The sequence below is a fragment of the Anopheles funestus genome, chromosome 3RL (assembly GCF_943734845.2).
Source record: "Anopheles funestus chromosome 3RL, idAnoFuneDA-416_04, whole genome shotgun sequence".
NCBI classification, from domain to species: domain Eukaryota; kingdom Metazoa; phylum Arthropoda; class Insecta; order Diptera; family Culicidae; genus Anopheles; species Anopheles funestus.
The window spans coordinates 52,976,713-53,118,010 of record NC_064599.1 but is presented as its reverse complement, the minus strand read 5'-3'; the positions used below and the strand labels follow the sequence as shown (position 1 = coordinate 53,118,010).

At 40.7% G+C, this 141,298-nt stretch overlaps 16 protein-coding genes and 1 non-coding gene across 25 annotated transcripts; 9 read left to right on the top strand and 8 right to left on the bottom strand.

Annotated features, from left to right (window-relative positions):
• The first annotated feature begins 41,401 nt into the window (after positions 1-41,401).
• On the top strand, positions 41,402-42,437 carry LOC125769866 (uncharacterized). Its single transcript, XM_049438814.1, has 2 exons — positions 41,402-41,696; positions 41,783-42,437. Exons 1-2 carry the CDS (start codon positions 41,633-41,635, stop codon positions 42,217-42,219), a joined length of 501 nt encoding a protein of 166 aa, XP_049294771.1. The 5' UTR covers positions 41,402-41,632; the 3' UTR covers positions 42,220-42,437.
• Positions 42,426-48,117, bottom strand: LOC125769859 (NADH-cytochrome b5 reductase 3). 5 transcript variants are annotated; one of them, XM_049438801.1, is made up of 5 exons: positions 48,001-48,117; positions 47,330-47,417; positions 43,730-44,300; positions 43,403-43,500; positions 42,426-43,331 (listed from the first exon to the last, which is right to left on the bottom strand). In XM_049438801.1, the coding sequence occupies exons 2-5, from the start codon at positions 47,348-47,350 to the stop codon at positions 43,059-43,061; spliced, it is 963 nt and encodes a 320-aa protein (XP_049294758.1). In that variant the 5' UTR covers positions 47,351-47,417; positions 48,001-48,117; the 3' UTR covers positions 42,426-43,058. The 5 variants fall into 5 exon arrangements, with proteins under 5 accessions (XP_049294758.1, XP_049294757.1, XP_049294760.1 ...); XM_049438800.1 differs by having other exon boundaries at positions 47,883-48,116; XM_049438803.1 differs by lacking the exon at positions 48,001-48,117 and adding an exon at positions 47,640-47,657.
• A 530-nt stretch (positions 48,118-48,647) lies between these two features.
• LOC125769852 (GPI inositol-deacylase) lies at positions 48,648-51,914 on the bottom strand. The gene is made up of 2 exons (XM_049438785.1): positions 51,825-51,914; positions 48,648-51,739 (listed from the first exon to the last, which is right to left on the bottom strand). Exon 2 carries the CDS (start codon positions 51,735-51,737, stop codon positions 48,747-48,749), a length of 2,991 nt encoding a protein of 996 aa, XP_049294742.1. The 5' UTR covers positions 51,738-51,739; positions 51,825-51,914; the 3' UTR covers positions 48,648-48,746.
• Positions 51,915-52,168: 254 nt separating this feature from the next.
• On the top strand, positions 52,169-53,623 carry LOC125767239 (60S ribosomal protein L10a). The gene is made up of 3 exons (XM_049433608.1): positions 52,169-52,278; positions 52,483-52,638; positions 52,982-53,623. The coding sequence occupies exons 1-3, from the start codon at positions 52,274-52,276 to the stop codon at positions 53,472-53,474; spliced, it is 654 nt and encodes a 217-aa protein (XP_049289565.1). The 5' UTR covers positions 52,169-52,273; the 3' UTR covers positions 53,475-53,623.
• A 470-nt stretch (positions 53,624-54,093) lies between these two features.
• On the top strand, positions 54,094-85,770 carry LOC125767202 (serine/threonine-protein kinase ULK2). The gene is made up of 15 exons (XM_049433543.1): positions 54,094-55,727; positions 59,055-59,228; positions 79,782-79,869; positions 80,239-80,364; positions 80,436-80,509; positions 80,594-80,754; positions 80,837-80,976; positions 81,047-81,328; positions 81,985-82,132; positions 82,218-82,359; positions 82,433-82,915; positions 82,991-83,261; positions 83,344-83,480; positions 83,541-83,676; positions 83,745-85,770. The coding sequence occupies exons 1-15, from the start codon at positions 55,638-55,640 to the stop codon at positions 83,819-83,821; spliced, it is 2,529 nt and encodes an 842-aa protein (XP_049289500.1). The 5' UTR covers positions 54,094-55,637; the 3' UTR covers positions 83,822-85,770.
• Positions 61,004-74,175, bottom strand: LOC125767218 (peroxidasin). Of its 5 annotated transcripts, none has more exons than XM_049433570.1 (6): positions 73,638-74,175; positions 67,872-68,360; positions 63,674-63,933; positions 63,073-63,596; positions 62,769-62,997; positions 61,004-62,689 (listed from the first exon to the last, which is right to left on the bottom strand). In XM_049433570.1, the coding sequence occupies exons 2-6, from the start codon at positions 67,937-67,939 to the stop codon at positions 62,211-62,213; spliced, it is 1,560 nt and encodes a 519-aa protein (XP_049289527.1). In that variant the 5' UTR covers positions 67,940-68,360; positions 73,638-74,175; the 3' UTR covers positions 61,004-62,210. The 5 variants fall into 5 exon arrangements, with proteins under 5 accessions (XP_049289527.1, XP_049289530.1, XP_049289526.1 ...); XM_049433573.1 differs by having other exon boundaries at positions 67,872-68,145; XM_049433569.1 differs by lacking the exon at positions 73,638-74,175 and adding an exon at positions 73,436-73,631.
• Positions 85,771-87,607: 1,837 nt separating the features above from the next.
• On the bottom strand, positions 87,608-88,565 carry LOC125767246 (gametocyte-specific factor 1 homolog). The gene has a single exon (XM_049433615.1). It carries the CDS (start codon positions 88,350-88,352, stop codon positions 87,834-87,836), a length of 519 nt encoding a protein of 172 aa, XP_049289572.1. The 5' UTR covers positions 88,353-88,565; the 3' UTR covers positions 87,608-87,833.
• A 2,121-nt stretch (positions 88,566-90,686) lies between these two features.
• Positions 90,687-92,219, bottom strand: LOC125767243 (40S ribosomal protein S7). The gene is made up of 4 exons (XM_049433611.1): positions 92,087-92,219; positions 91,571-91,738; positions 91,145-91,477; positions 90,687-90,924 (listed from the first exon to the last, which is right to left on the bottom strand). The coding sequence occupies exons 2-4, from the start codon at positions 91,736-91,738 to the stop codon at positions 90,847-90,849; spliced, it is 579 nt and encodes a 192-aa protein (XP_049289568.1). The 5' UTR covers positions 92,087-92,219; the 3' UTR covers positions 90,687-90,846.
• A 358-nt stretch (positions 92,220-92,577) lies between these two features.
• On the top strand, positions 92,578-93,935 carry LOC125767249 (40S ribosomal protein S20). The gene is made up of 4 exons (XM_049433619.1): positions 92,578-92,737; positions 92,932-93,087; positions 93,165-93,254; positions 93,535-93,935. Exons 1-4 carry the CDS (start codon positions 92,735-92,737, stop codon positions 93,649-93,651), a joined length of 366 nt encoding a protein of 121 aa, XP_049289576.1. The 5' UTR covers positions 92,578-92,734; the 3' UTR covers positions 93,652-93,935.
• A 108-nt stretch (positions 93,936-94,043) lies between these two features.
• On the top strand, positions 94,044-96,260 carry LOC125767214 (myotubularin-related protein DDB_G0290005). The gene has a single exon (XM_049433564.1). It carries the CDS (start codon positions 94,397-94,399, stop codon positions 96,149-96,151), a length of 1,755 nt encoding a protein of 584 aa, XP_049289521.1. The 5' UTR covers positions 94,044-94,396; the 3' UTR covers positions 96,152-96,260.
• A 714-nt stretch (positions 96,261-96,974) lies between these two features.
• Positions 96,975-97,115, top strand: LOC125772505 (U4 spliceosomal RNA). The gene has a single exon (XR_007419534.1). It is a non-coding gene; the product is annotated as a U4 spliceosomal RNA (small nuclear RNA).
• A 731-nt stretch (positions 97,116-97,846) lies between these two features.
• Positions 97,847-98,721, top strand: LOC125767244 (39S ribosomal protein L30, mitochondrial). Its single transcript, XM_049433612.1, has 3 exons — positions 97,847-98,076; positions 98,144-98,273; positions 98,349-98,721. Exons 1-3 carry the CDS (start codon positions 97,937-97,939, stop codon positions 98,643-98,645), a joined length of 567 nt encoding a protein of 188 aa, XP_049289569.1. The 5' UTR covers positions 97,847-97,936; the 3' UTR covers positions 98,646-98,721.
• Positions 98,722-98,798: 77 nt separating this feature from the next.
• LOC125767251 (guanine nucleotide-binding protein subunit gamma-1) lies at positions 98,799-100,525 on the bottom strand. The gene has a single exon (XM_049433621.1). It carries the CDS (start codon positions 100,241-100,243, stop codon positions 100,031-100,033), a length of 213 nt encoding a protein of 70 aa, XP_049289578.1. The 5' UTR covers positions 100,244-100,525; the 3' UTR covers positions 98,799-100,030.
• A 306-nt stretch (positions 100,526-100,831) lies between these two features.
• LOC125767216 (T-complex protein 1 subunit theta) lies at positions 100,832-103,118 on the top strand. The gene is made up of 2 exons (XM_049433567.1): positions 100,832-100,997; positions 101,156-103,118. The coding sequence occupies exons 1-2, from the start codon at positions 100,938-100,940 to the stop codon at positions 102,734-102,736; spliced, it is 1,641 nt and encodes a 546-aa protein (XP_049289524.1). The 5' UTR covers positions 100,832-100,937; the 3' UTR covers positions 102,737-103,118.
• A 47-nt stretch (positions 103,119-103,165) lies between these two features.
• On the bottom strand, positions 103,166-106,949 carry LOC125767203 (tetratricopeptide repeat protein 7B). The gene is made up of 6 exons (XM_049433544.1): positions 106,487-106,949; positions 106,132-106,411; positions 104,573-106,059; positions 104,273-104,511; positions 104,013-104,209; positions 103,166-103,952 (listed from the first exon to the last, which is right to left on the bottom strand). Exons 1-6 carry the CDS (start codon positions 106,608-106,610, stop codon positions 103,820-103,822), a joined length of 2,460 nt encoding a protein of 819 aa, XP_049289501.1. The 5' UTR covers positions 106,611-106,949; the 3' UTR covers positions 103,166-103,819.
• A 111-nt stretch (positions 106,950-107,060) lies between these two features.
• LOC125767232 (aminoacyl tRNA synthase complex-interacting multifunctional protein 1) lies at positions 107,061-108,339 on the top strand. The gene is made up of 2 exons (XM_049433591.1): positions 107,061-107,310; positions 107,391-108,339. The coding sequence occupies exons 1-2, from the start codon at positions 107,176-107,178 to the stop codon at positions 108,255-108,257; spliced, it is 1,002 nt and encodes a 333-aa protein (XP_049289548.1). The 5' UTR covers positions 107,061-107,175; the 3' UTR covers positions 108,258-108,339.
• Positions 108,340-108,411: 72 nt separating this feature from the next.
• On the bottom strand, positions 108,412-140,990 carry LOC125767233 (DNA fragmentation factor subunit alpha-like). Its single transcript, XM_049433592.1, has 4 exons — positions 140,468-140,990; positions 114,999-115,211; positions 111,641-111,873; positions 108,412-110,984 (listed from the first exon to the last, which is right to left on the bottom strand). Exons 1-4 carry the CDS (start codon positions 140,495-140,497, stop codon positions 110,552-110,554), a joined length of 909 nt encoding a protein of 302 aa, XP_049289549.1. The 5' UTR covers positions 140,498-140,990; the 3' UTR covers positions 108,412-110,551.
• Between the last annotated feature and the right edge of the window lie 308 nt (positions 140,991-141,298).

Sequence of the window (141,298 nt, the reverse complement as noted above, 5' to 3'; positions counted from 1 at the left end):
AGCCGTATCCATCCATCAAGAATACGCTCATCTATCGTTTTGCTTGTTCGACTGCATCCTAACTGTTCTGACTCGGCTGATCGATACACGATTGAATAGTTGTGAATGTGGCCGTAGTAGCAACCACCAACCGAACTGCTAACCACCTCAAAAGGGACGCAGTCGGGCGCAACTGCAACATCATCTTTATCCAACAAAAAAAAACGGACAACGATAAATCATTGCACATGGTGTGTTATACTGTAACCGATACCGCTGCTTACGGCTCTTGAGTAAGTAGTATAAACCGAAAAGAAGACTAAAAAAACGTGATAGTGCAGTCCAGTAGTTCCGTACGGTTCGTCACGTAGAAGCTTATTACATGGAAAATGTTTAATGCATACGCCGTTAGTATCAAATGTTTCGCGATTTTGAACATTTGATGAATGGAAATTCTACGATAATGTAACGATAGTGTTCCTTGTAAAATATATGATTTAAAGTAATAATTATGGTTTACGAGTAGCTTTTAATAAAGCTTGATAAACAGAGCAGACTGCATTGCTGTATTTGATATGATTTGAAGTTATGATACTAAGTATTTAAACAAAAGATATATTTTCAAAGCCATTTGTACGTTTGTTGAATTGATTTATCCAAATAGCAGAATTGTTTGTCTAGTGGTTCGATCCAGTAAAGAAATGAATTCAGAACAGGTAACAGATGGGTATTCAGTTTGTAGTCCGAATAAAAAAAATAGTACAAAAATTTAATTAAAATTTTTCCGTTTTGTCCTTCCTTGAAAACATAGATGTATGAATTTGCAACCTGTCAAATTTGACAACTATCAGTTAATTAGTTTATGAGTGATAGTGGTTGCAGTGGAATAACTTATGTTATTGTACAAAACATGGGTAAAACGGATTCCGTGTGCTGATTCGTCATTGTTTTTTGATGGGTAAAAACACTCTTCAAAACCAAACCATGACTTGATAAGCGTTTTCCAAACATTAAGTATGAGTTTAAAAGTATGTATAATGCAGTGAACGCCCGAAAGAGGTTGTTTCACCAGAAAATGCAAAAAAAGTCCATAAAATTGTTCTGGATAACCGTAAAACAACCTTGACCGAGATAGCATAAGCTCTTGTGATATCTAAGGAACGAGTCCGTCAAATGAATAACGAACATTTGGACATTCTAAAGCTTTCCGCTAAATTGGTGCCGCGTGAGCGCCCAATCAATCAGAGACAACTTCAAAACTGTACGAATTGGGGTTCAAAATAGTGTCTCATCTACCATTATCTGGCGCCAGCAACTATTTCCTGTTCGCCACAAGAAAAGACATGAAAAGAATGTTAGCAGGAAAGAAATTTAGGTCCAATGAAATAATAATTGAAACAGAGAACTAATTTGAGGCCAAATAAAAAGTATATTTTAAAACGGCATAGCGGTAGAAGATCGTCACAAGCGCTGCATCTTGCTCGAAGGCAATTGCTTGTAAGCAAACGCAAAGGCAAAAAAAATAATTTAGGAAAAAAAAAACACCGAGGCGTCCTCAGTGAGAAGTACTCGAAATCCCAAAGGCCTGACTCAATTGTGAATGAATCACCACCAAAACCTGTGCTGTATATGAGGAGTAAAGAATTCAAAGATCAATTTAATAGTCTCCTTGGAAATTAAAAAAAAATCCTTTTGTGTTAGAACTGATTAATGGAAATCTTAAAGCAACTTATCAAGGCACTAGTTCAACTAGCATACAGGCATTAATTCATCTAGTTCTAGTTAAGATCAAGCGCTACAATTGCATTCATTCAAAATTGAGCACTGAATTATTTTTTCTGAGCACTGTTGTGTAGGTACATGGGCCGCTACCACCGCTTAATACTAACGAAGATGTGACGAGATGAAGTGACAAAGGAGACACCGTAACAATAACTATCGATCAATTCCATTAGCTCCTTGATTAACTTCCTATTATTATGACAGCTTTGAGTTCCAGAGATTACATCAAGATAATGGCATCGAATAAATCAAACTGTAAATGATGGTCAATTTTGATTTAGTTTATTTTCTATAAACAATCAAAAGAATATTTTTTATTACCAAAATTGTAAATTATGTGTTTTTAAAAAATATTTTTTATTACATTTTGATGCTTTAACTGCGTGAAAAAACTTAACTTTTTATTAATTGATACTTATTTTTAATACTTAACATGGTATTTAATTTGAGGATTTTTTTTACGTATTCATAACAGTCAGAACTTTTTGAAGACTTAAACAAGAATACGATACACATTCGTTGGGCAACATTTCCTTTTCGCAACTGTAAAAAGTACACCATATCCTGGATGTTCTCGGCCGTTACTTTGTGATTTAATCATAAGTCAGTGTTTTAAACGAAGAAAACACGTATACATAACCATACATTTAAGTTTTTGAACTGTTGAGCAAAATTTCATTAAAAAAGGAATAAAGCAGTAAAAGATGGTTCCGGTGCAAATATTCATTTCAGACGATCACGTGTAAACGTTTATACATTTTATAAATTAATCAAACAGTTCCTTCAAATTAAAATTCTAACTTTAAAACACAAACATAATGGAGGTAATTGTTTCGCACTTGTTCGCCTTTATCAATGTATGCTTTATTAAATTTGCAAAATAAAAACCCAAAACCAATCGCTTTCTTTTCTCTTGCAAAATGCAAAATTCAAAAAGTTAAAACTATAACCGAATCGCAACTCGGCACAGTGCTCATAAATTACAAAACCGAAACATAATCCTTATCGTTTTAACATTCAACTCACTGTCTCCGAACAGTGTTCCCTCTGGTGGCGTGTTTCATACCAGCCCGGCTTCATATTTCTACCATCCCCATTGCAAGTGAGTGCTGTTTTACTTATTCGCTTAACGACATTTCAAAGTTCAAGCGAAGCCATTTTAACTGTGGTTCCACTCCGTAACACCCATCTATCTTGCCCGCTTTGACACCATTATGGCACAAAACCGGAAAGCCCTTTGCCCATACGGTTCCCGGATACGGGCAGATCGTCGATGGCACGTACTTGCGTGCGTATCGAAATGGGTTTTCTTTTTCCTTAATGTCCAAATCGCCATATCGACTGTGTTACACCTTTTACATTTTCATGTACGAGTGTGTGTGTGTGTCTTGTGTGTGGTTTTTGTCATTTCAATTCCGGACCAGATGTGTACCAGCGAAGAAACAGTGGATGATGAGTAAAACTTTTCAGAAATGTGCTTTTCACCTCCATTTCCCCGAGTGCCACGTGTAAACAGTAACCCTTTTTACGCTGACTCCAAACTCTTCCTCGTTCTCCTTCACTTTTCCTTTTGTTTTTTTGTGCTAATGTTATTTGCACAATCCACGCTTCGTCCGTCGAATCAGAAGCTTGGGAACTGTCCCAGTAACCGAAGTTGGAGTGAAAAATACGTTACAATCACTCTTCGGCGTAAAGCATAACTGGAACTTACGCGAAATGGTTAGCCATTTATCAGTCAACTCTCGCTATGCCTTGTACCATTCCATGTCCACCCTTCTCTGCGCTTGCAACCTCGGCAGCTGTGCTTTATTTTTCACTCGAACCGTCCTCGAGAAGTGTCACATTTTCCGTCGTTTCGGATGCAGAAAGGATAAGAAGAAAAAAATCGCACATGAATTTCCATGTTATGGTGTAATTTTTCCCTTTTGCAAAAAGTCTTACGAAACACTGCATTATAATTTCCATTTGCATCCAGAGCTAAATCCGTGACTTCACTGACTTCCCGCTTTTACTGAAGCATCGAGCGACGTCGAGGGTTCGTGTTACTAACGGGCACATATTTGTTACTGGTCCCAATTCGCATCGCACCGTAACGTGAGCATACCTATTTAAACTATTCCTACATGTCTCGCAGTGTTTCTCACGAAACACCGGAACGATGGTGTCACAAAACTGGTAGCTTTCCTGGCAGAAAACACTCCATTTACACATTTAAAACTTCCATTTTCTCAAGGGTTTGCTTTTTCTCTCGTTCGTCCGTACACTAATCACACTCACGGTGCTGGGTAATACACCGCTCACGAAAGTCATTTACAAACAGTGCTCGTTCAACTATAAGCACGGTGCTCATGTACATTTTGGGCCAAGAACAAAGAACAAATAGACAAAAAAAATTTCCTCTCTACCTGATCTGTTATAATGCCCCCTTTCCATGTGATAGTATGAAGTTAAAAAGCTGGTAATTTGTGAGTTTTTATCCCGACAATACCAAAAAACAACCTTACCAACCGACTTCATTTAATGTGCAACACACGCACGGTGTACCTTTTTTCCACGATCATCGGTGGAAAATATTCTACAGAAGGATGAAAAAACGAGTCTTTGTTTTTGTTTGGTTTTGCTTTGTTTTGCACAGCATACGAATTGCAGCTTAATGGTCAGAATATCGTTAGAACCCGCACGACCCGGAATGATATCGTGGTTTAAACCACACACACACACACATACATATGCTTGCTGGGACCTGAGATGGGACCTATGCTAGTCCAGGGAGATACCGTGCTCATGCATATTAATACTATTCTCGAGATCGCTTTGGAATGGGTTTGCGGGAATCCAATTCCCTTTTTTTGCGAAGCAAATTTTCAACAGGTTACATAGAAACGTACCGGTACGTTATGACAGTGAAAAGGTGAATGAATTCCATTAATCCCGATTCGATCTTCTTCGTTTGTGCCACTTAGCCTGTGTTCGCTTTTTAATACCGAAACGAAATGTATTAAATGTGTTTTGAGTTTTATAAAATATTTTTGTTACAATACATTTTTATTGTGGAGAAAAGAAACTTAATGAGGAAATAATCTGTTTATTAATGGTTAAATTCTACAAAGTCCTTTTTTTTGAACGATTTTCCTTTTGAGTTATGTTTTGAATTTATTTGTATATGCTATATGCATTATATGCTGTGTTTACGATTGTCTAAATTTAGGCGTGTAAATCTTTTATCCACAACCAATTATTTCAGATATTCTAATGATCATTTCATCGTTTGTTGTAGATAACTCACTAAGGTGAATTCTTCAACTATTCGTAAAAAATATGACCTGGTGGGTATCACGAAGGCAATAAAATTTTGTCATGGAGAAAATAAGAATATAATTTAATATTTTATTTATTTACAAATGTGTTCAACGGAAAATTCAAACCAAAATAATGGCTGACAACCGGCAACCATATTAAAAAGTTGTACCACTAAATTATCAATGAGTTTAATAACTTGCCGTGTGTACATCATTTTAAATGTTATACAAATTATGATTGTTAGAAAAATTCGGAATTTTTCAAAATTCAACAATCAAGAAAAATTGATTAAGACTTTTTTGCCTAACACCGCTGTATGGTGCGCCACAAAATTGGTCTTTATTCGCTTGTTTATTAACAAAAGGCAAAGGCCCTTCCACAGACGCATCCTGCGGTTTTTATGTGTTTTTTCTTACATTTTTTTCACTTCATATCCCTGTTTTCTCCTACCTTTTGACAGGTCGTTGGGACCTTATCTAACTGCCTTTATAAAGTTCCAACAATGATCTAAATTAAAACACTTTTTCTTTGAGTTTTCTACTGAATTGCTTAAGTTTATCAGCAATAATTGGAAAGAATCCAAATATAAGGAGTACGTAGGAAGAAAGAATATGACAATGGGAAAAGCAAAAATGTTATTGTGCACCAGAAATAATCGTTAATTTTGGACAATTATATTTAGCCATGAATGAAATTACTCTTTTTAAATAATATTACTCTTTCATGAGTAAATCAAAAATCGTCGTAAAGAGTCATGATTCTTTCAAGAGGGAAATGACTCTATCAAGAGTTTAATGATTCTTTTATGAATGAAATGGCACTTTCATAAGTTTTTAACTTATTCATTGTTCAAAATTTGTTTGAGCAAGTTGCATTGCAAAAGAATTGTAATAACTCCTTTTGGAGATTCAAATTAACTCACTCAAAAGTCAAATTTAATTCAATCATTAATTCTTCTCTCTAGTTTCCTTTCGTGCTCGTGTTTTAAACACCCCTCATGTCACATAATGTTATCGTTGTCTCTTGTTTTTCTTTTTCGTTCACTCCCGCTTTGAGCTTACATTTAATTCTGTTTATAATTGTTATTCTTCGACTTTTTTTGTATTATTTCTTTGTATTATTTTTAGGTTTAAAAAAAGATAGGGTCAGGGCCCAATGGCAGATATATGTAATGTTAAATAATAATAAATAATAAATAACAAATAATTCGAATTTAGTTTGCACATCACTAAATTGTTGAGTAAAACAGAAATAATAACTTTGTGCGATTCCCTCAAATGTTAACTTGAAACAATAGTCTAACAGATGCAAGTAACATATTTATCACAATAAAGGCTGTTGAATAGGATACTTTTAAATAATACAAATAAGATAAGAACGAGCTTCCTATTTAAATTGATTAAATTGAAATACGATTTGTAAACAAATGTTCCAATTTTTCTGTTGTCCTGTTTTTAATATAAAAATAGTAAATAAACTTTTTCCCCGGCTGCAATAAGAGATCATTAGAACAGAACTTTTACGCAAAAGCAATTGGCTTTACAGCGGAAAAGCAAACTTAGCTTTACGATATGGCACTAAAACTTTACCATTCGTTGGCGAAAAGTTCCTGCAAGACGATACGAGCAAGAAGTTTTATGTTTACCTTTGCCTTTTTATTGTGCTGCGACAATTATCCAATCGCATGTGTGCAATTGCCGGAATTCCAAGATGGCACCATTAGCACTAATGGCTTTGGTAGGTGAAAGCAAAGCTCATCAAACTTGTAAGCGCGCGTACTTGCATTCCGAGCGTTGCGTCTAGAATTGTTTTGGAACTTTTACAGACGAGGAAAGCTAGTTAAACATGCAAGAGGTACGCTTTATGCGCCGTGAAGCAAATGCATAAAACGGGAACGTAAAAGTAGTTTAGCGTGCAAAGAGCATTTCTTTGCGAATGGAAGATATGACAACACATCATCATTACCGGCCAAGGCTAAACATTGGATAGACAGCTATCCATAAATAGAGATTTCTTGAAAATGGAAATGTTTTTAACGATCATACTTTTTAGCATATTGAAATGTTTGATTTGTACTGCATGATAATGTGTTTTACACGTGTTTTTAAATAAATCCAATTCATGAGCCGTAGGCAGTAATACCTTAGGAATTACATTTTGGAAAAATGTGTCTCTTCTCAAGGAATCCCAAGAAATTGTCAGACCAATGGTACGATTTTTATGTTTTAAGGTTCCGTTTTTCTTTGAACCGTCATCTGTAGACCCAAATTCCTTTGTGAGTATGCTACTTGCTTCTATTTACTACATCTTCCAGTACGTCTTTGACGTTTTGTTCCGTTGGAGTGTGTTTCTATGATGTATGAAAATAGAAATATTTTACATGCTGAATATACTATTTTTCAAAAATTTGAATTCTTTCTCTTTCAATATGGCAGTAAAGGTTTATGTTAATGTTAATACAAAATAATTTTCTTTAAATGGTTTGGATTGTTTTAGTTAGCAAATCCTGGAATGTAAGACACTCACGGTGCTTCACCTTGGTTTCTCATTGAACCGGTTCGGCATCTTAACGTTCGGTTAATCCATGCTAAAAATAACTTTTCAAATAAGTTTACACTTCGTCAAACTGTTCGCAGAAAGCCATCCGCATGCTCCATTACCCAGTACATACCGAATAATTTAATAAAGCTCAACCTTCGCCCATGTGCTTCGACGTACAGTGAGGTTCCTTGGGATGAAGATTAGTTTTTAGCAGCTCGTAAAAGTATTCCGTGCACTAGCTTCAGCTCACCTGATATCATAAAATTCATCACATATATGCATACACACACACGCAGCACACGTGACGAGCCACGGTGAACTTCGGCTCTTTGCGAGATCATAATAAATGTCGACAACTTGAACATTACCCGGTCGGTAGAGGCGGTTAGCGCTCAAAGGAGTTTCACGTTTCCTGCCACAGCCACAGCCACAGCCCACTATCACGGTGCTGGATGGTTTGCAAGATAGAAGCCGGGGAAGCAAATAAGCGAACGGCTAGTTCATGCTGTCATACTTCCGGGCCTGGCAGCGGTCGCATACGCTTGTGCAAGAAAACCACACGTCATTTTATTGCCTTGCAGCACTTTTGGCTGCAGTTGCTAACGAGAAACATGTATGCGCGTATCACACCGCCTGCCATGGTTGTGTTGTACGGAAAAAACAAACGCTTTCGAACAATAAAGCTTACGCTACACTTCTAAAGAAAACAATTTATGATGGGAATAAATGGAAAGATTCCTTTAAATTACTTGAAGTGTTAGTTATTCTTTAAATATTTTTTTTTAATAAAAATATGTATTACTCTAAACAAATCTTTTATGGATTTAAATCGCTCTACAACAGTGAATAATGATTCAATTCGCTGCAATTTTTACTCAATTGGTACTCATTAGTCGTCACCGAAAGTGAGAGAATAAAAACGCAAAAAAGTCAGTCATTAGTTGGAACAGAGAGTGAATGAGTAAAAACGGAAAGGAGTGAGCAAAAGAATCATAAAAGCTCCTTATGCAGAGTTGACACCATAAAATCCTTTGCAGGGTTAATCATTTATCATAAATATGACATAAGCATAGTTTTTCTTCTTCGTTTGACATTAAAATTGACAATTTGCTCTTTTGTGCCACTTAGCCTGCGTATATTTGTCAACCAACACAACTATCGTGCGCAAACTCACTAGCTGGTTGACAATCATAGTCCTAACCAGGGAGGACCGAGTGTAATCTGATCCTTTGCGATGTGATCTGTTACATTTGTGATATTTTTAGGGATAAATAACCTTAAGAAACCCTTTATGAATCGTTCTAGTAGCATTATCTCGTTTATTACAGTTCTATCGAGTTCAAACCCAAAATTTGATTGACTTTGTGATGTGATTGACTTGTAATGTTTTTGAAGGGAATACCCTAGTTAATCTGTATTCTCTCCTATTCATATTTTGTAAATAAATACATTTTTATCAACTATAATAAATTTATGTTAAAATTAGGATATTCCGTTTAACTAGTTTCAATTGTAATTGATCAATTATAAAAAATTATTACCATTTGTTCGTCGACTCGAATTACAGCAAACAATAAGTATTTTTTACATCCTCATTTAACACTCAACTAGATCACTAAAAGCATTCATATAACGAGAGACTATCATTTACATACACGATTTAACAAGCCATGACATTGCTTGGTTATCAATTTTTAATACTTGAACCAAATTACCGTTCGTTGGAAACTAGATTGGATGGTACTATAAATTATTTTAACCTTCGGCTGCTATCACCGTACATATGCGTGTTGTCACACAGATGGTATACCGGTTGTAATATCATTCAATTATCTTGTTACGAAGCCTCGTCAAAAAAGGGGAAACACAACTTTTGCTACTCGACGACTTGTCAGAATTGGTGATGATTTTACCTTATCAGCAGTTAATAAATTGTCTCCTCTCCTGCTGCCCGTTATCCTGCTTTGATGACGTTGTGTACATTTTATGGATTCGATTTCGGTGTGCTGGTCAGTATTGGTAAATATCCGAGTAGAAACAGGGGAAAACTTTGTTTCCTGTTACCCACCTGTCATACTGTCCCATAGCCGTGGGATACTATGGGGTAGATGAGATGTTTGTTGTAACTCAATTTTCAATGCTTTTGTTTTTTATTCTACAAACCCGTCGTATGTCGTATGAAAAGTTTTTTTTCTTTTGTTTGTTATACTGGTGCCCATAAGCACCCACGCTGGTCATTCATAATGGGATACGTGCACATGGGTGTACCCGTATACCTGTGCCCAAACTCACTGTAATTTGATCTAGTCCGCTCGGTTCATTGTTTTACATGCAGAGGTAACTTTTTACTTTAGCAACCTTCCCACATACACATTGTGCATCAGCAGCACACACGATGTTTTATTTATTATTCGTATAGAAAATTAAATTATCCTGACATCTGAATTAATCAGTCATCCACGCCAGTGCTTCGGTACCAGCGTATTCCCACGCATATTTTCATGTTTCGTGAAAGCTAACGCAAGGCTAGCGCAAACTGTTTATACACCCATTTTAATATCCACTACTACCCACGCGTCAATGAATGCGTGCGAATCATTTCGCGCGTAGGAGTGTGAATCATTCAATCCACTCGAAGCACGGCAAGTCTTCCCCTCGATCTATTGAAAGCTTTCCACAATATCAGCGTTTGTTTTTTTTTTGCTCTCGTTTCATACGAACTCATTCGTGTCCCGCAATCCAGATGGGAAAGCTAAATTTAATTGTAACCAACCGGAACAGCCGTCGCTTCTAACCCACTTTGAATGTCCGTTGGTTTTGTCCCTTCGTTTTGTGGAATCTCTGTCATGTTTTCCCTTTTTCCGGTTTACTTTTTTTTTTATTCGGTCAAATTTCTATTTTGAAATATTTCCCGCCCCGATAGAATGTTCGTTAAGCGATCCAATAGAACAACCTTCTACGTCACCGTTCGAAAATATTGCTTTAAACACCCAACCAGTGTTAACATCAAACGGGCAAACGGATGGAACGTACAAACGGAACAAAAATGTCCCAAACCTGTCACTGTCGCCAAAGTTTGTTCCGTATTTGCTTGAAATGGCTGATTTTGAAAGCCCATGGTTCCTTTTTTAGATGTTTTATCTACTTTCTATCTATCTTCTTAGGCTTTTTTTTTGATGTACCTTGGTTTTGAGGGTTGTTTGACAAACAATTCATTTTCGAAAGCATGTTTCCTTTTTGACCCGTGAAGATTTGATAACCGATTCGGTCCTTTACGATCCGGCGGCAACGGTCAAAAGCAGACGAACATGCAGAAGATGTAGTGGTGTTTATCTACGGTTTGAAGCAGCACTTGACAACTCAATTTACATCACGAACGCTTTTAGGTTTTTGGAAAGTTTGTGTTTGCTTTAGCAAAAGTGGGGAAGAATGTTTTTATTAAGGGAAATAAAGTAGGCACAATCGGAGATTATTCAAGTTCTTTGATGATAATCAAAGGGTTGACAAAAAAAAATCTCTTGAACCCATTGGAGTATGTATATTTAAGCTCATGTTTATGCACATTTTGCTACTTTGCCTAAAATATAACGTGTTTTCATCCATTTTTTATGGTGAACAGTCAGGTGGGATTTCTAATTCAAATTGTATAAATAAGAAGAAATATCAATGATAATATATCAATATCAATTATAACGAATGTGAAAAATCATTTCGTTAATTCTCACAAACATGATAATTAGGACGATAAAGTGACGTTCAGTTGAAATAAATTTTCCTCATAAATGCAAATCAGTCGGTTAGTTCAAAATGTATTTAAACTAGAAACCGATTGACCTATTTTCATCGTAAAATTCTATGCACAATTTACTGGACTAGAATTTTAGGTTATAATTATATTCATTTTGTGGCATAACTAAAGAACGCATCAAATATTTTTAGTTGAAAATATTTAAAAATTTGAACTTGAAATCTATATGAAGGAATTCATGAATAATTGCTCATAAAAAAACAAAACAAAAGATAATAATAATTTTCAAAAGTTTTGTACTGTTTCATAATTAATGCTTTTCCAGCAACATTCCGTGCTGCCGTGGCTATTTTCCATATCTAATGGGCATTGATGGAGGCGCCCAGTACTTGACTGATTACGTTTATACTAGAGATGTGCAAAGTGAGTAAGAGTCAGATAGTGAGTTGAAACGTTGTATTGAACGAGTTGCTGCTGCACAGATTAAACCCAATAAGTATCGGAATGCTAGATACGTTGGTGATCAACTGATCGTACACGGTCCTATCATGCTGTCCGTATTTTTTAGCTTCTTTTGTGTTGATTTGTTTGCTCAGCATTTACTGATCATTTAGGATATTAGGGCTGACATGCCTCGCAATATTGAAGGAGCAGATCGACAGCTTCACAGCAATAGAACGATATCAGGCAACGAGAATTGGAGACATCACCAAAACACGTATCTTGACCTGAAATGGTATACTTATCGTAATGTTCCCATGCTTGTTAGCAACGATTGATACATACGTTTCCTGTATCAGAATATTTCATGCCTCATAGGAATAGGATCTCTTCACAGTAAGGTATAATCTCAAACGGACGAAGATAATCAAATAGTCTCAGACTAGTAGTACAAATCCTACCAAAAATTTCAATATATTTGAGATCATTTGGATCTCATAGCTCGAATGTTCGAAGCTTAAAGCCATTTTTTGTATGAATTTATTGTATTCCAGGAGTTTTCTCCGGGTCATTAATTGGTTGACAGTAAAAAATGTACTGTAAAACCCTGTAATGTAACCCATTACAGACATTTATTTTCTTGTTTTTCTACGGGATTACATCAAGTTAAAAAATGTTAAAGATCATTTCATGTAAATATTTCCAAAGATTAGATTCGATAAGGGAAATTATTGACGCATAACAACATACATTATATTTTTTTAAATTTATATAATGTTAATGCGGTTGAACTCCGAATATATCAACTGATTTGAATGTATTATAAAGTATCGAAATGGTGCATAAAACGACTAGTCTTTTTATTGTTTAAATAAATATCCTACATTACATTCTTAGCAGCATAAGCCATTGACATTAAACGAAGTGATCGTACGTCAAAAATCAAATTGATTCAACAATAAAAGTCCGTTGAATAATCGCAGCACAATAAAGTTCCCAAAGGGTTCAAATGATTTAATTTTCACATTTGCCTTCCGTTCACTTGCTCCAGATTACTTTTTCTACCAAAAAATCTCAACATAAACACCCATGCTCGACTGTTTGCCGTTTGCTCGAATCTCTAATCCATATTCACAACCAGTACGGCTATTGACAAGTGAAAACCAATTCATTCAATTGTGGAAACTTCCTCCCGCCCGGTTGGCCAGATTGTGAGTTGTAAATGTGTTTTACATTGCAAACCCCTCAGTCCACCTAATGGAACCCATCTGCATCGGCACAACGTCCCGAAACGCTTTGGCAGAGAATGAAAATAAAAGCACCGGCACGCTTCCATCTTCCTTTCATTCGGTCTGGCAAACAGTGTAATCTGACAGGGTTGGAAGTGATGCAAACAAAAAAAAATAGTAAAAAAGAACAACGTACAAAAGCTGCACAGTTAATACAAAACCTCGTTCACAATGGGGCGAGACAGGCAGGGCACCTTACATTGTCTTGCGGGCGAAAAGGAACAAAAAAAAAACACAACGAAAGAACTGTTTCGCGTCGGATCTACCCTCCAACACCAAGGGGCAAAGATTCGTAAGCAGATGATAAAAATCGTGCCAAATCGAGAAGGTGTGGTGAGAAAGTCGATTCCGGTTCAAATAGGATAAACATTGGCCCCGATTGTGTTGCACCCTTACGCCCGGTACCGCAAATCCGTTTTCTGCCTTCTGTTCATTGTGTTTGCAGGGTGTGGTGTGCGCCTATTCGTCCTTGGTTTTTGAGGTTTTTTTTTTCCTTTCGCTCTCTGTTTACCTTTCATACGATCCTGTCGTGTAACGCCTACATCAGCCACCTCCGTTCTGTATGCCCGATCTATGGACGAACACCTAAAATGCTTGCACTTTTCACATTTTACGCCCCGGGAAATGGGAGCTCATGAAGTTCACCTGATGTAAACGATATCCTTCACGAGCGATTCATACAGCGTTCGGAGTGTGGAGTCCCTTGAGCGAAATGGTACTGCCGGATCGGAAAGCAAAACCAACCAGCAGGGGAAGGATTGGTTCCCTTTTCCGATCAAGGCGTGGGCTCGACAAACAGCGCTCATTCGGTTTACGCTCGACAGTTCCTTCCCACGGTTGCCACAAAAACCACCGAACGTAAAATGTGCGTGGATGGTAAAAGCTTACCCAAAGCTCACGAACAATGTGGAAATATCAAACAAACGAACAAACAAAAAAACAATACCTCCTACCCTTTAAATCGCTCTATTTTGCTGTACTTCCACACTTACACTTACGACACGCATCGAGTCGTGACCCGCAAGCGCCTCTTATGAAGATTTATTCAACGCGAATAATTGTGAATTTATTGCCACTTGACCGAAGAGGCCGGAAACATTAGAACACGATCCTTGGACAAAGTGGTGCGATAGTGCATAGTGTCGCCTTAGCCATGGTAGTTGGTGCTGTTAGAGCACACTTTGGTGAAAATAATCCAATTGCCGAAAACCACATTAATTTAGTTGGGTTTAGTGAGACAGTACTGGTTGAATGTTTATCGTGGCTAGAGTAAGTTGTAGAGTTTACGATGCTCGTATTCAAACATTTATGCATACGTTTGAATGCAACAATTGCATACAAATTTGGAACTGCCAAATTTTTTGGTACAAAACTTTATTAAAAACACTTGAACATTTATGTATTTTATTTTGCAAATCAAAGTCCTCATAGTAAAAGGAAAAAATGCACATATTTTAAGAGCATTGAATAAAAGTTAGCATAAAATTTTAATATTGACTTTTTCTACAATATTGCATATAACAATAATAATGTGTAACATGTAAATAATAATATTTTTCGCATTTCAAATTTGGCAGGTAAATTTTTCTCGTTTGGATTTTTTTCAAAAAATGGAAAATGGGAAACGAAACAAGAATATTTCACATGTTCATCATGGACGAGAAACTTCAATTTGCAGTCATATAACATTCATCAAGAAATATTCGCGTTTTATTCACATTCATTGTTTGCCATAGCATGAATGAATAATGCCAGCGACCGACCATGTCGATATAGTTCTATTTTTATGCATAAATTCTAAATACAAACAGTTCAAAACTCACACACATACATATGCACTCACGAATGCTGTGAGATACCAAACAATTCAATCGAAAAGTTGACTTTTCAATTCCAACGACGGAAAAGAATTCACTCATCCTTGCATAAGTTGCGCAGCAACCAGAAACCGATCAATGTGATGTGCCGTGTATTCAAATATAAAACTTGAGCACTCCTCACATTCACCTGCCACCTGAATCTATCAAAACCAGAGCAGCAACATAACAAACAGGTGTGTTCAGTCCGCATCGTTTCCAACATTTCTCAGTCACAGTTTGCAACAGCCCGGGTTCGGACTTTTGTTTTCCTTATGCCCACCACCGCTACATGTTGCACGCAAAACACGTGGCAAAGTTCCCACGCTCTGTGAGCGATGCCGCTTAAGCGATGTGCAAATTATGCACAGCACCTTCGCACAGCACACCAGGCGCCTCCATCGACTCCACACCATGAACAACCATGCGCCTCCATCGATTCCACATCATGAGTAACCATGCGCCTCCATCACTCACAGCCGTGCGCATCCATCGCATGAAGCCTCGTTTTGTGACGGGTTTCTTGCCACACTTCACTTTAGCGTGTTGATAATGCTTTCATCATCATTGTACAAATTACGCTTTCGCGTAAGTTCAAAGTCACCGGCAGCCGTTTCATTTGCCATTCGCCTTGCCAAAGCTGTCTAGGAAACTGTCTACAAGCACCCGAAATGGTTGCAAATTTGTCACCCGGGTAAGACATCTAACACAACCAATGTTGCGCGGCGGACTACAGGTTCGACCAAGCGAAGGAAATGGCCACTCTGAACCTTAGCCCCAACCGTCAACCGATGGGGAGCGAACTCGAACGCTGTTGATGATCCCGTGTCCCAAGTCGAAATGACAAACCTCTCCGCTAGTTGTTCTTCGCGATCGAGAACCTATGCCGCAAGAGGGGGGAGTTGGGTTGCCAACACTTCGAGCCGTCCCGGGTGAACTGAAACCTGGAAGCTTGAAAGCTGAAGGAAGACTCTCTAGTTCTGGTTTGCAATTAATTTATTTCGAGTGCGAGCACTCCTTATATACTCAAGAATTGGTTTACAAGCTTAACTTAACTTATTATTATTTTGCTTACTTACTTCCTATTTGTTACTTACTTCCTATTTGTTATTTACTTCCTATAAACGTAACTGAACCTGCACCTGAACGTAGTAACCCTAACCTACTTACGACGACGTAATTAGAACGGCCATACCTCGCGTACGCCGACGGCTAGCACTTCCGCGGTGCAGAATGTTTTGGAAAGCGTCAGCGCTTCTGTGGCGTTAGGAATGTTTTGTAAGCAACCTACATGAAAGGTGGCTTACGCCGTTCATGCGCACGTCGTGTGTTACCAAAAAACGCTACGTTTGAGCTTTTTTGCAACGAACCGTTTATGCGCGCGTTGGGCACGCAACATTCTCCCCCTCGTAATTCGATCCTAGGATTACCTTATTTCGCTGCTTAAACGGTGGTTTGAACTTGGGTTTGGGTTGTTCCGTTGGGTTAGGTAATGGTTCCGCGATTTTTATTTCTAATTTTTCGATATTTCATACGATGCAATTCATCTTCCCCGTCGTCTCTACCGAATATCAATCCCTTTACCATACCTAATAATCCGCCGCTCCGTTCTACCCTACGCTAGCCTCGTGCTACGTACCCGATCTCACGTTCAGCAGCTATCGTCTGTTGGTGTATCATGGCCACCGAATCATGTAGGGCATGATCGACGTACCAAACGGGTTCCAAGATGTGTAAACACGAATCCTCCTTGGGTGATGGGCTGTACTCGTATGCGGGGGATGAACATAAGACGCGGATGTGGTAAATTACAGTTTCGTGGCCCATGAGCATGGGGCGATGCGTCGTTTCGGCGGGGGGTGGTGTTGAATAGAATCCTTATCACTGACGTCTCGTCCTCTTTTTATTGGCGGTTTATACCTTGCCAATAAGTGTGACAAGAGATGTTCTTTCTGGCGTACATCCACTGCCGCGACTTTTACTGCCGGTCTTGTCAGTACAGTCTCTCCAACTTGTACTTCCACTGAGCGAACCTGGCCGTCTGTCGCCTCAAAGGCTTTAAGTACTCGTCCCTTTAGCCACTTTCCAGGAGGCGCGTTGTCGTCGGTAAGGATGACGACGTCATTTACTTTTAATGGCTCGATCTTATCCGTCCATTTGTTGCGCCGGATAAGGGTAGGAAGATATTCCTTCTTCCATCGATCCCAATATATTTTGGCGTGGTGTTGTACCAACTTCCACTGCTTCCGATTTACACCTGACGGAACGTCTGCGAAAGGAGGTACTTCGTCCACTGCCCTGCCAATTAGGAAGTGGAATGGCGTTAACACTTCATCTTCCATACACGTTACCGGAATGTCAGTTAAAGGTCTCGAATTCAACATAGCTTCAATCTGAATTAACGTGGCGCGCAAGGTTTCGGGTGTTGGTTTTCGGAGGTTCCATTGTTCGATCATGAATCTAAGGGCCTTTTTGATTGTTTGGATCAATCGTTCCCATGATCCTCCGAAGTGTGGTGCTGCAGGTGGATTGAAGGTCCATTGAATGTCATATTTCAATGCCGCTTCTTTCCCCATTCTGCGATCTATTTCCTGCAACAGCTGGCTCAATTCTTTTTCGGCTCCAACGAAATTGGTACCGTTATCGCTGTACAGGTGTGTTATTTTGCCACGTCGATGTTGGAAATTCTTCAGACACACTAAGAAGCTATCTGTGTCTAGCTTTTCGGCTACCTCAATATGCACTGCCCTAGTAGACATGCAAGTGAAGATTGCTCCCCATCTTTTCTCAGTAGAACGTCTGACACTTACTTCGATTGGACCGAAGTAGTCGACTCCTGTATGAAGAAATGGAGGCTTGTACGGGTTTGCTCTGAATGCTGGAAGTGGTGCCATCATCGGGGATCGAGGAGCAGCTGTTCGAAGAATGCATCTTTGACAGCATGCTTTAACATTCTTTAACACCGCTCGAAGATTAATTACCCAGAATCTTTGTCGTAGAGCTGTAATTACCACGTTGTCTGCTTGGTGAAGGTTTATTTCATGGTAATGGCGCACGATTAGCTTGACGATTCGGGGCTTTTGAGGAAGAAGAATTGGAGTTCTTGCATCGTTGGTAAGGAATGTGAGATTTTCTAAACGACCTCGCGATCTCATCAATCCATTTTCATCCAAAAATGGAGCTAGTTTGTTCAGCGAACTTTTACGGCTGACGGGCTCCCCCTTCGTAAGGGACGTCATTTCCTCGGGAAACCCTTCCCATTGGGCTTTTCTGTACAGGGCATTTCTGGTCGAGATCACATCTTGGAGATTTATACTTTTCGTGAAGTTCTTCTTATCTCGCAGATAATCGATGTATTTTTTCATATAGATCGAATGAGACAATAACTTTTCCCATGATGAATAATGCTCCTCTGGTATTACCGAATTAATTACTCGATGGATAGCTACTACTCGTTTCTCTTCATCAGTAGTAGATATGGGTATCTTTTGCGGCCAATCATCCTCATTGTTCTTCAGGAAGTTTGGTCCGTTGAACCACATAATTTCATCGTTCGAAAGCTTGGTTGCAAGGTCGGCTGGGTTCTGTTTGGAAGGAACCCATCGCCACTGATTTACCGAAGAGGAATCTAAAATTTCACTGATGCGGTGGGCAACAAATTGGTGATACTTCCGATGATTGCTGTTGATCCATGCCAGAACTGTACTAGAATCGCTCCAATATACCGTTCGTTCTACGCCGATTCGAAGCTCCTTCTTAACTGCTTCAGTTAGACGCGTGCCCAGCACTGCAGCTTGCAGCTCCAGACGTGGAATGGAGAGAGTTTTGACTGGAGCAACACGTGATTTACCTGCTACCAGCCTGACGACATATGACGAGCCTGACCACGATCTGGCATACACACATGCAGCAAATGCTTCCTCTGATGCATCGACGAATGTATGAAGTTCCGCTACGTTACAACTGGGAGCCACAATTTGCCGAGGAATACTAACTTGCTCTGCACTGCACACTAGTTTCAACCACTCTTTCCATTTAGCTTCCAGTTTGTTTGGAATGGGCTCATCCCACGGGTCCGACGCAGTAGTTATAGCTTGCATGAGGATCCTGCCCTGGATAGTTAGGTGACTTATTAAACCAAGGGGATCGTACATTCTCATGACACAACTTAAAGCCTCACGTCTTGTAGGATTCTTGTGTACGTCAATATTAGTAAAGTTCACTTTGTACATGAAACGATCCGTAGATGTGTGCCATTGAACACCTAATATTTTCTCGAATTCAGCGTTCTTTTCCTCGAAATTCACCACTTCATTTCTTTTCTGCACTCTTTCAATTGGGATCTTGTTCAGTAGTTCGCACTTGTTTGAGGTGAAATTCCGAATGTGGAAACCTCCATTCTGATGCACTTCAATTACTTCACGCACGGTGGTGATAGCTTCATCCAAGGTGTGGAAGCTGTCCAAGTAATCGTCCACGTAATGTTGCCATATTATGGGGTTAAATGCATAGGGATGTGTCTCCTTATGCTCTTCCGCGTTTGTATTTTTCACTATTTGCGCACAAGCTGGAGAACAAGTCGCTCCGAACGTCATCACCTGCATCACATACGTGTCGGGTTCTCTTTCCTCACAATTACGCCACAGAATGCGTTGAGCGTCTTGATCTTCGCGACGAACCTTGATCTGGTGAAACATTTCTTTTATATCACCAGTAACACACACATTTCCTTCACGAAAACGCACTAGAACTCCGAATAGTGAAGCCATTTCGTCTGGACCGGTTAGGAGTAGCGAGTTAAGAGAGACACCGTTTACCTTTGCTGCCGCGTCGAATACTAAACGCGGCTTGGGCGTAGGTTTGTTGCGATTTACTACTATAAAGTGGGGCAGGTAGAATGTTTTCGATGTTTTTGCTGCTTCTTCATGAGCGGTCAGTTTACGGATATAACCCTTTTCTACATATTCTTCGAAGGTTTTTTGTGCCCAGTTTTTGAGGTCTGGGTTCTTTGTCAGCTGTTTTTCCAAGCTACGTAAACGATTTACTGCATTGTTACGACCATTCGGGAGCTTCGGTTCGTCATGTTTCCATAACAAACCTACTTCATATCGACCGTTTTCCTTTCTTATGGTCTGTTGAATAATGGCTCTGGCGCGTTCTTCATCATTGGACCTTACCGGTTCAATACATTTTACTCCGAAGTTTTCTATGGAAAAGTACTGTCGAATCATCTGGTTCATGATTTCCTCGTTTTGATGGATCATGAGGTGTTCGGTGTCACCTAGTTCCTGGTCTTCTTCTGTGCCGAAGATTACCCATCCAAGTTTGGTTCGAATTGCCATGGGTTCGTTCGGGCCTCCCATTTTACGCTCGTAGGGAATCATAAGATGACTATGCCTCAGTCCTATAAGAACAGTTGGATATGCGTCTGTAAAGGATGTAACAAGTTTACGTTTCTGAAGCAAGGCGAGATGGGGATAGGCCTTTGCCATTCTTTTGGCATCGATGGTCTGACGTGGAAGTTGTAGATTATGGATGGTTCGGATTCCATCTAGGAGGAATTCAGTCTTTTCTGAATTGCCCTTTATTTGGCATTGGACTATTCGACTTTCGTCTTCTTGCACATGCAAGTCCCGGGTCCAAGTCATTATGAATGGATTTTTGGGCCCCTGTAGGTTAAGCTTCTCCGCCATGGTCTCTTCAATCAGAGTTAGCGATGATCCACCATCCAGGAAGGCGAAGGTTTTCACGGTGATATTTCCGTTTCGTAAGGTAACAGGAACTATTTGATAGTACACTTGCTGGCTCGATTGAGTAGATTCAAAAGTGTCCGCCTCATTCTTGAGTTCGAATTTATCGATGCAGTTTTCTTTGTCATTCTTCGATTGGAACTTTTCTTGCTGAGTTGACATAGTGGATGGTTGTTCAGTGCGCATTTTTTGTTTCGTTATAGTGGAGTTGCTTGAAGATGGATTTGGCCAGACAGAAGCATGTTGTTGTTGTTTTTCAAACTTTGCTGACACGGCCGGGTGTTTTGAAGAGCGTTTTGCTGTAGCTGGTGGTTTCTGCTTGGAGAATGCACGGTCGTTCGTTGATTCATGACGATTATTGATGACCGATTTCGATTGACCTTGCAGAGTTTTGTTGTTATCCGCCGTGTAGTCACGTGAGTTACGAACTGTCTTGCTTGCAACTTCTATGTTTTCTACTATAGGAGCGGCGGTTCTAACATTTCCTTTTCTTTGATTTTTAAAGTCTCTATGAAAATTAATCGGGTTACGTGTACGGTCGCTTTTGTTTACTAACTGTCGTAAGTTTCTTGCCCAAGGAACCAACCAGTCGCTCAAATCTTCTAACGTTACAACCCTATTGCCCTTTTCCACTTCAGTTTTATGTTCCAGCCAGCGAATTTGCTTGTCAGTAGAAAATTTACTGACAAGCTCATTGATCAAACGTTGATCACGAAAATATTCGCTTTTATTTAAAACCTTCATGTTGGTTATTAAATTTTCTAAGGCGTCTGAAAGTTCAGGAATTTTAAATTGGTTATCAATCTTGATCCTTAACACATCTTTCAGCATTTCCTGGTACACTTGGTCTGGCCGACCAAATTGCTCCTCTAATCGCTCCAATATTTTCGGAATATTGTCGGGATCGAGGAAAAGAGATCGTACGGCTCTTTCTGCATCGCCCTTTAAGAAGCGCTGCAGCCGATTGAGATTTTCCAAGGAACTAAATTGAGCTTCCCTGGTCGTCTCGTCGAACGCTTGTTTAAACTTGGGCCAGTCCCTCGACTTTCCGTCGAAGTACGGTAAGTTTAACAGCGTAGACCGCTTCAATTGCGTTTGCCCTTGAAGGGTTGTCTGCTGTAATGCTTTGACCAATTCCAACATGGTCACATTTTCAGCTGAGTTTGATGCATATTTTATGCGATCAGTTGTGCATTTAATGCAAATCCAAGGAGTGTCAACGCCTGGCTTAATCTTCAACTTGGTGCATTTAATATGGAACCAGCGATCACATTCGTCGCAGGCGATCATGTCATCCTCGTCGTCTGGCATAACGCAGAGACGGCAATGGCCATTCTTGTTATCCACGAAAGGAGTTGTCATGATGCAAGCTCTAATTTTCTGAATAGTGTAAAATATCCTAATTTCAACACCTAAAATAGAGCTTGTTTCTCTCTATGTGAGAGATGGGGTAAGCTTCCTGTGAGCTTGTTTCTCTCTATGTGAGAGATGGGGTAAGCTTCCTGTGAGCTTGTTTCTCTCTATGTGAGAGATGGGGTGAGTCTCCTCTCTGGAGCCACCTGTCATATGTTGCTGTCATATCGACTCTACGCTGTTACAGTCGAGGGTCATTTACATTTAGCATTTTTTTTTGTTATGATCCATCCACGATCCAGCCACGTTCGCATTACGGGTGCTCAAAAACATACTTTTCTTGCAGCTTTTTTAAAACATTTTTAGGCATACTCTTTGATGCTTTACATACACAAGCTCACTACCAGCCGCGTACATAAAAACCAGGCTGCCATAAGCGGTTCGGGAGAGTGTTTGCAAATAACACTTTACGTTGCTTAAGTGGCAATTCAAAACACCCGTTTCGTTTGATGATTATCAGCACTAGCAGCCCTAACCATGGTAAAGTCGCAACGTTTTTGTTTGAAAGCAAACAAAAAAAAACACTTTCATACACACACACCAGACTAAATGCTTTCATTCTATGGCATAAAACAATGGACTTCCAACAGTTTGGAGCGCAATTGTTGGGAAAGTATGTGGACTACAGTTTTTTGTTCTACTTAGAACAGTTTGTCAAACAATTTCAAACAACGATTAGGAATAATTTCGTAGGTGCCATCTGTTACAAACAGTAGTATTATATACTGGCACAGTGTTATTTACTTACCCAAAGGTTATCATTCTTCATTAATTATCTACGTAATAACTTAGGTGAAATCTAATTCTTATAAAATATCTTGAACTAAATAAAGCTGATATAAGTTTTGTTTTTATGACAAAAACCTTTTGAACTATTTTTTTATATAGCTAGCTAAAAGTTCTTTCTAATGTTTTACACTGATTTGAACACGATCAAACATAATCCTTCATTGGAGATCAATAACACTCATTGGTAAGATTATCCCTTGACGCTTAATGGAACTAATCATCCTACTTTTCTACGCAAGACTAGGTGTATGGCGTACGAGTGAAAGAAAAGAAGGAGAAAAAAAACACCTCAACATCTACCCATTCGCAAAGAAACGAGCTGTAGATAATCCGCTCGGTGAATGTATCTGCCATCCGTGCCAGAAGGACTATTTTTCCCATTATAATCCTCCTATTCATGATGCCATTCGCTGTAACGCATGTCTGCTGCTTGCTCGCTGGCAGGCAGCATTGCACGACGCTTAATCGTCTTCTCCACCAAAGCGTGCACCACAGCTGCGGAATCGCAGAATTTATGCGTACGTTGCTACCAACCGACGCAATCACACGACAAGAAAAATATAACATCGGCACGTAATCAACACCAGTGCGCTATCAAACAACCTGGCACCGGTGTGTACGTCACTGGTACGGCATTCAGACGAACTGTTGCAAATACATATATCACGAGCCATTGTGTTGCAACTAGTGATTTCATCTCTTGCAAAACGATTGTGCAGTGTAAATTCACAGCAAAAATTAATTCTTTATGTTGTATTTTCCTTTTCTATTTCTTTTTATAGCGTTGCCATAATCAGATGAAGTTTAAACTAATAAACAGTGTTTAAGTATTTTTAGTGGAATAAAAATCGTTTTCAAAAAGTTATAAAATGGTATTTTGAAATAGAAATCATTTTTAAAATATAGATAATTTATAGTTGATTCTTGCCTAGTTTATTTGTGTTATAAATTCGTCGTTAATGATTCCTTATACAGCTAAACCTAATATTAGTATATTTTTTAGTTCGAATGATACATAAATGTTTCCTTCATTGTTATAATAAAGAAAATCGTGTTTAATGTGACAAAGGTGTATATTTTTTATCACTCAGTAAAATTTTACTTCTTATTTATACTTCTCAAATTCCTTGTTAAATATAATTCATAATTTATCAGTAAAACCTTCCAAATTTGAAGAAAAAGTATCGTATTTCAATAACGCAAGAAAAAAAATTTGTTTCACACTTTAACCAACGAAGCATAGCACCAAACCGATTAGTGCCGATCATGCGTCCACTCCTGTCGATGTTCATTTCCGAACCACCGCAAGGAGTCCCAACAAATCCGGTTATCAAACAGAAATGGTTTGCCGCTAGCCAGCTTTCTGGTTGTATTTCTGCCACCACATACAACCATAACACCCATGACGCAGTGTGTGACACATCGGAAAGCGCGGTGCGACACAACCAGTGGAGTAGATATCCACCAGCCGTTAGCTGGTTCGGCGAAAAAGTGAACATACATTTACGCAACAGGTTTACCACACTGGAGCACTACATTTGAAGGACGGGGGGGAGTGATGAAAACCATCACCAACCAACCGCCGCTAGAACGTGAGGGCAGTAGCACCGCAATGGCCGGTACCACATTTCTGATGGCACTCCAAAATGGTGTGCTGGTTGTGAAATGAAGCCAAACGAGCAGTGACGCCCCAATCAGCGAGAAGATTACAGAGGCTGATCGGAGCAAAATTTCATTTGACATCGGTTGTCGCATAGCGTGCCCGAGTCTGCCCGTCGTCAAGTATCGTTTTTCGGCTGGTCAAGGACGCTTTTGGCTGTCGAGTCAATGCTTTCGCTCGATTCTGTATTATTTTCCTCTTTTTTTTTTGCTGGACCGTCTCCCTTTGCCTCTCTACCATCAGCGAGCATTATGGTGGACAGTTTGCACATGGGATGTTTATGGCTAGCGTTCCGTAACGAATGGACACCGACAGTGAGCTTCGTCCAACTGTCAGACTGGTGTCAGCAGACAGTGGAAAAGGATCGAATAATAAAAAAAAAACAAAACAAAAGTCAAATTGGATTATATGAAACTATGAAAAGGCGTGTTTTACGGATGTCGGATAAATAAACAAATGTGTTCAATAAATTCGTGTATGTTCAGTATATTTTTACCAATTACCCAAACAACGTACCTACACAGTTCATTACTCGGGCAGGGGAAAGAAAAATGATCACAAAATAATTGGCCTCTGTTCGTCAATGCGTCACTGGCAGTAAGCTACTTACTTTCAGCTCAAGGTGCAACCGTGCATTAGCCTTTCGCACAAAATTGTAAAAAGATAAAGAACTAAACTGCCACAAAAAGTTATGAAAATGTCAACAACATTCGTATCAAGATGGAAGTTACGCCCATATTAACTAATGGATAGCGAACCGTCTGGCCATTGATTCTTTCCTCAGCATTCTCAGCACCTGTGGCATTGTTTTAGGTAGTACAGAATAAGCACAAAACTTATTGGAAATGTTTCAGTTCTTCCGAATAGATATGGAACATGATGGAAAACAGTACCATCGTTCAATCGGAAATGCTGTGACCTTTTCAATTCTGGCAGCATGAAAGTGCATGTTTATTATTGTGGTAAGGGAATGTCTTGAGTAAAAGATTTGTCCTTTACGTATTACAGCTGAGTAGGTAGATGAACAAACGCACAAAATAAACAGTAGGCTGTAAGCTCGAATTCCTTGCCTAAATGCCAAACGATATCGCTTTGCAGGAAGAACAAAGCAATAAAAATCAATAAAAGCTTTCAATACTTGTTATTGTTGAGATGTGCTTTTTCTTGTGTTAGATTTACTTTTTAAATCAAATTTAATTTAACAAAACTTCAAGAAAGGAAACGAACTATTAGTTCTTCCGAAATTTAATAAAAACTTTGTGATTTTTTTTAAAATTAATAATAAATCTTTCAAACCTTTACGTATTCGTCATTTTGAATTACATTATTGGTCCGAAGTATAACATAAATAAATATAAAAAAATTGTAAACATTTTAGAACATTTTTTTAACGTTTGAATTTAAGCAAAATTTTAAAAAGAAAACATGTGAAAAAACTGGTAATAAAAGTTCTCCTAATTTCTCTTCTTGTTGAACAAAAGTTGTTCAATTTTTTTTTTATTCAAATAGAACGGCCTGGCCGTACTGATTAAAGGATTGTTCATATATTGAAAACCAAAAATCTAATTTTATTAAATTTAAGATATTTCAGAGTGGTAAACTATCCAACGTGATACAATGAAAAACTTGAAATGTCACATCATTATGAATTTCGGAGTACCTGAGTATGTAACTATTTCGTGTAACCGTAACTAGTTAGTGTCATTAGTCATTTGTCAGTGTTTATAGCAATACAAAGTTTATTTTGATTAACCCTACGAATACATTTTTATAAATCGAACACGAATTTCGGCTAATTAATTTACGATCAATCAATTAATCAACGAATAAATTGCTAAACATAGAAAGCTAATAATCAAGTAATTCATATTCGAAGAGGTAGTTTTAGGAAAACTTATTCAATGTTATAGGAATAATAAATAATTGACTTAATATATTAGATATGAGCTCTCGATTTTTAGTGAAAAACTTTCAAACAATAATTTTTTTGCTTGGAAAAACTTTTCTTAACCATGCATACCAAACTGTTAACAAGACTCGAATAAACTTATCATTCATTTGCACACATCATTGCACCCTTTAATAAGCCCTATTCAACGTAAGGAAAATACAGCGCCAAATAGCAATGCACCTGAATGAAGAGAGCTTAACTTCTATGGTACCACATTTCAAAAGAGCAAATATTAGCCCTTTATGCTGATTCCTACATCATCTGATCAGCTAACACTTCATTAAGAACTACACCGCACAGCACAACGCTTATGCCCACGCGCGCGATGTTTCCTTCCTGTGACGATAGCGCGGCCGTAAAGCAAACGCAACCAACAATCACCCCCACGCACACAGCGAAACCATCTATCCCGGGTATGCGCCCTGTGACGTACCGTAATTAATACTTGTCCTATGTCAATAGGAGCAACATAAACATCCCATCCATTCGCACCATCCGGCCAGTGCGCGAGATAAACATACACCTACGAGCACGTGCAAAGGTGAGCTTTTCTTCGAACGTACATTGAACGTGACGATGATAATTGGTAAACGATCACTTCATTTTCACGCAAAAAAGGTAAGCGCGTGCGTCTGGAAAAGTATCATCACACCGAGACACCGAGCCCGTGTCGTACCGTTTTCGGCCTAGTTCCGCAATTAATTTTGTTCGTCTCATCCGTACAACGGTCACATTTGTTTCTTAAACTGTTTGCTGGACAAATCGCACCGCGTACGATGGCAATGATTAATGAAATTAATTTATCAATGATTACGCTCATTTCTGTTTTGTTGTGTTGAAGCTTAAATCAATCGTACCTACACAAAAAAAAATGAAAGCGCCACGAAACGATTCGCTTTCACGTTGTTCGTCTCTTAGTGGTTGGAACAGATCACACAAAAAGTGATAAATGCAAACAAAACAGCGGAACGGCGAAACCATTCATCGGAAGCTATCTTTCGCACACAAACGAACGCAAAATAAAAACATATCATATTTCTACGTTGTCGAATTCATAAATCATTTATCCATTAATCATCAGACGAAAGATGAATGATGCTACTGCGCTGAGCATCAAGAAAATAAGCATTTAGATCAGTTTTATTATTTATCTAATCCATTTTTGAGCATTTTTTATATCTCAAACAAATGATTTGTTTTTCGCAAAAGAGTTTATTAGCTACAATTTAAATGTGCTTTAATGAAATTATAATAACTCTTTCTTATTTCAATTTTATTACAATTTTTTTTAATTTATTGTAGATTAATCGCATATTTATTTCTTTATTTAATATTATTTAATACTTTATTATTAACACCCTTCGTTATTCTTTTTTATAAGCTCTCTTAGATTTTTTTTTTGTTTTTTCTGTCTTTTTCATTATTTTTTATATTATACTTTTTCTTAAGTACAACATTATATTAATAATAAATAGTTGAAAATTTATTAGCTGTATTTTTATTTCATGCATAATATTTAAATTTATTTTGTAAATTATAAAAATAAAATATTATTTTCAATTGTTTCAAGCACATTTGTACATCCCTTGAACAAACGATCAAACGATTGATGATCATATTTTCTTTACAAACATCGTGAGTTTCATGCGTTCAATCGTTGATCGTTGTTAAACTTTCGCCAACATCATTTACCGAACTTCAGGCACCAGACGACTATGAATCAATGTCCAAAAGACTCTTCAGAACATCTTATTTTCCATTCTTGATTGCATTTTAAGCCATCCGACCATAACATTCCGAGATTCATACACTCGGAAAAACATTCACACCCCCTGAGGAAACGGTGGCAAAGGTCGGGCTGCGTACAGACAAAAGATGAAGTGCTGCTAACAAAACAAAACAAAAAACAACAGTAAATTTATACAAAAATGAAACCTCTCGAGCGATGAGCGTCGAGAATGGAGCTACATCGAAATAAACGAGAAAGGCGCATTGCCTTCGGGTGGAACATGCCGTGCCGTTGCTGCATTTGACAAACGGACGGAAATGAATGAACAATGCTCGGTGCAGCTACGCAAAAAGCTAAGAAGCCGGCCATCCCGAGTTCATAATAAATAAATGTCATGCTTTCTTACCAACGTCAACGTGTCACTTGCACCGGTACCTCACCATTATCCCGAAACCATCATCACCGGCAGAGTGAGAAAACTCGAGCGCAAAAAAGAGCAAGAAAGCAATAGGGGCCGAGCAATGCCAGCATGTACCATACGGCACTTGCTGATGGTTGACCATGGTAGGGTGTTGCTTTGGCTACTGGTAAAACAAAACCATTCGAAAGAACATTTTCTACTTTGGTTAACCGCAAAAGTGCACCGCACTCTCGGTACATAACACACCGGCACATACGAGCGCACACTTGATAAATGCAACACAATGGAACGAATGCAAATAGAACTTCTCGTTTAAGAGAAAAGCGTGCCAGAGGAATAATAACAGCAACCGACAGAAAAAAGCCCCATGTTATGCTGGCTCTAACGCCATGTTCTACCGCATCCATATATATTGCACCAAACACCTAACCTGTCCACCTGCTTGTGGGGGCTTTGAGCATTTCCTTTTTCCACGCCACAAACATACCGGCGGTCGGAAGCATTAAATTTGACTTTCTTTCCAAATTAATGTTTTTTTTTTCTTCTCTCGGTTGGGAAAATTTCACCGCATAAATAAACAAACACACACAACATACACACAACCGGTTTGGCCTATTACTCACTGTTAACGCCAGCAGCCAACACCTACGGGAACAGGAAACCACGGATGCAAAACGCCACCCTCAATGACAATGTATGCAATGCAAGAATTAGTTCCCTGAACATGAAGATAGTTGCCTGTTTGTTTCGGTTTTGCATTTTGTTGTGTGTTTTGTTCACGATACGAATGGTGCCTCGAAGCACATGGACTGCACGATGCACTGACTGCTGATTAGCGTCAGTGTCCACAGTTCCGACCGAACGAATTTGTTTGTACCAGACCGTGAAACAAATTAATAGCCGACAGTAATGGTGCTTGGTTCTTGCGCTTTCACACTACCGTTTGGTTCCGTTTTGGTTTGAAAACTTTACAGATAATTCTCATCATTTGGTTTAACTACAAAATGTACCATTAGAAGACGGACCAGGTGGTGTATGTAGTAGAAGCGACGATTTCACACGGGAAAACTGGTACAAAATCCCATCTGTACCGTTCCCGTCGTAGCGAAGACTGTTCCAGTAGAAATGGCCGATATGATCTTAGCGGTCGTTACGCCAAGAAGAAAATTCGTCTCATTTTTATTGAGTCCAACTTCAATTTAGTTAAATCCTTTAACTATTCTCATTTTGCAATAAAAAGAATAGAACCACCAAGAGATTGTTTCTACGGGAGAAAATTCCAACATCAAACGCTTAGTCGGAAATGTATGGAACTATTCATGAGGATGACAGGCTACTCGTTAACCAATGTCCAGTGGTCTCGTTAAATGCAGTTCATATAGTTCATAGAACTTCATAAGGATATGGATTACTAGCTGCCCAGTATTAAAATGTTACGACCATAACCAGCCTTAGTGTATCGTTTCTCGTAGATTAAGATGGTTATGACCATTGTAATTACTCGGTAGAGAAATGACTTGACTTGATTCTTCTCGATACAATACCACATACATGGTAGTTATATGAAATGGAATCTAATAGCTTTGTTCTTGGTACAACGACCATTCACAGTTAGTAGTTTCGAGTGTTTTTTCATCGGTAGGACAACATTGGGGGTTCGTTTGAGAGAAGTGTTGTAGGTTTATGCCAACCCAACAAGACCAATGGAAAATGAAATGTTTAAAAAAAAAGGTAGCATTATGAAGAACTACTTCCACAAAGCATATGTAGCTTTTGCATTATCGAACACAAATGCTTACTATGGTAAATAAGCAATAGGTAGGTAGTAGAATAAACACTAAAGGTGTATAATTAGAAATGCATACTTCGCGCTAAAACTCCTGAAAGTATACATATTCTAACTTTATACCTACAGTGGAACGCCGATTATCCGGGCTCATCGGAACTCGGCCCCTGCCGTATAAGCGAATATCACGTATGATAGGCACAGCTCTTTTTATTGATAATATTAGAGTTTAGTGTGTAAATGGTGGATTTTTTTTGATAAAGTTAAATGTTTATTTTCTTAGTTAGATTTTATAAAATAAATCTGTTCTATTTGGTCGAACTTGATCAAATGGTATCATTTCCTATTGAGGCTTTTATTTCTTGCCATCAGCGCAGTTTGCAGTTAATATGTTAATTCGCCTTTGGAACTGTAATATCAGAGCTGCACGGATAATGGGACGGCCGGATAAAAGGTACTCGAATAATCGGCGCTTCATTGTATTTTCTAAACTTACAAGGTGTTACAAAATAGTATAGTGAGTCATTCGTAAGATTGAGCTGTCTAATTTTTTTCCCTTAGACAAAATTGATTTATTAGATTCAGTGTTGAACATACGGCGAATCAAACCTAATACAAAACAGCAATGATCCTACAAATCGTTTCGAAATAAAAGTATTTACATACATTTAGGCGCAGACAGTGCATTTTTCTCGGTTTAATAATTTCACACCTTTATCTTTTTTAATTAGTACTAAAGGTGTGCTTAAAGCATCAGAACCGTACGGTTCGTTCAGTTCATTGCAAAGAACGAACGACCTACGTTCGTTTGTTCAAGGTACAACAGTTCTTCAGTTCACAGTAGGTCGTTCAATGAATAAACGACCTAACCGTCGAATTTCAGAAGGTCTTGTAGGACTTGGTCTTGAATGAACCGCGTTTCACGTTCAGTTCATCTTATTGAAAGAATTTCATGAGAAAGAACCGAATTGCCCAAGCCTAATTGTTACTTTTCTCCTTTTTATACATGTGTAAAATACATGAATATGTTTAATGTTTGTTAATGTGTTAGATTATTATATGTTTTAGTTTGAATTCAATTGTATGCTAAACTATCTTTGTGTAAATGTAGAATATGTTTATTTAAATATTAAAATATTATTATTCTACAAAAATATGAAATTTTCTACAGACTACTCTTACGATAATTTTATTTTTCGTAAACATAGAAACATTACATAGAAAAATCGTTACATAGAAAAAATCATTCAAAACCCGTTCACCTATAAGATAAAACTTGAACTAAAACCCATCTTTATCATCTTTCAATTTCTCAAGCAAGCTGAAGCCGATCGATACGAAAGACGGATTAGCTTTTCAAACTTTCGTTTTACTTCACTGCACCGAGTTGTGTCGCATGTTGCGACAAGTTAAAGGGCACGAAGCATTACAAAATCAAGCGATGATGAATATACTAAGCATCATCTCATGAAATACACGAAGTTTCGCTCTTTAATTTTTTTTTGCACAAATATTTCAAATTATTTTTGGTTAAGTATTTATAAAATGATTAAACCAATAAACAACTATTGTTTAAATAATATTTTATCTTGCATTTGTTGCTCTCAAAGTACAGTATATTAAAGTAGGATGAAAATAGAAAAAAACCACTCCTTCAAAGTACAATCTGTCCACTTAATCCAGTTTAATTGATTTTCCCTTCTTCATAAAGACACCTTTGCTTTATGAATATTATTTTAACGAACTTTACGTTAGTCCAGCTAGAAAATTTTAGTCCCTCCCTTCTCTCTCCTCTACTACTCCTCGTCATAGATTGATTTGGTACAGCCGAAACCATCATCATCATCGTCATCATCATCATCATCCTCTACATTTCATCAAACACTCTTGTCAAACAGTGTGATGTTGGTACTCACGAATTCAAAAACATCTCCTTCATAAATTCTATGCACGAAAGCGTAAAACTAATTATTTTCCAACCATCTTCTCACCCCTCCGTTCTCTCCTCCCATTTAAAAAGCTCCTAACCCGGACTCACTTACCCGAGACAAAGATTCCGGCGACGTCCGCTTGATCGTTTGGAGACGACGCTTGAAGGCTACGGCAGTAGTAACCTTCTCTCGCTCGTTCCGCTCGTCCACTGGTGGCACTGCACAATGGAAACACACAAAAAAACTTGGTCCTTCGTTCACTGATGCCGAGTCGATGTGCTTCCAGATTTCAGCTTCCAGCTTTTGATAATCACGTCAAATCACCAGCACTGATTGAAATTCATCACACCAAACTACACAAAGCGCGGAAATTACGTGAGGAAATGATTGCCAGAGCAGGATACGGGTCTCACCCCCCCCCCAAAAACCTCGACCACCCCGTGGACACACATTTTCCGGGTCTCTTTGTGTCCAGCACAACCGGAGGTACTTGTAATGTTTTTTTTTTTGGGAAAAGTTTTACACACCACCACCACGTCCATGTCTCTTGGTGCGTTCGCGGATCGACCACAGAGATGCTCTACCGATGTTGCGTCTTAAAACAAACTGCTAGAAAACATTTCCATTGCGTAGCGTGGCGATGTGACGGTAAACTTTCTTTCGTCCAACAAGTAGAAATGCCTCGCAAGTGCCCCTTAGTGCTTGTAGCGACTTTATGGGAACCTGTACAACTGCTTAATGACGAGCACCAGTTTGGTGCTTGGTGCGTGCTTAATATCTTCCCTTCTGGCAAATGGTAAAAGGGGCGTGAAAGGAACAAGAAACTTTAGAAAACATTTACAAGTAAACGAATAAATCTCGCTTACAGACAAAAGTTTAGCGCTGAAGGTTATAGGAGAGCTTTTTTCCTCGCTTTGTTTTGTGTTTGTTCCATCGAGAATCTCTCAAACATTTCAATTGTTCCAATATTGATGTCTGATTTGCATATCGTTTTTTTATTTTTTTTGTTTTGCACATAAATAGTATCACTTTGACTTTCTTCCCGAGCTTTGCTCTTTACAGCCATACAGCACAAAAAAATGGCTGCCTTGATCGAGTGTGTAGTTGTGACCGAGCGAAAGGCAAAAAAAAAGCAACAACACAAAGAAGCTCAGCCACTTATCCTTAATCCTGCAGCTGTGGCGCTTCCATCTGTTACCGCTGGCAAACAACAAAAGAAAATGGAAAGTCGCGTCAAGTCGCGCGTTATTAAAATTCACTTTTGCCCCATTTATCACACATTTTCGCCTACCCTACCTTTTCTTCTTGCGATGGGAAGAGTTTTGCGCCACGCTTCGATGGGTTGCTGATGCGTAAAACTAATTTCTTTTCGATTCTTCTGTGCCTTTTCTTGTGCCCCCCCCAATGCTGTAAAACCCCATCGCGAAAAGTTGGACGGGAGAGAAACAAAAAAGCGAGCTCGTCGAGGGCAAAGGAAAAACCTTCCTTTAAAGTGATACGAACCAATTGTCACTTTCGTCCCTTGACTGGCTCGAAATCTGTGTGTGTTTTTTTTTATTTCCAAGCCGTCTTTCAAACCGTTTTCTCTTTCTTTCGCTAGGCTCAAGAAACGACCTATCAGTGTTCTAACCGTGGCGAGACGTTTTACAGCTCGTCAAGCCAGATAATGATTTATGCTTTGCCAATATTTCACCCAGCACCAGCAGTAACGGTGAACCTTTTTACCGATCATCCTTATCCGATGGGATTAATAGGAGTAAAAGGTTTGGGGTAGAACGAATAAGAACAAACCGGGTTGGGTGAAAAAGTTTTCGCCAAGGGAAAAGAAAGCTTTTGCAAAAAAAAAAATACCGAAAATACATTTAATAAAGCTGGAGAAAAAAAAACGTATAAAACCCTAACCGAAGGCCGAAAAACTGCGTGGTGAAACTCTTCATGTGGTCGATGTGGAAACAATTTCGTTTCTGCACTTCTGCGCTTCGCTTTTACGAGTTAAAACGAAAAAAAAACACACACACGCACCTAGAAGCTCTTTACTCCCGTGTGCGATGAACGGTTTCCGGGAAGTGGTCGTTACATCCTTCCACACCGTACGCCGCGGGTGCGGGTGCGAGATTGAGGTTAAGAATTGCCCCGAGCGCCACACAGTAAATCGCGTCACTGCGAATGATCAGATCGGAGGCTGTAGCGACCACGTACCACGCGCTGTTATAACAGAGAAAAACCGCCACCGACACACTACACCCACGCGGGAAAATACGGGAAACTACATCATTCTGGCTGGTGTCTGGCTTCTGGTTGTCCTTATCGTACATCTCATTCTAAAGCACTTTTTTTTTGCACGCACACACACACACACACGCAAACACACAAGAAAAAAAACACGTTTAACTATCAACTGATTGAACAATAGAAGCACTATCATGACAGCACGATCCTTCACATTTCCATCAATTTATTGGCAAACGTTCGTTTGAAGAAAAACATTACAACAACCGAACGCAGGTTACCATTTTCCCGAGTCCTGTGTAAGGGAACGATATTATTTTCCCTCCCCGGAATGTAAATCCACTTGCAAACGATGCAACCAGTGTACTAAAAACCACTCCAACAAAACACTCACTGCTTCAACAACTTCGACAGCGTGTGTTGCTTACGGTAGCGTTGGCATCGACCAGCTCGGTTGACAGCCCTGGAAAAACTGGAAATGCCATCCTGCCGGCACTATCAACGGTTCTTGAAATTATTCCACAGAGGCTACTTTCACTATTCTGTGATTATAACTTGTGCAAGAGAGTGAGAGAAAACCCTTGTTACTGGGAGAGAAAAAGGTGCTCAGCGTGCTCGCTGCTCGCGTGAGCCGAACAAAAGCCGAACAAAAGTTCACTTGTTGACTGAGGGTGAGAATAGGGCTCTGAACCGATTGCTGGCACTTATCAGCTTTTTATTTAAATATACCTAGATTGATAAACTTTACATCAAATTAGTTTTTATTTTTATAATACTTTATTTATTTCAAAAGTGTCGAAAAGATTTAATTAATTGCAACGATGATTTATAACTTAACAGTAATCAAACCAATAAAGAGATTAAATACCATGAAGTTAAAATTTTTAACATCTATTTTAAATGTTAGATTACATTTATAATATATATAAATATATCTATTATATTACGTAAAGATAATTTTGGTCCTCCCGAATCTATGAAGGAGAAAGAGTGATACCATCTTCTTTTTCTTCTTCTTCTTCTTCTTCTTTTTCTTTTTCTTCTTCTTGGCTTTAAGAACCTTTAAACTCATGCCGGCAATTTCAGTATTACTAGACTTATTTTTATCATGTAGCCTTACATATGTATAGTCAGTCCTTGCTATGGGAGACGATACTCCTGTTTTGTGGAGCCGGCGCCGTTTAACACATACACCACTTGGTCGTCCGCAGCGGTAACATTATTATACATTTTTTTATTATTTTGTTATATGTGAAATATGTGTCTTATATTTATTCATGTAATTTAAAATTTAATTTAAATTCATTTAAAATTTAAATTTAATACTAAATTTTAAAGTTTTTAATTACAAATGGCATTAAATAAATTATTAAACACCACTATGTAACACAACTACACCGGGTAAGCTTTTCAAGTCAATCGTCTTCCATTTTCCGTTCTATTACAAATTCCAATTAAATGATAAACGTTGTGAATAGTGATTACTTATCAAAATATATAAAATCTTTATAAAGTTAAGTATAAAAGTAAAAATTAAAAAATACTTTTTTTAATGACAAAAGTTATTATTGTTTAGTTCCGTTGTTTAATTGCAAATAAATGTTTTAATTACAATCCCGAGTAAATTGATGTTTAATAAATAATAGAAATATAAGTAAAAAAAATAATACTGACCATTCCTCAAAAGTTTTTAGTTAACTGTCAACCATACTTTGAAGTTGATTTTCCATATCAAAAACCGAACAAGCGCGTAATCGAGAGCCCCGAAACACCTAAAAACATTATTAAAAGAATAGATGGCTCTTACACGAAGTAAAAGCGAACGATTCGTTGCTTCACTACACCATGTACCGCTCTGTACGTGCCACCGTGACCTAGGCATACTATTTCCGCATACACTAATAGGACACGCACCGACACGGCTAATCGTTATACCAAATGGGAAATAGTACGGTTCTTATGACGGGAATACGATCCATGTGCACCGGATTTAGTGACGGAATCCCTGCAAACGCACGGCTGAACAGTTGTGCCATGTTTTGCTTCATCCAATTATTCCATCGCCAATTTTGTTTGTTATTAGAATGGATTTGGTTTTTCTTTTTCCTCACGCTTCCAATGGTATTCAATCGCCAGACAGAACAGTGACGAGATTGAATATAGAAATATAATTAGAATTCAAGCACAAGAGCAACGACTGGATAAAATTGTACTGTCAATTTAGTTCGGGACACTGTCTGTAGGACGCTTTTTATGGTGCATTTTAACGTGCGTTAAATTGACTTTGACTTATAATATCGTTTTACGGTTGGGCAATACTGGAAAAGGCTTTTATTTGTTTCAATCATCCGTTTTGTTATTTATCATACTTTTTTTTAATTTAACACTTCCCCTCAGCTCAACGGCAAAAATTATGATTTTTGTACTACACGCGCCTAAGTGTAGGCAACGAATAATAGGAGATAAAAAAGATAAAAAGTACCCCCTGTAAAAGTTATTGTATACTTTCAGGCGTTGTGAATCAAAACAACAAAATGCAGTAAAATATGTTCAAAAAAACTCTTCTTCGATATCTGGTTCTTTTTGCCTTTCAAAGTGAATGGATTTTTTTTTGTTCAAAAGACTAGTGAAAACTGACACTTGACCTCTGCTGTGTTTCAACTCATTCTACAATCGTCCAAGATGCTTCTGTATCATGTGTCAGGGTTAACTCCCACAAAAGCTAAGATCAAAAGTGAAGAATACCATTTTGCATAGCGAACAATCGCAATAAAAAGGCAAAAAAACACATTTTCCACCAACTGGAATATTCATTTCTGGACGGATATAAGATATGGTTGTTGGAACCCCTTGTAGACAAGTTACCACCGGTCAGTTCGCGTACATTTTCCAAAAACACGTGCCTACGATTCAAACCAATACAATGCAGAGAGGATGGAAGATTAATTTTCAACTGTTCGACAGCGGGAAAGTATTGATCAAATTTGTATTTTTTTTACCATTCCTTCTCTCAACGGCCAATGCATGGGGTGATTGCGCGCATAATGATACTTTGATTGAAAGCTCCATTTCAAGGTTTTTGGTTGAACCATGATGTAAAAACCGATTCGTGGAGACGGTTTTCCGTTTTCAATTTGTCGTCAAGTTTGCTTTCACTTGATACCGGTGATACGCCAAAAATTCCCAGTATACGAATGGTTTTGCTGCCAGTTGTAACGTGCCAATATAAATACACCGACTCCACTCCGGCTCATATCGTCGGGGGAGTTGTTTTTTTTTTTAATTCTATTCCAGCAGCTAAATATAGACGGATAAAAGATTGATTTTCCATTTTAAACTTGAATCCGTATCATACTTCCTGTTCTATTCATCCGTTTGCCTTCTCTATATGCCACCAGCAGCGCAGTTCGGTTCATTCACCGGGACAGCTGGTCGTTTGGAAAAGCTCGATTCAATTCCGCTCCAATATACAACTTTTTTTACGACTTGTGAGACTCATCCGATTTGTCCCCTTTCCTTGGTTGTTGTTGTTTTTTCCTTCTTCCATATGTTCTCTTCAATAGCCCGCAAATGAAATGTAAATTTGGTTCATTTCATTTCATCTCGTCAGTTTCGTCGTAAAATGCTTCACCACAAGTACGGGTATAGGGCAACATTTCTTCGATCGTTGAAACGATCATTACAGTACGGAGGTTTTCCTCTCGTTGCTTTTCTCTATTCGTTCTAGCAAACAATTTATGTCCCACATAATATGTAATGGCAGATGTAAATACACCATTGTTGCTTTTTTATGTTCCTTTTTCCTTCTCTTCTCTTCTCTTTCTATCACTTGCTTTACAAGTGTCATCAAAGCCAATCAATCATTTCACTTGTTTCGGCTATTTTTAACACCATTTGGTTTAAATTTAGTAACGCATTTATTATTCTAAATTATTCTGCTTCTAAAGGCGAAGGACATCTAAGATATCTGAATCAATTTTTGTTGTAAAATTTTAAATTAAGGGCACGCGCGTGTTACAACCATGTGTTGGATATTGTTGAGCTACGTTGTAAACAATGTGATTCACGTAGAATAAAAGGCAGGCAAAAGAAGGATCTTTAAATATTGAAATTAGAAAGGTCTTATAAAATCTGCTCTTAGAACAATTTGATACAGTTTTTGTACCCTGCCTTATATGATTATTGTACGCTTTTTTTCAATATAATAATATAGAAAAAATATATATTCATCCATTTGATTTATTAACATTTATAACAAGCTATAGCAAATCAATGGCTACCCAATATTGTAACGTTATTTGCATACATTTAGGCGTCGTTGTACAGAATAATACATTCAATACAAGTTATTTTTCCTTTGACGTCTATCTGCGATAGTGTCTTAAATACTGGCGCCTGAAGCTATGCATGTTTCTCTTAGATTCTTTTTTAATCCCTGGCGAATATTTCGAGGAATTTTAGTCAACATTTTTTGCACTATTAAAAATTATTAAAATTAATTTAAATGTATAAATTTAGAAGTTGCACTAAGACTGCATTTCAAAAAAAATTAAATTCAAAACCGCTGTTTCAGCCTCAGATATGAATAATAAACCAGAAAAACACAAATTTACTACTACAAAGTATCGTTGCATACACAATGTACGCAAAATATTCAATCTAACAAAATACATTAACTAGCATCACACCCAACAACTCCACAATGTTGCAGTTTGACCATCCCACCTATAAGACAGTGCCGAACATGTAGCCAGCACTGGACGCATGTATCTGTTTTGGTTTTATAACAGGTTCAAACATTACGGCCTTCTGCAATGTCGTTTCGCTCCAACCAGAGAGAAAAAAAAGAATGGCCATAAAAAGAAACTATAAGATTTCTGCGAAAAATAGACCACGAACCGGCAAACAAGAAGAATGAGTGGAGGATAAAAGATTAAGTTTAACACATTTCTGCCCATGTTGTCCTTTCAAGCTTGGCATCTTCCTCGATGGTTTGTTCTACAGTACAGTCATATTTTTATCGTTATCCTTAATGTATTCAGATTGAGGAGAGTTACAGTTTATCATTTCTATTAAAATACATTTATTTTGCATAAAAAGCTGAAGCTATTTTTTTTAAACTAAAACACATCTTCAGAAAGGTAGGGTGAAGTACTCAAAGGTAAAGCACATCACTGTATGAGTTCTATTTCGGTCGTCGGAGCGTCTCAATGTTTTTCCTCATCTGTGTTTACAGACCCACGTCGTAACCAGATCATTGGTCTCGGAAAAAAGCAGGTAATCTCCGTGTACAAGGATACATTCTGTGATAGCTCGCTGCGGGAAAGCGTTTCAATATGTGTACATCGTCAGCGCCAAAGCAACGTACGAGCCACTATCCGTTCCGGACCGGTCGTTTCCAGCTCCAAGCCGGATGAAACTCAATCAACAGGTACTACCCCATGTATCATTCTCGCAGAAGTACATTTATTTATTTTTTTTCTCTGCAAATCGTACTCATTCGTACCGCTTTACTTCCCACAATTCTTCTACATCTTACTCGCCGTAAACCGGACGATAACCTCAATCATGAGCGCTATCCCGTCGCGAATTGCCAGTACCGACATCGGCTAGGACTTTGGACAATTGACAACACTCTTCTCTTTCCCTCCCAGGAGCCCAGGAAAAGATTAAAGTCGAAAAAAGCCACAGAACCAAGGAGGGAGGAAAAGTAATACCGAAACTTTTATCAGCAACACTCGTCTTATGTCACAATGCAGTGGAAAACGACCCAATGGAGCGCCTTTTCCTGTCTGTCTGATTGTTTGGTTATGTTACATTGTTTCCCACGAGCAAACTACAGCTGGCTATCACACCCTAAGACGAAGAAACGACTTATGGTCCTAACTTACAGCTGCCAATGCTCTCCACTGTCGACCGAAGAACCATTCGCCGTCTTTTCTCCCGGGTGTCTTATGCAACAAGTCGATGGTGGCCACAATTCATTCTCAAGGGCGAAAGAATACTTATAGCTTTCGTTCTTTCTTCATTTCCCTATCAACATTGGGAAGTCGTTTCGTAGCAGATGGATGCTTTTTCATGTACGAACTGTAAACGAAGGAGATTTAATTTTAACGATTAAGGCTTTTGTGATAAACATTCCGCTGTATCACAGTTAAAATATGGATGTCGAATTTCGTTTCATTTCAAAGATTTATGAAAAAACTTTTTCAACGGTTTGATAAATGGAAGATAAGATGATGTATTAGTTTTTCTATCTACGTGTTTTTGTTGTTGTAATAACACCAAATTATTCTTTCTAACCGTTAATGTGTTGATTAGTGATCAAGGGCCACAGTACTGTAGATATATGTTCACTATTTACATTGCATAGCTGTAGGGACTGTAATTAAAAAAAAGATTTAAAAAGCCCTACCAGTACAGGCAGTTCGCGAGATACACGGTACCTCGTATGAGCGGATTTTCTGATAGGCTGAGTTTGAAATTTCACAGCTCAACGATATTTGGTAGATATTGTCTTCTAATACAATCAACTAAACTCTTTAAGAACTTTATTAATGTTTTCCTACTAAAAATCGCATAAAAATGCAACGTTACATTACGAGCAGAGAAAGAAGCTGATTCTATAACTGTCAATTTGAAAGGAAATTGCGGTGAAATTCGACATTCATCGATATTCGAGATAAGCAGATTTTTGGGGAACACTAAAATAGTATTTTTTGTAGACTACATAGGTATACTTGTAAATTCCCTTCCGAAATTCCTTCAGCTACCTATATTCCGTTATCTTTTTTTCTATTTTTATGCTTTCATCGATTCTTCTACAATTTGTTACATGGGCAATGTCGACATAGCAACGACATTCGCATACCAAGCATTTTTGATAATTGAACATATTTGACACATTGACGCTTTGGGCAGGGCATTGTATTTGTTTGTAAATTAGTGGTGTTCATCATTTCCCGCTGCTGTTTGCTTTTCCGTTTATTTTTTACATATTTTTCTGTTGTGTTGTGTAGAGAAAACCTTGTAAAGCCATGATTTCAATTAAGTCTATCATATTCCCAATGGGTTTTTGCCTGCTCCTGTTCATCGGCAACAGTAAATCATCGTTCCATCGCTAATGATGTCATCCATTAGAAACAATTGACTAATTTTTCACCATTCCTTTGGTGATATTCTCCTAGGTGAAGCGATCTGGTGCTACCGATGCAATTCCGCCACACCAGGGTGTGGTGAGAGGTTTAACTGGCGCGGCATCGGTTACCTGGGTGATCCGTGCCCCGAAGATGATGACATCTGCGTGAAGGTGGTCGAACGCAAAGGCACGATCGAGACGTACACGCGCGATTGCTTGAGCTCGCTGCAAGGATTCCGTACGGACATTCCAGCCGACAAGTATGAAGGATGTCGTCCGGCCGCAAAGGATCTTAACCTTGCTCACTACGTCAACACGTCGATCAAGGAGCTGGATGTGAAGCGAGATCATTTCGATTCGACAATGTTCTGTTTCTGCTTCTTGGATCATAGATGCAATAGTGCTCCGGCATTAGGCGGTACCGGACACATCGGGAAGCTAATATTTACGTCTTTCCTGCTGGGAATAGCTATTTTGCTACGCTGAAATGTTTTAGATTAATTAACAGCAAAAACTAACAATCTCAACACACTGAAGCCGTGTTCGAAAAGGAACATTCCGTCCTATTTGCTAAGCTGTCAACATTCCGTCCAGAAGGGTTAGAAGTATTGAATGATTACAATTTTGATAAATACTACACTTTTTTATTTGTAGCGCTAAAACATATTGCTGAATAAATATAATTTTGTAAATTTTAGCATTCATTTACTATTCTTTTTTTTATTTTTTTAAGCCGGTGAATAAAACAACACAGCTACGTTAGTGTGTGTTACGTCGAGGTTAGTTAAGATCTAGAGAGTTTCGCTTTTATTTTGTCTCGTGTCTTGAACGACATCTTTTAATTAACCACTTGAAAGCTTATAGCTCGTAACAAGTCCGCAAGCATCGCACATAACAGCCGCTACAGTCGCTATTATCCTAACGGGTTTATGAATTTGCCGGGATGCTGCTATAAAATGACGGATTCAGGGCGCCAAATTGTGATGTGGTCTTTTGTTTGTTGTTTTTGTTCTGCTACTAACTCTAATTCGTGTTCGAACATTCCTTCACAAGGAATTTCTAACAAAACCACTCTAATACACGACTGAGTTGAAGTCTTCTTTTTCACAATCCATTCAGCTTGATCTTTAAGATACTGCATGGGGGTGGATAAACTAGCCCTAAAAATGAAACGTACAAGCACTAACAAGTCTAAACATACAGGACAGTGGTTTTTGTTTTGCAGTGGTTATGCTGCTGCTAGAATAGCGCTATTGTCTCCTTTGAAACCACCATTCGGAGGATTGTGCATTTTGTGAGGACCGTATTGCCTACAGAAGGATCTCCTAATACGCGAAGGTACGCTCCATCGGATAGCCCAACTTTTCCAGTGCGGGAATGCACGCATAATTTACCATCGGTGGTGGCCCGCACATGAGCACCAGTGACGATGGTGATGGTTCGAACAACCTTTCCTTGATCATCTCATCCGTCACGAATCCCTTGCCCTGTGTCCATTCTGGCTTAGGACGGTCCAATGTGTACCAAAGTTTGAACTGTTCCGGATACCGGGCAGCAAGATCGTCCAACTCTGGCTTCAACAGAATATCGTCTTCAGTCTGTCGAAATAAATAACCCACACACATTAAAAAAAACATTTAAATTACACATGGGACTCAAAATTACACACCTGATTAGCAAAAATAAGCGAAAGTTTGGTGCTATCCTTGTCGGAATGTTTCAGTACTTCGCGAATCAACTGTAGCATAGGAGTAATACCTGTTCCACCTGCAAATTCAACAAAATAAAAATATTATTGGTTTTCTTTAAGTACAATTCAAAAAAGAACAAAAATCGAGCATATTTCAGATTGCAAAAAGGCGCAAAAATCAACCCGCTTCGAACTAGATCCAACGGTAAATCTTATCAGCCACTGCATTAACCGCACAGTCACTGATAAGAGCAATCTAGTACAATCTACTACGATCCCACACGGCAGCTTACCCTTCGAACTTACCCGCAATCAGGCTCACTTGTGCGGCTTCATAAATTTGTGCCGGATCCTTTCGCAACTTCTTGATGGAGAATCGTCCATTGCCCAGATATTGCAACCGTCCCGAAGGTCCACGGAATGCAATCTTGTCACCGATCTTCATCCCCTCCAGGTACTGTGACATTTTACCACCGTCCGGGAACTTTGGGTGAACGTTTTTCTTGTACACCTTCACCACCAGATCGACAAATCCATGATCGTCATCGCACGAAACTGGCGTGTACGCACGAATGACCAGCTCATCGTTAATGGTTGCAGACAGATGAATGTGCTGACCGATCGGTAGCCCCAGAATGTGCTTTTCACTTGGCAGTCCAAACCGGAAGCGTCGTGTATCGTGTGAAATTTCCTCCTTCTCGATCAGTGGCAGCATATACTTCTCCTGGGGATCCAATAACGTTTTCGGCTCCTTCGAACCTCCCTTAGAGGAAGAGGAGGAGGAGGAGGAGGATTTGCCTTTCTTGTTGTTTAGCAGATAGTTGGCTATGGCAGCACCGACAACAACCACCACCACACCAATTGCAACGGGAAGTACCTAAAAGTTAGAAAGAAAAAAGGAAAAATTTTTAATGACAGTAGGTATTCTTGTTGCAAATTTATTTTCATAATTTCGTAATTCATACGAGATATTTACTCCCCCATCCCTTCAGATGCAATATACATCATAGGCCCAATTGTTAACTGCATCAATAGTGTATTAGTGTGTTTACTCAACATAGTAGCCACGGAGGGAGTGTAGCGCATGCATTCAAGGTTAAGGTTAATTCTCTTCGCTGGAGTACCTTCTCAGTGGAGTGCGTTTGAGGGTGATATTGCAATGTGAGTGAAGCAAACGGTAATTAATATCAAACACAGTATTTTGTTTCAGATTTTGTGGAACACTACGCAGCAAAAGTGTAATCTTACTAAACTGTAGCGTGTGATTTACGAATAAAAAAAAAGTTTAATCTGGGTTCAAATCTCAACTGGACTGTGCTTCTTATACGGTGTTGGAGATGATTATTCAGCTTTGAGTTATTCAAGGCACAGGTAGCACCAGCCATTAGGCGAGTTCTCGCTGTAGAGGCCAAACAATACTCTAAATGCTTTCCCTTCACAAACCCTTTGGAGATTGAATGCCAATAAGCCGACATTTGTACATGACGCTGTTTACTATGATGACTTCAGCGAAACGTTAATATGCTGACGTACGACAACAATTCATGCACTGTCATCTCCGCACACCACACAAATGCGCATCATAAAACCCGAAGTAGTCTTCTGATCTTGCCAAATCAACCAACACACCGAGAGGTAACACACAATTATGTAAGTCCCAAAACAAAAAACCGACGCTTTAGCATCCCCCGTCCATTGTCAGCTAATAGCGGACTCACCCGTCTTTCGTCGGGCAGGTTGTATTTTTTTTATTTCGGCAATAACCGAGTTACAACAACACATAAATGAAAGGCACAAGCGCAACTTACGTCAAAATCCAACATGTTTTCTTGTTTCTTTCTCCTTTTTCAAGGGACGGGAAAGTACGGCACGAGATGTTCGATTGGGACAATAAGTCCACAAAACTGTGAGGTTGATAGCAAAAAAAACACACGCTTGTAAACGGTGAAGTGGGGCACAGAACCGGAGAGACACGTGTCTATCACCCAAAACAGAACCACGAATGCTGCCCGCGAAACAACTGTATGCGAGAGGTGTTTGCCGGTTACTGATATAATTGACGTACGGTTGGGAGCACAAAAGCTTCAATCGGACTTGTGCCTGGCGTCCCCGTTTGCGTGTGTGTGTATTCAGTTATGAGCATGAATATATGGAGGAAGTCGAAGCTACACGCAAAACAATCCGATCGAGACGCAACCAAGGGTGGAATGGAAAGTGTGTGAGGCTTACCGGTGGCTAAAAATAAGCCAAACCAGCATGTGCGCTAATCGTTTGCGGGTAGAAGGTGAATCATGATCTAAACTACAATTTAGTAATATTTAGTATTGTAACTGTTACCCATTCCACTAAAACCCACCGGTTTCTTTAATCAAAACATGCGTTCGTACACCGAATGTTTACTTTAATGTAACTCCCAGCTCGGTAAAACCATGTGCAACACACACATCGCATGCTATTTTTGCGGAACGCAAAGATAAGCATTAACAATCAATTTATTCTTCCATTGCGTCATTATTTTCTACATTATACAGAAACATATGGTCTCCGTCAAGCGCTTGGTGCACGCACTAAAATAATTTTCAAAACGAAGCATATGCCCCTGGCACATGAATCACTTTTCGATCCAACCGTACCACAACAGCAGCGGTAGAGCACGACCTCCCCAATCAGGTTTGTTGTGAGTGTCGAGGGCGATAAGGCGTCATCCACAAAACCCCCACAACTACCCTAAACTAATGGTGCATATACCATCTCATATACGCACATTATACTCTTTCCAAAAGTGTTTGTGAGTTGCTTTGCTGCTACAAGTTTAACCCGATATTGTTTCCTTTATGGCCATCCAATCCATCTCGGGTGGGTCTTGGGAAGATACCGGGCTATAGATACGGTTTGCTGTTTTGATCTTGTTACCCTTATGTCTAGATAATGGTGTGAGAGTAAGAGAGTATTTTTAAAGGGTGAGAGTTTGGTGTAGGAAAAGCATGCCACCCTTTGCCGTGGAAGTACCACTAGCATCAAACACAGTTCATGATCACGCCAAGGTCAGAGGTGCGTGTTACCGATGTACGGCGCACGGTTCTCTCTGTGCAAAAAACAGCTGATGTGTTAATTTGGATGTCGTTGGAATCGATCGACAAGCGACACCACACACAGTACGGGCGAAGTGGTTTCACTTTTTTTTACGCGCACACGTGAGGGTGAATAGTGCAATGGCATGCGTTCAGCATGAGTAAGTGGTTTGGTTTTTCGATCAAAGATACCCTGTAACGAATTTCCACAAAGTGCCTACATGCAAGGACGCTGGTGGATGGTTTGTTGTTGCGTGTAAAATGTGACCCTTCCTTCAGGTTTGGAGATTTAATTTTATTAAATCAATTAAATTCACTTTCTAAAAATTGTGCCACAGCTCAACTTTCATAATTTGAGGAATTCTTCTTCGCTTGTACGATGTAGTTAAAATAATACTGTTTCTACAAACCACATGTTTTGCTTAAAATACGTTTTTTTTGTTTTTTTATGCTACTATGAAAGCACTAGTTATGGGGTTATTGGAACTGGATGTTAATTCTTTGGTGGTCACATCCATACTGTACTCACGTCGATGATGAATCGAATCGAAGTAAATGAATGTTCTAAATAATTAATTGCTCCGTTTCCATATAGATCCTTTTAGAAGAATCAATAACTCGACTCACAAACAATTTTAGAAACTAAAGCAAACAGAAAACACATTTCCTTTACAGTGTGCAGGAAATTCAATAGTAATCTCCGATGTCCGCGTGTCTTATCAAGCTTCACTCAACGATTCATTGGACTGCGCTTAGATAACATTATATTGATTTTTGTGTCCTACGGGTAAAACGTCTCATGCAACATAAATGACTATCTTTATAACCAACTTACCTGATTTACTGTTAGGCCCATATTTTCTTATTTGGCAGCTTTCTTTTATTCACTTCCTCACTTTGGAACCGGTGATTGTTTCGATGACCTGCAAAATAAATTGAGCGTTACAGCCAAGCGAAAACGTGAAACCGGTTTTATCGTGCGCGAGAACACGCAGAACGGAAGCAGGAAGTAACGAGGTACGGGAAAGTAAGAAATGGACGCTTGCAACGCAGAATCAAAACGAGAATCAGACGGCTCGCCACAATACCACCATACACCGATAATGTTTTTTGCGTGGAAGTATTATAACCTTATGTAATCGCACCCGCAAGATCCCGAAAACGCACCGCTTCGTCTTATGCCGGGAATGGTAATACTACAATGCAATTGCCTTTACAAATAAGTGCGGCCACGGTACGAACGAACGGCAGTTCGGCATGTGTGACGCGATTATCTATTTTTAATAATTATTACGGTAGTCGTGCGTCAACGTTTCCGTTTTCACCGTTTGATTCGACCGTCGAGCAAACAAAAGGGAACAGAGTATTAATTGCTTGCAGACTTTTACCGGTTTTCTAATGCTAAACTGGTGCTGATCGGGGTGCACTATTCTTCAGCTTGAGATGCACTTCAATAGGAACTGTATGGCGGAACTGCTCGTTCAGTCACTACACAACATTACGTACCACTTCCAATTCAGTCGGATGCGTTTGCCATTCAAAATAACGAAAAAGTTTTGCACTGAAATCGCTTTTCCCCAAAACCTGCCTGTTGCCTGCGTGTTGTTGTTTTTGTTCTTGTTGGTAGTGTTGGAAATACAATGGGTCCCAGTAAACAGGTGCAGCAAGTGCAAGTTTTTTGACGTTTCATCGTTTGACATAAGAGATTACAAGCGTCCTCACAGTGGTAGCGCACGTGCAATCGGTTGCGGGTTCGAATGCATTCTATACTTAAATTTCCTTCGTATTCCAGAATAGATTCCGGTTTTGATATCAAACAAGAAAATCCATAAGTTCTCCATACATTAACAGATTGCTTAGTACTAAGATAACATTTAATTCTTTTCAAAACGCATTTACTATTTTTTCTGCTTTCTCTTCTAATAACTTAAAATAAGTTTTAGAGACTATCGTAAGTTTGCCACTACTACGCTGCTTAGTAGGTGCTCTTAAGGGCTTACGTGACCCAAAGACTCTTTGAATTCATCGTTTGATTGTTACCACGCTTAACAAACAATTTAACCAAAAGTCTATAACAAGAACATGAAATCTAATGATAAAACATTAATTATAAAAGAATGGCATCAATTCTTGCGACTAATAAAAGACACTCGTTTCTTTTGGCAAAACAGCTGACTAGCGAAGGTTTTTTCGTTTATTGAAATACTATAATAGAACAATTAACACGCATTCGCATAATACATTATTCATGGTTAGTTTGCTTTTTTATCATCCTCAGACTCCTGTTCCGGCTGCTGCACTATCTCCTCTGGCTGCTTCTCCTCAGCGACATCCATCTCCACGACGTCACGTCGTTTTGGCGCAATTATTTGGTGTACGGTGATAGCGAGAAATACTAATCCTATTGAATAATTAAGTCGATATACGTGCACTTGGCAATAGAGCACCGATACGAAGGCCACTATGACCAGCAGGGCGGCCAACAGTTCGTACCCGTAAACGTTCCGTGGCGTGTTCAACTGCCACAGGACGGCCAAGCATACCAGCACGATCAGTGCCGGCACTAACGATGGGTCCGGTTGCAGCGTGTTCGCGTAGTGATAGTTCTTGGCCCAAGTAATAACACTTGGCACATTGAGCAGGGCCAACATAATCACCAAGAAAAACAACGGCAGATGAAAATTAATCACCATCAGCTCATCGCCGGTTTCGTTTGCCGGTCGTCTCCGATGTCTTCTACGCTTGCCGTCCCGTTCGTTCGGTTCGCGAGCACCAAACAGACGGGCTGCAATTTTCCGCGCGGTATGAAATACGAAATTTTCCAAATAATCCTCATACGCCTTCGAGAGCAACACAAAGTACACGGCGACTGCACATAGCAAGCTGACACCGCCGCAAGCGGTTAGTGCGATCGCTATCAGCAGCACGGCAATGGCCAACGGGAACTTGTGTATGCAGGACAGAAACGTAGAGGACATGACCGGAATCGGCAGGGCTATCAATCGCAGTATAATTTTGTGGGCAAAGTTGGCACAGAAAGCGATCGCACCCCAGAGACCGAGCGTAGCGATTACGAGCACTCCTAGCGAGGCCAGGTGGATGAGGATCGAAACAACCAGCGGAGTGGCCAGCAGTTCAACGCGGGGAATAGATTTAAACAGGGTAAGGAACTTGGCAATGAGTGAACTGGTCGCTAGCAACATTACTAGCGGTCCCGGTTTGGTTAACGAACTACGAAGCTTCCCTACCACGAATGCCGGATCGTCGTGGCCAGTTTGGGAAAGTTGATCCTTAAATGCGAGCAACAGCAGTGCAATGCAATGTGCCGGCATCAGGACAAGATGCTGCTGCACAATACGCGCAATACTGACGCGTAACGACTGTGCGTAACGTATACGATATTTGCATCCGGGTGTAAGATGCACGTCTAGTTGAATTGGCACCTCGTGCTCCTCCTTTTCCTCTCCTCCAGGTGGCTTCTCAATCGGTGGGTAAATGTATACGGTAGTCTGGTTTAGTTCCTCATGGAACGCATAACGGTCGTAACCGTTGGCCCATGGCACGCGCACTTTCACGACAACGGTTCCCTTAACGCCACCACACGACACGGCCGTAAGGTCAAGGGCAACTGTTTGATAGGTGTGTGCCATTCCTGCAATATTTATCCTATAGAACGAATCGTCCGTTGATGCATCCTGTAGGATGGTATGGACTCGATAGTCAAACCAGTACGGCATGGTAAGATTGATCACCCTTTCGTCCGGGTTGAATATGTCCACACTGAACTGGACCGGTTTAATGGTGCGAGGAATCTTGACGAGAACGTGCGTCCATGTTGGGTTATTGCGCTTCAGTTCATGCATATCTAACAGAGCACCGAAACGGTCAAATTTAGACGATGGAACCGGTAGCGTGTAGTTAACGAGTGAGACTGCTTTCTGACACATACGAGAGTTGCCGTAAATTTCCACTGCCGCACAACCGGACAACCAGTTGTCCTGTTCGGAATTGATGATCTCTACACGAAGGAATCGATGGAACGCTTTGTCCGGAATGAGACGAATCATTTGAACGCGTGTACGATCCATACCAGCGCGATGTCTTTCGGTAAACGAGCGTCGGATATCTTCGACCCATTCTTCCTGTTCTGGGTAATGTTGAACCAGCAACTGCTCTTTACCTTTGCCAACCGGAACACGTTCTCTCTCAACATCATCGTCGTCATCATCATCATCCAGTAAGCCGACAAATGGTTGAGATAGGAACCGTTTCGCTTTCTCCAGCTGCATCTGTTTGTCATCGACGAATCCAAAGCTGCTGCGTCCCTGTGGGACAACTATGCTGAACAGGAATCGGTTCATTACCAGCACAAACTGTAAGCACCACATCGCACACAAATGGTCAACTGAAAGCCATACGTTTGGAATGTTGTGGGTCATTGCATGTAAATCGGCGTACCGTGAAGAGGTCAGTCCATCATGTACAATTATATCACGAATTCCGCCTCCAATCGTAATGAACAGTATGCCATCCAGTGACAATTTCAGTGGCGATGTTTTCGATTCCATAGCAACAGATCTGTTCGTTTTCCATGCCTGCTCGATGCGGTCGTAAAAACTGTGATGGTAATGGTCTAGCAGTGCAACCGGTTTATCGACCGGTGCCGAAAGGGTCACTATACCCGCCACATGCCGTCCGATGTTTCGCTGAGTAACGACGGCCTGGGCGAGTTTTCCTCCTACCGAATGACCGACGATAAACATCCGAATGGAGCGACCACGCGCACCATACAAACGGGCGATTTCTTGTATGCACAGTTCGAGGAATTCCGTTTGATCTTGCAAATATCCGCCATACACGCCAGATAATTCCTCGTTAAGATCCACGCTAAAATAATCCAAATGGGTTTGCCAGTTGTTGTCGATTCCCTTGCGCAGTGCTACCGAGGCTAGGGAGCGCACCTGCTTGTACGAACCGCCACTACCGGGAACGAAGAGTACCGGTGCACCGGTGAATACTCGCTGCTGGACACGCTGCGTAATGAAACCCTCCGAGTACGCATGCAGACCGTATTTCGGGAAACGTTCGTTTCCCTGCACAGGCAGCCGGGTGTACTGCGGATGTTCGAACATGTACGTCATACGGCAACGATTCTCCTCGATGTAGCCGATGTTTACGATAGCACCGTACAGGAACAGTGCAACCACCAGCACCGGTAGCAGGATGAACAAACGTAAAATCATGGCTGGAACGAATAAACTCTATTCAAAAACACGCTACCCACTATCCATCCGAGATTTTCCGAGAAAAAGGATAGAATTTTGAATTACTTTTGTTTCTGAGGGGAGCTGTCCCCAGAGTAAAAGGAAAATGAAAACTGCACTGGCGACTGCAGTATTTACGTTGCGCCCGGGAAAACTGCTGATAAACAAATCATTATAGCAGTGTTGCCAAATCGGTACATTCCTGAACATGTTCAGTCAGATATTTTTGGATTTTTAAAGATTGTAGCCCCTAATGCAAATACTAGGTACCTAATGCAATTTGTTCCTTACAAAAGGTCATAAATTCTTCAAAGCAAAAGTTAATAAAGTAAGGTCTTTCAATCAAAATTATTAATTCTCTTGTTAATATCTCCTCACTAGGCACATCAAACTTTTGACATTAGGTTTTCTGTCGGCACACCACTACAACTTCCGGCGAATTGTTGTTCGTTCAACTGTCAATCGCTCTCTCTTTCTCTTTGTAATCGTCAACGAGTGCAGTCGCGTTTGGTGCAATGGCGTAAGTTTCAATAATTTTCAGGAATTATTTCATATTAATTTTGCGGGAATATGTTTATGTTCTCTTAGCAATGTGTTCTTGTTCTATTTTTATCTTTGTTCCCGTTATATCCGCAAAAGATTGCGTGAAATAAGCATCGTAATGTTTGTGAGGTTATGTGTGCATTTTTAACACATTGCATTTGTTTTCTTCGTTTCGTTCTAGGTCCAAAGTATCCCGTGACATTCTCTATGAATGCGTCAGTGAAGTCCTGAAGGGTTCCGAAACGAAGCGCCGCCGTTTCCTGGAAACGGTGGAACTCCAGATTGGTCTGAAGAACTACGATCCCCAGAAGGACAAGCGTTTCTCCGGCACCGTCAAGTATGTTCTCACCTGATGATCGATACGGAACACATCCGGCACACGTTCGGCGTGCGTGAGGATTGTTTTGAGTCGTTTCAGCAGGAAGCTTCCCCGTAGGCGGGAGCGGACCTGCACTCAGGGTCTTAAAATGAAATGAGTAGGCAAAGAGGGTTGTCCACATCCGGACAACTACTCGGCCGACCAGATAGGGTTGATAGCATTCCATAACCACTAGGCATTGTGCTGGTGGTGAGTTACAGTAGGAAATTGAATCTAACAAAGCTGTTGGAGCTCGTTTATCGTGATCAAGTTTTGGTTTGGTCTAGTTTAACCTAATTCGGATCTTTCCTTTACTTTCTAGGCTAAAGTACATTCCGCGCCCGAAGATGCAGGTGTGCGTGCTCGGTGACCAGCAGCATTGCGATGAAGCCAAGGCTAACGATATCCCGTTCATGGATGCAGAAGCCCTGAAGAAGCTGAACAAGAACAAGAAGCTGGTTAAGAAACTAGCCAAGAAGTACGATGCTTTCCTGGCCTCCGAGTCGCTGATTAAGCAGATCCCACGTCTGCTCGGTCCCGGTCTGAACAAGGCCGGTAAGTTCCCGGGTCTGCTCGGCCACGGTGAATCGATGGTGCAGAAGATCGATGAGGTGAAGGCCACCATCAAGTTCCAGATGAAGAAGGTCCTGTGTCTGTCGGTTGCCGTCGGTCATGTCAAGATGTCAACCGATGAGCTGGCCCAGAACATCCATTTGGCCATCAATTTCCTCGTCTCGCTGCTGAAGAAGCACTGGCAGAACGTTCGCTCGCTGCACATCAAATCGTCCATGGGTACTGCTCAGCGACTGTACTAAAGTGGGAAAAGGTGTGTGTTGGGGGAGTATTTCTCAACGCCGCAACGATCGTCTGTGAATGAAATAATGCTTTTTGTCGCATTATTTAAGAAAATACTGTTTCAAAATAAATTATTGTTCTTGCTAGGGCAATAACAAACACAAAAATACGGATACACAGAATATCCTTTCAATATTGGAGCAATTAAGGAAAGAATTTGTTGGGAAATAATATTAGCATGTAATGATTTAGCATTTTATCATCCTGTTCAGCACACGATAAGAGTTCAAAGAAAGGCTTTCAATTCAGCCAGAATGACGGGGTAAAGAACACTGTTGAGAAAAGCAACTAGAATCACGTATATATGTATAAACAAATTATGTAAAGTTTGCTAATGAAAAAGATCACATAAGTTTTAAAATTGTACCTAAAAGAATTAAAAGAAAGAAAACTACAATTCGAAGTCTGCGGCTCATTTTCAAAAGAAAAACAGCTGTCAAATGTGCATGCCATAATGACAACTATACTGTCAAAAACGACATCACATGCGCGGAGGCGCATCTATCCCGTTCACACTACATGGATACAAGCGCGAACGGAGCAGGCGAACAAATGCGCGATTGCCAAGAAAAAGAAATCGCGAAACACACACGCACACATCACCGCACCTCTTCCGTGTGGTGTGTTATTGCTGCGAACAAAAACCATTTGTTTCCTACACACATTCGTACTTCGTGCTCTGGGCAATAGCAGTAGCTTGCAGCAGCAGAGGGAGCGTTGCGGAAAATCGATTGTATCGCAGCAAAAAAAACGAAACGCACAGGTTTTCCATCGGATCGGGAAAAACGCAACGGCTGTCCCGTACTCATCGCGAAACACCTTCGAAAGTTGTGCGTGCAATAAGCTTGATTGTGATAGCAAACGAATGCAAAAGCGTAAAGTGTCATCCAAGCAGCTGCTGCTGAAGTGAAAATTTCCATTCTTTCTATCCACTCCACCCGTGGCGGTGGCACAACAGAGAAGGAAAAGCTTAGAAACATTTCCTTCTGGAGTACCGTGTGTTGCAAAAAGTGCGTGTTTATGGGATAAATAATGTGACGTACGGGTTGTGGAAGTTCATAATTTGCTTGCCTAAAACTACGCCATTAGTGCTGTTTCCTCCTTGCGTACATCGCAAAACACGGAAGCGCGAGTTGGTAGTAGCAAGCAAGAAAAAAAAAGTTTAAAAATCAGTAACCTGAGAGAAACAACAAGGCTAAGGATTGAGAAAGATAGCAGCTTGCAGTAGCATAAAAGCACAATAACAACAATAATGTAGTGCAATTTAATGTAAAAAGTAACAAAAATACTAAGCACTATAAAATCACGTACAAAAAGAGTGTGTGTGTGTGAAAGAGAGAGAGAGCAAGAAGGAGGAAAGCAAGAACATTCACACACCGTTGTTTCTATTGATTTCATGAGGTGAATTTGGAGCAGAAATGTCAATCGGAAAATTTTGCACCAAAAGAAAGTGAAGAAAAGTGTTTGTTTTGTAATTTCTGTCTGAAGCACTTCGTTATGTGAGACGCCCATTCGAAGGAGGATCCTTAAATGCTATCAAATATAAAATTAAATAAAGAAAAAAAAACAAGTGTACAAGTGCTAATTCCAACAAGAAAAGTGCAGTGTTTCCCTTTAAATGTTGTGTAGAGTAATTTAACGATAGTGATATTGACGGAAGTAAGAATATTCTGTGCGTTGTTATTCTTGCCGGATAAGTTTATCCCGGTAATAGGTTTTGTGTTTGTGTGTATGCGTGTGGCAAAGGATTGATTCATCATCATCACGCACTTCGCGAAAGCAGGAGAGGATTCTACACCATCCAAACAACACCACCACCAAAAACAACAACAAACGCACGCGTTTTGCAATAAAGAGAAGATTTTACGTTTGTGTAGCTCGCGAGCGATAACCGATAATAAAAGTGCAAAAAGTGCAGATTTTAGCAGAGATTGTGAAATTGCGCTGAATATAATCGTAAAAGCAAGTGGAAAGAAACTTCTTCCCAAAGAGTACTTCTTTCTTCCATTTTGCGTTCATCACGTTCGCCGGAAAAATCGTGGAGGGCTGGCGAAACGTAACGACGACGAAGACGCCGGAAAACTTGGTTGGTTTGTAGCGAAATTGCCAAACCACCCAACAGAATGGAGCTTGTTGGGAGTTACGAGTACAACAGCAAAGAAATCATCGGCCATGGTGCATTTGCGGTCGTTTTCAAGGGCCGCCACCGTGAGGTAAGAAAAGCAAAAATCGACCAGCCTACTAAGAAGGGCTTGTTTTTCCTTCGTTTCAGTGTGCGCACAGCTCCTTTTTTGTATATGCGTTGCTATGTATAGCACACACACACATACGTGCAGTACTCCCAAGCATGGCTGTGTGTGCGAGCACTGGGTAGAAGGAAGTCGTGGGAAATTGCGTAGTTAGCTGAGAAAAGCCTTCTTCACTGAAGCAAAAAGCACAAAGCAACAAGAACGAAACCCTAATCACCTTATGCCAAACGTCACGGACCGAGATCCAAACGAGGTTAAAATGTGGACCACCTGTGACGAAGGGTGGGGCAGTACACAAAAGTAGAAGGTGGACAAAATGTTGGTCAGTGTTTTGGTGCCGCTAATACACACCGAGCGTCATCAGTCGTTTCTACTGCGTTTTGAATGATAAGCAGATGGATTGATCACTTCCTTCGAAGGTTTACTCCTAGCGCACGGTGGAGAGTGAAGACGGAAGAGTGGCAAACTGACCTTGGAACAGGTAGTTCCACTTTCGGTGGTCATTACTGAAACCGCATGGGAAGGAGTGTGTTTGTTTGTAGTATATCTCGCGCCGATTGTGAACAGTCGAATCAACGATATATGTTTATACATCAATGAAGAGAAATATCTTCCGAAGAGTAGTGCCCGCTTCCCATTGTCAAATAGCAGAATTTTAACATTAACTTTACTATTTAGTAAAGGGGTTTTGGCTTCAGGGATAGTTATTTGATTATTTGCTGGTTCGATTGTATGTTAAGTAGTTGATGAAGTTAAAATACCCATGTTCATATGTTTCCTTCCGCAATTGCTTAAACTTCGGCTATTTTAGCCAGGGTTCGGCACACTTAACCGTATTATCTACGACCAAAAAATACACGTTGTTCTACGACCGCCTACCCGGGTAGGCCATGCGATTTTTTCTTCTTCTTCTTCTTCTCTGTGAGGTATTCCCTCGGTATGGCTAAAGAATCCAGCTTCCTGGGCCTTCCTTAGCTACTCCGCTGGTCTGAGCCGGAAAACCGGAAACAACTAAAAAAAACCCATCTTTCTTGAAAGTTTCATGCAAATACGACGAGCAGATCAAAAGATATACGCTTTAGAATCCGAAAAAAATGAAAACCCCATACAAATCGCATGGCCTACTCGGGTAGGCGGTCGTAGATATAAGGGGTATCAATCGAATTTTTTTTTAAATGGTAAAAATAATTTAAAAAATTTTTTTATACGAAATGGAGAAAAACATGTTTTTCTAGGCATTTTAAAAATTTCAAGTCTGTACGACTTTCCTATAAAAAGATATAAATAAATAAAAGTGCAAAACTTACCCAGGTAGGCGGTCATTGACAATAGGGTTAAAAAAATGAACCGGCCAGTAGGAAACTGCTAGGTATAGCTGCGTGCTACACCATGTACTTGCAAGCTACAATTATTTGATACGATTGAAAGACGAAAGCGAAAATCCCACAGGCGAGATATAAGGCTCTTTGATTATGCACAGAACTAAATATTGTACTAGCGACCCACTAGCGCAAATGATTAACTCTCATAAGGCAGTTGAACTTGTAGTTGATTTTAATATGACGGTCAGCTAGCTTAGAAATAGTCTTAGATCGCTCTTTTGACGACAATTTCTTGACGATCATATTCCTTTTTAACATTCAACTCAACAATTGACAACAGTTTGTCAACTCGTCCAGGTCCAGCTCTTTCTGTTTTAAGATTATTGCTTGTTATGTATTACGTAGACATCGTATTCGCCGGATAACCTACCAATTTCAATAACTAAAACTAAACTTTCAGATTTTTAAATTTCAATAATTTTAAATAAAATCTATTGGGCAATTTATGCCAAACTTTTCGTCGTTTTCTTTTGTGGCGCTACATCTTGTGGAGCGGCCTTTGCTTGTCATTTCTGGCTTTCCTTGACTTTATTTACCCCTTAGCCGAATAGTCAGTTCTGCGAGATTTAATACCTGAACCTGTCATGTAAAGACCGGCGGCGCTATAACATAAACCATCATTTATTCAGTCAAACCATGCTTCTTTTTTGTGGCACTACAACTTCAAGAGGTCTGCCATTGATGATTTTCGTTGACTTTATTCTTCAGTAGCAGGATAGTCAGTCCTTGCTTCGAGGGGACAATCCGGATAGCATTTGAACCTGTGACTCCTATTCAATTTTTCCAGTACATTCCAACTAGCATCAAGCTTAGGTTATTTTAAAACTAAATCGTTTAATGCAATGCAACATATTGGTAAAATAGCAAACTATTTGTAATGTGCACATATTCTCCAGGAGCTTGCCGTCCCCTGATAATGATAGTAATGAAATCCGCATCCAGTTTAATTTCAAATTGTGCGTTGATTATGATTTAACCAACAAATTACAGTCCATTTATCCTCGGCATTGTGTATTGTTAAGAACTAAATCATAACAATGTGTGTGAAATATTTGCAAACCAATGGCATTTGCTGTTCCTTACATTGTCCTTTATGTAATCCTTATCGGTCAAATCGATCGACACGTTGCAAACATGCGGAAAGCAAAAAAAAACAATGAATGAGTGGTTAACTCGCTACGGTGGTTTGATTACTGTACATACACCCAGATCTGTGCCCTGATAGTAAAATGTAGGTGTCAATGTGTTCATTCGTACGACCCAATTAGTTCGTCTGTTCGTTTACGTGTTCGTGCATGCGTGATGTAAAAATGAGAACAAAGACGCATGCACAAAGTTTGTTTACATTACTTAAGACCTTAGACTTTGGTTCGGTCGGTGTAAAGATTGGAATAGGATGAGTGTTTGTTTTAGAGCATGTTAAATTCTTTACACTTCTATAGCACTGAAGTAAGCGTTATATGCCATTTGAATAAAACTACAATAACAATAACTACAGAACTACAATAAAGCAAGCTTATCAAAAAGTCATCTTAAATCATATCTTCGGAAAGGAATCTTATCGTACAGCAACGTTATAGAATTATTACAGAGTGCTTCTCGTGGAAATTTCAATCTCATCCCTTCCTACACCCACATTTTACTTTATTACGTCTTACATGTTTGCAGTGCAATATCTTTCCCTGTTTGTTGGCCAGGTCTCCATCCTATTCCAAGGGCATATTCGTTGCTGGTTAAAGCCATCATCACGTCCGTGCTTTTGGCTTCTTGTTGGGCGGGTTCAGGTCACAGGTTTTTGCCTTATCTATGCAATGAGTTTCTTTATTCTGTTTATTCCCATCCAGCTTTCTGGCGGCCGGGTTTGCTTATCCGAAACTAATCAAGCGTTTTCTCGGCTCTGCTTTCACAGGCACACTATCCGGTGGCGATCAAAAGCATCACGAAGAAAAGCTTGGCCAAATCGCAGAGTTTGCTCGGTAAGGAGATAAAAATCCTGCAGGAGCTCAGCGCCCTTAAGCATAAGAATGTGGTTAAGCTGTTGGCCTGTACCGAGAAGGATCAAAACGTGTTTCTGGTCATGGAGGTAAGTTGGTTTGTTGTTTGTTTTGTTCCTATAGCTTCAGCTGTAGGTGGCAAAATCGAAAATATGTTATTATGTAATATTAAATGTGTATAAATAATATGGGGAATATAGCAATAATTTTTTTTTACAATATATTATTACTATTATAATATATTGCATTCATTTTGGTTATAAAATGACAAATTTGGGTTGATAATATTATCTATAGTGGCGTACTAATGTTCACCACAAATTATTAATATAAAATAAAAAGAGATATTCCTAGATAATATCCCTTAACATGGCATATCCATCGAGAAATGAGCTATAAGGAAGGTATCATCTAGAATCTTTTATTTAACGCTTTATTTAGCTTCAAACGTGTTTAGAAATATACAGGTAAACTTTGAAATATTCTCTTATAGTCTATTATAACAAACCGCGGTAATCCAGACGGATATTAGAGTATCTCGAGTATTTCCACGTATTCCTGGACAATATCCCGACTCTCCCAATTTATTATTGGTCCGCAAAACTCATTTATTTTCGTGATGGTCAAATGGTAAATTATTTTGTTCTTCTTTTCATAGTGACCAAGAAATGAAAAATAACAATTGTCTCATATACTTATGTTGGATAATTCATAAGGAAACATCATCATATACCTACTTTCAACTACTTCAGAATGTCTTCAACTGATTAAGGATTTTTGTTTCTTCTGCTTCAGATTTGTTTTTCTTGACATTAGTAACTTATGCAAAAAAAACGTTCGTCAAAAGGAGTACTCGTTATGAGGCGATTGACTGTATTTACCAATAATTGTTATACACGTTGGTATTGATATTGCAAAATTAGTTACATCCTTCAGCTACAAACCGTTTTATCCACGTGACCTGTTCAAGCAGCAAATGATACTGCGGATATATAGTTTTTTTTTCGTTTTTTTGCCGCATTTGCCTTGATGCATACTCACTTCCTATTTTACATTGCCGGGCTAATTGCAGAAATTGTTCGCACTATTTACCGCTACCGGCCACCAATGGCAACCGGTTGTGGAAGGTTTTTTTTTCTTTCTTCTACACATGATGCAAAGAACCGACGTTGGTTTAATAATGGCTTAAAAGCTTTATAGGAATGGATGAACGTTACATACACATGCGTGCTAGTGGTAAATTCGCGATCATTATTTGTTGAAGGATGTACCATTTCTTGTACAAGCGGAACACAGTTTGTGTTCTAACCTGTGGCCAGTATTGTAGTGTGCAAAAAGGAATAAATAAAAGAAAAGGTAAACATTACTAATAATATTTGAAGAATGTTTGAATGCTTAATGTGCGTGCATATTAAAAAGAAATGCTAAACTTAGCTTCATCGATCCGACTCGGTACATTCAAATTGTGTCCAAATCATTAAAAAAAAATCCAAAATCCATAGCCACATTCCTTTCACATGGATGGGTTTGGTTTTAACGTCGTAAGTACTTAGGTACGTACGTATGTAGCGAACTGCACAAATTAGGAGAAAACTTTATTGGCTTCGTTAGCAATTCGCGTCACGCAAACCCAACAGAATTGAACAACAACAATAAAACGTAAAATTGTTACGTTAGAATCAATTGATGAAGTACATGAAGTAGGATGAAGTACGTAGAGCTTCATTTGTTGTGCACCTCAAATTTATTATAATTAGTTTCAGTGTATGTAGTGAAGTGTGTTCAAATGTATGATATACTATACATTTTATAACGTCAAAGGACAAGTCAGCAAAAATTTACAAAATCTAAAAAACACAGTTCATTTTCATTTTAGCGGTGCATTTATTTTCCCCTACAAAGAACCATTTCCGTACTCTTGCATTGGTGTAATTAGAATGTCCACAGTGCACCATCTTTCACTATGCTAATACAACCGAACTACATATGTCTGTTAAACTGCGCTAACAGATTCGAAGGAAAACTTATATATCATTAGAGTAAGTTTTTGCCTAAATGCTCCACAAGCCAATAATATGTATGTCTATATAATCGTTCTACCCCAAATATTACTACTACCGTAATGGATTGTTATATTTCTTCGAACGAAATTAATTGCTTTTTTTTGGGAAAATATCAGTTCAAGAATACATAGATAAGCACTAATTTGTTGCTCGTTATTCTGTTCTACTATCAAAAGGTCCTGGTTGTAAACAACAAAAAAATGTATCTAACTTCTTTAATTAACAAAAAAAAAACAAAAATGCGCAGACTCGACCGTTAAATTGATTGAAGATTTTGCTTGCGTGTCTAAGCAAATTTTATCATTACTACACGAGTTTCTAAACTACTTTTACACACTAGTATGTGCCACTATTTGGTTTTACTTAGTAATTGTAGACTTTTTCATTCTTGACTGTTCGATCACAAACGCGCTCGATCGTGGTGTGTTTGAAAACCACACACTGCTGAAGGTAGGAAAAAAGTATGAAATTTATTGCAAGATACTTTTCGTCCTACTGTTACAAATATCACTCGCTGTAGCTAAACTGTCCATCGGAAGGAAAACGAAAGCGATAGGTGTGATAGCTCCTGGCAGTCTAAGATATATAACGCGTCTAGTTTGTGGCAATAATTGTTGTCGAGGTTTTCCTTTCTGGGCGTTTCATGCCATTCTGTCGTGACGTTTGAAACGATGAAATATTTACAAAACAAAACATGACAACGATCTCTATTGATATATGCAGCTAATGGAGCACATTCTGGAACGTACGACCGACCCCAACTTTACCGACAGCTTATTGAAGACGATGTTACCTAATACTTTGTAAGTAATATCACATGCACGATCATACTACTGCCGACGGGAGAAATTCTAGCCGAATTCAATTCATGGCACATTCACGCATTCACCTTCCGTTCTCGTGAATGTCGTGTATCGAATACCCCGTTTCCCAATTGATCCCCTTTCTCAAGTGGTTTTTGTTTTTCATTGGTCAAACCTACACAAGATCACCGGCACAACATTGCTCTTAGACCTTATTGAGCGGGACTTCCTCGGCCGGTCGTACTTGATCGGTCGGTGCCGGGCGTCGTTTCGTGCCACAAAGTTTGTTCTTTATGCCGGTTCGCCGACAGATTAGACCGATGATTAATCCCAACACAGTTACGCCAATGATTGCCATCAGGAGCTGTTTCATCGTTTCGGGCGTTATCGATGAAAGCAGTGACTGTTCGCTATCGGTATGGTGTTCGGAACCGGTGGAAGATTTTTTGATCACATCACCATCATCCACTGCTGGCGAATTGCCAGTGTGCGTAATGGATGCGGATGCAGGAGACCCGGATTGTGAGGATGAACTGCTAGCACCTTTCTGATTCATTGGGCGAATCGTGGTTGTCTGTAGGGCGAGATCAGATGATTCCAGCTTGGAGGTTGACGATTTGTAGTCCTGCATAATTTCATTCAGATTTTTCTGTGCCTTGCGTGTCGGTCGGGGTGTGGTTGGTTCTAAAATTTATGACGAGAAAAGGTGGTGAAAGTTATGACAATATGTTTGATACAACGACAACTGTTAGCATACTCCTACCTTTTATCGTAAATACGGGTTCGGGAGTTTTTGGTATATCCACTATGATACTATCCTCGAAGGAAGATTCTGATGCCAGATAGAAGCAACTGATGTTGTGTGTTGTTATGTCAATTACATCTATCCTTTCAAGTTTTTCGCACAGCTCTCGAACAGTATTTTCCGACAGTGGTGGTAATCTCAAGTGTATCAGATTCTTCAACGGTTCGAACGTATCTACGCTCATATCCTACGAAAAAAAAGAAAACCAAAACCCATGTTACGTTTATGTTTATGCAAGCTTCAATGGACATATGATTCGCACCTCATCGAACTGATTGCCGAAGAGATCGAGCCGTTCGAGCCCTCCCATTTCTTTGAACGTTTCTTCCGGCAGCTCAGTGAGATTGCAATTCACCAAGTATAGTTGTTCCAGCTCCGGTTGCTCCAAAAACGGACCATTATCGGGTAGAACGATGGGGTTGTCGCTTAGGTGCAATCGGCGCAGCGATTTGCTTGCCTCACTAAAACAATCACTATCCAAATTAGATAGCTGATTGGAGGAAAGATCTAGCAGCTGCAGGTTGTCCAACTTAAGTAGAAGTTCCTTGTCAAACTGTTCGATCGCGTTGCCTGCTAGGAGGAGTTCTTGCAATCCCGTAATATTCTGGAACGCTTCCACATTTAGACGCTTCAGGTTGTTGTGGCTTAGATCTAACTGATTCACAACATAGGGCATAATAGAAGGGATGTCTATCAGGGAACGGTGGGAACAGTTGATGTACTTCATCCCTTCGAAACAGCTGCATGCACTCGGGCACGCATACTCTTCCTGTTCCGTTGAATGATCTGTAAAAGAAATCATAAATATACAGGAGATTGATAAACACAAAATTGGAACTCCTCTAACATACTGTTCTACGTACCGTCCGCATCACCAAAAATGACCACCGAAGGACTGCCAGTGGTGGACGTCGCTTTCGTCGTGCCAGACGACGATGTCGCGGAGGATGATGCTCTCGATTTATCACTGTCACCACCTTCATGCCGTGAATGATCCGTCCCGATTGGTAGGGGTCCACTGATTTCGCTCTCCTCGTCGTAAGTATCGTCATACTCGTCGTCATATATATCTTCTCCATCTTTAGCGACGTCTTCCTCATTCGTTGCGTGCACTTCCGAGAGACTGAATAAAACGAAAGTGAGTAGCAGGAGTAAAAGTAATGAATTGCACTAGAACGCATCGGGGACAGAAGACAGATTGGTTTGATATACCAGAAGTAAAGTGAGTTCCAGTAATTATTCTTCTGTTATGAGTAATGTGATATTTTTCTTGAGGACGTATCAACACCAATACCCGGGGCCACGTGTAGCATTTTTGCAATATTCATTGATAACATCCGTTTCGCCTATTTCTTACGGGTTTACAAAAAATGTTGTGAATTTCAGAGATATCGTATGTTTTAGACGGTTCGAATGGACTTTGATTCCCTTCGTCTGATAAGCTTCCAACGAGCAGGAATGTTATCAACACCTTTACCTTCTCAGCGTGTTAAAGATTACGTCAGAAGGGAAACACAAAATGTTTACTAATTCTTCCATATTGCTGCCTATATCTGTATGACTCGATTATACGACCAAAATAGCAATAAATGTGTCACAAACAGCTGGTGTTTCATTGCATCAACACTAAGTAGGTAACGAAACTGACACCTGATAGGTACATTCCTTCCTTTTGCGAAGAGTTTCATTGGCTAAAGATAGCTACAGAAAAAAAAAACTTCATTCGAACATGGATCAATAAATTTGTTCAATCCCAGCGCCTTGTCAATCTAATTCAATTAAAGCACGGATTGAACTTAGCGGGTGATGGAATCTTCCGCACGGTTTGGAGCAAAAACAACAAAAACTAGCGATCTCTTCATAAATGGTGTCCATCTTTTTATACAATTTCGTCGTCGTCGCCTTCGTTCGCCTGACAGTCGTTGAGAGCGCGAAACACGGAATCAAAAACACAGCACACTGGTTGAGAAGGTCGTGTGGGGTTCCTATCTATCTAGCCCAATAGAGGAGCATTGGGGAGTTTGCTTTCCGCAACATGTGTAGCACTACTGTACGGTCGCTCGGGGTTCGTACGAGGTTGGAGTTAGAGATGTACCAGGCAAAAGGAAGGCGCATTAGAATAATTGAATTAAATGAGTCGCGGCGGTCTTTTCTTTATGTTGTGCGGTTCTCGGGCACTTCCCATATCACGCATCAAGTGTCCAGTGTTTGGTTGACGCTGTGGCGTTACTGATACACTGCCCCGAACTCTCGTTCTCCCCTCAAATATTCCAATGTACCTTTCTGCGTACTGAGGACGAGTGCTGCTGTTATTACAATATAACTTCCTGGGAGCATTTACAATCGAGGTCAAGGGTGTCAGTAGAGAAGTGATTTTGTATGCGTTTATTCGATGGCGCAGTAAACAGGCATTCATTTGCAACCTGTTGTGAGGAAGAAAGACGAGTGCAGAATGTTTCCTACTAACGAAAATTATCCGATTGCTCACTTTTCTACTTCTGGGGATGTTTGGTGAGTCAAACTCCGTATCTAATCTACACGCTGTTTTGCTCCCCAACATTTCACGAAAGCGTTCGTAGTATAGTAATTGCGAAATGTCTGTTTCTTGTGTGGCAAAGCAATAATGTAACAAAGTCAATATTTGGCCAAATCTACTCGAACAGCTTACGGGAAGAAAAAAAAACCAAATGAAGTTGTGAAGGAGATGTCTCCAATAGGCATCATCGTCGATTGATGTTTACCGATATGGTCAGTGCCAAATATTTCGTCATATTTTTGGAAGAGTACTATTGGTATTGATTGATGGACTTGCACTTTGAACAAGACATGCTTATATTTTCCTCGTAGTCTGTCCCTTATATTTTCTTCTCTGTTCTCTGTTCTTTATATTTTGAGTATATTCTTTAAGCGTAAAGTATAGTTTGGCTTAAAGTTTGGCGATGAAAAACGAAAGTCCTGCTTTGGTTCAGTTCTGACAAAATGTACCAGGAAGAAATAACTCCCACAATAAGTCGTCCCGGCGTCCAGTGCCGGTAGAGCAAGCAACTCGACCATGTCACGTGCTGCACGCTTGAAGTTGTGATGTAAAAACGGCCCAGGTTTGAGACCGGTTCGCTGCCACTACTCTGTTCACATTCGCCCAATCCAATCCATCGAATACGATCACCGATCGATTGCCGCACTGTACACCGTTTGTTTGTCCCCGCTCCCTCGGAAAAGATTAATCTGTTTGCTTTCCTTGCACGGCCAGGTGGTGGTGAACTGCAATTGCAATCGCAAGAGACGACTACGACTACTACTGCTGTTATCCCAAGGCATATGTCGCTGCGGTTTGTGATGTGTTCAAATTCCCGGTGCGATGGTGATCTGCCCGACCTAACAGCAGCAGCAGCAGCAGCACCAACCAAAGGCGTAGGCATTCGCGCAGTTGTGGATTACGCATTTGAAGGGAATAACATAAAATGAAACGAAAAAAAAAATGGCCATTGCGAAACCGGCTTGTTTCCCGCAGCGGACACAAGCGCAATGAAAGTTGCCCGGCATAGTTTTCTCTTATCCGGGGTGTATAATGTTAGAAACCTTTCCCGGTTGGTATATGCTGCGTGGCTTATATATGTGACATCGGTGCGAGTTAACTGTCTACCGATCGTCGTCTTAGCAAGTGCGATGAAATTTAATGTACTTGTCGGAATCAACATGCATACATTCACAAAGTTAAATTAAGGTTTGTCGTTGTGATTCCCTAGTACGCCCATACATCAAACTATATCTCCACTCCTCCCCTAGCAGTTAAGCTGCTCTGGAAAAGGGTAGAAAAATCTTGAAAAAGCGTCACTTCCAAGCCGCTAATTAATCATAACCAAATAAACCAGCGTCCTCAGTCCGAAGGTCTGGGGTCTAATGATTAGTTTGGGCAGACAGACGACGTCGTATAAATAGTTTGTGGAGACTCGCCGGAAGGTTTAATGAACTTTTCACCCATCACATCACCATCGAATGAATCAAGTTCGTGGTTTTAGGATGGGTGCTCCGTTTTTGTTGGGTCAGGTTGGTTGTGACTGTCGAATAATGAAACAAGTCAAAACCTCCGTACGCGATCTTTGAACTTTGAACGCTACTATCATTGAAGCAGAAGCGAAGCGTTGGGTGTTTGAGTACTTCGTCTTTTTGTGGCTACCATAACGTCTTACTACACGTCGCAAATGCCGGAAGCGTGCGCTGGCCACGTGTCAGGACTTTAATGTTTCCAGGTTTTTTGCTTTATTTCTGTTACTCCCAGTTTAACTTTAATTGGTGCCTCTCGTCACTCTTTTAATTGGGGTATAATAAACCACACTGATCATTTGTTGTTGTGCGGTAAAAGTCTTATTACACAAGAAAAGCACGTGTACTATTTAAGTCGGAAGATGAAAAAAATTTAATGGTACTTAAGCCACATGAGAGTCATCTTCGTACATCAATCATGATGTGCCCGAAAAAGCATAGATTTCGAGTGGCTGTAAGCATAAACCCACTTAAGCTAGTAGAACCTATTGCAAGATGTAACAATCGTGCGTTTTGCTGAGATCTTCAAACATTTTGCATTATCGGTGATTTCTTCCAAACCTTCGAAGTGTTTCGTGTCTATTGGCCTAATGGAGTTCTACGGCACTCCATGTCCAACAAATAGTACCGCTTCAGAGTAAGATTAAAGTTCATACACTTGATATCGCACCACTGATTGGGGCTGAACTGTTCAGGCATGCCGGTGTTCACGTTCGTGTGCCTTCTGTCCTCTTCTGAGCACATGCTCTAGATTGCAATGTTGGTTCGTAAACCAAATTGCGTGCGTGTGTGTGTGTGTGTGTGTGTGTGTTAGATTTAAAGAGAGAATGGAATCATAATGATTACGACGGTGTGTCGACATTATTGTTGCGTTTTTGCTACTGCGGCGTGCCCCGTGATTGGCGTTGATTACGTCCTGATTTCCTGGCCCCGTTCGAATGTGATACCACTGATTGTGGCGCGCAGAGTTGCGGTTTTTGTGCACGTCTTAGGTACCGGGAACACGTTGCTTCTTACCTCGTCCACAGCAGAACCGTCAGCAGCACCATCGGGACTAAATAATCCCTGATCAATCTGTGTTTCATTGTGTATCGGGTCGTCAGGGATTTATATATAGAGCGGCGCGTCCTTGCTCGTTACTCGTTCTAATTTTGTTTTCACTTCTTACAGGCGGATGGAGAAAATTGTTTCACTACGCTTTTACGGTCTAATAGCACTTAAGATGCTGTCCGTCGTTTATAGAACACCCTCCACAATACTGATCGGGGCGGGGTGGTTTTGTGGACATTTACTTACAGGGGAAAAGAACGAAACATAACTGAACTAAATACAAATCTTACGCTGCAAGGGCAATCTTTCGTTCTTGACAGGAGATCTAAAAACTAAACACTTTCTTTTACAACACTCAACAAGACGTAATGAAGCACTGGGTTGGTCACGGATTCACAGTTCCTGAGTGCGATTCGAACTCTTCATCGGAATGTGAGACGGTGTAGGTACACTTTTCTGGAATGTAAATATGTAATCGATTTAGAAACGGAATCGTAACGAAAGCACCACTAGCACAGCTACAGTCAACACTATCGTCCCTTCTGTTGGGAACGGCACTCTACTCTATTCTGAAGCCGGATAAGGTTCGACGGAATGTGGGAACCATCGACGACGGCGATGTTGCTTCGTGCACGGTCACCACGCAAGTGACGTTTGCCGATAAAGTGCTACCGTGCCCCTGCGGGTGAATATGCCGAGCGCAATGCCATCGTCATCAACGTAGGGTGAAGTCGTTGTTTTGCTGCGGTAGAGCGAGCGGAAGGTTTATGCTCTACCGTGTCTATCGTGTACCACCGTGCGACGTTAAAGTCCGAACTCTGTTTCGAGCTGGTGTGTTTGCGGGATGGGGTGAAGCTGAAGAACAGCACACGGGGGGGACACACGGCGGTGCTGCATGTTCCCACTTTCCTAGTGTGAACCGAACGCGGATGTTTTTGTATGTGTGCAGAAGTTTGTCCACTTTACCATAACGTCCGTGTGCCACACCACACGGCTTTTCCGAGCGTGGAAGAAAAATTGTGCGCACAGGTTTTCCCTACTGTTTTCTCTATGCTTTTTGGAGGAAAGCACCTTCCTTGCAGCAATAGTGTCGACGAGAAATTGAAACCGATTTATTATTTTAAGACGCCGGTACCTTTGAGCCGCACATTCGAATATGCATTTACAGCAGGCAAAACATGATCGCTATGATTCTTGCTTTTTGCCATGTTTAGCGTAGTGAACTGAAAAGGGGAACGATAAATATACTTTTTTCACAAATTGACCTTCTACGTTGTGAAGACTAAGATTAATGCAATTTATACAAAGCTGTTGCGAAGCAGTGTGACTAATTCTTTGTGACGATTGGTTAAAAATTAAGCAACGTATAGTAAATTTGTTTATGTTTGAATTTACTCGTGATTACACTTACTGTTTTCGATTTTATCGCTCATTGTAATCGGAACAATTTTACACGGCACAGCGTCATAACGATTGAGTAACAAGCATTGTAAGAAGGTGCTTGCATATTTGTTTTTTATGTTTAAGTTAAAAGCAATTGAAGCAAACTTCAGTTCTAATGTTTCACCATTTGAAAATGACGAAAAATCTTGAAGGGATTCAACGAGAAAGTGAAGTGGAGTTCGTGTGTCGCGTGTATATTGCAACCAGGCATCGGTTGACCTTTTTGGGAAACACATTTTCCTGCTTGGTTATTTATTTATTCCGTGTCTCAGGTTAGCTTTTTTCTGCCCTTGAACGTCACGAAAAGTGACGATGGCCGGGGTATTGGGTTAAGAGTTTTCCTTTTCCTTCCACTGTCAGACAGTGTCAGAAATTTGTCGTTTGTAGAATGATTTTGACTAGCGTTTGTGGATGGGGGGTATTTTTTTGCAAGGTTTCAGCATGAATTTCAACTGTATTTGTCGTGTTTTCCCTTTAGTGTATAGTCTATAGTTGGACGGCGTAAAATAATCACGATAGCCAAATACCAAGCCGCTTCCTACAAAGTCATGAACATTAGCGATGGGGGAAATGATTTTGATGTTGCCTTTTTTTTGTACAGTTTTGCTTCCAACTATCCAAATAGATAGAGCCCGCAGGAGTGGCATAAAAGAATGCCTAACCACTAAACAGCCGGTGCTATATGTGTCTGGTCGGGTTGCTCCTTCCCTGAAAAAGGTGGGTTTCTGACCACCGAGTTGTGGCTTTACGGGGTGTGAGTAATTAAATTATTCCCAGAACGACCGTTACCATGCCGTGAAGACATTCAGGGCGCAACGGTAGACATATTTTTTGGGTTGAGCAATGAAAATTATGCTGCATGAATATTTTGCGCTCTTTTCGTGGTTTTATGTGGAGCATCTGTTAAGGTTTTGTATTACGGATTTTAAGTAATATGAAATATCATATTGTTGGGAATGTATCTTTTTTTATGAACACTTCTTTTTCTACGAATTTCTTGCCTGGAAACCTTCACACAACTGGCAGTGGCCGGTTTCGTTAAAGCTTTGGTGCAAACCGTCAGCCAGTCAATTGAACCCATCCATCAGATTCGATTGCTCGATTGATTAGCTGGCGGTATAAAGTGCACTGCAGACAAGAGTGTCCACAATACGCGCACCATCGGGATAGAAATGTCCGTCGTTTTGCGTGCAGACGAGCCCAAATTGAACCGCTTTAATTGGTCAGAGTCTTGTCCCGGTGGGATGCGGTACGCAGCGTGGTCAAAGCAACGATCTTTATTGTACCGGTTTTGCGTACGCCAGACAACCACACCATCCATTATCCTCGTCACCATATTTGCCTCCGACTCAAACGGAGGACGCATTCGCATCTGCAAGATGTTAATTGAATTGTCCTCTTAAGCAAACTACCGCATAGATGTCTCATTCACTAAGAAGGTTTCGCAGAATATGGTGTATGTTGGTATCTTCTTAACAAAGTAATGAAAACTATCCTCCTTTATAACCCACGTCGTTTGTGGAATTCTCAGAAATAACTTTGTCGATCCTCGTGTCCATATCTTCTAGTATCTTAAGCTGGAATATCGTTACAATTGAACATTTTCCAATGATAATAATTTTTGCATAAAATATGCTCCTATTTCCTTTCCTTCTTGCCGTTTGATTCACATGCTTCCGGGTGCAATTGTCTGCTCTGTTTGCAATATATGAGCTTACAATAAAATAGGCTTCGGCCGACCACGATTAACGCTGGCCACCGCGACAGAAGGCATTATTTGAGCGTATGTTTTGAATTTGAAACGGTTTGACCTCGCTTGTCTGATGCACATTGCAACAGTAGGCAGTCTGCAGTTGCAAGAGAATTTTGACACGATTTGCATTCCGCACGACGCACATACTCGTCGCCGGGTGTATTCATTCGAAACATACACGCGTACGTTTGCCGTTGAACTCAAAACATCAGAACTCTGCAAAAGAGCGGTAAGAAAAACGCGGTATGAATTAAATCTGAACCATCCGGCGGGTAGCCTGCAAATGGGACTGGAAACACCCATAACCATCACCCGGACACTCCTCGTGCTGTATGCTATATGCATCTGCTATTTTCTTTTGATGGAAAACATTTAAACGCATGCGAAAAAGTATGGACCGCATATCGGTGGAGAGTTCCGGTTTTTTTTTTGGTCGTGTTGCATTTGTTGGTCGTGTTCTGTCCGATTGATGGCTTGTCATTTGCGTTTTCTGGGTTTTTGGATGCGATTTCCCGATATGCTTTTCCTGTTTTGGGTTTTCCTGTTTTGGGGTGCAAGTGTGGACACACCTCTGTAGGAAATGCATGTATCGTGTACTATTTCGTGAAGCATGAAGCAGCATTTTGATAGCATGCTGATGATGACGATGCATATGCCACCATTGCATGCAGTTGGCCGGCCTCTCCCTTGATGCTTGTCCATCAAAAAATCATCGCACCATTTCATCACGGTACACTCCCGGTTTTTTTCTTCGCTTTTCCCGCCACCGGATGGATGGCTTTTGAAAGTGTTAGAAAAGTTGACGGTAAAATTGTACACCCCAAATCGTTATGGTGTTATGGCGCGGGTATCATGCTGCTAAGGTGCATCACGATTTCTGCATAGATTGATTTTTCACTACACTTTATCTCTTTTCTCGTGCTTCATTAACCGGTATAGTATAGCCGTATAGTGTACCAGCTAGATACAGTGAGCTGGAAGAAATATAAATGTTTAATTTTTGCTTTGCTGTACTCATGTTTTAAATTTCAAGATTTTTTTCTACACGAATAAAAAAATGTGAAAAAAAAACTTGCTATTCCCTGACCTGGGAGAAACTTCTTCTGATCCGTGCCTTCGTATAGTTAATTCTACCTTGGTATCTGCGAATTTTAATAGGACATTCACAAGTCAAAAGAACCTTCGATCTCCCAGATGTAGCCAGACAGACGACGGCGATCGTTGAATAATGTTCCATGTGCAAATGAATGATCGGTTCCCATCACATTACCACCACCGTGATCGTTAAATTTATTCCTTAGCAAATGCGTACGATTTTTACACTTCCCCACCAAGGGCTGGTAAGTGTGAAATCGTTCGAGTTGCACATATAACACATGCTGTTTACCTCCGGATCTTGCCTGTATGATTAAGCGTATGTACGCTGACAAAGCAAAGCATATTAACGCGCTTTTGTTTTTAATCGCACTACACTTTGACGTAACGAACCGGGGTGACTGACGTATGGTTGTGTGTTTTCTTTTTTGCTTTGTTCCATTTTACCCATGTGATACGCTGGAGAGAGGTCTAAGGTCACTTCGATGCATTGGCTGCATATCTGCTATGTGGAGTGAAAATATACACACCCGTACAGATTACCACACCAGTTCTTGCATTTCTTCGAAACAAGCAAACTGACGCTGGAATCTTATCTTCCCATGGTCAAACGTTCGTTATTATCTGATAAGCTCGCATTCAATGTGTGTACTATTGAGGGAAAAAAAACTTGTTACAAAAATCCTCATAAGCTGCTAAAATCATTACCGCCATTAATGTGCTGGCATCTCGAGATCGGATGATGTTTCCTGCTAATTTCACTTTTCAATAAACACGCAGGTGCGCAAAAGAGACGAGAGCATACGGTTGCAAAGCGAAAGGAAGAGCATTTCCCTTGAAGATCACAGGTGTAAAGCGAGAGAGAGAGGGAGAGAAAAAGAGCGTGTTGGCTGGGCAGGATAAAGTGGCACGGTTTAACCTAAATTTTCTTGAGCAGCTACACGTGTAACGGATCAACCTTTATGCATAACATTATCCTTGAACTTATTGCACGATTATTACTGCACACACACACTCGTACTCGTTTAATCATTGTTTTATGCACACGGAGGCCATACAAAACTATGACCCCTCACACCTGTTGGAACAAACCGCGGGCGTCTGCGGTTGTGCTTTTTACCGCTATCTGTGGAGATAACCTCACATTGGAGATGGAAAGCACCTAAAACCTATTTCCCACACGCGAACTAAATTGAATAACACGTATGACACCAAATATGTACGGTGGTGAGATGTATACCGGTATGACCCCTGTTTATGTTCACGCCACAAAATCACCGCTTTCCGTGTAATATGATCGTGGCTATCTTGTCCATGGAGACGATTTTATTTTCCCAATTTTCAAACACTTCGCGTCACACGATGCTGTTCCGTTTTGGGATGCGTCCGGATGCGTTTAAATTCAGCGATACAGAGAGAGAGCCGCGTGAAACGAAACTCACATTACAACACGATCACGTTCCGATTACAACTATAACCGTAGCTCGGTGTAGCGTTTGCACAAAGCCTTCTTTGCCTCTTTACCGGTTCATCATAGTGGCGGGTGGTTTTTCGAACACTAACACCACTGTACCCAGCGCGATGATGATCTACGCGTACAAAACCTATCCGTCCGTTCGCTAAGGGCAACACACGTTTCTGGTAGTGGTGTGTGAACCAAAACGCACGCACGCACACAGCAACAAAATGACCGAGCAGAAGGGTGCTTCTACTGGGAGTGAACCAACGGAATATATTTTTCGCACGCAACAAAAACCGGACCAAGTGTGTTCATTCTTTTCACTTTTATTTTGTTTCGTTACTTCTGGGTTTCTTCGCGTCAGGATTTTTGTTGTATGTTTTATTTCGTTCTTTCTGTTTAGGGGGTACCAATCTCTTTTTCGCTTTGTGTTTTCCTTTTCGAACGCACGTTTAAATGTGACAATAAAGGATCAACCTTGACACAATTTACTGATCGTAAACAGATTATGCACATGTTTCTTTTGTTGATTTAATTCCTCGCGAGCATTTTTTGTTGGGTGTTTACATTAATTTGATATTTCTTATTTCTGAACAAAATAAAAAAAATCATTTTTTCTCTTAAACATTTATTCAATCGATTCAGAAAGCTAATTATGCTAATACATTTACTTTAATTAAATCAACAACAACAACAAAAAATGGTGGTATCCCCTTATCCCTAATCAAACGCAAATCAATGCACAAGCTTTGCATTTTTCTCTTCATCAGCACTTCTCAATTGAATTGTAATCGTAACGAAATTTATGATAATCCACCGTTCCCTACAGTATAACGATCACGCGGTTGCCACCGGTTACCACCCTGCGTCGTTTCGATTAATTGTTACCGCAAGCAAATTTTTCTAACAATGCAAGGCCATTACAAAAAGGGACCTTTTCAACGACTGAGAGTCGACAATGTTTGGCTTTAGTTCGTGTCCTAGGGGCATCACAATGGTGGGTAAATATTGTGCCATGGAACAGGACCAAATGTTCGGTTTTGTGGATGGTGCGAGCATTTTTTTTGCTTCTTTTTTGATGCTTCATGTTTTATAGTCGCATCAGGTTTTAGTGTAGCTAATTTTGGCATAATGCCGGCGTGAAAAAAAGAAGCAAAAGCAGTACAATATAATAGATGAACCCGTACACGAACCATCGGGTCAATAGTTTAGCAAGAAATGGATCGATAAATGGAATAGAAACGTTATGCGAAAATCACGAACTTCTGTAACATTATTATTTCATTCACTATTTTCTCAATCACTTAAAGACATTGAAATATTGAGCAATTATGAGCGATAATAATTTTATCATAATATTTCTGTTAAAACAATTGTTCAGATTTGAAAGAACAATATACCAAATAGACTAGATTATGTATTGTTATATTGTTAAGAATTCGATTTTTATACGTCAAATGTTTCAAATGTTAATTTTATGGCAACCACGGAAAATCGGATGATCATTCAATTTTGTCCCGGCATTAATTTGGCTGCATTTTATGACCGGTTTTCACTCTCCTTTTTCTCATCTTCTTTGTCTGGTATGTTTTCCTCACGGTTTTCCTCACTGCTTCTGTTGATTGCTCACATTTCGACTTTGTTCGAACATCGAACATGGGAATATTTGCTTTTTTTGTGTTATATGTCTACTTCCACCTCTATCAGCTGCAGCCAAGTTGCTGTTGTTGGTAACATATATAAAGTGTGAAAAGGGGAAAATTCAGTTATTCGGCAATGCGTTTGTGTTTTTGTCTGTGTATTCCCTATTCCATAAAATATTGACGTCGAGTACGAAATCTATCGTATCTGGCCATCTCCCGCTCCTCTCTAATGCCGGCGCGCGTCACTGATCGATTTGGGGGAGAGAAAATCAATTTGCACAAGAAATATCGTTTCGACGTTATTCGGTGCAACTATTCGCTTACCAATCGGAAACACTGTGTAGTTGGATGAATCTAACCAGCAACCAGGATATACGGAAGGATATCCATGAGACAGACCCTTCCCAGCCCTTTGGTACTGTTCCTTCTTGGCCTTGACGTCTTAAACAAGTTTAGTTTATGGAAACTATGTTCGGCATGAAAACAATGGTCACAGGAATAACACCGTGAGGAGGGATCGTTGTTTGTTTGCCTTTCTGCTAGATTCCGGAAATAGGTAGGTGGGATGGGGGGATGGGTGTCGTTAAGTCTGGTTTTTATTCTAGGTTTTGTGATTCACTCGGTTGTTTAACCCTTAAACGTAACGGGAAACAAATGTTCAAACGAGATGTCATAACTAGTATAATAAACTTTCTTAATTGCACTATAAAAGAAGGTAGTATCGGCATTTTAACTTAATTAAATTTGTACCATTAAGTTAACAATTATTTCAATCTTTCGATTTAATGGTAAACAGATTAAAACTCTTTTCGCTAGCTAAAGGATATTTATAGGATCAATGTGTATTTAGTTATCTAAACCGAAACGAGGAGTGTATCCGTGGAAGAACTCGTCTAACTCGTCTCGTGGTGGTGAATTATTAGCATCTTTAGATTTGCACACGATTTATGATTCTTGTGCTCCAACTACAACTCGTACAAGCTCGAATCAATTGTGAATGAAAAACTTTAAACTGAATGCAAAATATAAAACTTTGGCAGAAAAAGGTACGGATGAGTTATTTTTGTTTCTTCCACCTCGTTGGATATAAGAGAGTTCCGTTTCGGTTAGGTATTGGTAGCAAAGTTTTATCTTCAAAATTCAACCACTTCTGAATGTGTTTTACATGGTAGTTTTAGTGCTACATTTAGACAAGGGTGTCAAAATAGCTTACAAATTAGATATTGCTTTTAAAATATAACAAAAACGTTCTTCTTATGTATTTTAAATGTAAATAAATAAGTTAGCATAAAACAATAGGACTCAATGAACTCAATGAATAAGAAACTCCCAAATCGATAGAATTTGACACTAGGTGTCAACTACACAGTCATACAGGAAGTAGTTGAGAGAGCCACACGACCTAACGGAAATCTCAAGGGACCCAAAAAGAGCGTTGTCGAGAATACATAAAATAAAGAAAAAAGAATTGTCACCACCATATCCACGCTTTATAGGTGAAGAGGAGTCCCCGCAGTAGAAATCACCATCATATTCTTCCCCTATGCCAATTCCAACATGACCGGCAAGTTCTCTTGTGCGCGTTGGGTGTAGTGTCTGCAGGGTGTCCTCCTGTATGTAACCGTCATCAAAATGGTTCAACAACCCACACCGCTTTTCGCTAATGAGTTCGGGTGATCGTTTCAATTAGTTTTAATGTGATGCCTCGTAACCCAATCTGACCCTGAACTTGCCCGGCGTGGTGGTGAGTTGCTTTTAAAAGAACGGAAAAAAATGTACTGAGAACTGGTAAGAATTGTACCATAATGGTTCGTTTCATTCTTCCACATTACGACATTACGGGGAGGGTGGGGGCTTCCTAATAGTGATGTGCGGGTCGACCCGAACCTACCGGGTCGGAGCCATCCATAAGCGACCCGAACCCGTTCGGGTCGACCCATAGATACAAGTAGGTCCAGTAGGTGCAACGATTCCAGTAGGTGCAAGCTGCCATAAGCGACTCCGACCCGTGGGTGCAGCGAGTTCGGGTCGGAACTACTGAACCTACCTATGTTTACGGGTCGGCCCGAACCCGCTGCACCCACGGGTCGGAATCGATTCCGATTTTGTTGCACCCGACTCCGGGTCGAGCCATGAAATGAATCGTATGTCCCATCACTACTTCCTAACGTTCATGGTGTCCTGCTGCGGAGTGGAGTGAACATTCCTTTCCAATTGTTCATCATTTCAAGAGTTGTCAAATGTGTGTAGAATGCATTTGAAACCAGAACTCCCAGCCACTGAATTGGTGGTGCGTATTTTAGCACAAAAAAGGGTGATCCCTTTTGAGGACGAATCGTTTGAATGTTCACTCTCTCTCTTTGTCCATTTCGTTCGTTGTCCCATTATGATGGAAGGCAGTCAGCAAAAAAGTAATGCTTGTGTTCTCTACGACAGTACGACATTTGAACTCTACCGTAAATGTTTCTCCGCTTTGACGCTTGAATGGCGCATCCTGTTGGATGGGGATTTTCAAAACACGCGCCATTTTCCACGGTCATAAGTCATTATTTTACTATCAGCAAAAGATTTCTACGTGGGTTGGTTTTTTGGTGGAGGGAAATCATGTGGAATCGAAATGTGGAACTGTTTTTTTTACATGCTCCATTTAATCGCAGGGTACGATAAACAAACAAAAATCTTTCATTAAATTATAATTAAGTACCTAATGTTTCACTTGAGGGAAAAGATGATTCAGAAGTATTTTCAGTAATATTTTAAAATGGATTATAAAAATATGTATTACATTGTCAAGAATTACTCTGTCGATTAAGTATTATCTCAAGCGTAACTTTATATTTTCCACTCCAATTTCCAACTCCCAACTCCTCATATGGACTATTTGATACGATACGATCAACCCATCAACCACTTCCACGTAGCAGTCTGTTTCAATCAAGAGCAAAAAGTCATAATTGCCACCGATATGTGAACAGTGGCAACCTTTTCCAATATTTATCATTAGCACCATCAATTCCCAAAAGGACAAAAGTATACCGAGCGGAAGGAGTAGCATGTACGAACGGGTGTATTTCTCTGCTCTCTGCCCACTTCATCCTTCAGTCCCCTTCATCGGGACGATCGGCAAAACTGCGACCAATTGTCTGACATGTCCCGCATGTAGCGTGCATCATTTGGAGAACCAGCGAGTTATGATTTTTGCCAGTCCGTTGTTCATACATTTTTCAATCGATAGTCTCAGACACCAGCGCCGACACCTTCGGTTCGCTTGTTATGTCGTTTCACAGGAGTCGCCGCTAACGGTAATGGCGAACGATTGGAATCCTGTACTAACTCCTCCTATTTAGGCTGGTTAGGCATCGAATGACACAACCTTCGAACGAAGCTGGAAACAAATATCCACTTCTCCCCCTGTGAACGGCCGTTCCCCGTTGTCAATCCCTGACAGATGTTTGTTTAATTAGACCATGCCTAAAGCCGGCCCGGAGAGATCTGTGTGCTGGTGTGTTGGACATAATTTCGGTACAAAGGTAAGGGACAAATGCTACTAGCCAGCCCTCGAATTTACCCGGGATAAGGACAATCTGTCTTTAGTTGAGACCGGAAGTTGGACCGATGCACTTCATAAACCCCGTCATGCACGTTGGGAACGGAAGGGCTAGCGTCCATTGTACAGCAAGCACAAAGCGAGCAGAACTCGACGGGGGCAAAAATATGTTTCAAACCATCCCGCACGTTGGAGATCCTCCAACCATCCGTTGGAGAGGAAATCAATTGGTGTTCGGAAGGATATGAGCGAGATATTGCAGATCCCTTCAACAGTGAATGACTCTTTAGGGGTTGCAATGGTGGTGTGAAAATGGTAGTGTACAGTGATATAGTGGGTCTTTCAATGAAGGGTAAAACGGTTTGTATCCTTACCATCCGACCGATGATCGTAATCGTCTAAAGTCTCATTTTGGTCTCACTTTCTCCGAGGGTTGGAGGAAATAATTCGTTCCCTCGTTGGGCGGTAGCGTCGGATCTGCGTTGAATAGTCCATGGACGAGACAAATTAGCGTCGTTAGTGCAGTTAATACGCAGGAATATATTAAAGCGTGTACGTTATGGTCAGTTTCGGACATTTTTGGACGATTATAATTTGTTTTACAACACCTCTGCTAATAGTAATTGTAATAAATAATGTCCTAAAAACAATCCAAATTTGCACATTTGCTTAAGTTGTGCAAAATAAATACACCTAAAAATGGGATAAAACAGCAGAAAAATAGCAATTAAGCATTTGTCAGTTAGATGGTTATTCTCAATCCGATAAGTTTGATAAGAAAAAAAGTTAAATACAGACGATATCGCAGAAACGTGTACGATGTTATTTTCCTTTTGTTTTAAATAAAATTATCTTAAATATATTCTGGTATTTAAAAAAAAAATCCAATTTCTTCATAAGACTAAAAATCTTCCCTATGTTCTTCTCATTTGTTCAGTATTGTAATGGAGGCGATCTGGCTGACTATCTAGCGGTAAAAGGAACACTAAGTGAAGACACCATTCGATTGTTCCTCGGTCAACTGGGTAAGTGATAGTAGGGGTAAATCACGTCCCTTAAAAGGATAGACCTAACTATAAACCAGGGTATGCTGCATTGTATTTAAAGTTGCCTACACTCTCCGTTATCCTGCCACACCATTTTATGAAGCACGTTCACAGGTGTAAATACATCGTTAGAAACCACTTAATGCTCTTTATGGTAGGGACATTAAAATATAACGATCTCCAGACGGTTCGTATTCCATTCGAGGGTTTAAAAAATAATCATGTTAAAACTGCTTAAATGATTTTCTACATCACCGGCTACATTGCATTGAAAAAGGATACAGAAGGACGTGTGTGTTCCTCGGATATGTTCCTGCACTAACTTGAAGGTTTTTCATTTTCTTTCAGCAAACGCTATGAAGGCCCTGTACCAAGCTGACGTGGTGCATCGAGATTTAAAACCACAGAATATTCTTCTTTCTCATAGCTGTGGAAAAGGTTTACCCTTACCATCGAAGATTACGCTCAAGATAGGTACGGTGTTTACACGCTACAAGTGAATAAAACGGATTTTACTTAACTACTGTATCTACGGTCATTTTCAGCCGACTTTGGGTTCGCCCGGTTTCTACAGGATGGAAATATGGCAGCAACCCTGTGCGGTTCTCCAATGTATATGGTAAGTCTCGGGGTAGTTGATTTTTTTTATAGGAAAACAACGCAAAAACTAATTACATTATACAACCCCCCCTTTGGGTATCAGGCTCCTGAAGTGATCATGTCGCTGCAGTACGATGCCAAAGCAGATCTCTGGTCGCTGGGCACCATCGTGTTCCAGTGTCTCACCGGGAAAGCACCATTCCAAGCCCACACGCCCCAGGAGTTGAAAATGTTCTACGAAAGGAACGGAAATCTGGCCCCAAAGTATGTCCGCAGTGGTATCACCGTTACTTCATGTAGTCCGCAATTGAAATGTACTATTTTATTATTACTTCTTTTTTTCCAGAATTCCATCTGGTACTTCCAAGGAGCTGACAGACTTACTCATGGGGCTGCTGCGGCGCAATGCAAAGGAGCGCATGAACTTTGACACCTTTTTCAATCACTCCTTCCTGCAGCGTGCCGAAACACCGCAAGGTCAAAATGGTTAGTAGGAAACAAGTGTTAAGCACAGGATATAAGTCATTCTGAGTATCTTCGTCTCACCCTATTACAGATCCCACTCAAATACCTGGATCGAACATGGCTCCTTTCGGAGCGACGGGTAAAGTCAGCAGTCCACATCAGAAAACGGCACCAATTACAGTCCAACAACACCAGCAGAAGCTTCACCACCATCATCACCATCATCCGCAGCAACATCAACCCAGCCAGCAGGCGGCACCACATCACGACCATCAGCACCATGCTCAGCAGCAAAAGCAGCAGCAAATGCAACAGCAGAAACAACACCATTTGCAAGAGCTGGCAAAGAAGCAGACGGTCGAAAATAATAACGGTAAGTGTAAGATGCAACAGGGAAACGAATAGTTCCCAATTGCCCAAAAACTTTGTGTCTACAAATATGTCCCTAAAACGTGTAATGTTTTCTCCCAAAAATAACACACAAAAGACGAAACATTGTCTCATTGATTATCTTGCCTTATTAAAATTTAATGAATGAATTAACTTACTTCTCGTCGCGTCTCTCAGTCCACCGCAATCGCTTCTTAGTATTGTACATACATTGGACAAATAGCTAGAACAGAAGCCAACCGACTCATGTTCAAAAATAGCCATTGCACTTCACTATTGCAAGTGCTGCACATACCGTGATGCATTTGTTGAAGTGCATTGGTTTGTGTGGTCAGAATTTGTATTCCCCATCAATATTCGTGGTTTTATTTGATGGTTTTGATGAGCGAGAAAAACATTTGTCCCCATTCAGTGGTAGTTGTAAATTTTCAGTAATTCGACCCGTTGACAGTAGCTTGGTCACCATTCGACGATCAGGTATTTTATTTACTTGAAGTAAATATTAATCTGCTCTATAAAGAAAAGGTCGTTGGTTTGGTGTTTTATTTAAACTTCAGTGAGCTAGAAAATGCTGGAAAAGTGTATATACAGGTGTGTGCTAATGTCTCGTATGGTTTTTTTTTGCTTCATTCTCTTTAGTGCCGATTGCTGAAATTGATGACAGTGTGGCAACGATTAGTGCAAACAATACATCCAACAACAGTAGTCCCGAAGAGTCGGATGATTTTGTCCTAGTTCCGAACAATATTCCGGTCGATCCCGGCCATGGTGGTAGCTATGACAAGAGGTAATAGCAATGGAAATCTCAACCAACCGTATTCGAGTGCCATTAATTTCGCATATGTACTTTGACTGTCATATTGCTCTTCCAGCAAACCAACTCGAGTGCCTCAACCGATGTCCCAAGCTCAGGCGAGTCCACCTCGACCCAGCACGTTACCGATCTCAGAACCGAAACCCGTCCCTACGGCTGCTAGAAAAGCGTCTCGTCCTCAGGCGCAAACACCTCCAAAGGTAACTGAAAATTGGACCAAAAAAACACACCACACTTATCGAGCTTTTATATATTTTTTGCCTTTTATTGTAGAACAATTCCATACCTCGGTCGGAGCCTATCAATATGAAACGGTCGGAGAATCGAGGCAGTAACTGTGATATCAGATCGATTTCACCTCCGGCTGTACAGTTCGCCATCGGGACACCACCTTCATGCGGCCGCCGAAGATCGACTTCCGGTGGTTCGTTATCGGAAACACCACCGCCACCAAGCTGCTGGACCGTAAGTCCGGGCTCGCATCACTCTCCGTTGCGTCGTTCCGGCACTAGCTCACCGGTGATGAACAATGCACTATCGAAACTGCCCGCCCTGGGTAGTCCTACCACGTTGATGGGCGGCATGGAGAACAACAACCAACACTATCATCATGGTCATCCACTGACAGCACGAGCCTTCACCCTGCCGGAGCTAGGCGCGGCCGGTGGGCTACAGAGCTATTTGGACGATCACACCATCGATGATCATCCGATCAATTTCCATGCACCTGAGTTACACGCGGAAACGTTGCTGGATGTAAGTTTTTTGTTGTTTTATAAACTAATGTGTTCGTCGACAAATGTATCTATATTATACGCATTTTTTGTTTAGCGAGATCATAACGAAACGCTGGCCAAGCTTAACTTTGTCGTTGCACTGACGGACTGTATACTGGATGTGGCCGATTCGCGCTGTGCGCCGTTGTCCTCGATGATGCTAGCCGACGCACAACCGGTACCACCTCATCAGCCAGAACATTGCAAGCGTGCCGAACGCTTGGTACTGTTGGTGCGAGCGCTCCATCTACTGTCTGCCGGAATGAATCTAGCCTCGGCGCAAATACGGGCCGGTAATCTGAAGCCTTCCAACAGTGTGAAAAATGGTACGAATTGGCAACAAACAGCACCAAAGCAGTGCACTTAATGAGCTATATTTAAACGTTCTTATCGTCTCTGTTATTGCAGTATTGACCACCATGCACGCCAAGTATCGTTCGACGTTGATTGAATCGAAAAAATTGAACAGTGCCGGTTTGCTGCAGAGAGCTAATGCCAGCAATATTACAGCTGATAAAATAATTTTCGAATTCGCTCTACAGATGGTAGGAAAGATTATTTTATGCTAGGAAAAAAAACGTTTAACTAATTTTATCTATTAACAGTGTCAAATGGCAGCCGTGGATGAGCTATTCAACAAACCTTCAGAATGCTTCCCGCGGTACCAGTCGGCTCAAATTTTACTGCACTGGTTAGCGCAGAAATCCAAACATCCGCAGGATAAGATATTGCTCTCGAACTGTAAGTTTAAATGCAATTTTACCAAGGCAACTTTCAAACAATCTCTTCTACATTTGCAATACTTGTAGATAAAGAGGCTGTCGAAAAGCGACTTTACATCCTGAAAGGACAAGGTTACATCTATACCACTGATGAGCTCTCCTGAATGCCTCCGTAGTGAAAAATGTCTGCGATCAACGTGCTGTTGACAATGCTTACCTCTTTCTCGGATACCCGCTGATAAACTGATTAAATTTTTTGTGATTTTTTTTATTTTGCTTTAAGAATTCCCTTGGATAAAATTAATCGGATAAGTTAATCTTCGTCTCAAGCAAAAATCGAAATCGTGACGCCCATTGAATGGGAATGCGAACAGAAAAATAGGTACCAGAACTTTCATTGGTAATGAATATTCCGCGGTAAAAGATGCTTTTTCAATTATATTACCACGCAAATGGAAAAAAGTTATGAAAAAATTATAATTTGTAGAAGATTATGGTTTGAAATTTGAAAGCCAGCAGAACCAAGACAGATTCAACCGATCATTCAACGTTCGAAAATTGTGTGTTATGTGCAAATTGAACAGTGTAGTGTATTGTAAATAACAGCGAAACGTTTTCGAAACGTATAGCAAAAGGGAAACCAGCAATATTAAGCATCGATATGCTTTTGTAGCCCTTTTGCTGGAAACCCATCGTTCGTACAGCGCTGTCCACGGTAGTTAGGCGAGAAGCGAAGTTCGATCTTACGGTAGAAGTAGCTACCTAAGTCAAAAGAAAAACAAAGCAGTTTTTCTGCTGTGCTAGTCAACAGCAGCAAGATGTAATGTAAATAACAATGACTATGATTTATCTCCACCAACCAGTACGTAATATAAAAACATCCCACATGCTTCAGAGTGTGGAATGAGCGGGAAACGGAAATTTTGCTTTTGCTCCGGGCACTCCAAACTCCGAAAAGCGCTAATATAGGCAAATAATTTGGAGGAACAATTACACATAGCAAAGAGAATATCATTAAAACAAACTGTAAAAGTTTCTAAATCGGGATGCATGCAATATAGCTGAACAATATATTTCCGCAGGGGGGAAAAAGCATTAAATGAAATCCAATCCACGACACACTATTGACAACAACAACAACAACAACAACAAAAGTTGATAACTTGTCCGGCCTGATTGTCGAGCGATCGAAAATGCTTGTTCGCTGTACAGCACTTGCTTTTGCATCACATTTGCATACCGATTGTTTTCGATCGCGTTCCATAACCATTTGCTGCATTATATTGGACAGGATTTTTGTTTGTTTGATTAACACGCTCCTTGTTATATTGCTGTAGCATGCAAATGTATCGTATCAGGAATAGTTCAGAAATGTGTATTATATTATAAAGCAAGATGAAATTGTGAAACAGACGAAATCGGGTGTATGACATTGAGATTCAATAGAGAGAAATTAGAGCATAAGTATGGGAAGAAAGTGTTAAACATTTGCTGAACATGTGCTTGTGTATTCAAAGCTTTTCCTGCCTATTTTTGTTTTAAATTAACAGGAAATCCCGTGATGCTTGTAAAACACAAAGTATCGTAGTACAAAATGTGCGCAGTGGGAGAAGTGTTTGAAGGATTGGTTGGTATTGCTGTCTATGAGAGGTGTGGATCAATACCGGTTAGTAACGGGTTTTTCAGTAAAACCGAAGTTAATAAGCAGCTGTACAGCACGAGAACGTACTCATTTCCTTTGTGCGTATGTTATCCATCGGCTGGTACGGAAATAGACACAAAAAGGGACTAACAACAGTTCGCAGCAAATGTCAAAACTCTATGGAACAAAACTAATTAGCTTTAGGGCCATTTTGATCGGCATTCGGGTGAAGTAAGTTTTGGGGATATGTAAATGAACGAGATACAAAAAGAAAGTAATACCCCCACATACAGCTGCTGTGCACCATAGAGCAGTGCCCTAGTCTAATACTGTGAGAAACGTTTAAGCACAGTTCTTCTCGACAAAGTTTCTCGTCTAGTATTGTCAGCCAGCCGAAGAATGTTACGAGAAATGTAAGCTAAAAAAAAGTATGAGAAAATGAATAATAAAATTCTATAACCAAACCTATAACGAAGCCCACGTACAATTTTTCTTTGTTATGTGATATCACGCATATCGAGTAAATTAGACGCTTTTAATTAACATCGTTTTAAAATCATTTAAATCATTTTCAATTATAAAAATGTACTCTCTCAATTAAATCCTAATAGTAGTAACGAATTTATATTAGTTGTATTTATATTAGTTGTTTTAATACTGACCGAAAATGGGAAATACCAAATGTCTCAAATATAACGTTCGCTCGTTGGATCACTGCATCGTCAGGATGATAATCACTAATATATTAGCATATTAGCGGGCAAACCCAGGCTAGCCCACACGAAGGAGAGGCCTTCCGAAAAAAGTGTTATTGTCCCAAATTGTTCATTAACTTTCCCGGTAGTGTTCTCGGTAAGTGGGAACCTATGATGAGGGCAGAAGACTCGGGTGAGATTCAATAGCAAATCCTAAGCAGAGGTCAAAAAAATTCCAATGAAAGTCGAGACGTCCTCCGTTCATGATCGAAGTTAAATCTTTATTTTATTTATTTAAATTATAGAGGTTTTGAGTTACGAGGACTACATTTACCTCTAATTTTGAATTAAATCTGAGTTTATTAAATATTTTTCGTTAGCTTGTATACTAACAATGTTTGTTTATATTCGAGCGTATAGGCCAACGCCACGATAATGGTATTCGTTGGTTCAATCGCGTTGGTCTTATTCTATTTTTTCTATTTTCATATTGCCAGAGATCGATTTAAGTGCTGTATCGTACTTCGTCCTAAATTAATTTTAATTTTTATTGCTTCCAGATGATTTATGAACTAGTTTATGAACTGTTTATGTATGAATCACTTGAGTCGGTTGTTTAAGTTTCCATTCGTTAGACATCCTTCGTAAGACTTCCTTCACGCAAGATTTTGTTTTACCAATCCTTATCGTTGGTATCGTGAAAAAGATCTTTTCTAAATATCTGTTTATTTTGATCTAGCTCAACGATCCCAGGCGATAAGTTGTAGTTTTAAACAAAATATTCAAACCTAACGTTGCATCCGCAACAAAGCAAGTAACATCCCATGCTTACAACATTGTCCGAATGTATTTGGTTGAGTGAGGATTTTTTTCTTTTGCTGAAACCATTTTCTTTAGCATTCCGTCTGCTTCGTGAGTAGTTCTGTTTTCGTTTTTAAATAACTTTTAACCAACAACACAACCCTATTAACGGCTAGTTCTTTGTCCGAATTGATCTGAGCAGCTTCTGAACAATTTGCTCTCGCGTGATGGGGTGGTTGAGCATATGTAATAAATGATCCATCTGCAGTTCGATCGGGATTGTGCTGGCGATTACACATGCGAGTCCGCCCGGTCTACCCCAACCAATCGTAGCGCACCTGTACAATGTGGTCACGGTCCAGCACTCGTGGGGCGTATGAAGCGTCGAGACAGATACTGCTCTTGCTTACGTTAACTTTTGGTCCATTCTGCGGTACAGCTCGATTCCCATGTATAGCAAAATACCGGCAGAGATGATCGTATGACCTTCTGCGGATGCGGTGGCTACAGAAATCATAAAAACTCACTTTGCAAAATTATCCAAAAACTATTCATAGAAAGGTGTTTTAGCAGTTCAACAAAATTGGCTGTTCGATTTAATTCAGTCCAATCATTCTTCTATCTACGACAACCGTAGCAGATTATAATTCATCTGTTATGCAGCATCACTTGATTTGCAAATTAAGACAGCAGGACGAGAGACTGTGTAGAAATTTCTTAGGAAAGTTATATGTTAGGGAAAGTGGCAGTATGGGCCTATAGGAATGAGGAAGCACACATAAGCGCAAATCGTGAATAATGAAACAAGAAGTAAGGTGCATTTGGAATCTTTTATTAATTCAACTAAAATAAGTACTACATATATTTCATGAAACGAACATATAAACCGCTGATATTTATATACTTTCATATCATAATCATACCGGAATAAAATTTGTGTTTTTGAATTTTACATAACATTTCATCCATCGTTGAATGATTTTATTTCATTTTCATAAAAAAAACAAGTGTTTGTACCGTTATGTTTATGATACAGTTTTAATTATAACTTCCTTGCGAAGTCGAGCCATAGGTTTCCAAAGCTTTATTAAGTGCAGCTATACGAATGCGTTCTTCCTCACGGAATTTCCGTTTCTCGGATTTCGTCATATGCATTGTCTTTCTGACAACGGGGTTATTTCTGCAGTACTCTTCCGGATCGTAGCGTGGAGCATCCATGTCATCCCAGTTCTCTTCCTGCTCTTTGTACTTTTGCACAGCAAACTCATGTTGCGGATTCGGCTCCTCCGGAAGCTCCAGATTGGAAGTACCGTCGTCCATCGTGTACTGGTACACTTCAATTAGGGCACGGTCGGGACAGTTTTTTTGATGTTCCAGCAAATCCTCTTTCGGGACATGATGCGCTCGATTGAAGCAGCAAATGTCTATATTTGCTTTCGGGTATTGGCGTCGGCATTTGAACAAATGGCGTTGTATACGTGCAGCCGGAATAACGTGTGCTTTATTGTAGGGACAAATAATTACGGTACCGTATTGTTCGATATGCAATTCGTTCATTTCAGCTTCTGACAAAATGTTCACACAGAGAGAAAGAAGTGTTGTTTTCGAAGCACTGCGTCTAGCGCCGATATAATAGTTTTCGTATGCAGTAATATTCTACAGACGGGTTTTACGCGGACAGACCATCCACGTATTTACGTATTTCAGATGTTTACGAAACGGCGAGTGATCGAAAAGATTCTACAGTTTGTTGACAATTCTTCGACAACAGATGTTTTTGACAGCCAAGGGAAACTTCTATTCCGTTTTCGATTTTTTGAACACGATTTTTTTAACACAGATGGCGCTAAAATCCATATCCGTTTTTTTGTTATGCATATCGCCTAATGATCGCAGTTCCGTTTTTCCGCCTTTCTACTCTGTTAATTATCTCATGCTTTTAAAAAAAACAAATGGCTAGTGAAATTATAACAAAACAACAAACCAGGAATGTACATCAACACCAATCGTTTGAATCATTAAACTGTGCATGTGAATGAATATCTACATAAATCGGCAACCAGTAAAGTAGCTTGTAGTAATAAAGTAGTAGCTGTTAGTTGGTACAGTTATGTATAGGGTGTTCGATATATCCAATCTATCGGCTGAATGACTCGGAATCTTTATAATGTCCAAAAACATAATGAATCTCCAATCTGGTACCGGCTCACGATAAAACTCTCCCTACGAACACTATCCTAACTTTGGAAGGCTTAATACTACGCAATAATACAATCGAGCACACCCAAGATATGGTGCCCTTTCACGGCTCGTCGGAAGAAAAGCCTCCCAGCTGGATGGTGAAAGGTGTTTTTATTTTATTTTTAAGTTAGGGGTAACCAATACGGCTAGGCCGTTCTTCATGAAAAAAAAAATCCCCGTTAAAGAACTCTACATTTCTTCCTTCCGCAGTGCACGAAACCTTTGAACGGTTTGAAAGATCTGTTTTTTTCCACTTTGCGCGCTGCAACGGTTTGCTTCTTAGTTTCGTAATACTTATTCTACGTTATGTTGTTTCCTCTTATTTGTATTGTTATCCCCCTGTTGTATTGTGTCCAACAATTTTGTTTGATGTAATATTTGCATACCGTTGATGCAGCACTAACCTTTGAGGACAGCAGTCCAAGCACAAAAGAGGAGACAGCAATTTGTAGTCAACGTGACAATTAAATGTGTGTTGCTGCTCCTTATAGTTCAGGTCAAATGGTCTAACATATGATTGTCGATTAACGAATTGATTGAAATAACAAAATTAAATCTTCAACAAGCAATAGAACCAACAGCAACTGTACCAACGACACTCCACATTACAAGAAACTCACCAATTGTACCAGATCAAATGATACATGCAAACCATTAATATACCTATAATCTGCCTCATCAACAACACGGCACACAATTTAATGTTTCCAGTACAGTATCCAGGAGTTGTACTATTTTCAGTATCCAAACAATATTCCCTCATAAAGCTATAAAGCTGTTAAACATTTCTCCAAGTATCTGTGTTGAGGGACAACCTAAACTCCTAGGGAGGATAGATGATATGGATAAGTTGGGATGATGAAGAAGAATCAGCAACCGTACTCCATATGTGGAAGACTGACTTTCTCTTTTGTTCAAGCTCCCTACGATTTAAATTTCAAGAAATGCAACCTAAAAATATTCCAATACACCGCGAAAAGAGGTCCCATTTTCACGATACGGAGAAAGAAATAGCTCACAAACAATAAGCATCCTTATCCTTTTTTTTAATAATCAATACGACTAGGCCGGTTTCCCAACATGGGGTACACACAGTAGTTAAGGTGCGGGTCGACCCGAACCAACCGGGTCGGAGCCATCCATAAGCGACCCGAACTCGTTCGGGTCGACCCGCAAATACAAGTAGGTTCAGTAGGTGCAACGATTCCGGTAGGTGCAAGCTACCATAAGCCACTCCGACCCGTGGGTGCAGCGAGTTCGGGTCGGATCTACTGAACCTACCTATACTTACGGGTCGGCCCGAACCCGCTGCACTCACGGGTCGGACTCGATTCCGATTTTGCTGCACCCGACTCCGGGTCGAGCCATGAAATGAAACGTATGACCCATCACTAATTCACAGCTGTGAAAACAAAACGTGTAAATACAAAATACAATCTACAACCGTTTTCGCTTTTTCAAAAAGATTTAACTCTCCTTCTGAGGTAGTGTTAAGTATTTTGCACAGCGAAAATATTAATACCTCGTACTTACCACGAAGGATCCGTATAGATATGCCTCCAATGTTACAAGGAACTTAGTCTCCAAGGTGGAAATTCCAACATTTCTATCCTTTTCTCAATCCGGATGTAAATCAACTTGCTGGTAGCATTAATTTTCCCTATCCGTACGTTTTTATTGATGGATTTTCGTTACGGCTTTTCTGCATCCACCCTGATTTCTTCATCTCCCACGTAAAGTAGTAGCATAAACACTCCAAAACCAAGTGTTGCTGCTGCTGACTTCGGCTATCCTAGTACGCCCTCTTATTTTACAGGTAGTTCTCGGGGAATTCGAACGTAACGTCACGTCCAGTCAGCTTCTTGTACACCGACGCAAACGTATCAACCTGAAGAACATAGAATGTGAAAGATTAGTTGGTTGTGGTTTGAAACCAAGTAAACAACATACACAAACATGACCAATGTAATGTTCTGTGCAAAATAACTGTCCCTGAGAACCGCGAAATGCTTCAGTCATATCGTCCGATCATTTCGATTAAATGTATCTTCTTCAAAGTATTTCACTTGCAGCAGAACAAAATGCTCACTGCTCACTCGCATACTCACTTTGTGTTCGATGGTGGTCTGCTGGTTCTTATCCAGGTGCACCTTGATCAGCTGGGAACCGTCGAGCTTCACGCGGATACGCTTGCCGACAACCTCCGCGGGGAACACCAGATCCTCCAGGATGGCATCGTACACAGCGGTAAGGGTTCGGGAGCGTGGTCTCTTCTGCTTGTTTGGATCGCGGCGACCACGCATTGGCTTGGGCAGAATACGACGTTCCGCAATGAACACAACGTGTTTGCCGGAGAACTTCTTCTCCAATTCGCGCACCAGCCGGGTCTGAACCTTCTGGAAGGCCTTCTGTTTCGGCACCGGCACATAGATAATGATCGCCTACAAAAATAACCACAATCGCAATAAATAACCATGGATCTACGGCGGGAGCGTTCTGCGTGGTTTGCATTGCCACCCCTAGGCGTATCTTACCTTCTTGTTGTTAAACTCGACCTCACGGGCGCGGGTGATGTACAGATCACGCAGCTGCGGTTTAAGATCCGAGTTCATTTCCAGCTCCAGGATAGCCTGGCCGATTTGCGTTTCGAACGCATCGGGTTCGCCGTTGCCGGCTTTGATCACCTTGGAACCGAACACCATCTATTTGGAACGAAAGAGAAATACATCATGCTCATTAATATTCAATGCATATTCAACACAAAACAATGTTGGAGCCAATTTCGTCCTCAAAAGCACATGCAGCACAGTATCGGGCTTTCCGAGCCACGGCTCCGTTGGTGTCATGTCATCAACATTCTACCACCTCTCTCATCTGACAACATCAACCACCGGGAAACCGATTCGCATCGGTCAGAACACAACTAGCACTTTTCTCGAGTAAAATCGACTATGTCTCACAACCATTGAATCATTATCACACGGGGCAACTATTTGGCTATCGGTTGTGTGTCATTTCCATGAAATTGCTTTGTTTAAACCGACACTTACAGCGATTTTTATTTGGGTTCACAACGAAATGTGTCCACTAGCACATCAAAGATGCCCGGAAAAAGAGCGAGAGGAGCCCGAGTTTGACAGTTGTTACCCTTCTGGCCCGGAAGTTAGCCCTGCGCTTCTACGAAAACGTCAACTGTCATCGTGAGTTCAGGGTTGTGCAGAATTTTGTATTTCTCGAATTAACTCTTGTTGTTCATTTCCTACGATTCTAAGCGATGCAAAATTGGCTCAAAAGGATGAAATAAATTAATTAACAATTTTGCAACATGGATATAGCATATTCCTTGTATCTAATTAAAAAAGAAATAAAAAGAAAATTTGAACAACGCAAAACGCATACTTTTGAGAGTATAAACGGGCGGGTGACTTCGGACATGTTTACGTTTCAGGATTGCTATCTGTTCTTAGGGCTTATTGTTGAATATCACAATTCTTTCATATAAAATGAACTTTTAGCAGACAACATTCTAGCTGGCCGGTCTCTTCAGCGGCCAATGACAGAAGATGCTCAAGTGAAAACCCACACTCGTCCATTTCGTCAAAAGTTGTACAACAGAGTGGTTTGGACTGGTTCAGCGCTGGTCAATCGTTTGTTGATTATCTCGACCAGGAAACTCTTCTCTGAAAATAACGATTATCATGGTAGGTACCGCTTTGTGTTGATTTCAATGATGCCAAAATATTCGAATTCTGTAGGAATTTAGGGGCTTTTCAAGTGGTAACATCATAGTGCTATTATGTTAGGTTAGGTAGCCAAAGTCGCAAGGGGGCTTGTGTTGATACACGTGTCATAGATATTGCGGTTGCTTATTGATATTTTACTTCCCTATTTTCAGGCTGCCGTAGCTACCAAGGACATTGAGAAACCAGTCGTCGAGACTGCGACCGTTCATCGCATCCGTATCACTCTGACCTCCCGCAATGTGCGCAGTCTGGAGAAGGTGTGTGCCGATCTGATCGCCGGGGCTAAGAAGCAGAAGCTGCGCGTCAAGGTAAGTTCGTGCTTCATCGGGTTATCAGTCAGTTGGCCAGTTCGATCTTACTTATTGTTTTCTCTTCGCATTCACAGGGTCCAGTCCGTATGCCAACCAAGATCCTTCGCATCACAACCCGTAAGACTCCTTGCGGTGAGGGTTCGAAGACTTGGGATCGCTTCCAGGTACGTTTTGCAACATTCATATCCTTTGGTCGGGCAGTTGAAACCAAAGTGTACGTTTAGCGGTTTTTTAAACCAGCGATAACCTCACTTTCGAAAAACGGTCCTAGATTATACCGCCCTGTGTCATAGTGCTTGATCAATGGTTAATCTTTTTTCAAGTCTCCATAAGGTGCGGACAATCTTTACAATTCATAGAATATTTTTTATGATACCCTATGATAAGGAAGCTATAACTGTTTGTATGCATTATTTATTATATTTTTTTTTTGTCTATTAACAGATGCGCATCCACAAGCGTATCATCGATCTGCACTCCCCATCGGAAATCGTGAAACAAATCACCTCGATTAACATGGAACCCGGTGTAGAGGTCGAAGTGACGATTGCTGACCCTTAAGCTGACGCTGCGAAGTCCCAGTTCTTGACGACCGGTATGTGATCAGTTCTCTCTGTTTCACTGGTCGCTCGACCACAGGCCATATGCCTGCCCTATTGCACTATGTGCAATTAATAGCTAGAACTATTGTTCTAGTTCGTTACTTCACGCGTAACATCAAGGAAGTAACGAAACACGTTCCCATATTATATGATTGTACATTTGGTGAAATTACCAACATCAGAGTTCAACATCTGTATGGAAAATAACAAAGTATTTATACGCTTGAACGTGTGAAGGGGTAACATTTGTTTATATAAAATTTCTTTTCCGATGAAAGAACATATTTGCTTAATGACCGCAGTAAAATTAGATACTTTCTTAATATTGATGGCGCTAGGATGGGGTAGAAAAAAAAACGCTTGTTTCTTTAGACATTCCAGCACACAAAATACCCGCATCGTTTGTAAAGAGTATTCCCTTTCATATGTAATTGTCTAATTATTCCGCATAAGCTTCACCCATAGGGGAAAGTCCCTAAATAACGGCAGGGACCATAAAATACATGCCAGCGTCATGGGTAACTACGTTACCCGTTACCGAGTTGCCATGGCAAGGAAGAAGGGGTTTGATAAAGAAAAGCGTCGCTTCCAATCGTTTGGTCGATAAAATACGAAACGTTCATGTTGTTGTCGATAAGTTAGCGCACTATTTCGAAAGTGCAAGTGAATCCGTTGGAAATTTTCCATCCAATTGAACCCCCAATATGTGGAAACTAAAAAGTAAGCTGAAACGAAAATTCCGCTCATCTAAGATAGATTGTAATAGCAATCGAGTAGATTACGATGTGCCCTCGTTCGATTCCGAAAGTCCTGCAAGACCCGCATCGGAACAATCCGATACATCGGTGGTTGTACCGCGAAATACTGGTTACCATAGGCACTCGCGGAGTAGCTGTAGTGCACCGGTCGTGGGACGTGGTACCGGTGGTGCAAGCGCCAGTAGCGAAAATTCATCCCTTTTCAGCTACAACTGTTGCTATAATTACAATTTTCACATCAATTACAATGTGCACCATCGGCTGCAACACCCTCCGCTTCATCATCACCATCATCATCCTAATCACAATCACCATGGCAACCATGGTCGGGAGGCGACGGACGATACCGATGGAACACCGTTCGGGAGTACGAGTTGTATGACTGGCTTAGGGTCGGAAAGTTCAGCAGAACTATCCCGAAAGTATCGCTCAATGTCCACCGTTCAGCGACAGCAACGAAACCGAGCTGGATCAAGCGCATCCTCGACGAAAGTTTCTTCGGAACCGGATGTCAGTAACAAGAGACAACTAACTAGTGAAAGTAAGACGGCTGCGCGGTGCCTATCAACCAGCGATCTTTCCTCTTACAAAAGTCGTTCCGAGCAGAAGTCACGCAATGGACAGGGATTGAAAAAGGGTAAAGCACCGTCCGGTTCACGAGTGCGGCCACGTTCAGCATCTCAGCGAGGCAGGTCGGATTGTAACGAAAATACAGCTACTGATTCTGCATCCGGTGACTACCATACAATTTGCCAACGGTTGCATGCTGTCTCGCTTGAACAGGAATCCTCTCCTTCCGCCGATCCTATTACAAGCCGGACTGACCTGACCGATCACGATCGACGCATTCTGCACTGCATGGTTCTCAAGCGCATTAAAGAGCTGGAACAGCTGGAAGAGGCTGTCCTTGCAAAACAATGTTGGGAGCAGGAGAAGGTGTTCCGCAAGTCATTGCTTGATCAACAGGAACGTAACTACCGGAAAGCAATCCGACAAAAGCGCACCATCGAGATGATCGAGGTGCGAAATCGAAAGCAACGGCTGGCCCGTCTCGAGCAGCAGCAGATCGAAAAGATACAGGATGAAATAAATGAAAAAGATCTGCGGTCGGCAAGTTTGCTGAAGAACATCGAAATTAAGAAGGGCATTCGTGAATGCGAACGCAGAAGCCGCGAATTGAAACGCCTCGAAGACGCAACGGTAAACCAGGAGGAGAAGGTACTCGATGGAGACATCTGGCGACAGTCGCTGGTGGAAACGCTGGAGGAGCGTGCCAACCGTGCGGAAGGGCTGCGACGGAAAGTGATGGACGTGTACCGGCGGCGGCTGAAAATCGACAATCAGCTCGAACGTAAAATGCATGCACACAATCTGAAGCAAACACTCGAACAGGAGCGGTATAAGTTGTCACTGCTAAAGGAACGCATCCTGATACGCGAGAGCCGGTTTCAAAAGTTCAAGGATAGCAAGAAGCGCATTTTCGATCAGCTGAAGAATCGAGCCAAAACGACTGCAGCGTTGCGGGACATGGTGCGGCATACGATCGGTCCCGGGAACTCAGCAGTGGTTAGCGTGTCTGCCAGCAACACCCGGCCAGGTTCGGTTCAGCAACAGCGTTGTGGTTCTTCTGCACGCTCCACCGTTTCGGTTGCCATAGAAACTGTTCCGCAAAGGTTGCTAGACGTTGTACGGATTAAGTAAAGCAAATGGGATGAAGAAAGCACAAGAAACGTCCTTTTCTTATGGTTTTATACATATACGAGCCCATCTTCCTATGTAATAAATATCCATCACCCCATGTCCTTTGAAACTGGCCGTTGGTTTTTACATGAAAAGAGATGGAACGAACCTTACAAATGTTGCAGGTAAACCAGAGTGAAGATCAGCTTCGTTCAGGAAATGTTTTACTTCCAAATCTGCAATGTATGGCAACGTGATTTGGTGTACATTGTTGTGTTGGAATGTTTATAAATACAATATAATTTCAACTAAAACATTTATTTTTTTTCGATTATTTCGTTTTCGGTTATTTAATTCGTTATTTAAGGCGCAATTACTGAATACAAAAACTCAAACAGACAAAATTTGGTAAATATTTAATCAAAGTAAGCTGTTGTATCTAGAATCGATGCATTTTTCTGTTTTTCCGTTTGCCATACAGTTGAATGACCGTTCCTGCATGAAGGACATGCCGATTTTTTCGTCCTTGAAGCTAACCCTTTTTAATGTCTATTTAAAAAGGGTGCAAAACTGCATCTGAAATGCATCATCCTCGTGCAAAAATTTGCATTAGGGTTACAAACGGGTTTCCTCCCTATACCCTAAACATAGCATATCCCTGTTACATTTGAATGTGGCAATGCTTTCGTATGCTGAGGATGACCATCGCACGTAGGCGTATGTGTGCGTGCGTAGCAGTAGGTTTGCTGCGTATGCTGCGATTGTAGGTAAAGATCTGCATACGCATCGCTAGTGCAGCATGGCTATGTATGATGTGGCCGGTCGGAAAGAGCAATGTAGGGTTAGCTTTGCGCAGTGGCGATATCGTAACCAATGAGGTACAACCGAGGTGCGATTATTGCTAGTTGAAAACTAATACCAATACCCCGCCTTGGGGACGTGAAATACCGTCCGCTATGGCAATTTTTGAAAACCCCGAAAGGGGTAACAATTCATAAACAAAAGTTAAGTTAGATAGCCAAACTCAGGGTTAATGTGCAGATTTGTTCTAGAATATGAAAGATCGTATCATTCAGCAGATGCGAGATCATGATTCATGATCATCTCAAATTCTTCTTTCATTTCGATCGAGTCATGCTGGCGCTGTTTTTGCGCATCGTATTGCCATTCCTAACTGCGAGGAGATTGTGGTGTGTGTGTAAACACTATTTTATAAATAATGTACATTTTAAATTAAATTCACAAAACTAATTTACTGTAAGAACCACGGAAAACTTTTCTGCAAGTTTATCCAGTTTCCTCAGTCTACCTAACGCACTTTGCAGGTTTGAAGCGCTCAACTATTTCCTTTCTGCTTTGATACTGGTAAGGTTGGTCTTTTGGTTTATCGAGACTTTGAGTATCTCGACTACATTCGTCTCCTATCCCGGTATACCCGTTATCCATGAAAATTCTATTCGATTCTTTTAATTAAAATTATACTGCTTTTCTTATTCATGTCGAAAGGCCTGGCCGTATTGATTAAATTATACTGTTCTATCGTAAACAATTGTTTAACTTGTGCCAGGTATGTAATTTTAAAACATCATGAAATATCTTCCTAAAGTAGCTTAAATCATTTATTAGAAAAATTTTGATGTTTGTATCGTATCATCAAATTTTCGTTTCAAACAATTTTCTCAACCCGTCATTTCAAAACACGGCTGTCAAACTCACTCTGTCGTAGTGACAAAAAGCCAAAACGCACGAATCGCAGCAGGCGGTGCTGTGTTGTTATGTAAAATAAACCAATTTACCGGCCACAACATGCTGAAAGTGTTCCAAAATTCCACCTTGCTAGCACAGCAGCTCAAAGGTTTAGTATCGGTCCGGCACTATGGCAAACCGAACAAAAAGTTCCTCTACAAGGATGGCATACTGAAGGACCAGATCTATTACTACCCAAGGTGAGAAACACGCTCCTGTTCGCAACACTCGAACGATTTGCTTGATTGGGATAATTATTTGTTTTAGGGACAGCAACCGTGAAATACCGCCACTGGAAACAGAACCTTCCAAATTATTTAGCGTCCGACGATTGAAACCGATCAAAGGTTTGCCGTACTGGGAAAAACGGATACTACGCGGATTAGGGTTGTACGAGGTAACAGCAGAAATGCTCAGTTCTGTTTTAGGCCGACACACAGTTCGTTCACATTTTTTTCTTATGAACTTGTAGAAAAACGCTGTTGCCGTGGTAAAAAACATCCCGGAAAATAATGCACGCCTGTGGAAAGTGAAACATTTGCTGGAAATACTACCAATAACGTACAAGTACGGTGAACCGGGACAGGATGACATAGAGCGAACGTTCCTGAAGGAGGATGGCGAGTGTGTCGTGATTCGTAAGTTGGAAGCAGTCGAAATGGCCAATACCAAAATAACGGCTGCCGAGCAGATCCGCAATGCTAAGGAACGTATGGATGGAGAAACGTTACGAAAGGATTCTCGGCTAAAGTGGTTGAATGCTTGGTAGTGTAGAACGTCCATGCATTAGCGTATGTAGAATTATTGAGAGGCGTATAATATAAGGCTTGGTTAACGTGAAGGAACCAATTGCTTCGTAGCTGTTTTCTTATACTCAATGCTTTAAGTTCGGATTGCAGTGATAAACTCGTACAGACACTCGTTCCCGTTTACACGATACATTTAAATAGTCCACTGTTTATTAGTTACACGTTATCCATTATTTCCACCCGCTCGCAGTCGATGAATCGCATTTCCGGATCTCCTGGTCGGAGATTCGGCTAGCCGTACATAGGAACCGGTCGTAAAACCTCCGGCCACCGGCTAATATTCCGCTCGATAGACGAATGCATCGAGTGAACCAACGGTGACAGTTGGGTGTAATTCGGTAGTGGTAAATATAATATAGTAGTAACATTGATATAAGATTTGCTTTTTTTCCTTTGCGCTTTGTTTTCCTAATATACTTGTACAACACCGACGACAGTCAGCAGCTATATAAAGTCTAATTGGCTACTACACCTTGAACGAGAGCAGTGGTTACCTTATTTGTCCTGTGTTTCTTTACCCTTGTAAGTATTGTGAATTCTTTTCTTGTTTGTGTTTCTAAATATTTGGTATTCAATTTTGTGAGTTTGCATGAGATTCTCCTTTCAAAATTATGTGAAAATGCGAAACCAGCTTTCATTCTCGTTTATCCTTCAGTATACGTGTAGGTTAAAAAACGAATGGAAGCGTTCGAGAAAACTCCAGTCTGTCGTAAGATTCAATAGATGCCCGGGCCTTAGTGACACCGGATTGTGTGGGTGCTGTGGTAAAACTTCTATAAAAACACGTTGGCATTCCTACGTGGGATTCACCCGTACGAGAATACCCGCTACGGTTCCGGTTGTGGCGGTATGTTCGATTTGGTATTAATGATCTGATCGCGGTTTGAGTTAATATAGGAGAGGTTGTAATCGCTACTACCACAGCTTTGGCGGCATGGTTGAGGAATTTGTAAGTCTATTGCATACTTTGCGTTGCGTTCAAAAGCGACAGATGTGGAGAAGTGTGACCAGTGTGACACACGCGGAAACAACAAACTGTTGCATCCCTACTTCACGACAGGCAATTTCGATACGTTTGGCATTTTATAGGCGGTATAGGATGGTACGTGTTAGTTTGCCAGGGTGCTGACTCCATTTCCAAATAGACACTTAACACATCAATTAACTTTGCGGTACTGTGATTTTGAGCTTGCTCCCTGCACCACCCCCACCGATGACGTCATTGGGCCTTCCGAGAGCGGTTCCTCCTATCTCTCCCCATTTTTCCGCATAAGAATTCCAAGTGCAAATAGTTCTTCCTTCGGTGCAAGGCCATGGTGTGGGGACGCGAGATATCTGCACCAGCTTACAGGATACTGCAGGAGCTCTTCTCGCGGAACGGGTTTACCTTCTGGCTGGAGAATCCCACCAGCAGGCAATCCTCAGCTTGGTGTTCCGTCACATACTTCACGATGTCCGCTACAGCTTGCGAAACCGTTATGCGCTGGATGGCAGCTTCACGCCGGAGCTGCTCCGTAATTGCTCGTTGCTGCTGCAGGTTCGAGGCCATTATATCCATCACGGCTGTCTCCGATAGCCCTATGGTGAATGCTTTTACGGTAGCTTCCGCGCACAGAAACACAGGAAAATTGGTTTAAACACACCGGATCCGCAGGCGGAAGCAAAACGAAAGTGGCACAGCACACGATAAGGCAATCGTTTTAATCAAGTTACTTTAGGGCGTGGGAAATTTGCTGCTTTTACTGACTTTTTGCCGTGCGAAGAGATTCCAGAAAGCTTTAATTGGATGATCGTTTCGTTCAGAGTTTTTTTTTTGCTGCCAGGAAACTTTTTTTCTCTTTTGACAGCTGTTTGACAATCGGGACTATTTCGAAAAATTCAACTGTGGTAGCAGTTAATTATTCAATTGTGGTAAATAAGAAATTAATGACCTTCATTTCAAACAATAGTTATATTTTAATTTATGTTATATGTTATGTATGATGTTATGAAGATGTAATATAAAGTAGAAACAATAAGCTCATAGAGTGTGATAAGAAGTAATTATCACACATGTAAACAAAGGATTTCAACTGACAAGCTGCGAACGCGTATTTATAAACTGGCAGAAAGAAATGGACCGAAATTGACAATTTCGAAGATAACCTCACAAGACAGAAGAAGAAGAAGAACCCCGTTCGAGAGCGAGTGCAGTGCGTTCAGTTCAAGTTATAGCCGCTGTTTCCTGAAACGAGAAAAATCTGTGCACAAAAATGGCTCTACATGTACCGAAAGCTCCCGGATTTGCGTCGATGCTGAAGGATGGAGCTCGGGTAAGTGAAAAGCAATGCAAAATAGCAAAATAACATCCATCGCTGACAAACCGGCAGCGTGTTGGATAGATGGAAAAAGACCAAAAAAAAAAACTTGACAATCTCTCCCCCCGGCTGCATGATGATTCACGTGAGGAAACACACATGTTTGTTTGCAGGCATATTCCGGTCTCGAAGAAGCGGTGTATCGTAACATAAATGCCTGCAAAGAGTTCGCCAACTCGGTACGGTCGGCTTACGGCCCGAATGGCATGAACAAGATGATCATCAACCATATCGAGAAACAGTTCGTCACATCCGATGCTGGTACGATTATGCGCGAGCTGGATGTGGAACACCCGGCGGCGAAGTTGATGATCGAGGCGAGCCAAATGCAGGAAGCGGAGGCCGGTGACGGTACCAACTTTGTGGTCGTTTTCTGTGGCGCTTTGCTGGAGGAGGCGGAAGAGTTGCTGCGTTTGGGTGTAACCAGCAGTGACATCACCGAGGGTTACGAAAAGGCGCTACAGAAGACACTGGACATACTGCCCACGCTCACATGTCACGAAATTAAGGACTACCGTAGCTTGATCCCGGTGCGCAACGCAATCCGTGCGACGGTGATGTCGAAGCAACTCGGCAACGAGGATTTCCTAGCGGATCTGATCGCAAAGGCATGCATTTCGATCATGCCCGAGCAGACCACGTTCAACGTGGACAATATCCGTGTGTGCAAGATTCTTGGCAGTGGACTGCAAATGTCGGAAGTTATACCGGGCATGGTTTTCAAACGATTCGTCGAAGGTGAGGTAACATCTGTAACGAAGGCCAAGATCGCGCTGTACTCCTGTCCAGTGGATATCATCCAGACGGAAACAAAAGGTACGGTGTTGATCAAATCGGCGGAGGAGCTAAAGACTTTCAGCCAGGGCGAGGAGAACTTGCTGGAGGCACAAATTAAGGCGATCGTGGACACGGGTGCAACGGTGATAGTAGCCGGTGCCAAGTTCGGGGATATGGCTTTACACTACATGAACAAGTATGGTTTGATGGCGGTTCGATTGAATTCCAAATTCGATCTGCGTCGTCTCAGCAAGGCAGTGAATGGAACGGTTTTGCCCCGTCTAACTCCTCCGAGCACGGAAGAGCTGGGATATTGCGATAATGTGTACGTGCATGAGTTGGGTGATACTTCCGTCACGATCTTCAAATCGGACGGTACGGAAAGCCGCATTGCGACGGTTGTTATCCGCGGTTCCACCGACAATTACATGGACGATATTGAGCGTGTCATCGATGATGGCGTAAACACGTTCAAGGGATTGACACGTGATGCTCGCTTCCTTCCGGGTGCTGGTGCGGTGGAGATTGAGCTAGCGCAACAGCTGTCCGAGTTTGCCGATACGTTGCCCGGATTGGAGCAATACGCCGTGCGTAAGTTTGCTAAGGCACTGGAATTCTTCCCGAAGGCGCTCGCCGAAAATAGTGGCGTTAATGCAACGGAGGTCGTACATCAGCTGTACCTAGCACACAAGCAGGGCAAGAAAACGGAAGGCTTCGATGTGGAATCGGAACAACCTGCCACTATCGATGTTACGACAAAGAACATTTTCGACCTGTACACCACAAAGTATTGGGGGTTGAAGTACGCCGTCGGTGCCGCCTGTACGATTCTGAAGGTGGACGAAATCATCATGGCAAAGCGTGCCGGTGGTCCAAAACCAAGAGCAGGCGGTCCCGGAAGCGATGATGAAGCGTAAGCTACCAGAACTTGTGGCTGGGAGCTTGTTACATTTTGATCATGAACATTTTACGTTCTATCAGCATTTTTGCCTGCATCTACTCTAATTTAAACTTCTTCTGCTAACAACACATGCACTCGCTCACCCATTGCAGGATATAAAATTCATTCAAATTTGCTCCACCTAACCTACGAAACCACACACGCGACTTGTCTACGTTGACACGAAGAACCGCGGATTTGGGTTATACCCTAAAATTGAACCAACACCGTGTTGGATTTTTCTCGAGTATTTCCTTTGAGCTACTTTTACAACTAATTGATTCACTCAAGGCACACATTTTTAGAATGAATGTGTGTGTGTGCTATAAAAGGAAATAAAATAAAGCTCCTTAAAATCACCTCCAGTGTCATCAGTGAAATATGGATCAAGCATCAAACTCCGGTATGCATTGATTTAACCATGTCCGAACTTTATTGTATACATATATTTGGTTTCCATTTCCTTAAACATGTCTCATTGATAATACATCATGATTCCGCTGTAGAGAAGTGAGCGAAGGTACTATATATGTTCGCCTATTGAATACCTAAGATGGATTAACCTCTTTCAAACATATGCCCCTAGTAAACACCACATATTTACTTACTAATAACGATACGATCACAGAGTGATAAAGCAAAATTACTTCGGAGCAGTATTATTGGGCATTTAGGTCTTAACGAGTAACAAACATGAAAACCCTAAAAATGCATCCGACCCCAACAAAAAAAGGAACCATATTATTAGCCCTACCGAAGAATGACAACGACAACTTGGCATAATACTTTTGTTTTAAAAGAGACCATCTACTTTATATTGCTGTTGCGATATTAAAACTGATATGATTATGTTCACGCCGGAATACAAATGGGCAATGTAAAGAAGGAGGTGAAAAACATAACACTGGTCGATTATCTGAATCCTAAAATTAGTCAACGATCGAAGAAGAATTGTCAAATAGATAGGCATCGAATGTCTTCACCGGCTGAATGTTTCAACATCGGACTGGGTGGTGTTGAGTTAGCTGTTACGAGCAAGACAAAACGTCTTGCCGTATCCTTAATCAAAAACAAGTCCGATTGCGTTGAACGGTAGCACGGGGCAGTATGGTTCCAGCTGTAAAGCCGTCGACATGCAATCGGCCGAAGCCGTATAATCACCAAGACTTTCCATAACACGTCCGAGCAAAAACCTACAAGAAAGCGCATTACTAAACGATTCGTAAAGGATGGAAAATGCAATCGGTACTCACCATATCTTGGGACAATTGGGATCAATCTTAGCAGCATCCTTTAGCGTCTTTTCCGCCAGCCGCGGCTCACCGAGCGTCAGATGTGCTTCGCCCAAAGCGCGCAAAGCGTCCGTGTGGTATGGATTGGCCGAAACGGCATTGAGGAAGCACTGTTTTGCTTCATGCCACTGCGATTGGAAGATATGAATTTGGCCGCGCTAAAATGGTATAAACTTCATTTAAGATACGGTTCCCGTATAGCGATGGCATCCAATAATTACCATGTACATAACCTGGTGCGAAACGGGATTAATTAGGCTTGCTTCCTGGATGCAGTTGATTGCTTCATTCGGTTGTTCGATTGCTAGGTACACGTCTGCCAGCAGAAGCCATATCTTGAATTGAATCATCCAAGCTTTCTGTGGCCCCGGTCGAGGACTGAACGAACTCAGTGAGCTTGCCGCTTCGCTAAGTGCATGTTCAATGCGCGATGCTGCCAGCGACGCAGCGTGAATAGAATCTGCAAAGGGAGCAAACAGTCAAACCTGCTAATAGGAGATAGAAGAATAGTAGGAACGTACTGGAATCTTTGTCGGACATTTGGGACGATTGCATCTGAATGACGCTGCGCGTATCCGAATGCTTCTCGTTATCATGTTCGTTGGCCGCGTTGGCAAGCTGCACCTCGTAAACCTCTCGCCAGATGGCAAACATCTGCTGTACCGTTTCCAGCGCCGTCTCGACATCGCGCAGATACAGCTCCAGGTGTGCCTTCACGTGCAGAAGATTTAAATTGTCCGGGAACTCTTCGACTGCATCCTGAACCACGGCAAGTGCTTCCTTTGGCCGTCGGTTAGCCGTAAGTAGCAGCGCGAATAGCAATAAGCTGGATGCATGCTCGGCACGCAGCGACAGTGCGGTCGTGATGTGCACCAGCGCTTCCGTAATGTTGTAATTGTGTGCATGCTGGCAGGCCAAATAGTACTCCACCAGATGATCGTTTGGATCCTGCTGAACAGCACGTTCGAGCGCTTCGTACGCTAGCCGATTGTAACGATCGCGCTCGGAAACCAAGTTCGATGATACGGCCATTTGCTGCAGTCCAATACCGACGTAAAGCTGAGCACGCGATCTTCGTCCGATAGGACTTTTGAGCTCTTTGCGCAGTGCTTCCTCAGCGAAAGCAAGACCTTCCTTCACCTGATCCAAATGTTCGTAACAAACGCGAGCAGCCATCAGGCATGACACGCTATCCCCAGGCTCTAGATTGGAATGTTGCTTAAGAGCGCAGACGGCATGCTTGTAGCGTCCGAGTGCCATCAAACAGGTGGCGTACTGCTTCCACACGTGGCTTTCACCGAAGGCAAACTTCAGTGCCTTTTCGAGCGAATCGTGCAGCAGCGCAACCTGATTCCATCGTACCGTGGCCAACGTCAATAGATCGTATATCGCCGTTGCATTGCCCAGCGAGTGTACGCGTGCATCGCGGAACTCGGGCGATTGGGACAGAACCGCATCACGGACGGCGAGGGTTTCCGCGATAAGCAGCAGAAGGATCGTTTCCTCGTGTTGATTCTTTGGGATGAATTGTTGCCGGCCAGAATATTTGCGCGGCTCCCAGAGACGCTTGTTACCACCGGATGCACTGCGCGTTGGGGTGTTACTAGCCGGTAGAGTGTATATAGTGCCCGATACGCCGCGCAACAACACTTCCGCCAGCTGACGGGCAAGGGTAAGCCGTAGCGTTTGGGTTGCCTTCGTTTCGATCGCACTCAACATCACCCGGTAACGGTCAATGGCGTTTTGCAGTTTGCCTGCCTTTATCAGTACGATCGGAGCCCTCTGCAGCCCTGTCTCGAGAATAGCACCCATTCGACGAACTTCACCCTGATTGTTATTGTCCTGACCCTGCAGGTAAAGAATACCGAGATCGGCCGCTCGTTCAAAGCAAGTTATCATTTCCGTTTCCTGTTCGGCCTGCTTAAACTTGGACGGTGCTTTGGAGCCCTTCTTCTCCAGGCACATACCCTTGATGGCGTACGATTCCGCTAGTATTCTTATGCTTCTTCTGCAATGATAAGGTAACACGTGCGGTTTAAAGGTAAGCTATCAATGTTATCAATAAAACGAATTTACATACGATGAAAGATGCTTCTCCGACAGTGTGTTCAATTCCGCCAGCACAAAGTTCTGCAGCGACTCTTCATATTGGCCGCATGCAAAGTACAGCTTAGCAAGTAGCAAATGTGCATCCAATGCAAAGCCAGCCTTTTTGCCGTTCTCACCAGTCACGGAGTTTAGATAACGCTTAGCCTCGGACAGTCCCAACTTAGCTTTGGAGTAGTTGTCCTCTATCGGAGGGTGTTCTTCAAGGTAGCTTTCAAGCTTTCCTTCACCAGTGAGAAAGTTGGCGAGACATTCTGCAACAGCACAATTGTGCAAACATTGAGTTAAAATACGGTCAATTCTGTTGGGGCTGACTCATTGCCAAAAACCTTGCGGATATCCCGTTTTCAGCTCTTCCGCCAGTTCGATTACACGTTTCCATCGTCCTTCACTGCGACACTGCTCGATGGTAGTTTCGAGTTTCGTTCCTTGATTACGGCCACGTCCAGTCATGTTGTACGGTTGAGCACTTTATGTCCTGCAAACTATACGATTGATTTTATGGGCTTTTCCTTTGCAAACTAATCGATAAAATCCCTAAGGGAATCGATAATAAATTACAAAACAGCTCTGTTTCCGCGGCCGTGTTTTGTGTTTTCTACTATCTCTTCTTCCTATTGCGGAATGACACTTTTGACAGCAGTCTGTTATCATCAAAATGTAACAACAACAACAACAAGCTTTGACATTTTGTCGGATGTTTAAAATAAAAATATGTCCGTTAGTTTCTATGGAAATTAATCGGCGCGATAGGCAAAAATGCAAAATTCGGATTAAAATGTTGTTTTTCACAAACTTATTTCTATTTGTGGTATGATTATTACTGCATATCTTCTCGCCCGATATACGTTTTGTTTTGTGATGTGATGAAAAAGAAAACAAATAGTCGAACATATTTTGACAGCTCACGCTTGTTGTTTCCACGTTTCATTGCGTTTCATTCAAGTGAAAGGAAGAGGAGCTGTTTTGGTCACAATTTTACCGATACCGGTTTCCCTGATTTCGTACATTGCATCGAATGTTTGGTGTCACCTTTGGCACAGTCGTGAAACGAATATTCTCCTTGCCACGCTTAGTGAAAATGAGTGACCTGCAGCGCATTCTATCCAACAACAAGGCGGCAGAGGAGCTGCTCGAGTCGCTCAAGCAGGAGGTGAGGACAGATTTATTTTCGTACCTTATTCCCATCGGTCAACAACCCGGATTGTTAACACAATTTTATTTATCGGTCAGCTGAAAACAATAAAAAATGAACAAGTGGAACGCAAGATTGCTGTACTGCAGGCGGAAAATGAAAAGCTCCGGCGACAGGTGAATGGTTGCCTGAAGAAATTGGTAACGTTGGAGATGGCTCACGGCAAGGTACAGATTCCGGTTCCGACACCGGAGGAGGTACGGGCTGGCAGTGGCCCAGCGACGGTAAAGATGGAACCCATTGCTCAACAACCGGTGGCTAAGGAATCTCCCAAGGAAGCATCGCCGAAGGTACAGCAGCAACAGCAGCAGCAGAACGAAAGTAAGCCGCCAAAGGAAAAGAAACCTAAGAAGGAAAAACCAGCCGGCGAGGCCAAACAGGGTGGTGCACCTGCCGTCGAGGAACCGCCAGTCGATGTGGGACGGTTGGATATGCGTGTCGGACGAATCGTGTCAGTTTCGCGCCATCCCGATGCGGACAGTCTGTACGTAGAGAAGATTGATTGCGGCGAACCAAATGGTCCGCGTACCGTCATTTCCGGGCTTGTGAAGTATGTGCCGATAGAGCAGATGCAGGACCGCATGGTAGTGGCGCTGTGCAATCTAAAACCAGCTAAAATGCGCGGCATTCTATCGGAAGCGATGGTGATGTGCGCTTCGTCACCGGATGGGGCAGAAATTCTAGCGCCACCGGAGGGTGCCGTACCGGGAGATTTGGTACACGTTGAAGGATACCCGCGCGTACCGGATGTGGTGATGAATCCGAAGAAGAAAATCTTCGAAACCGTTGCACCAGATTTGAAAACGAACGGCGAGCTTGTGGCATGCTACAAGGAAGGATCGTTCGTTGTACCCGGCAAGGGGACGGTTAAAGCACAAACGCTGAAAAACGTACAAGTAAAGTAATTTGTTGCCACCCAGACTCATATTTCTTTAATAAAAAAAAAGTTTGTTAGAACCTTGACCGAAGCTAAAAAGGAATCCTCGTTTTCTCTCTCTCTCTCTCTTCATGATACCACACATTTCTCAAGAATAATGAAGCACACTTGTTCTCTAGGAGTGTGTTTTTTACTAAACGTATGATTAAAACCTGTTTATTTAACTTTCAATAGATTGCAGATCGGCATAAGGATCGCTACGGCGCCACGGGAGAGTAGGGAGTTTTTGGTTTCAGTAGATGATGCACTCATGTTAACATACCGTTTTCGTATTAACCTTTTTAGAATCCTATTTCTGCCCCGATATTCTACCTCGGTATCTCTGCTACTACCGCCCAAACCGCTTATGTACGATCTGTGGTGGTTGACATAGGTGGCAACCTCCCTTTTTCCTACAGTTTAACATGTTCTGTTGCATTTTGTGTTGTGATAAATTCCCGGCGGGGGGAAAAAACTACCGATTACTTCTGGTGCACGAATCATGTATCAGTTGCTTTGTTCGGGGTCATGTTAACGATACACAGTGTCGGTGTTTGGTGCAACGTTTCCAGTGTTGGCAACGTGGAAGTGTTGTGTGTGCTTCTTGTAGTTATCAATTTAGTGCATTCATTGTAACTGCGCCCTCTTCGCACACTTCTGGGTATACAGTTTGTGTGCAGGGAACAGAATTTTGTGTACATTAAACAATTATCCTTAGTGCGCCAAACTGGCGATTGAAGCGCTTACATCTGTATGCGTTAATACAACTGACCATTCGATATTGGTTTTGTTTTGTTTTTTTCTTTTTGAAAATGCTAGCCTATACCGGGTAGTTGTTGCCATAACTATTTCCATGTTACAAAATTTAAATGTTAACAAACAAAATTGCATCACACAATCGACAGTTCCACCGTACGGTACCTCAACTTTGGGTTAATTTTGTGTTGCTTTTAATGTTTTTATTTAGCGTGTATTTTAAACCGCTCATCTCCACAATCAGGCTTTCGGTTGCATTCACTTTTGTGTGTGTGTGTGCCTGTTTTTTCCTCCTTTTTCCCCCTGTAATTGGAGTTGTTATATTGTTTTGTTTTCCACTCCCAACACACTCGTTATCTACTCGTTAGTTTCACGCACACACGCACGCACACATACATACCGCCTAACCGTATCTGTTCAGGCAAAATTTGTTGCAAATTGATTTTTAGTAAATTACTTTTAATGTTTTTTTTTCGATTAAATTTAGACAGTTCATTTCCAATCATCCGTCGCGTAGTCCGTATCCGCGTTCTTTCATCCGCACTTGATCCGGTTCTGTCGGTCCGTGGAAGGGTGACGTCGTCTTTCGAACAACCCCTTAAAAATGAACTGCTCAGTCTTTATAATAATCACCCCCCAAAAAACCAGCCACACAGCACACTTAATTGAATTACCATTATGATCCGTTTTTTTTAAGTGTTCCGTGTGTGTGTGTGTTGCCGTGTTTGCGCGGCTTCTGGTTCACGCGCACGTGAGGTGTGGTGTGCTTGCGTTTATGTTTATGTTCTGTTACTGGTTTACATTTAAACATGTGTAGTGTTAGGCGATTTTTGTCCTTTTTTTTTGGCTCCTTTCTGTTTCTGTTCTATTACTTTCACGTATCGTAGTTCCGTTGGTTGGTTGTGCCGAGAAGGTTTAGACCTAGGTAAAGATCTAGTGCTTCTTTTTAAAATGTGAATATTCTCTTGAGCGTTGCGTTTTTTTGCCGCTTCTACAATCATGCTGTGCTATAGACGTTTTTTTTACGTTAATGCTCGGCTAGTAATGTTTCAATGCGGTTTAGATTAATTGGTTTTTTTTGGCCTACGGCGGTACCACAACGTGTACACTGCCGTCGATGCTAAACGGTTACTATTTCAAACTAGTCTATTGTGATTTCGTTTTAGCCGTGTTGTCTGTATGCTATTGCGCAATAGTATTCCTTCTAAATAGTAATATTTTCGTCATTTTCGTATCACCCTTATAAGCGGTGTTTGGCAGTTAAATTAATGTTAATCTTTTGGATTTTCGTTAAGTACTGCTTACTTAGTGTCTTTGCGAACCAATTTCTTGCCGGCTATTCGGCTTTCGTCAAAAAGGTTAAACTTATGAGTGTATGACGCCACAATATTATTCTCAAATCACTCTTAAAAAAGGCAACTCCTGTTATAACATGTTACAAAACAAAAAGCTCAAAATATAAAAAAAACAATAAATGGTCAAATGCGCCGTCTACTTGTGGCACACATTGACCTGATACATTAAATATCAAATCGGTTTGCCGTGTTCCGGGTTGCCGTCCGTTGGCTTATGGCAGTTGTCAAGAGTGTCTTCACCGGTACTGCTATCGAAGTTGCTGCCTACGGTCGGTTGCAGGTGAACGGTTATGTTGTGCTTGCCATCGCTGTAACTGTTGACGGTAGCCGGAATGGAAACGATCGTCGTGGAAGGCGTCGTAGAAGGCGAGGAGGAGGACGATTCTTCGGCAGCGGCGGCCGCAGTCATGTCCGCGCGCTGCGGCTGATTAACGATAGGGCCAGATCGTACCGTGGCGGTCAGAAAGGAGCGAAGCTGGTGCGCGGTACCGTCATCATCGTACACGCGCTCTATACTGTCGGGGTCGTTCGATGCGATCGGTTGCTTGGCGATCAGCTTTAGCAGCTCAATTGCGTCAGCAGCCTTTCGTTTTTCATGCAAGATTCTGTACAGAACGAAAGTGGAAACGAATTCGAAGAAAATGCAATATTCGATTCAATTGATGTGTATGAAGATGAGTAACGGGGTGTTAGTGGTTAACGGTGCAGTGCCTCTATAACGCAAAAACATTCTTATTCACGTAATACTAAATAATCAACCAACACGCGAACCAGTGAACGAAAAATTGAAATATGGCGTTAATTAATGAAGTTTTTGTTTTCGAACGGTTTTAACGAAAGATGCGAACGGGGTTTGCTCAAGAGACGACTAAATATTCATGTTTACTAATTTCGATGGTAAACACCATGCGTGTACTACAAATTAAACCTTCTACTTGTTATGGAAAAAAGATCACATTTTAAGTTTGTTAATTTTCAGACGAATAAAGATGATCATTTTTTAAAGCCACATTAAGAAAGACGTCAATACATCGGCAAATGATCTAATGAAATCTAGTGATAATGTAAAACATAAAAAAATAGTAACAAAAAACCAAAACCTCACGCAGTCGAAGATATTTCCCATTATTAACGTAGCAAAACTAACGAACGAACAAGTAAAGCAAACTGAAGAAAATAAAAACAAAATAAGTCCAGAGACGTATTTAGATGGGGGTTTCAAGAAACCAGAACCACATCCCGGTCTCTTCTTCCCCCTAACCTGCCTGAAGCTTCCTTCAGCTGCTCGATAAAGTCCTTGCCGGTAATGTCGGCCACCGAGTTCGGGTCCATGTTTGACAGCAGCTCCAGGTCCGGTTCGCTCAGCACCGACACGTTGCACAGGTTGGTTTTCATCTGCGCGACCAGCTTCTTCAGATGTATTCGCTCCACGTCCGGGCTGTCGGTGATGTCGGCCGAATCCCGGCGCGTCGTTATTGTAACGTAATGTGTGGGCTATAAGAAAAAAAAAATAAAACAACGGGAAATTAGACAATGAAAACAGAACTGGAACATGGATAAAAAATCTATTGCATATAAGTTCATCCCTGTTATACTAAAGCTAGCGTTGGCCTAATAGTGTAGTGTAGTGCTGCCGTTTAGTATACAACAGGATCAGTATTAAATCTCCGAATTCAAGTATTAAATCAGTATTAAATCTCCGATCCTCAGTAGTTATTACGATTATTACACTACGTGGCAAAAATAATTTTCTGTAGAAGCCTTACTATTTTATTTCTTTAATTTTGATGATTTTTTCGAACAAAATATAGAAAAAGATTCTAAACTAGTCTAACAATGCTATTGTTAGGAGGAGAATATTTTATGCCGTGCTTTATTTAAATATAAATTTTAAATTTCATCCATAAATCCAATCCTATTATTTATCATGGAATGTATCGTATAAAAAATCATGAAAATATATAAATATATCAATAAATAAACATATAACGGAATAACTTCGAGTTTGAAATATCAAAAACGGATGGAGGCGCACGGTACTTCATAGAAGCATATTTTAATACCTGTGAAGGAGTACAAACAAATTTAAACAAACTCTATTATTGTAGTAACTTTTTTGATTATATGATCGTCTAATAGAGTACTGAAATAGAAAGATTTGATTTAGTTCTCCAAAACACAAGAGCTCATATAGTTATGATACGAATTGCAATAATTAAAGGATTCAAATCAAGTAGATATATTAGAATTATATTTATGAAAGTAACATATTTATAAGCACTGCTTGAATATATGAGTGTTCCTCTATTCCGACACTTGTTGCCCACAGAACTCTGCCATAAAAGTAAAGGTAGAGCGAAGCGAGAGAAAAAAAGGACAGTAGAAAACAAATAGAAACTAGGACTAATTTTTTGGCGGATGTACATACATATAACTACGAACATCTTACACATCGTACAGTGAATTGTCTAAAAAATACTCTTTTTATTCCTTTCCTAACAAGTATCATTTATAATTTTTTTCCCAACTCATTCAAGCTGATACCATCCCTAGTACGGTTGCACTACTGAGTTATATTATGAAGATCTTCATTTAAAAAGTGATGTCATACACCGACATGTCTTAAACATGTGGATAAGATTTGTCCACAAGGCTATGTTTACAGAATGGTAATTATCGTATGCATCACAAAGGAGACTTTTTTTCAAATGGTTGGTAAAAAAATAATGGAAAATTATATTTTAACAAACTGAGCTGCATTAGTTAGAAAATCAAAAACATAAACAAATCATCTGAACCCTTCCGCCACACCTTGCGCTTGTTTAGCCAGAGATGTAAGTTTGTAAGCATATTTTCCAGTTGCAGTTGTCTTTTTGATCAAATTATCTATTATTCTGGTTGCAAAATTATTTTAATATATTTTCCACTGTAAATTGATACAGATTTTTTTTACGATTGGTTTGAGCTGGGGCAAGTAGAGAAGGTAAAAATAATTGGCCACTAGTGATATGTAATCCGGAGTGGAATCGTGGTCCCACTCCGACTCCGCGTATGAAAAATTGATACCGACTCCGACTAAAAACCAAAATTGACTCCGGCGAGTCCAGTCTATTACGGCCCACTTCGAGTTCGATCGAGTCCGAATGGGTCCGATCGATTCCGGATGAATCCAGATGAGTCCGGATGGGTCCAGATGAGTCCGATCGAGTCCGATTAGTGATGGGTTAATTATAAATTTTGCATTACTTAATTATTTAACCGTTTCGTTGCTTACACAGTCCCTTGCGATCCAAAGCCACCTTGCCAAAGAATTGTCCACCATACCAACAAGATGTCCATATTGATATCAGTTCTACGTCTGAACGATGATCTCTGTTGATTCCTCCGCTCGCAAAAGATGGATTCTCCAATCTCTAAACGTGAAAAATTCTTGTAAAAGTTTCCGCGATCATATGCAGCCTACATGAAATGTGCCACAATGGCTGATTTTGTTGTTGTCCCTAATTGAGCAGGTGGTTTGAACAAATTTCAAATCAACGTTCCTTCACTCTTCTGGCGGCCGCAAATAAAGTGATACCCTATTAAATTTTTACAGTTTATAGATAACTAGTCTACAACGACTACTGATAGGTTGGCCAACTAACAGGAGGTAGTGTATTCGCATGAAAAAACAGACGAACTGTTCGCTTTTTTAATGCATGTGTTACTATCTTTCGTTGTATTTGAAGGCATAAAGTCATACAAATGGATACATGATAGAGAAATTGTTCATGTTTGAAATTCTACCTCAGACATTTTCCTCACGAAAGGAACTCTAATAATACTCTTTAATATTTTATACACATTTTTGTCTATCGTGTATATGGCAACGGGATAGTCAATTTGGTGTCCGCGGTGATGGTTTTAATAATATTTTGCACAGGTACTTTCGTATTAAACGTGACACCGTTATCACCAATCCACCGACGTCGCCTGACTGTAACGAAGTGTCACAAAACATGTTCTAAACACTCCTGTTTCGTGTGTATGCTGTTTATCTACATTTAAAGTAATATTACAGCAACACCAACCAGTGGTGTCGTTCGTTTCTTGCCTTTTATCAAAGGTGTCAACTTGCATATAAAATAGCGACAAAAGTACATTAGCGGCTCCATCTGTTCCTTCCAATGTTGTGTCTAACCCAACAATGGTTGGCCATTCTATATTGTACAACAAAGAACAAAAAGAAGCATGAAAACTTTTTTCAAATATGGAAAAGTTACTCCCCGCCTTCTTTTGCACAGTTTCTTAGTGTGTGTGTCTGTTGACGAGATTAAGGTTCGCGTAACTTCTTGTACGCGTCCTGCCACTCAGAGTCACCATTAATCAATAAGGGGTTTTGTTGTTGGTTGTGGCATAACGGGAGCTGACCGAGTTGAATCACTCTACAAGTTGTTAATGGTTCGCATTTTTACTCAATTCGACATTTGTGTGCTCCTTGCCCAAAAATGTCACGGAACAGCAAAGGATCGGTCCGGATGGGGGAAAGATTTACGAGCGTATTACAACAAAACCCGGCAAACAACAATAGAACACAAAAACCGATCTGCACACATCAGTTCCTGGCTGCGGTAACTTACATCTATCCACTGTTCGCCGGAGAAGACCGCAATCAGTTCGGCATTTGGTTCGAGCGTTTGGAAGTAGTCCTCATCGTCCACCTCGGTACCGTCCGAGTCGAGATGAATGTTGGGCAGATCCGTACGGCCAAACTTTTCCGCCGCCTTTGACCGTACCTCGTCCAGTGTGCCGGCCACTACCGCCTTCTTAATAGCTCTCGTCACATCCTTAATCTGGAACGAAATTTAGGAAAAAAAAAGATCACAATTAGGAACACCACATACAAACATTTTTAAACTTCCATTGTAAGGACAAAGGCGATAGAACAATTGTACTACGCTCTAGTGCATGTTCATTTGCAACTTAACGGAAATGCTTTCATTATATGTCGATTGCAGAAACTTCCAGAATACCATGCGAAAACAATGTTTTTGCCATGGAACAAATGTTGCATATTGATCGATATTCGAACACAAACTTTGCACCTGCCGCAAACCACATAACTTGCACCACAACTCGCACGATGCAGAACTGCACAGGTGCAAGTGCGTTAAAATGCAATGCTAGAAAATAAGCTTCAAACAAGACAATGCTGACATTTCAAAAGATATGCAGCTCGTTTGGGTGCCTATTTCGGTGTGTGTGAGCACTGGTACAGGTACAAAAACATTCCACCTCTTGTGGAACTCTTCCTTATGATATATGCTTTTATGCTGCACCTAACGTTCGCAAGCAGATTCGAAAATGGACATAACATAGAAGTCGTTTTCCACACGGTGAATAGGATAGATGTTGTTAGTTTAGAACTGAGCTCGTGAGGTTCATTTGCGGTTCTGATAGGATTTCCGTCTATTGAAAACAAGCATCCTGTCAGTTCAATTACGAGACGGGTTGTTTACCTTACGGTGGCAAGTATCGAATTTGATGAAACAGTTCAGTACTACACAGCGGTAAGAAGTGTAGAAGAAATGTTCCAGAGTATAAAATTTGCGATAATTGGTTTCGTATTTCGAAGGGGTAGACAGACAACATCGGGAACAGGGAATTATTTATTAAACAAACATATTTATAGCTTGGCTTGATTAAGCAAAAGACATTTAAAATTTCTTCTTCTTCTTCTTCTTCTTCTTGGCTTTAACGACCTTACAGGTCACGCCGGCCATTTCTGGCTTACTAGACTTATTTTACCACGTAGCCGGATAGTCAGTTCTTGCTACGGGGGAACGGTCCGGATGGGATTTGAACCCGGTCCGGCCGTGTGGACTGGCGCCGTTTATCACATGTACCACCGGACCGCCCGAATTTTTAAAATTTAAGTTTGTTAAATTAAATATGGAAAACAATGAAACAAACAGTTTGTTGAGGCGTGGTTTATGAATGAGTTCTAGGACTAGATGAGGTGAGCTTTGAAAATGTATCACAAGTTGTAGACCAACCAGGACGATCAGGAACGATACACTTTTATACATATCTGTAAGTGATCTTTAGCAAATTACATTAGACTCTAGACTGTTCTGGAATCCGGATTTCAATTATTGAGATCTATCGGAACTGTTCAGATCGAAAGTAGTGTCACCCTGAGAACGAGCCAACTGTAGATGGATATTGTATCTCACTAAATTTAATTACCTCCGAGTGAGTGACTCAAAGGAATAAGGTAATTCTTCGACTGACTCTTTGAAGAGTCAAAAGAATTAATTATGATGATTTATAACAAGTTTTTTGTGGGTTTTCTATTATGTTTGCAAAATGTTTATTGATTAGCAGTAGGAGAGAAACATGGGATATATAGGAAGAAACAATATGACATTAATTTTTATCCTTGATTAGGGCCGGCGGTGGTATATGCGGTAAACGATGCCGGTTCCACATGACAGGACCCATTCGGACCGTCGCCCGTAACAAGAAGTGACTATGAGGCTACCGACCATGATTGAAATTACACTTTGAGTGATATTACTCTTTTAGGAGAGAGTTGTTTTGTTGTACAAGTGTCATTGCTACTTCAAGAGTAGCGTAGAGTAACTCTTTTATGAGTGAGTCATGTGAAGGTCGCCGGAAACAGTCATAATTCTTTCAAGCGTGAAATGACACTTTTACGAGTTATCTAACTGAAGAGTGATATTACTCTTCCATGAGTGAGTCAAAGATAGCCGCAAAGAGTCATGATTCTTGCATGAATGATATCACATGATATCTTTCATGAGTGAAATAACACTTTCACGAGTGAAATGATTTTTTTAGGAGTTTTTAATTGATTTAAATCTCTCTGAATGAGTTACTTTTCAAAAGAAATAAAACAATCTTTTCGATACTGTACACGTAGTAGTATCGTATCATTAAATAAAAATTAAAATTATTGTAATACAATAATTTTAATACTTAAAACAAGTTTCCAATTTAAACTTTTGCATAAAGTAAAAGTATTTTAAAAAATATGTTCCTCTGAATCGAAAGGTGTGATACCAAATTTAAAGAGAACCCAGATGTTGTATAAAAGAAACATCGGAAAAAGTATGTTGTACACTTAAGAATTATATTAATGCAAACGAGCGAGACAATCGATGAATCGTTCCCACGAATTAAAGCTCTACATATGTGATTACTAACACAGTTTTATGAAAAGACTTAAAAATCGAATGGCGTATATTCGAATGTGAAGAGACATAAATAGTTCGTTTGAATTTTCCAATTGAAATATGGCATCGTTGTGGTTTAGAAAAATACGCATACGAACATATTGCTTGTATCGAATCGAAATCCTTGAAGATTATGTTCATGTTTTCATTTTCAGGAAAAATTAATACCGGCAGTCATTGTATCGGAGGAAAATCCTTTTAGCTTTAGGTTTTGTGCACAGTTTCTATAGAATAAAAGCTCAACCGTTTTTGTAGTACCGTGCCCAATGCGGGTGCAGTACAAAGGCACGTAGACCGGTAGGCCATTTTGCTTCCGAGAAAACAACGACGCTACGTTTTGGGTGAATGTTATGGGACGTTGTAGTCCCAGTCGGTGGCCAGATCTTTACGAAGTTGATGGAGTAGTTTGTGCCGGCATGTGTCGCACCTAATGTATTATTAAAATTCATCACCTTGCCGTACTGTATGGGCCCGGTGGTCCCTAAGCGCGGTGCCCTACTTTTGTGCCAGTTTGCCAGTATGGAAGGGATCTGATCTTAAGGCTGCTGAAAGTGCAGCTGAGCCTCAGGAGGTGTTTGGTAACGCTAACATTTTCTAGTTAACGTTTTTTTTCCCAACAAACCCTACGATCAATACCCGATACAAGTGAGAAATAAACTGTTCTTCATGACACGTGACAGTGCTGTGGATGGCGAAAGCATGAACCTTTCCAACCGAAGGTGTGTTTTATTGGTCAGCAATAAAAGCAACAGTAACTTATTTTCCAAAGCATCCAATCAATCATCGGCCGACAGCTTTGACAGTCGAAGTGCGATGGAATGTTGGTAAGCGTTTAATTCATTGCTGAATTTGCTGGCACGTGTTCGTCCTGCTCCGCACGATGCTACCGTATATTTTGTTTTGGTAAGTACTGTAGCGGAACGGAAATATTTCCCCCCCCCCCCCCCCCCCCCCCCCGGCAGCCAGTGCGAACAATGGTGACCGTTCACATTCGGAATGGATTGGTATGATTATAATTAATGGCACAGGCACAAAGGCAAACTAGACAAATTGCTTGCAGAGCGAAGGCATGCCCCGGGGTAATGGAGACGCCTGGTCATTGAGCATAACGGTACCGTTCGCAAAGAACGTTCGTAGCGATGGATGACGCGGTGGTAAACAATGCTACACTTTCCAAACGAATTTCTACGGCGTGGGAAAGCTTACCGACTGGGTTTGCTTCAATCCAACGTAGTAATCAGACGTACCTTTAGGGAAATGCCTTAATTATGATGAACGGAAAATACACCTTCTGGGCATTTCCCACAAACAGGCTAACAGGTAAACGAATGCTGAGGAGTTTGTACGAATTTTAAAGTAGAGAGTGCATAGGAAAATTGTTTCATATTATTTTAGGTATTGTTTTACTAAGAAACTTGAAGATGTAATGAATAGTTCTGAGGCATAAACATTTCATTTTAAAAAAATCAAAAAGTAAAATGTTAATTTACTAAAACAGATCATAATCATGAAATAAACCAATTTAATTTAGTTTAAATAAACCTTTTTAAATAAACAAAACCTGCTCTAGATAATGCGTCCAAATAACTTAAATAGTGCAATTCCCTTTCGTCCTTGAAATATTTCATAAGATTTCAAGATTAGATTTTCCTTTTTGAATTGTTGTAACCTGTAGCTAATTTTCAACACTTATATTATAATAACATGGATCTCGGGTGTAAGGTGTAAGCTACACATTTTACACTACTTCGGAATGTATGCGCCAGTTTATGTGAAAAATTTGTTATAATTAAAGAGGAAATTTTCCAACGGCTTGTCGATACTTTTAACTTGTGTATTACAAATTCGATCTAAGCTGAAATAAAACTTCGACTCTTTTAGTCTGGCAAGCTCAACTAATTTATTGCAACAGAAATCTTTAATCCAAAAAACATGGAGAAATTATTTCTAGTCTAATAAAAAATGCAGGGAAACAGTTTTTCGATATCGTTATAGCCTTTCGGAGACTCCATCTTTATCGATCTCTCGGTGTATAATAAATAATGCCTAATACGATTAACGTTAGTGTGGCTAGCAATGACTGCTGATGCCCATTCGGTCGAACACGCACAGCACTGATAATAACTGTACGTAAACGAATGCTGATAGAGAAACACGTTGTCCATCTCCGGATGAAAGAGGAAAACAGATCCGATTATGAGCTTTCCTTCGATGGCATCTTGGTGCTGAATTTGATTGCTTATTAATGCAATAAGTTTGTCCTCCTTTTATATGTCTTTATTCAACGCTTCAAGTGAATTAAGTAATGCACTATCGAGTGACAGTAGAACACTGCTTCATCATTCTTAAAAAGAACTATTTAAGGAAAAGCTTTTTTTGTGTGTTTTACCATGTTATGTTCACGCTTCAGAAGTGCTTTGCGAAGGAGAAAAGCGATTGCAATCTGGATGAAGGGAAACAATTTCTTCCACCTGTCACCTGTCGATCTTGGGTTACATACATACACGTGTAAAGTTCTCTCTCTCTCTCTCTCTCTCTCTCTCTCTAACTCGAACATTTCTAGAGCCATTTTGTCAAATCGACTCGGCAAGGCTCGTTAGGCGAAAGGCATTTTATAGTTACCAGATGGGAAAGCAATCTACCATAAGGATGCCAAAAGTCTGGCAGGACATCATTACTCTACCGAAAAGGCATCTTCTACATCCTGCAGGTTGGTTAGAAAGTTTTCAGAAATGGTATTAAACCGTATTATCCTTCGGTGGAAATTAATCAGATAATGGACATTGGTGAAGGTGTGAAAATGTCACGAAACCTTAAAAGCGAGAAAGTGGTCCGTAGTGGTTCCGTAGATGGTTCGGCTTAATCTTTTTTTTTCTTTTCAAATTTGTTTTCGTCCTTCAAAGTTAATGTAGTGAAGCTACGCTAATTCATTAGCGAAGGGAAAGAATGACTTGATGGGAAATTAATTTGTTTTTGTAAACCTTTGTTGATGGGCAACAGCACGAACAGTACGAAAGAAAGGACAAACACAAACAGATGTCCTTGGCAAAAGGATTAACCCCTGGCTTTTGCGTCGGATGGCAGATTAACTTATGGACATTTTATCAAAGTTGCTGAGTATGAATAAATTTGTGTACAGCTACATATACAGTAAGCTGCCAGCAAATGTTCGTTTGCGTAACATGAATTTTGTATGCCCGAACATGCTGCATCCCATTTTGGTGCATTTATACATACGTACATTTGCCATATCGCGTTTAAAATATCTCGCATATCCAACTTAACATATTTGAAAATATGCCCCCGGGAACTAAAGCACCCATTCAATTGCATTATTGCACACCCCTCAAATAGAATCCAATTAATCGACGTCTAGCCTGAAACGCTTGCTGTATGGATGAAAACATTAAAATTTAAAGCAATTTCCACGCAGCCTCTCCTTGTGTTTTCGGCCCCATAGTTGATCGATAAAATGTTCTACCACACACAGAGACACACAGATACACATATAACACCCTATACAAGTTGTGGTTGGGAAGATCGTGTGACATAAAATAACCGAATTACGCACCGGAACGCTACGAATCCACGAATCAAATATTCATTCGCCATTTCCGCTTCATTTTTCATCGATTCTCAATCTATAGAAGTTTGTTGGATGGAGGGATTGCGACCGGTTGTTCCGATCGATGTTGTACCATTGTTCGTTTCACACCAAAACTGATGGCGTTTTGATGACTCTGGTTGTCTGGTGGTAATGGGTGGTGGTGATGATAAAATTGTGCCAACCTTTCTCACCACCATTTTGTCGGAACAGTGGTGACACTGTTGTTTTGACTATGTTTTTTTGGCATTGCCAATTTCCGTGGCGAATTTTCCGAGCAGTGTGTGACAGATTGGGGGTAGTAGCAAGAGGAAAAGATCATTTCCTGTAGTGTGCTGCTGCTGCTGTGGAAATCGTATTATTTAGAGTGAAACAATAGAGAAGTTTGTCTACTATTTATAGTATAGCGGTATATGGTACATAATTCAAGTATCTAAAAATTTTATTATTGAAATATCGAATCGCAATTAAATGGAAAAGTTCAACAAGTGAAACTTTCCACCTGTCAGTGCCTATGAGAAATTCGAAATTGACCAAGTAAATCATGAATTATGTGCTAAACACAAGCTGAACCATTACAATTTTACCCTGTAAGATGTGACAGCACACTAAAAATTTCATCTACGATACAATAAGCTTCTGTAGCTGCAAACAACCGAACGGGGGAAAAGTTTTCTGTTCAATTCCATTACCGAAGTTGGGATCGAGTTTCCTCAGTTTTCTGTCCAAGTGACAGTCGGGAAATTGTTTAGACGAAATGTGCCAATATATAGTATTACGTTCAAGTGCAGTGTTTGCTTTTACTCTAAAGTCAGTACAATAGGCTACATCCATTGAAAGTGACCGAGAGCAAGAAATATTGGAGGCATTGTTGGTAGGAAAAAGTGCCAACAATAAGAGCTACGTCTTGTTGTCGCGGTTCAAAAGAATGTCAATTGTTGGGTGCATGGTTTCATGAGACTGCTCAGGAGCCTTTTTTGGGCTACCGAATGGTAATTAAGACAACGCTAGGGTTAGTAGATAGGAAGTAAAAGATGTACTAGTTGCTGTACTTGTCCCAAAAACTAAATTCTTAGCCCTCAAAAAAAAACCACTTTCGTTCTAGAATTTGTTGTTAAGCAAGGCATTCTTACGCCGTTATCACACGGGAAACAGGAATCGAGATGAAAGATGACGCTTGTACAATTCTAAAGAACCGTAAACTTCTTACCCGATGACTCGGTACGGGTCGTTTGAGCAATCATAATTAGAATGAATAGCCTAGTACCGTACCGTCGTACCGGTACCGGTAGGCACAAGTGGATGGTAAGTTTTTAATTGGAAACAAGTTTGCCTGGCTGAACTTTTGCACTGTGTCAGAATGGTACGGTAAACTGGTAGCATAATTCAGCCGGCACAGTCGTTTGCAGGATGAAGATAAACGGCTGAAATTGTAGATAAACAGAAGGGGATTTTCACTTATCTTATGGGGACGGGAAAGTCACTAACAATGACGCTAGGAAAATCGTAAATCGTGCTCCATAGCGTGGGCTCATAGATACGGGTTTGAGTTTAAAAATGATAAAATCTAATATAAATGCAAATAGATAAGGAAAGCTTGCGTTTAGCGGGGGTATGTATTTTTTGCTGACTAGGTTTTAGACGAATGTGCTGTTGCAAACATAATGTGTCTGAGTTGGAATGTTTCCTACCACACGAGAGGTTTCACTATTGGTATTGGCAATTTTGATTATGGATCCTATTATTGCATCTTAATTATGAATCCTATCATTGCGTGGGATCACACATCCCACATACAACAAAACATTACATATTAAGTAGCGCACAGCATCACATATCGTAAATAGGTGTAGCAGTTTTCCAAAGACGTCAAATAAGTTCTCCATAACCTTGATAACAAATTTTCGTGCTCAAAATCTATTCTCCAATAAATGATGCCAGTGCCTCCAGTCAAGCAAATTAAATGTCAGCTACGGAGGGAGAGTCAACGGTTCTTGTGATGGTTGAAATTTTAAGTGCCTGAAACTTGACTAAATTATAATAGTCCTTATAATGTTTTCGAGGTGAAATTTATAAGGGATCAAATCGAATGCCTTTTTTTCTCCCAGGAAAACAAGTTGTGGAAAGCATAGTCTTTAAGCAGTTGAGCATATTGACTATGTAATGTAGCATCACAAATCATGTTTTTTACCCAAACATTAATCGTTGATACATGTGCGAAGGCTTGGAAATCATCAAAATGTTGGAATGCTTCAGGCGCATGGTCAGCAGACCATTGGATTGGTCATCATTTTTGCGGTGTCGTTAGGTTGCACAATCATAATTTTTGGAGTAAACTACAAAAGGTTTAAGCTAGCCTAAGAACTTCTAATGAATACTTTAAAAACCTTGGCATGGTTCTCTTGAAATTCTAGACGTGATTTGGAAGAATATGGGGGGACTTGGGAGACATTCGTGTGGGACTTGACGGGCTGGAAAAAATGAATGTAATTGACTTGAGCATCAGTCGATGTCGACAGCTTAAATTGCTAGTTGACTTAAAAATTGACATAATTTGAGGTAACTACAAAGAATGTTCGAATATCAAAATTTTTCGTTATATTTATAGATCACTGTTAAATCATAACGAAACTTTAACAAAATTCCAATAATTCCAAATCCACGCAAAATGCTAAAATTTGAATTGCTTATAATAGTTCACACTTCTTAAACATCGAATATAAAAAAGTGAACGCAACTAAAAAAATGTGACCTCAAAACAGCACGTTGATGCATATAACTATACAACCAGTGTGGCTATTCATTGCATTCGTTTGACAGCATCCTGCTTATCATGCGAAAGTTCTTTATGAAGCACAATATCATTTCGTGTCTGCGCATTACTACTAACCGCACATTAATGCAACCACACATATCCTTCATTCAAACTCTCTTTTTTTTCTTTATCTTTTTCTCTAAAGAAAGGACCATCACTCCACCATAAGCTGATCATCGTTGCAAACGAATGCCTCTGCTACTGCATATTGCATGAGCATGAGCGTCAAACGAGCACATAAAAGATGAGTGTCCACAACCCAACAGCTTCACCCCAACACTGTTCGGGTTTGGGCGTATTGTGTGGAGTATGGCAATTACATTCGTCATGATTTGCAGCATACATTTTATTATCCTACTCACCCACTCAGCGGGGATGTTTGATAGCGGACGTTTCTAGTGATAAAAGGAAACAAACACACCTCAACCAACGTATATGCAAAGCGAAGCTCACACTTAAGCCCGGAAGGAAGTTTTTTTCTTGCCAAAGGTTTTTAATTTCGGGTTTGTACTATTTTTGTGAAACGAACCAAAAGGACAGGGGACCGTACGCTTCTATGTCCACTGCGGTGGCCTAGTTTGTGTTCACTGCCAAGCGCTAGCAGCACTTATGTGCAATTATCATAACCCCATTGTCGGTTGCCCACTAATGTACTGGCTTAGGAGCAACATATAATGCAATCTACTTTCATGTTTCTTCGTTTCCCAAAGCGTCGTTAAAGGTTTGGGTGTTAAGCGGACGGCTTAAAAACAATTTCACTAACCGTACGAAGAAAAAGAATTCACAACTTTCTGCAAAGAATTTGCTACATAAATCTCTCTATCTATCTCTCCCTCTCTCTTTGTTGCTGTAAAAATTATCAACTTTCAACAGCAAAATTTTTTTCCTTAAAATGTCTGCATAAAGTTTTTCGGCGGGAAAAGAAACCATCAGCATTCTCGACCTGTTCACGCGCTCCGCAAGAAACATTCCACAGACACACGTTATGTTGCATGTTTTATGCTGCGGTATTGTGTACTTTCATCGGTGCTATGTGCCAACGAGACACTGTTTTTGGCACCGGGGCGCAACCAAATAAACACGCAAGATGACGATTTGTATCGTTGTGATGCAAACGAAAACCGTACAGCAACAGTTTACATCGGTAAAGATGCATATTTTATGGAGGAATGTTGAATGTTTAGGAAGCGTGAGTAGAGTTATGCAGTATTTGGTTCCGTTTTATTTAATTTTCCAAAATAATTAGAGCAGTTTTAGCTACGTTTGCTAGAATCAGGAAATGAAGGATTAAAATTAGTTAGATATTGTTAAATGTTCGACAAAATAAGAATTACTTAAAACGCGATAAAACTTCGAAAAAATAAATACCACCAAAATCTTTAATTTAATAAACATTGTTTCGTGTAACAACTTCCAAGGATCTCGAAAACTTCTACACACAAAGTATGCTTTCGTTTCTTCGGTCGATCGTACCTACAGCAAATTTCATTCCATTCACAAACAATTCGATCCGCGAACATTCTGCTAAGTGTCTGCAAACGTCAGACGGTTCTGATTCTGAATTCTTTTTGCCAACTATGTAGAGGAAAATATTTATTTCTCCTCATTCATTCCTCCACCCCAAAACGAAGGTTCTTTTTAATGGGTTTTCTACCGTACAAACACAAACCGTTCAAGGAAATTTCGAAAGAAAGTAACATCATCTCGTGTTGGAAAAGAAGCTTATTCCACGAAAGCATCCTTCGGACGTCGCAATCTAGAAAGGTTTGGATTGCTCATATGAGTCGCGGGTTTTATTGCATCGGCAAGATGGTTTTTTATCATTAGGCGTTAGTTGTTATTGCCTGCTATTCTCAGGATTCGACATGGTACGATCTTGTAAATAATGGAAGTATGATATTATTTTGCCACTTAAACGCACCGGTATACGCAACAGAATTGACGCAACAGATAAAGCTCGAGCATCATCCAGCAACAAATATTGTTCGTAATTGAAGAAGGGAAGTAGTGAAGGTTCATCTGACGTCTCTGGAATTCTTTAAAACATTTGTTACGCGTCCAACTAAATCAAAATGAATTAACTGTTGCATGATATATAAGATTTCTATTATAATAGCTGTTATACTTCGTAAAGCCATCATCGGCGAACGATTTATACGAGGAAGCGCTAATGGTAAGTCGTGCGTCAAGCCTAAATAGCCCTGTCGTGAAAGGCCGCCATCGCTACTACTTGCAGGACCGAGTGGCCCATATTTAAACTACTACCAGTTCATATTAAATACGTAGTATACGCACATATAAGCTAATATTGGCATTAATATAATTTTTGCTGGTGCTTTCATGTGTGATGTTTTGCTGTATTTTAGAAAATGATTGTTTTAATATTTTCCGTTATGAAATCTTTATCTATAAAATTTAGTTATACGCCAGACATAACTAAAATACGCCAGATATAACTACCAGTTATACGCCAGAGATCCTCTCGCAATGGGCTCAATATTTGGATGAATTATTAAATGCATAAAATTATTTTAAAAAAATTATTAAATGATCACTTCAACGAGCAGCTAGAGTCTCCTCTAGCAGATGATATAACGCTACTGCCACCTAGTATTAAAGAAATCCAAAAGGCAATCCGTCGGCTCAAGAAAACCAGCACCAGGCACCGAAAGAATAGTAGCCGCACTGATCAAGAATGAAGGTGTAGCACTGGAACAAGCAAGTCTTCAAATTATTACTCAGGTAAGGGATAGTCTATCGATGCCTTGTGATCGGAATCTTGGCATCATCTAGCCTATATACAAGAAGGGATATAAGCTAGAATGTAGCAAATACAGCTGTATTTCGGTGTTGAATACGGCCTACAAGATATTCTCCCTAATACTACGAGATCTATTTGTCCCATTAGTAGATTAGATAATTAGAAATTATCAGAAGAGATTACGCTACGAGAAATCAACCGTTGATCAGATCTTCACATGCGGCAGATCTTGGAAAAGATGGTGGAGCAACAGCTGCACTTCTTCCATCTATATTTATACATCATATATCGTTAATCATCATAGATTAACCCGTAGATCAACCCCGTATATGATAGCATAGCCAGGATAAAACTATAAGACGCAATGAGCTCTTTTGGAATCCCGGACTAGCTTACCAGACTCGTACTCATGATGGTGGAATGGAAAACTTTCAGGATCTTTTGCAGCAACCAAGGATCTGCGCCATGGAGATGGGCCAGCTTGTCTACTCTTCAACATAGCGCTAGAGGTGTCTGTCATCCGCGACTAAGGAGTGTAAACTTGGGCGACCATCTTCTGTAAGTCAATCCAGATCCTGTCACACGCTGATGATATAGACATAATTGGTTTAGGGCTCTTCTATGTGGCAGATACCATCAAAGGTTCGCACAGGTTACAGAGAACCTCAGCTTGGAGACTAATGTTGCGTAAACCAAATTAATGGTGGCGCTATTGGTGGCTCTGCTTACAAATCCCGACTTACACAGGGGTCACTGCATTTGAAGTCGTTTAAAGCTTCACCTGTCTTGGGTCAAATGACACCGGACGTTCCAACGCGCAAAGCTATTTTGAGTCCTCGGCGTGGACAGAGGAGGCGTAGCAGACCTAAACTGAGATTGAGCGATGACGTTGGTGCGTCCATGAAGCGGTTGAAGCGCCGTAAAAGTAAGTAAGATAAACTCCAGGCATCGAAACCATTGGAAAAGCTTGTTGCGTATTGGTTATTTCATTCTGAAGAAAAATGAAATCTTCCTTCACGAACCATTTTCCAACCAATAATCCTCCTTCTACTTCACAAACAATTTACTTCAGCAAAAGATTAATGTACGGTACGAGATTAAATCGTTTCATTGCTTTCTTTCTGGTTCTCCACTTATCTCACCAACATTTGAAAAGGTCTTACTTTAGTTGCTATACTATGAACCAAGAGGCAATTCGCAGCTGTGTTCCATCGACTATCCGATCCGTTGTGTATTATCGTGTGTTCCACGATGCTTTTTTATCAAACATTTTTAACCATTCGGAATGATCTTGCGTTAGCACTCCACTACGTGCCGATGACACGACAACAGACTTGAGGGTTCGTTTTGGGATTCAACTTTGTTAAAGGCGGTAGGCATTTCGGTTTTTGCTTCAACGGTACGGCAACGGTCGAGAAAATGAAGAGCACTTACGAGCAGACATCTTAAACGCAATGGTGAATATTACACCAAGAGCCCATGTTACATTCGCTTGAATAAACTTCAATTATGATCGATTGGTCAGTGCGCATGAATCAACCGAAAAAGTGAAGGAAAATGATAACGCACAAAAGGTTCGGCTTGGTGATGATGCAAAAAATACCAATGCTAAAGAAAGCGGCAAACATCCCAAACACGATCAGCGAAAGGATGTACATTCGAGGTTGATTTGATTATGTGGTAATTTGATTTGACGATGAATAATGGCCATTGCCCGGAATGGATGGTAAAGGTTCGGTGTTACTATGGCTATTGACTGATGTTGGTAAGTGTGTTGTTCCTTTTGTAATCCCATCGACATACAGGAGCCCCACGAGAATGCAGAAGCTTTTCCGGTAGATAGAAGATCTAAAAAAATCAACTTCACGTTGGATAGGCGGAACGCATATTCAATCGTGTGAATAATCGTGTGGTATTATTCTCCAAAAATCACTATGACGTTGGGGAGGTACTTTACGATATTTGGCCACTTAATAGTACAATCATTATCGCAAATAGTTTATTACGGTAGTGCTGATTCGAGCCTCTGTCAGAACCATCCCATCCACAATGTTAATAATCCGTTGAACATCTAAAAGCACGTCCTTGCAATGTCTAGCACCACAAAAAAAGATTATAGGCGCTGAGTTCCAGGATAATCGCAAATTCTTCGCACGTTGTCCAGTGAAATGGACGAAACGAGCAAAAGTTTATCTGTTTTTTTTGTCTGTGTGTGTGTGTGGTAATGGTGCCTGCATTGGACACATCGAAACATCTCATGAACCACGCCTTTGGGCTGTTTCGTTGCGTTATTCTCTGACCAAAAAACTGAAAGCGATGCTGTTGCTGATACTGAAGATTGAAAATCTGTCAGTAGCACATACCGTTTACAATCGATTATGATGGTTACCGTTATAATTAATATGTTGCATACTATGAATCGCTAGTGTAACGTTTCACATATTTCATCCCTTTTAAAATGTAACGATGTTTTTTTTATAGGTAATTGGGGTTTCTTTCACCTTTTTATTTCGGTGAGGCACTTCGTCTAGCTGTGTTTAAAAGTATTAATTATTAAGAGCATTCATTTTCGAAACACTTAAATGCATCTTAGTGCTCAATAACAAATGAATTATGGGAAAATGAACCAGCTTTTCTACAGTTACCTTTTTCGTAATGGATGCTCATTGCAAGTAAACAAATTTTGATCTCATGTGTTCATGTTTTTAATTCAAATAGCCGTGTAGCGTTTTTTATCAGTTCAAATTTCTTCTCACAGTAGCATGATACACAGTTTAAGGTAGAATGTTAATACCGACCAAATGTTTGACAAAGTTTTCTCTATATCCGTAATTCGGCAGCTAAGCAGGATTATTACTAAGGATAGCATTACAGCTCATGACACATTATCGACGATCATTTGCGATGTGATGTTCTAATAATTCATAATTCATATTCTTCTCCAGATGGGCCCGGAGAGGCTTGCCGCGCTTATGTATCGGCTGATCGTAAGGATTTGGGATCAGGAAGAACTACCGGACGAGTGGAAGCTGGGTGTCATACACCCAGTGTACAAAAAGGGCGACAGACTGGACTGTGCTAACTTCCGAGCCATCACAGTCCTGAATGCTGCCTACAAGATCCTGTCCCGAATACTCTTCTGCAGACTTGCGCCCCTTGCCACAGATTTCGTCGGAAGCTACCAAGCTGGATTTGTTGGAGGCAAATCGACCACCGACTAGATCTTTACTCTACGGCAGATCCTCCAGAAGAGCCGAGAGCATCAGATCCCCACGCACCACCTGTTCATTGACTTTAAGGCGGCCTACGATACCATAGATCGGACCGAACTATGGAACACCATGCAGCAGTACGGATTCCCTGGGAAGCTGGTACGGCTGTTGAAGGCCACGATGGATGGGGTGCAGTGCAAGGTGAGAGTATCGAACATGCTGTCGGAATCATTCGAATCTCACCGGGGTCTAAGGCAAGGGGACGGACTCTCCTGTTTGCTGTTTAACATCGCTCTGGAAGGTGTCATGCGAAGCGCGGGCTTCGACATCCGGGGCACGATTTTCACCCGTTCTCTCCAATTTCTCGGCTTCGCGGATGACATCGACATCATCGGACGGACATCTGCGGCGGTGTTCGACGCGTACACCCGACTGAAACGCGAGGCCGACAGAATTGGATTGAGGATCAATGCGACGAAGACAAAGTACCTGCTTGGCGGAGGCTCTGACCGTGATAAAGGCCGACTCGGGAGCAGAGTATCAGTTGACGGCGACGATCTCGAGGTGGTAGAGGAGTTCTGCTACCTTGGTACGATCGTAACTTCGGACAACAACATGAGCAGCGAAATCCGAAGGCGCATTGTTCAGGGAAATCGTGCCTACTACGGGCTCCACAAACTCCTGCGATCCAGAAGGCTCCAGCAACACACGAAATGCACGATATATCGCACACTGATACGTCCGGTAGTCCTCTACGGGTACGAGTCCTGGACTCTGCTAACGGAGGATGCCAATGCACTCGCTATTTTCGAACGGCGGATGCTAAGGACTATCTTTGGCGGTGTGTGCGAGCAGGGCGTGTGGAGAAGGAGAATGAACCACGAGCTAGCTGAGCTGTTTGGCGGTGCAGATATCCTGACGGTGGTCAAAGCCGGAAGGATACGATGACTGGGGCCCGTGATGAGGATGCCGGACTCATGCCCCACCAGGAAGGTGCTCGTCAACGATCCGTTCGGCACGAGGCGGAGAGGAGCACAGCGAGCTCGTTGGCTGGATCAGGTGGAGTCAAACCTGTCGGAGATCGAATGCAGCCGTGGTTGGAAGACTGCAGCCCTGGACCGAGTTTCCTGGAAACGAATTGGCGACCAGGCCATGTTTACGCGACGTGCTCGAGAAACTTAGCATGTTCCACGTAACATAAAGAGAGTCCTTTTTTGAATTGCATTCCGAATTGAAGATATTCCGATGATCATTCTTTTAACATTACAACAAATGCAATACAACACACTAATATTATTTTGTGACCATACAGCCTCAATAGGTATTGACGTTATCTTTTTTGATTTCAACAGAAGGTCGGGCAGAGAAAATAAAGAGATTTATGGACCAACTAGTCAGAGATTTTTGGATCGTAATTCACTTATAGTGCATGATGTTAAAGTATGTTTGAGATTGTATTTTGTTATTTTTTTTATATTTAATTCCTTTAACAATGTGTTATTCCTTTCACAGTTCTTCTATCGATACTGTTCCATCAATGAACCATTCCACGAAGATGCCGATTTGTCCAAACTACTACCACGTAATATTAGCTACTAATTGCTTAGTAAACACCAATGATTCCTATCACACAGCGGCCGTTAACTAAGAAATCAATGTGAATTTTTACACAGAACATTAACACCTGTAATTTGCTTAATAGTATAATGATAGCAGAATAGCCATTTGGTCTTTGATGTAAAATCATTACTAATAATCTATTTACGAATCATTAATTTTATTGCTGGCGCTACCGTGCTCCGCGTGCGTTAGTTGTCGGTCCTTAAAGTTGTAACGGTCAAGACACAATGATTACACCTAACGGTTCGATTAAAGGAGGGAAAAGATAAAACCCAATCAATATCAAATACAGATTAACTGAAACGCCTCCAAAGTAACGTTTGATGGTGTTCCAGGACGTGGCATTCAATAGAGAACTAAATACATTTCCACCGAAGCAAAACCGAAGTCGACTCAATACCGCCACGCCATCGATATGCGGACCATGGTGTTTGATCGTTCGGTAATTATTTATCACTCTTCGGTACGGTTCATTTTTACCCTAACGCACCCAAAAATGGTGCAAGAACTTTCCCGGGGAACCTCTGAACTTTTCGCATTCCGTTCGGCTTTGTTGTCGACTTTGCCATTTTTCCGTTCGTGAACGCAGTGACGAAAAAAGCGACAGTTAAATTAAATGAAGTAAGCTCTCGTGGTGCTTATTAGCGTGGAAAACGCGCTAGTGAAACAAACGCGTTGGTGTTAACAACATTATTCCGCACAGCCGGACAAGGTAAAGGAAGCAAATCGCACCTTGCTTAAGGCAGCTTTCCGAAACGATGGCAAAGAAATGAAAATGAAAATGTAATTTTAATTACATTTGCTCACCACAAACCCGAAACCGAGCGTTCCATTTCAACGAAAGAGTTAACACGTTTCGGGTTTGAAACTTGTGAGCGAAACATTTAATATGAAATAAAATGTGCAAGCCGTACGGCGAAAGTTTTGTCCTGGCAGCAAAATGGAACCTGTGCAGACGTACCAAAAATTGACCGAAACAATTTTATTAAACAAAAAAAACTACATCTACCACGTTGCAGCACAGCTGTGATGCTCAGCTGATGAAACATGAGAATGAAAAATTGATAAATGAAAAAAAGACTTAAATTTACATTGCCTTCATTCCTTTATAATTCTACACGTGGGTCAGTTTTCACAAAAAAGAACACACACACAGACATACACAAAAATAAACCGAGCAAAAGTTATAAATTAGGATCTTCCTGTAAGGCTTTCCTGTTCAGCCGCCCGTAGTGTGTTTTCCCACTACGGGAAAAGTGCTAAGTGAGTATGACGGTAACGGTTATTGCACCATATACACAGTACACTAAGCCAGGACCATCGGCAGACTGCACACCTTTAATGATGTTGCATAATTTATCGTTTGCCATGGCCTTGTGCATCGTCAGCGTGTTGGGTACAATTTTTTTTCGCATTTTCTAGTTTCTGGGACTCTTTTTTGCAAAAAAAGAGTTTTTTGGGCTCAATGGTGCAAGAGAAGCTTCTACTTTTTTCACATATTCATATGAAAAAGGGGAAAAAGTTCACTTGAAAATGTGTCTATAAAATGGAACCTTGCTCGAAATAGGAAATGCATTTTATAGGTTGTTACAGATGTGTAAAAAGTTTCATACATCATATCATTTATGGGGGGAAAAATGCAACAAAAAATGTGTGCATTGGCAAGAACGGGTGTTGATAATGGTGCAATTCGATACTTGTAGATTTTTTTTACCTTCAAATTGTAAAGATCTCTAGGTGCTCGGCCACGAAGGCTGACAAAAAACGAGAAAACTTTATCAAAACGAAGCTTTTGTCATTTTTTGGTGCTTTTGATAAAAATTCACGAAAATCCACGACAAAAAATTGACCTGACAATCTTACAAGATAACACAAAAATATAAAAATATCAAAGCAAAATACTGGTATATAGAAAATATAAAAAGTGACCCAATTCAATTCAGGCTGTAAAGCTAATTGATGTTTATGAGGTTAAATAAGTCTACACAAATCACAAATTTAAAAAAATAAAAAAGCTTAACAAAAATAGTAAAGGCGATGTTATAAAATCATTTCAATATATTTTTAAAGTGAAATGTTCAATTTTAATTACTTTCCATGGGATATATTGCTTTGAGAAACAAACACGTTACGCGTGTTTCTTTCGTCCTTTACCTACATTGCACTTTATCTTCCTCTGTTGAGGTTGACAAAAAAAATACTCCTCACCTTTATTCTAGTTCTAGGGTTAATATGTTTTGGATGTTTTACTTTTTTTAATTTTTGTGCATTTAAAAAAGCGAGTTTAATTTTTTTATATGTCAATGTATTCTTTTTATTTTGAAAAATAGACCATAAACTTTTTGTTTCCAGTAATGAAGGAACAATCGTAAACGAGAGTATCAATTTTGATGAATTGTGAAGATATTTACACATATCTTCGATTTGCTGTCTGCTAAATCATCAAACATAACCTCTTCCATTATTAGGCACTAAACACAAGCAAACATGAAGTTGTCGCTGAAGCGGTCAAAATGGAAACAAGACACCGGCAATACTAACAAACAGCGCTAGGGCTTCTGTAGCTGGAAAAATGCTTTACGAAGTTTACCCTTAACATTGAATCCCCAGCGGGATCACGTCCATAAAAGCATCAACGCACAAGAATGACGGATGTTTACCGTGACAAACATTGACTCAATTTGAAGGCACGAAGCAATTCGCACAAATCGATTGTGACTCGCTCGAGCTGGTAACTAGACAGATGTGTTTGATAACAGATAAGAGAGAATGGATATACAAGAATGGGTCCTTGTTAGTGTTTTTTTTTTGGACGGCAAAGTATTGGGATCAAAGTAATGTTTGAGATAATCCTGAAATAGGACCATGACTGATTTTGCCCTAAGTCAACGATAGCAACAAAGAGAAGTTTTGCTGCTCTATTGCAAAACCACTAACCGAAAAGGATATTCACCATAAAGGAATCCAGATGTAATAATCTTCTTTCCCAACAGACAAAACCCAAATCGTGCGCGTTATAATCGCTGGCATAATCTCGCTTGTGGAAAACGGATGTTTTTGCTAAGCTGCAGCCTGGACGCCTCGATGCTTCTTAAGCCCTTCCGGATCGTATACATATCTCCATTCGACGTGCGATATTACTGCAGCACTCATTATTGCTGATCCATCATGGCCAGACAAATAAAGGAAATGGTAACCAAAGTACGGTGGAAAGTAAATAGTACGGATGCACAAAAAGAATAATAAAGAACCGTCCTTTAGTCCTGGCCGAGAGCGATCGGATGAAATGGAAAAGCACGATAGTAGAAAAAAGCAATTTCCGACATTCGTTTTGCAGATTCATGGTTTTATGCCATTTTCCACCGTAGTGCAGCAGCGACCCGTCACCCAACACTTCCGTATCGAGCATTGGGATGACTTTACGGAATTTTACAAGGAAACAAACGATCAATCAGCTCATCACCGGCCTGCAGCTTTTGTGTGTCATTTTGATGGAAGGTATGATTTTCTTACAGACCTTCCGGCGATTTATTAACGAGCGTGAATCAAATGAGGTGAGCACGCATTTTCCCTGCCCACGGAAAAGCAGTCACAGCAGTGCACGCAGTGCAGGTCCGGGGTGTCTAGTCGAGTTGTGCAGCCAATTTGATTGGATGTGGTTTGGCTTTACACGCGCAGCAGTAGTTATAACACCCAAACAAAAAACCGCAACAAACAATCCGCACAGTCTGTGGTGCCGTTCGAAACATGCAATGACGCACACGAAACTCAATTAATATCTCCACAACGATTTCCTCACAGCATCAATAAATGGCACTTTCCAAGAATTCGAGCAAATGAGGGGAAAAAAAGCAAACTCGCCTTTACTATCACAACAGCGTTACGTAAAGGATGTGATACTGGGTTTTATTTTGTGGAGAAAAATGTATTGCTTTAGCTGATGTTCCATTTTTATCCTCTGCCGCTGGTAGATTGAGAAAGGATTCTGCAATTGATTTTGAGCTTTCAGCGTCCTACTGCTGTAACGCACCACCATAACGCACCTGTTTCGGTTGCTTGCGTAAATAGGACCTCAGCAACAGAGAGCACTGTCACTGTCTATATTCCTTAGTAACGACATTACACACATCTATGGCTCGTAACCCTTAATTTGGATGTATTATTAGCCGTTTTGCAAAACCCTGACAGCACCATTACTTTGGTTCGTTAAAGATGAAATTGATTTTTTCCTCTCGTTTTGGTCTCCTTTCCTTGGAAAGCCAAAAATAGTACAATTGAAAGAGGAACTAGAGAGTGTGTGTGTGTGTGGCAAACCCGAAGTCATCTTGAAGTAAATGTCTACCATCCGAGAAAAAAAAAGTCGTTTCCTTCTGCATTCACTGGTGACGACAGGTGGTGACTAACCTAGGCCGAACCGAGCGACAAACATAACAAAAAAAAAGCCGATTCCTTACCATGGCTTGTTGGCTTTCCTTTTAGTATCGCTCGGGGATTTTAATGGAAACATAAAGCCTTTCTTCCCACATAAATATGGGTGGTTCTATGGACATCCATCAACCATCAACTCCGGGCGCATGGTGAAACCCTGCTGCACCGCACCACCACACGGAAGGGTGAGCCATAAAGGGAAGATCCCGGGGAAAGTATTATGACCGACCAAAATGTGTCCACGAGGATGTCAAACCCTTAGCCGGCGATGTTCCATCATCTACCGATGCTGTAATAGTCACGCGGGTCACCAGGATCATGATGGGACTGTGATGATGGCCCCTGGCGGGTGGTTGTTTGGACAAGGTTGGTAGGCCGCCGAAAAGCGTTTTAGTATCCGTTGGTTTCTTTTTCCCTCCATCATGCATGTAACAGCGGAACGACTAGAGACGATGCAAATGAAACGCGTCAGTGACAGCTTTGTCGCATCCTTTTCATGAGCCGTAAGTCCGTTTTTTCAAGAGGGTTTTGGGATGTTTATTGTCTTCGAAGATCTTCGTGTGCAGGTTTTCGATCCCTATCTGTGCACTGCTTTTTTTACGTGGGGAAAAATTGGTAGTTCTCTTCAAAAGGAAGGAAAACAGAAAGCTAATTTGAATTTTCAATGGGATTGCGACACGCTTTAGGCCAGCGGGTTTGCTTTGCATTATGGACTTTACCCTTTTGGAACGTGAAACAAGGGACAAGAAAAAGGGCAATATTTAAGATAGATAGCTTCTCGATAGAGTTTCTTTCAATAGTAACATTGATCAAACGATCCCTTGAGTGGCACGCTATTTGGTTAGGAAACCAAATATCCACAGAGCTTCTGAGTAGAGATGATAAAGTTCAACTACTTCTCATTCTTTTCAAAATTTAGTTGAATATTTGTAGATATACATAGGTGGAATCCTTCCTCTGTGCTACAAATAATTGTGCGATACAAACTAGCTATCGATGCAATCGAAGGTTTGAAGATAAGAATAACAGTATCAAATTTTAAATACTTAGCTCTTGTCAACAAGAGTATGTTGCTGAGAGATAACTTTGAATGGGTTTTTGAAACAATTCTGTTCAAAGCTTTCTCTAACTCTGGGGTCTCCAAACTACGGCTCGCGAGGCCCTCCCGTGAGATCCCGAGATTGGCCCTCAGCTGTGGCTATTCCACTCAAAGCAGGTCGTCATCTAAAAAGTTTGTAGGCCCCTGCTCTAACTAATACATTTGCAAAACTTCCGACACTTTAAATGCGTTAATTGAAAATGCTTTGTTTTTCAATATCCACAGAATTCAGAACGTGTGAAAGGTTCTATTCTTCCCTCTAAAAAACTAACTCCAGTTACCCAAAAATCCGGAAATGGTTCCAACTTTCTTGCTCGGAAATGGTTCCAACAGAAAAATAAAAACTTTTTGTTAAATCCAATGCTAAAGAAAGCGTAACGTAATCGCGCCCCAATTAATGTACTCTCGATCCAAGAAATGTACAATTGATGGCAATTAAATTATTCATCATTTATTTATCCTTCGTTTACGAAGAAACGATCTAGACAAAATCGAAAATGAACCACCCAACCAATATGCAAACATCGGAAAGAAAAGGAATTGATTGTGCCAGTGATTTACGCGTAAAACGACGAACGATCCATTCAGAGTCTCACATTGTGCGGGTGGAAATTTTTATTTCAACTGTGAAAAACGACTCTCGGTTCCGCCGACGCGTTAAGCTGGTATTTCATGAATGAAGAATCAATTCTGGCAAATGCGTGTGACAACCGTGAGCTAGCAGTGTACTTCCACTGTGCTAGCTCTGTACTAGGTGTACTGTGTGATAGCAGTGTGCTAGCACAATAATAGGTGTGCTGTGCTGTGCGCACACCAAGCTGTGCTGTGCGCACTGTGTGCACAGCAGCACATTACCCAACACTACGCACGATCCGATTGCCTGGCCTTGGACTGTATGGCGCGTGTCGTGGCCGCCCTGTAGGCTAGTAGAATGTTCATTTTCTTTAAAGGTCAAAAATATTGCTTAGCGCAATTATGGTTCACATTCAGTTGAATGTGGTGTAGTGATTTTTTTTTTGTGTAAACCTTTTTATTGCCTCTTTTCTATGTCCTCATACATGCCCGACATGATGGCGTCTTTCTGTACACGATTGGCGGTTACTACGGTTTACGGTGAAGCGTTGGCAGAGCCGCCAGAATGCGTTGAGGGATTCTTTTTAATTTCAATATTTGCCGAAGTATTACGTTTCCATCATGCCATCAACAACTTTCAACACTCGAAAGTTGATAAAGTTGATTTGATGTTCGCGTACCCGAAACATGGCGTTACTTTTCGCCGCTTTTATGGTTCAGCGGAACAAACACAGAAGAAGTTGCTATAACCGGAGGAACCGTACATCAAAACAAGTGCACACATTACAGCATCCATAACTTTCAAAAACAGAATTCTTACAAATGTGTAATGCCACTTTAAATTAAAGCTCTTTCTTTGCACATATCCTTTCCCAGCCTCTGCCAGTGTCTGGCATCGTAACGCAGGACGCCCACATACAATTTGCCGCACAAAAAGGGTTTTCTCATTTAGCTGCTCACACACCGGTGCGTAGTTGTAGCAAGACCAGTGTGCGAGAAAGTAAATAAAAATGTGTTCATTTACGGTTCGGTGCGAATGCCACGTGCTGTTTGAAAGGAAGAAATGTTCCACCTTCATGGAACAGAGCAGTTCCTTGCGTTGCAGAGAAGTGAAAGACTATTTCGACGCGATAAAATTTTACGAGCTGTGTGCTGTATGGAGGAAACCAAAAAGATACAAAAATATGGCAGAGTATGTACCAAATGCTTAAAGTAATGGATGTGTTAAACATTGATGTGAATAACGCAATGGGTTTTAGTTGTTTATTTGTTGCGTTAAAATAATTAGCTTGGGCAAATGTTGGAGCCGGAGGGTTAGTGTTCTCGGTGCTGGTCTTCACATGCTCCTTTTGTTACCAAAATTTTATTCGGAAGGACTTTCTATTCAGTTACTTAATAAAATGAGAAATATGTAACAGCTAAATTCATCTTCAAATTCATCTTCAAAAATCCTCAAATTTATGGAAACGTGGAATGCAGACTCCAAGTTTGTTACACAGCGTCTTAAGAAGGCGTTGGACTAAAATAAATATTTATGTTTAATTTTATAAAAAAAACTGAATTACACACAATTGTGTTGTGTTGTTAAACAGCGACGAATCCATACGACAGGACCGGGTTTCAAATCCCATCCGGGCTGTCCTCCCGTAGCAAGGATTGACTATCCGGTTATGTCGTAAAAATAAGTCTAGTAAACCAGAAATGATCTTAAGGGTCGTTAAGCCAAGAAGAAGAAGAAGTATTTAGATAAGCGTTCCATGAACGTGTTTAGAACAAAATTATCTCAGTTTTTAAAAAGTGGTTGATCGTTAAAATGCTATTTTTCCTTTTGACATAGAAAAAATTTGTGTAATAGTGTTGACAAAGTCAAAAAAATATCTATATAACTTACAAAATTCTCAACTTCAAATGGAACAGTTAAGAAAGTGACAAGAAATTCAATGAAAAAACATTGAAACATGTTGAAATTAATATTAAAGAAGAAAAAACAATATTTTTAAAACTTTTTCCTCCTTGTTCAACAACAAGAAAGCTATGCGTAAATAAATCCACTAAATTTAATTTATATTTATTATAATATGGTTAATATACCTTAAACTTGATGGTTTCGATAGTTCATATTTTTTTTAAAAGGAAAAAAATGCATATTTCATTTCGGGTTTATTCATTACATCCATGCTCGGGACATTCTATTCCTTGAAGTAAATAACAAAAGGTAAAATAATTTGTAAAGACGACGACTCGCGTCTTGTTTTGAATAGCGCACGTTTGCTCCCAAATAATGAAGTCTAATAAAGGGGCCACCTTGAGCCACATTTCCAGCAAACAAACCTTGTCATCCTTCGTGCCATAAGTTGCGGAAATGCACCAGGGATGATGGTGCACGTTCACTTTCTTTCATCCCATATAACTTTCCGCCCACTCGCCCGCCCATGAAGCACACTCGACCGGGTTAAGAAAAGCGGGTCAGTGAAGCATCCGACGCGAGAAGAAAAGATTATTTCCTTCCACAAGTACTAAATTCCTTTTGCTTACGAATGCAAACATTCGGATGGATTAATGAGGGGTAGGGAATGGGTGTAGAAGGGAGGAGGATGCTTAACAGGGAGGACAACAAATTGCAGCATATCTTCAATATACAGGACACGAAGGTGTTCTCATTTTCGCGCACTATCAACTGCAATCTTTTGGTAGGGTTTGGTACTATGAAGGACTGCTGTTCGCTTTGTTTGGCCTACCTTGTATGGTTTTTTGTTTTCTTCCTCCATCGTTTCCTTGCAGCAGAGCTTTAGAGGATGAGTGTGCTCTTGTATGTGTGTATAGCGACTGCGTTGGTAAGACGAACGAAGCGCCTGGTCTGGCGTTATGCGACTGAAGAGTCTTTAAATCACAGACACGGCGTGGAGTGCACTTTGTTACGATTCGTCACCAGATTCACCCACACACACACACACTCGTCAATAATGCGCGGAATAAAACGTGCTGATTGCAGCGAAAACTTCACGCAAAAACACACCACAAACAGAAGCAAAAATCAGCGCACCTCTTTTTTGACAGCTGGCTTGGCTGGTGCAAACAACAAACACAACCGTTCGAACCGAATACACAGTGAGCAATGCGAGATAAAAACGTGCGTGAGTTGAACGATTCAGGCGACGGGCTCCACCTTTTGAGAGAGCGATGAGAGTTTGGAGAGCAATTGTATTTGCGAGAGAAATGTATGTGCATCGCGGTCCGCTCACGGGGTTTGTTGTTTGCAAACAATTCACGACCCATGTGTACAAATTCCTTTCGACCCGATTCATGGCAATTATTAAGGGCACAAACTCGTTAATGCTTCGACTGCTTGGAAAAATATTTCTTCGTATTTCTTTTTTATCTCTATCTCTTGAAGTTTTTTTATGAATAATCGATGGATTGCACGATCAAGATGAATTCATCAAAGCCATGTTCAAAAATCAGCTAAGAAGAATGCTTATCCATGCGTGTGTACTAATCGCAGACGCATGAGCGATTACCACTACCTTACAGGGTTTCTCAGGCCAGCTCAACACCGTAACACCACTTTT

Coding starts and splice junctions, on each gene's coding strand:
- LOC125769866 (XM_049438814.1), top strand. CDS start 41,633: ATGATTTCAATTAAGTCTATCATATTCCCAATGGGTTTTTGCCTGCTC. Junction 41,697..41,782: donor GCTCCTGTTCATCGGCAACA/GTAAATCATCGT, acceptor ATATTCTCCTAG/GTGAAGCGATCTGGTGCTAC.
- LOC125769859 (XM_049438801.1), bottom strand. CDS start 47,350: ATGGGCCTAACAGTAAATCAG. Junction 43,501..43,729: donor ACAAGTGAGCCTGATTGCGG/GTAAGTTCGAAG, acceptor TTGAATTTGCAG/GTGGAACAGGTATTACTCCT. Junction 43,332..43,402: donor CGCTTATTTTTGCTAATCAG/GTGTGTAATTTT, acceptor TTATTTCGACAG/ACTGAAGACGATATTCTGTT.
- LOC125769852 (XM_049438785.1), bottom strand. CDS start 51,737: ATGATTTTACGTTTGTTCATCCTGCTACCGGTGCTGGTGGTTGCACTG.
- LOC125767239 (XM_049433608.1), top strand. Junction 52,639..52,981: donor CGTTTCTCCGGCACCGTCAA/GTATGTTCTCAC, acceptor TTTACTTTCTAG/GCTAAAGTACATTCCGCGCC.
- LOC125767202 (XM_049433543.1), top strand. CDS start 55,638: ATGGAGCTTGTTGGGAGTTACGAGTACAACAGCAAAGAAATCATCGGC. Junction 83,262..83,343: donor TTCCAACAGTGTGAAAAATG/GTACGAATTGGC, acceptor CTGTTATTGCAG/TATTGACCACCATGCACGCC. Junction 83,481..83,540: donor TCGAATTCGCTCTACAGATG/GTAGGAAAGATT, acceptor ATCTATTAACAG/TGTCAAATGGCAGCCGTGGA.
- LOC125767218 (XM_049433570.1), bottom strand. CDS start 67,939: ATGAAACACAGATTGATCAGGGATTATTTAGTCCCGATGGTGCTGCTG. Junction 63,934..67,871: donor ACGGTTCTGCTGTGGACGAG/GTAAGAAGCAAC, acceptor CGTTTTATTCAG/TCTCTCGGAAGTGCACGCAA. Junction 63,597..63,673: donor CATTTTTGGTGATGCGGACG/GTACGTAGAACA, acceptor TTTCTTTTACAG/ATCATTCAACGGAACAGGAA.
- LOC125767246 (XM_049433615.1), bottom strand. CDS start 88,352: ATGAACGAATTGCATATCGAACAATACGGTACCGTAATTATTTGTCCC.
- LOC125767243 (XM_049433611.1), bottom strand. CDS start 91,738: ATGGTGTTCGGTTCCAAGGTGATCAAAGCCGGCAACGGCGAACCCGAT. Junction 91,478..91,570: donor TCGAGTTTAACAACAAGAAG/GTAAGATACGCC, acceptor TTATTTTTGTAG/GCGATCATTATCTATGTGCC. Junction 90,925..91,144: donor AGACCACCATCGAACACAAA/GTGAGTATGCGA, acceptor TATGTTCTTCAG/GTTGATACGTTTGCGTCGGT.
- LOC125767249 (XM_049433619.1), top strand. Junction 93,088..93,164: donor AGCAGAAGCTGCGCGTCAAG/GTAAGTTCGTGC, acceptor TCGCATTCACAG/GGTCCAGTCCGTATGCCAAC. Junction 93,255..93,534: donor AGACTTGGGATCGCTTCCAG/GTACGTTTTGCA, acceptor GTCTATTAACAG/ATGCGCATCCACAAGCGTAT.
- LOC125767214 (XM_049433564.1), top strand. CDS start 94,397: ATGTGGAAACTAAAAAGTAAGCTGAAACGAAAATTCCGCTCATCTAAG.
- LOC125767244 (XM_049433612.1), top strand. CDS start 97,937: ATGCTGAAAGTGTTCCAAAATTCCACCTTGCTAGCACAGCAGCTCAAA. Junction 98,077..98,143: donor CAGATCTATTACTACCCAAG/GTGAGAAACACG, acceptor TATTTGTTTTAG/GGACAGCAACCGTGAAATAC. Junction 98,274..98,348: donor GCGGATTAGGGTTGTACGAG/GTAACAGCAGAA, acceptor ATGAACTTGTAG/AAAAACGCTGTTGCCGTGGT.
- LOC125767251 (XM_049433621.1), bottom strand. CDS start 100,243: ATGGATATAATGGCCTCGAACCTGCAGCAGCAACGAGCAATTACGGAG.
- LOC125767216 (XM_049433567.1), top strand. CDS start 100,938: ATGGCTCTACATGTACCGAAAGCTCCCGGATTTGCGTCGATGCTGAAG. Junction 100,998..101,155: donor TGCTGAAGGATGGAGCTCGG/GTAAGTGAAAAG, acceptor GTTTGTTTGCAG/GCATATTCCGGTCTCGAAGA.
- LOC125767203 (XM_049433544.1), bottom strand. CDS start 106,610: ATGACTGGACGTGGCCGTAATCAAGGAACGAAACTCGAAACTACCATC. Junction 106,412..106,486: donor GAAAACGGGATATCCGCAAG/GTTTTTGGCAAT, acceptor GTGCTGTTGCAG/AATGTCTCGCCAACTTTCTC. Junction 103,953..104,012: donor CCCAATTGTCCCAAGATATG/GTGAGTACCGAT, acceptor GCTTTCTTGTAG/GTTTTTGCTCGGACGTGTTA.
- LOC125767232 (XM_049433591.1), top strand. CDS start 107,176: ATGTTTGGTGTCACCTTTGGCACAGTCGTGAAACGAATATTCTCCTTG. Junction 107,311..107,390: donor TCGAGTCGCTCAAGCAGGAG/GTGAGGACAGAT, acceptor TTTATCGGTCAG/CTGAAAACAATAAAAAATGA.
- LOC125767233 (XM_049433592.1), bottom strand. CDS start 140,497: ATGGAGGAAGAAAACAAAAAACCATACAAG. Junction 115,212..140,467: donor AAAACAAAAAACCATACAAG/GTAGGCCAAACA, acceptor ATTTCGTTCCAG/ATTAAGGATGTGACGAGAGC. Junction 111,874..114,998: donor CCGGCGAACAGTGGATAGAT/GTAAGTTACCGC, acceptor TTTTTCTTATAG/CCCACACATTACGTTACAAT.